The sequence below is a fragment of the Tursiops truncatus genome, chromosome 17 (genome assembly GCF_011762595.2).
Source record: "Tursiops truncatus isolate mTurTru1 chromosome 17, mTurTru1.mat.Y, whole genome shotgun sequence".
NCBI classification, from domain to species: Eukaryota; Metazoa; Chordata; class Mammalia; order Artiodactyla; family Delphinidae; genus Tursiops; species Tursiops truncatus.
Window position 1 is genome coordinate 74,669,214 of NC_047050.1, and position 143,306 is coordinate 74,812,519.

Below are 143,306 nucleotides of genomic sequence, written 5' to 3' on the forward strand. Positions count from 1 at the left end.
ACTGTCCATAATGGAGGAATCAATGGAGACAAAGTGGGCTAATGGCTGTCTCGGGCTGATGGAAGTGACTCCTTTTAGGGGTGATGGAAACATTCTAAAATTAGATTGCGGTGATTTTGTTTTTTGACAACTTATAAAAATACCCCCCCAAATTGAATTTTACACTTAAAGCTGAATTTTATGTGGTGCATATTATATCTCAATATGGCTATTTTAAAAAGTCAACTCGTATTTTAAGAGTTCAAGCACACAGAACTGAACATAAATCTTTGGCAAATAAGCTTAATATTTTTAGCTCAGTGAAAACAGAGCTGTATCTTCTCTGATTTGTCAGTGTTAAATCTCCTCTCATCTGTCAGTGTTAAGTATAATACAAGCATATGTTTTTATTCTACTTGGAGATGTTCTTCCTAAACGGATTCAGCTTTACTGATCAAAGGAGCTAACGCTACTCCTACATGTTTAATATTATGAAAAATGTAAGTTTGCATCTACCTGAATGAATTTATTCTTGTGACGAACTTGTATGTCAACACTGCTTTGTAATTTGTCAGCTTGGAGATAATTTCCAAGATCTTTAGATAACTTAAAACCTTGGACTAATGTTAAATTGAGTTCATTAGTGATACCCACTGGATGCCTGGATAAATTTTAAGTGAAATAGAATTGTGAAGCCCGGATCACAAAACATGACTTTAAGGTTATGTGATTTCGCTTCTTATTTTTATACACTACAGAGAGGCTATATCTTTGGGTCTGTTAAGAACAGTTTCATTTTGCCACTGAGAATTTGTGCAAGGAACACGTGTGGCTGTAGAGAGCTGTGTTGTGTGTTTCCATGAGCTCTGATAGATCATATGCTGGTGTGTGACACACGGTTCTCAATTACCCCCTAGTTTTCTCTGTAAAATATTACTAACTACTTTGTTTTTAAATAACTAATATAGTTAATATACTAATTATTATAAGTGATTGAGACTAGGGAGCAGTGGTTTCAGAGAAATATAACGACGCACGTGCTTCTGTTTCACAAGGAAGAGTGGTTTTGTCCTAAAGCAGCAGTGTTGAGGGTATTTTTGTTATCCAAACCCCTTTTGCATTCTTCAAAGTTCTTCTGGACTCCTTAGCTAAAAATCCAATCTGAGATTCCTTATGAAAACTTCTAGCAAAGCAAGCTTAGGGCCTTTATGGTAAACTAACACCCTTGGTGTACCTATGTACATAATCAGGGCCAAACTAATGAGAACAGCCTTACTCTGTGGTCAAGAATAATTTTTTTTAACTTTGAGTAAAAGTGGGGATACAGGGGAAAAAAATATATGCTTCAGTGGAAAATGATGGTGTTTCTATAGCACTCCCTCCCATGTGTGATTCTGAGTTTATAGAAGCTATTTGACACCTCTGGAAGTTGTAGATAACTGATAGCAATGCAAAATCATTCTTGTCGTGAAATGCAAATGAACCCTCCGCTGCCCCCAACCCACCAGAAAAATCCGTTTCAGCTCCATTGGCACATCCCTATCGATATTTCTGATCTATAAATATGTGTTCTTCGGATTCTCCTTTGAACTGGTTGTACCATCTCACCAGTTTTCTCATTATTTAGTTAAACAAAATATTTAATGTTTTATCTTTATACCTGTATGAGAATCATGATCTTACCTTTCTTTGGAAAATTCTGATCTACTGACTTGCGTACCTTGGAGAGCTCACTCTACGATAAAGGCTGCATTTCAATTCAGTGAGAAAATAACTGTCTAGTTTGTAAATGTTGCTGGAATAATTGGCTCTCCATTTGGCACAGAGCAAAGCCAGACCCCCAAGTCACACCGTATACAAAAATGAGCACCAGGTAGATTAAAAATTGAAGTGTCCATATGTGAAAAATAAATGTAAAAATGTAAAGATTTAAGTAATAACAAACGTGCATAATAAAACTCCTAAAAGAACATTTAGGACAAAATGTAATAAGCTTGGTGTGCTGGAGGCCTTCCTGAGCAGGACAGAAAAGTGTGCTGCTTGAATATTACAAATGCTAATTTTTATCTTTCATATGGGTTACATCAGACTCCTACCTATTAAACTGGTGTTATAAGGATATACATTTCCTCAGGCTCTTATGTCTTTTGACTGTATAGTGCTTATTTTTATTCAAAATTTTAATCTTCTTAGTCCAATTTCTCTTGCTGTCCAGCTTCTGGGTTTCTTGTCTTGCTTTTGGAAAGTTGTTTTTATATTACTATTTTATATTATTATTTTTATGAAGTTTTATATTATTGTTATACCAAAGTTATTTTCCTATCCATATGTAGAGAGAGTTCTCCATAGATTTTTTTTTAACATCTTTATTGGAGTATAATTGCTTTACAATGGTGTGTTAGTTTCTGCTGTATAACAAAGTGAATCAGCTATACGTATACATACATCCTCATATCCCCTCCCTCTTGCGTCTCCCTCATACCCTCCTTATCGCACCACTCTAGGTGGTCATAAAGCACCGAGCTGATCTCCCTGTGCTATGCGGCTGCTTCCCACTAGCTATCTGTTTTACGTTTGGTAGTGTATATATGTCCATGCCACTCTCTCACTTCATCCCAGCTTACCCTTCCCCCTCCCCGTGTCCTCAAATCCATTCTCTATGTCTGTGTCTTTATTCCTATCCTGCCCCTAGGTTCTTCAGAACCTTTTTTTTTTTTTTTTTTTAGATTCCATATATACGTGTTAGCATACGGTATTTGTTTTTCTCTTTCTGACTTCACTCTGTATGACAGTCTCTAGGTCCATCCACCCCACTACAAATAGCTCCATTTCGTTTCTTTTTATGGCTGAGTAATATTCCATTGCATATATGTGCCACATCTTCTTTATCCATTCCTCTGTCGATGGACGCTTAGGTGGCTTCCATGTCCCGGCCATTGTAAACAGAGCTGCAGTGAACATTGTGGTGCACATCTCCATAGATTTTTGAATAGAAAACGCATCTGGACATTTAGAAACCAAAGCATGCATGGTGACTTTTTTGTGGGGTAGGATTATGGATAATTTTATTCTCTTGGTTTCTGTTTGCTTATACTCATTAAACAAGCAATACATATTCACTGTAAAAAAAAAAAAAAGCAGCTTAATTTTCTAAGAAAACTTAAGTGCCTTATCTCTAGAAGGATGTTTTAAAAAAACCCAAAACTGTCTACATTGGCTGTCTGTGTGGCTGGGGACTAGGTAGATGGGGGACAGGAGTGGGAGAGAAACTTTCACTGAGTCCTCTTTTGTACCTTTTGAATTCTGAACCATGTGAATAAATAGTCTATTCAAAAAATTAAAACTGTGATTCCTCCAGCGCGAAGGGAAACACCGTAGCCCACGCACTGTCTCAGGCACCGAGTTGCCCGTGATCATATCCTCCCAGCAGCAGCATCTTCCCACCAGATCGTAAGCACAGCCCACCCTGTAGCTTTGCAGCCAGGTCTGGGCATCAAAGGCCTGGACTTTGGAGTCAAACCAACCGCAGTTTGAATCCATGCCCCAGGCCCTTAGGGACAGGACACCAGGGGGAATTTGCTTTTCCCTCTCTGGTCGTTTCCTCATCTCCAGAGTGAAGGTATTAACCGCAACAAGGCTCTGGGTCTGGAGTTGAGATACTGAACGTAACGTGCCTCGTTTTAGTAGATACTCGATAAATGGAGGCTAGGGATTGATTTCTGATCAGATATCTTCTAGAGCAGAGTTTCAGAGCAGGCGTTATTGATGTTTCAGATAAGGTAGTTCTTTTTGGGGGGGTGGGGTAGGGGCTCTGCCCTGCACATTATAGGACGCTTAGCAGCATACCCGGCCTCCGCTCACTAGATGCCAGTGGCACCCACACCCCCATCATCCAGGAGCTGTGGCAACCAACACTGTCTCCAGACTTGACCAAATATCCCTTGCAGGCTAATCAGCCCCAAATGAGAACCACTGATCTAGACGGTCCAGAAAAGTCCTCAATTAAGCGGGCAGGTACCAAGTGTTCATACACAGGCTGGTCCCTTCTCAGCTTCGGGCAGCCCAGCCTTGCATTCCGGGGTGGGTGGGGAGGTGGTGAACAAATGTCTCCATCTAGAGACAAGGATGACTGTTCCCATGGGCCAGGCTGGGCCCTCCTCTACACCTGCCTCATAAGGTGGTTGTGAGAGTATTTCTCCCGTTTTGCTGTGACTGGGCCGGGCCGGGCCCCAGAACCAGGATGAGGGTCCTGCACTCTCATGCTGCCTGATCGCCTCTGCTTTCCAGGGCTTCTGGGGGCATATGGAGAGAAAGAGCAAAGTAATAAAAGTCAAGGCTCCCGCTGCTTCTCTGCTTACATTGAGAGCTTAAAATAATAATAATAATATTGATGATAATAATAATCCTGTGCTTTCACCCTCGCCAACGAGTGGCCACACAGCGTCCAGGATTACACACACCCTGACTTCCTTGGGGAACTGAGGAATGAGTGAACGTCCCTGGACACATGGGGAGGCCGCCTGACCTTCTCGCGGGTCACAGGGGCTTCCCATGCCCACTGGCTTCCTCTGCCATTTTCACCATCCTCAGGTCTGAGGAACAGCTGGGCATCCAGGAATTGGGGCTGCGGTTTGCCTACAAGATCAGGAGGCCTTCCTGAAAACTGCAAAGGGCCAGTGAGGTGATCTGAGAGGCAAGAAACTCCAAGAAAATCTCTTCCTGGCTGGTCTTTCCAGGGCCTCCGTGAAAGCTGTCTTGAATGTGGGTGTTGGTCAGCCTGAGGGGAAAGGCTCGCACTGTGAGGTAGGATCATCTGACGAGCAGGAACTAACCCCCTTGCTCTCAATGAAAGGTCCTTCAGCCTTCGTACAGGGCTGTCCCAGTCCTGAAAATGGGAACGTGCAGGGCTTTGGAGAGTCTTGCCCTCGCCCTCAGCTGGGCAACCAGGGAAGAGAGGATTGTGAGGCTAGCTCCTGTTGCCTCCTGTCTCCTCCGTCCCCACGAGACAGGGAGATGTAGCCCGAGCTCTCCCTTCAAGAAAGAACTTGCCATTCAGCTGTCAGTAATGCTGTTCCCTGGCAGCTTCCAGCTCTTCGTGTTTTTAGAGTCCATCTCAGCTTTTGATCTGTGTCTACACTCTTCCCAGGCAGCCACTGGGACTGAACAACACGGGGGGTGTGAGGGGGCGGGTCCCAGGGCCTGGCTATTTCTGTCCAACACAGTTTCCTCTAAGGAGCCATGTTTGCTCTGGAGCTCGTGGTCGAGCTGACCGAGACTTTGTAAGATCTACTCATGATCCGATGGCTTCCTCTACCCAGGGCTGCTTCCTCGCTGCTTTATGTCGCACACATCATCCCCCATAACCTCTTGCAATCCTCTCTTTGTCTTGTGGTCAGCTTCCGGAAGTCTCCATCCACACAGCCCCTTAGCCAGTGCTGTCTCGGGTGTGTCTGAGGAAGAGGCTGCCCCCTGCAGGCCTCCATCTCCCCGTGTGGAAGTGAAGGCGTTGGCCTTGCAGAGCTCCGGGTCTCTTAGCTTGGCCATCACTGAACTTAGCCTCATTAGGAGGCCGTATTTAGAAAGCTTTGCTCATCGTGTGCTGACATCATATCATTGGCTTTAGCACTCCAGGACGACTTCAGCCCTCAGGCACAAACCGTTCCTGCTGTTTTCTCTTTTGGACACACTTTTAAAGCCCCTCGGTTGACCCTTCTCTTCCTCCACAAGCCTCCATGGTCTTGGTTCCCATCCAGGGGGCAAAACCTATATCACCATGGATTTGTGAGAAACGCACAGAGTTCCCCAGAGTTAATCTCTTCATCTGGACAAAGAGAGACAAGTCACACAGCTGGCTGCGGTCGGATATGGGCAAGAGAAGTGTCTCCTGAGGCTCTTGTACCTGAAACATTGTCTGTCCTAAAGAGGACACACTGTGCAAACATACCTGATTTCATTCTCTCTAAATCTCCACTAAAACCGCAGAAAAGGGAATTTTTTTTTTTTTTTTTTTTGGATTCTGTACTTCAACAGCAAGACCTTTTTTTTTCCTACATCTTTATTGGAGTATAACTGCTTTACAATGGTGTGTTAGTTTCTGCTTTATAACAAAGTGAATCAGTTATACATATACATATGTTCCCATATCTCTTCCCTCTTGCGTCTCCCTCCCTCCCACCCTCCCTATACCCCCCCCCCCCAGGTGGTCACAGAGCACTGAGCTGATCTCCCTGTGCTATGCGGCTGCTTCCCACTAGCTATCTATTTTACGTTTGGTAGTGTATATATGTCCATGCCACTCTCTCGCTTTGTCACAGCTTACCCTTCCCCCTCCCCATATCCTCAAGTTCATTCTCTAGTAGGTCTGTGTCTTTATTCCTGTCTTACCCCTAGGTTCTTCATGACATTTTTTTCCCCTTAAATTCCATATATATATGTGTTAGCATACGGTATTTGTCTTTCTCTTTCTGACTTACCTCACTCTGTATGGCAGACTCTAGGTCCATCCACCATCATTACAAATAGCTCCATTTCGTTTCTTTTTATGGCTGAGTAATATTCCATTGTATATATGTGCCACATCTTCTTTATCCATTCATCCGATGATGGACACTTAGGTTGCTTCCATCTCCTGGCTATTGTAAATAGAGCTGCAGTGAACATTTTGGTACATGACTCTTTTTGAATTATGGTTTTCTCAGGGTATATGCCCAGTAGTGGGATTGCTGGGTCATATGGTAGTTCTATTTGTAGTTTTTTAAGGAGCCTCCATACTGTTCTCCATAGTGGCTGTACCAGTTAGAAAAGGGAATTTTTAATCTCATATCCAGAAGAACAGGAAGAAAAGAGAAGTACACAGCAACAAATTTCAGTAACAGGAAAGCAGACAGGATAGTTGTACTTATTATCTCAGCCTCTCTGAGAAATTCAAGTACTAATCAGGCCGTGGGGAAAGCCAAGAGCCAACTGGATGTACAGAGTCCTCAGAAGGCTCAGGAATTGATGGTACCAGGTACTTGCAGAGGTGGAGGGTGAAACAGGAGGCTAAAATAAGGAGCATTCAATGATAGCAATTTAGAAGCAGCCTTAGAAACCCCTCTCACCCCACCCCGCTTCAGGGTTTCCCCTGGCTTTAAAGACTAAAAGGGATCACCAAGTTCCCTGCGTATCAGTCCTTACACATCATCATGAAATTAAAGAACAACAGAGATGAAGAAGATTGTATACTTTACTTCCAGGAAAAACAAACTGGCATCAAAGGACCAGATATTAGAATGTCTTTAGACTTTCCAACGTCAACACTAGGAGCCAGAATTCTAACGCAATACCTTTAAGAATCTGAAGGAAAATCATTTCCAAACCAAAATTCTATTCCTTTTCAAACTATTAATCAAATATAATGGTAAAATAAAGACAGGTTTTTACAGAAAAGTTCTTCCAAGAATTTACCCCCCAAGCAAACTTTTTGCAGAAAGCTCCTGGAAGATATGCTCCAACAAAACGATGGAGTACATGGGGAAGTGGGATAGAGGAAGCAAGAGATGAAAAACATAAAATGATGAAAGATCCAGGATGACTGCTGTGTACCAAGCAGTTAGTCTGGACTGGAAAAGAGTAAATCAGGGACAAAGTTTTGATAACTGCCATTACCAAGAGACCTACTGCCAACATTAGTAAGATCCAGGACACACTTTGTCTGAGTTTTTATACTATATCATCACATATGATAGTTTTGCTTGGTATAGAATTCTGAGATGTAGTCATTTTCCTTCAGGACTTTATGATGACATATACAGAGCAAGTGTAGCTTAAATTTAAATGTTATAGACACTACTGTGCAAATACTTGCCGAATCTTTTCTTTCTTTCCAAGCAAAAGCTGATGGCTGGCTAACCCAGTGCTTTGTGTTCTCAAAACACTTGTGCAATCAGCTTCATTATAAAAGTTATTTTTAGAAGGTATTCTCACTAACCAATACGTGAATTTTGTGGTCTACGGCTTTAACCAAATTTTAAGATAAAATCAAAGAAACTTGGGGCTTATGATGATACATTTCTACCAAAAGCAAGCACATGAGATTTGCAATCCAACAATTGCCCCCCAAAAAAAGATTCATGTCTAAGAAGACACCTGAACTCCTAAAGCAGTCAGATACCCAAAAAAAGTTTGGATTTTTGACTGTCTACAGACAAGAAGAGCCTACCCCTTCTCTCCATTTTTATGATCACTGAATTGAAAACCTAAAGAAATTACAGTCTTATCCCACCGGGATTATCTCTGCAGCCTCCTTAGCTGCTTAAGATTATTTAAGCTTTCTGTGCCCCAGTTTCCTCCTACGTCAATTGTGGATAATAATAGTATCCACCTCATAGAGTGGTGACCATTAAATGAGATGACGTATGTAAGGCACTTAGAAGAGTGCTTGGCACGCAGTAAGTGCTATAGAAGTGTTTGCTCTGCAAGAGGTTCTGGAGTGGATGAAGCAAGAGAGGAAAACCCACTTTCTGTAGAGGATGATTCCCCAAATGTCTACATTTCTTTTCCAAGAGGAAGTAGTACTTTATTCATTTAAATCAGCAAACACTTATTGAGAGCCTGCTGTGTGATAGGTACCCTGATGCTGGGCCCTGAGGACACAGCAATGACAATGTTGTAGATTCTGCTCTCAGAGCTGGGGGAGGCATATTTAGTTGTCCAATTATTCGGTTACTGTCTTCTTGCAACTTTTCACAAGTGCTATGAAAGGAAAGTCCAGGGCATTATGAGAGTACAAGAGGAACCTGAAGTCTATGTTGAGGGGGCAGAGGAGGTATGGCCAAGGAAGCCATCTCTGAGGCCTGAAGGATGAGTAGGAATTGACCAAGCCCCAGGAGGGGGGCCTTCCATGCAGACCAAAGAGTGAGGCCCAGGCCCTGAGTCAGGAGAACACAAGGTGCCCTGAGCATGCCAGGAGAAGGCGACTGTAACTGGAGGGCAGAGGGCAGGGAGCAGGGAGAAGGCTGGGCAGGACTTTCGGGGTCTTGTAGTCCAGGGCAAATAAGTCAGACAACGGCCTTCCTCTGCCCAGAACCTATTCATGGCTTCTCATTGGCTTAGGACAACAGTAGCCTACTGGTGGGGCGTTGTCATCAACTAGGGAAGGTGGACACGAGTGTTGAGAGGCTCCGAATTGATTCAGAACAGACGGTGATCAGTGGCTCCCTTCTGAGATTTGACACATCCATGATGGGTGGGATCAGAGTTTGACAAATGCCTCAAAGTCACCCCCAGGCCTCAGGGCCTGGACCTCCGAAGAGGGGTGTCTCCACGTGACACTGTTCTAATTGCTCTGGTCCAGCTGGAGACAATGGGAGGGTGACAGGCACAGGGCAAGCCCTGGAACGACTGCTCTGCTCCCTGGTCTGGTTCAGTGCTGTCTGCTCGGCTCCTAAGGAGGCCCGGCAAGGAGGAAGCACTCTATGGGTTGTTTGCTGAGCCAGGGAGGGTGGGCACCAGGCTTATCAGCGAGGGGAGGGATGCCCAGGCAGAGGGAACAACATGTGTAAACGAAGGTGATGCAGCCCCGTCCCCTGCCTGTCATCACTGATCCAGCACAAACTTCCCATCCTTCCCTGTCCGGACTTTAAGAGGCGGTGGCTTGGAAGTTGACATTGTCATTACAGCAATTAAGCGCCTGGGGGAATATAGACCCCACAGTGAGAGGTACAGAGGAGAAGCTTATCCCATTGTCTTTTAATTATTATTAAATACTCAGTAATTGTGCTGGACCCTGGGGTTCCGGCTGCCAAGCAGTTAGACCCAGCCAGGCCTCCAGGAGAACCGCTGAAGGAAGTGACACTTCCAGGCTGCGAGCGCCCCGGTGAGGCAGGATGGACGGAGGGCCTGCCGAGCTGCCCCTTTCCCTCTGTGCCTCGGTCTCCGCACGTTGAGCTGCTCTCACCTCCTCCGTGGAGCCCAGACTAGGGTTCCTGGGGATGAGTCTGGGCATCTCCCTGAATGGTGATGCCAGTGAGAGTCGTGCAAGGCAAAAGAGGGGTAACTTCACTCTGGGGTGACCACCGGTCCCCATACGCCTGGGACTGGGGGTGTCCGAGAAGGAGGGGACGTTTAACGTTAAGCCAGGAATGTCCCCGGCAAATCAGAATGACTTTGGCACCCTGCTTCTCCCTCACACATCCAGGGGGCCAGACTCAGCTGATCAAAGGCTCCTAAAGCATGTTGTCCTTTTGCAGAGGTTGGAGTGGCCCTGCCCTCCCCCTGCCTCAATTCCTGCAGACACCTTCCATCACCCAAGGTGGGCTGCCAGCTAGCAGTTCCCAGATCTATCGGTTTGTCGGGGCTCCAGCAGGAGACAGATGGGGTGCCCAGAGGTTTCCTTGGACGGAGTGTAATGAAGGGACCATCGGTAAAGACGAGGGCAGGGTCAGGGGAACCAGGAAGGGATGGTGAGGCCCCAGCGGTCTGAGAGCTATGGGAAACCTTTGCCACTCTGCGGCCTGGAAGGGTCTGGGAAAAAGGAGGTGGGTGTGTTGCCAGGTGCAGAGAGAGATGGGCCACTGCTGGTGCCGTGGCAAGGCAGGGAGGAGTCAAGGTCAGTGTATATCCTAATCTCTCTCTTCCCACCCTCCCATCTCCTACCAGTGTCTCCCATTGACCAAGTCCAGCGAGAAGCCAGAGGGATCCTGGATGATGCAGTTCACGGGGTCAGCCTCCCAGGGCACAGAGCAGGGAAGGGGTGGGCAGAGAATAGGTCTGGAGAATGTCCAGCACATCATCTGTAAGGAGGTTATCCCCGATCCGAGGCTTGAAGCTTGAGTTCAGGAGCCCCGGGGCCAAACCAGACACTTCTTCCAACAATGCCAAGTATCCAAGAGGCATAGCCTCGGAGTCACACAGACCTCAGTTCAGCTCCTCACCTTACCTACGGCCTCTGCGTCTTCAATGACCGCACAAGGGTAATAATGTCACTCTACGGGGAGGCACCAAGGGCTAGGGGAGAAGACAGGTAAAGCATGCGGTGGGGGCTGCCGCCTGTTTGAAGGAGGCGAGAATGAGTGAACGCAGAGTATTTCTTCGCTCTTATCAGATCACAGCACTCTCCTATGTGAAGCGTCAGCATAGCACCTGACTTAAAATACGCCTTTCTTTGGCTTCTGGATCCTACAGACCTTAGACTCGGGTTAAGGAACCTCTCTGGTCCATGAGGATCAGAAGGGCACCTGCCAGATATGCTCATTGAGAGGATTAACTAGGTACTTAGGATATGCCTGGCACACGGTGAGATTCCGGCTGGCTACAGTTACGTTTTTGTCATTATCGCTAGTATTAGGCTTAAATAAGATAAGCACTTATAAATCACGTAGTAAGTTCCCCCAAAGGCCCACTGGCCCCACTTTAGAGAGGAGCCACTTGTCACGGTCTTCTTGTGTGTCCAACGGTCCCCAGTTTCTCAGCCAAACATTAATCTAGGTGCTGCGGGGAAGGTATTTTTGTCGATGTGAATAAGGCCGTGATTGGTTGACTTCAAGCAAGAAAGGTCACCCTAGATCATCCGGGTGGGCCTCGTTTGGTCCGCTGAAAGGCCTTTAAAGCAGAGCTGAGGCCTCCCTGGTAAAGAAGAAAATCCCACCTGCAGAGGGCAGCTCCCGCCGGTGCTGGAGAAGTCCAGCCTGCCCTTCCTGGTGGCCTGCCCTTCCTGGTGGCCTGCCCTGTGGGCTCCAGACTTCCTGAGCCGGACCCCGCAATCACGTAGACCAGCTCCTCGCAGTAACATCTCCTGGTTCCGCTTCTCTGGGTCATCCCTGCCCGACTGCAGCACTGAGCCTTTGAGAGCTTAAGGGACTTGCCTGGGGCTTGCTCAGCACGAAGTGGAGACCCAGGCTGAGGACCCAGGCCCCTCTGACCCCAAGCTCTATGCTTTGCCTTTAACTGTGGAAGGCCATGTGGCCCAGGGTGGGCTCTGGCCTCCAGGACTCAGGGACGAGTGGGTCTTGGTTATACCCCCATCAGTCCCTGTGCCTCATACCTCACTCCGCCTCGTGCCCAGCATTGCCACCAGCACGCCATGCGAGCAGCTGACGTTTGTCTCAAAAATGAAAGGAAGAGCTGCTTGCTGGCAGGACAGGGTGGAAGTGGGCAGCCCTGAACTGGGGGGGCAGCCAAGGCCCCTGCACCCACTCAAAGAAGTCCCTCCCCCTCAACTGCTCATACTTCTTTCAAGATGCCACCCACCCACCCCACCCCCTTTAAAAAACCATCTATTCCTGGTGCTGCACTGGGGCATTGCCATGGCAACAGGGCAACTCGGGAGGCTCAGTAAGCCGGCTTGCTTCTCTGATGGTTCTGTGGGGACCTCACGGTTCGCAGAGCAGCTGCACAAGCCAGCACCATCTGCTTTGAGCGGTGAATACACACCCTCCCTTCCTACGCCCCTTCAGTGAGCTTGCCTCACATCGAGCCCAGGGGCCAAGGACCCTGGCAGAGGGGCCATAGAAGGGTTGGCTGAGAAATGCAGAAACCCAGGGTCCTGTTCTGGTGCTGAAGCTAGGAGCGGGGCAGGCTGTCTGGGCCGAGAGCACGGGAGTGTGTTCCTCCAGGTAAAAATCAACCCTGTTACCCCGTGAAGGAGAACACTGGGTGGGCGGTGCTCCCTAGGAGAGCAGTAGAGGAAAGATCCCACGTAAGCGGTGTCCTGTCCCTTTAGTCCAGAGCTGGGTTGGAGCTGGCCATCCTGAACCCTGGGAAGTTAGAGGGCAGCTGGACCACTGGGGGTAGAAGTAAGGCTGGGGCTCACCAGGTTGTGCTTCTGTGTCCAAGCAAAGGAAGGAGAGATTTTGTCTTCCATGTCTTCCTGTGCCCACTGCACCTCAGTTTAACAGACATGTCACATGGGCTGGGGAAGCATTATTCCCATCTTGCAGGAAACCCCTGGTCCTCTCTACAGTCCTCCCCCACCCCCTCCCCCATCCATTCCCCCACTGCCTATCTCAGCCTGTTCACCTTTCTCTTAGCAGATGATAGGTTCTGGTTCTGAAGGAGACACGGCCACATGATCCTGGACAGATGATCGGTCACAATCCTCATGTCCTCATTGCTCATATACTAAGCAGTTGCTTTCCTTTCCTGGACAACAGAAGTTAACTTCCCCAAGATCTTTGCCTGGGCAGAGATGTGCACCCAGCTCTCAGGATGAGATGATCCCCATGGTGATGTTCTGTCCACTTAGGCTGAGTCGTCTGGGTGTAGCAATCAGGTAGTGTATGCAGCTGGCGGAGTCTGCCGGACTACAAGATAGATAGCATACTCACATTGGGTGATTTGAGAAGAGTTTAATGAAGGGACCATTTGCAAAAACTTAGAGTATAAAGAAACCGTAAAGGGTAGTGCAGTACAAGAAGCTAATAATGTCAGGGCACCATCACCCCTTGTGCCAGGGTAAGAGGGGCAGTTCCGAGCCTGGAAGCAGAGGCTGTGCAGAGAAGGCTACCAGGGAGAGGCTGGGACCCTTGCTTAGGAAACACCCAGACCCCAGGGTCTCCACGACTCAAACGGAGGGAAGAAATGCTCCCCCTCCCTTTCCTCAAACCTCCTGACTTTGTGCCAGAGCTCCCCATTGGCCAAATCTAAGTGGAAGCCACACAGGTTTGTTTCCATGGACACAAAGCAGAGTGGATAAAGGTGGAGAGAGATTTGGAGGGGAAAATAGAAGATTCCCAGCACAGCATTTGTCTTGGGACACTAGAGTCAAATCCAAGCTCTCACTGGCTCACTGAAAGTGATTAGCTTGTACCATCAGCCAGTAGAAAGGGCAAGGGTAGATCTGGTCTCAAGTATAACTTGATTCAAGACTTAAGTGCTCTTAGGCTCTGTGAGATGTGTCAGCCCACCTGCTTCAAGAGGCCACAGACACAGCTCTTCCCTACCAAGTCCTGCTGGGGAAAAAAAGGGAGGGCTCCCACTGGCTGATTTGGGTCACGTGGTCATCCCTGGAGCAATCACCGTGGTGGCCCAAGGGACATGGTGCTGTAATTAGCCCAGCCTAGATGACAGACCACACCTGTGGCTGAGAGCAAGGTCTGTTACCAGCACAGGGACCCTGCCATTGCTGAGTGTGACTGCCCAATGATGCAGCCCAGAACTTGAAACAACGAACACAGGATGACTTGGGGGACCCACTGTGAGACAGACTTGATCTCATTGATCACCTGACCTATATAGGCTCCTACTCTGACGGGGCCACCACGGTGACGTTTTGGGTATCCTGGAATTAGTGTCAGCTCAGAGCCAGCGTCCAGGTATCCCCCCAAAAGTCTGATTATTTCCCTTTCCCTGCGGCACGGTCACCCTGGTAAACAGCCATGGGTCCTTTCAGAGAAGGCTGGGAGAAAGATTAATAATACACACTTTTGGCGATGTGCCCAGGTCCATCCTCAAGGGCACCTGACCTCCCCTTCATTCAAAGGGTTCTGAGTCAGTAATCTGGCTCAAGTCTGGACAATTACCAGAAGAAGGAGCAAAAGGGGGCAGGCACCAGACGCATAGATACACTGGAAGCCCCTTTTCGTAGTAGACACACAGCCCACGGTAGACAAATAGTCAAAGGGAATGTGTGTGGAATGCATACAGCGGAACCAAAAACAATAACCACGAAATCAGGGTCTCGGAACAGTGCTGGCACACAGCTAGCTTTTATTATGAGCATTGAATATATTATCTCAGTAGGTACCTTGACTCGGGGGGTGATGTTAATAATCATAATTCCTCAAAAGAGCCCTGTTTTACACACAGGAAACCTGTGGTATAGTAAGCTACCTAAGCATTGCTACCTAAGGCTGTGGGTGCTGAGCTGGGAGGCTGACCCCAGAGCTCCCACCCTCCCTGCCACTGTGCCCAGCCCTGCAGGTGGGCCAGGTGAGAGAGCCCTGCATCCTCAGCTGTTTGGGTTTTGGTTTTCAATGCAATTCTTGGTCTGCCTGAGGCTGAGTTGATCGGAGCTGCTAAGACAGTTGGACGTGACAGCTGGACATGACAAAGATTCTTTTGAAGTCTCAAAAATGGGACTGGGATTGGAGGGGCTTACGCTTAACTCAGATAAGTAAGACCCTGACGTGGAATTGATTTCAGTGCATGCAGCTGTCTCCAGGAAGATGCTGTGGGCTGATCGTTAACTCATAGATATTCTTGACTGCTACCGAGCCAAACTTGGGTCCACTTGCCTGCAGGCAGTATAGTCAATCTACTGACACTGGGTTGTGGTGAAGGAAGTTGCAGCATTTATTGCAGGGTGCCAAGCAAGGAGAAGGCACAGCTCGTGCTCAACTCCCTGATGGCTTTCAGGGAAGGGGGTTTTTAAGGCAATGTGAGGGAGGGGCTGCAGAGTTCATGATCAGCTCATGCACAATTCTCAGGTTGGCTGGCATCAAGGTGAAGTTCCAAGTATCGTCAGATCTCTGGTTTCAATGGTCTGGGGTCTATGTGCTTGTGGTCAGCAGTTGTCATCTGGTGGGGGTCTGGTTCCTATAAAAAACAACTTAGGAATGTGTGTCAGGCCTTTATCTATATCTTTCAGAGAACTGGGAGTTTGGCCACTCTGCTGCGTGACGTATTTATAGTCTAAATTGTTACCAGTTTCCCGGCCCAACAGCTATTCTTGGTTTCTACATCTTCACATTTCTAATCATTAACTCTTGAGCCAGCCTTTGAGACTCAGGGGAGCCTGAGAGACTAAAGCAAAAGTCTTTTACGTCCCAGGACAGGGACATGGCAGATTGTATACGGTTTCAACGGTTAACCATAAACTCGGCAGAGGAACTTGATTTTGGGGGACTTGGTTTCGTTATGAACCAAACATGTGCCGGGCACCACAGGCCTGAGAAACCAGTGTCCCAAGGGGTGCGGCTCCGTCCGGATATAGGCTGTGGATAGACCGAACCCCAGCATCTTAGCGGTTTAAAGGTATTTTTCCCCCTCACTTTCTGTGTCCGCTGTGGGCCAGCTGGGGACTCTATGCTCCACCTCTTCACTTCAGGACCTGGACTCAGCAGCCTCTATCTTGAAACCTGACTGTCAGCATGATGTTCTGGAGGGTCTCACGTCGACAACTGATGCTCTATCCAAGAAGGGACCAATGTCACTTCACTCAGGATTCATTGGCCAGAACTAGTCTCATGATTCCACCCACCCAGGGGACCAGGAGCATGGGAAGCGGGAAGAACAGGTGCACCAGTGCATGTGGGGTGGGGTTCTGACTGCTGTAAACAGGTGCGCTGGGGAGCGAGGACCCCTTTACCCATCATGCTCGGGCATCGCTGGGCCATCAGAGCTCTGGGTTTCTTCATATAGCAAAGGCTATGAGGCGCTGCGGTGTGGGGGCTTGTCAGTCTCCAGGATGGGGACACGGGATACGGCAACGCACATAACCTGTGTTGGCGGGTGGGGCTGGGGACAAACATTCCATGGAATGTGTTTTGGGAGAAGCTGTGCGTTATTACGTGAGAAGGACTCAGCAGATGACTAGGCAGAGCACAGAGGATTTTTTAGGGCAGTGAAACTGCTCTGTATGACACTCTAATGGTGGACACATGTCATTACACGTTTGCCAGAACCCACAGAATGTGCAACACCAACAGTGAACCCTACTGTAAACTATGGGCTCCGTTACTGTATCACGTGGTTAGATTTTCACCAAGTTTGTTGGGTATGTCTGTGAAGGCCTGGCACTGAACACAGGTATACACAACATTCACTTTGGGGGGTCCGTGAAGAGGACCCCAGGGGGAAGTGCAGATATACTCCAGTGCAGCTGAAACCAAAGTGACAAAGAGGCCTGTGACTCCTGATTGAGGGCGACAGGCCACAGCATGAAGAGCACGCTGGGCAGTGGTGCCCAGGCACAGCCAGGAGGCCAGCAGGGCTGCAAGGGGGTCAGGGGAGCAGCTCTGGGAGGGCCTTGTCAGCTGGGGTGGATGGGAACAGGGAGGGTGGAGCAGGGAAAGTGACCTGACCTTATTTACACTCTAGAAGGATTGTTTTAAGTCACTGTGTTGTCAGGATTCAGAGATCCTACAGCCAGAAAGGGTGACTTGTTTTGTATGTGAGTTATGCCTCACTAACCCTGAGTTTAAAATGCAAGAGCATGCATTGGCTTCTGTATTGAAAGCAGATGGGAGGAAAGGGGGAGGGGAGGTGGGGGGCGGTGGAGGGCTGACGCAGTAATGCAGGCGAGACCTGGTACTGTGGACCCAGGGCGGGTTGGTGGAGGTGAAAAGGAGTCAGATTCCGGATAAATATTGAAGGTAGAACCAACGGGACTTTCTGAGGGCTCGGATTTGGGGTGGAAAAGAGACGTCAGGGATAATTCCAGAGTTCTTTGGCCTGACCAGCTAGAAGGACGGCACTGACTTACTGAGATGAGAAGCCCTTCAAGAGAAGCAGGGGTCTGGGGAGGTGGGGGGAGGGGGGTGATCAGGAGTTCACGTTGGACCCGCGAAGTTGGAGATGCCCGTTGGAAACCCAAGTGAACACGTGTCACAGGCAGGTGGATGTACAGACCGGAGATTTTTAATGAATGGTTGCTGGATGGAAGGGCGGGAGGTGGGGAAGAAAGGGAGGAAGGGGAGAGGGGGCGGGAAGAGGGAGAGAGGGAAGGAGAGAAGGAGGGAGGGGGGAGAGCAGGAAGAATCCACACCCGACTGTTGTCCCGTCCGAGACCTCCCGTGCTCTCAGCAGCCCGGCCGGCTGACACTAGATGGAGGTCTGTCGCCGCACACTGAGACTCATGGATCAGAGCGAGACCTTCGTCTCTGAAATGTCAACACAGATTGTAAATCCTCTTCCAGATGCTGCCTGTGATCTTCTTGGGAACCTCCCAGAGGCAGGACGAGGAGACCCAGCCTAAAGAGGCTCTCTGTGGGGCGACAGTGCCAGGGACAATGGCCTGGGCTCCCTGACCTCACCTGGGGGCGGGGCGGGATGCTGCATCTGGCCCTTAACCGTACGTGCTGGGTTCCAGCAGTGTCTTCGCTGATGCGTGATGTTCAGGTGGGGCTGGGGTGGTACGGAGCGAGGAGGGGAACCACCGTCAGGGGCGGCTGGCCTGTGCTGGCCGGGCTGATGATCTCTCTGAACCCTCCCAAAGGTGGACGTCCACGAAGGATGGACAAAATAAAGCCCCCTCGGACCCGTGAGCTGAGTTTTAGCCCTTGCTGCTATTGTGAGAAACCCCGGCTCAGATGAGAACACTGAGTGATGAAAACGGTACCAAGCTCGGAGGTCGTGGGAAGATGAAACGAGTCCGTATCTGGAGAAGAGCTTAGGACAGGGGTCTGCAAACTGCGGCGTCCAGGCCACACCCGGCCCCCGGTCTCTGCGTGGCCCACCAGCTAAGAATGAGTTTTACATTATTAAATGGTGCAGGGGGTGGATACCAAAGACGAAGGATATTTTGTGACCCACGAAATGGCTGTGAAATTCAAATTTCAGTCTCCATAAATACAGGTGTATTGGACACAGCTGCGCCCGTTCATTTCCGTATTATCTCTGGCTGCTTTCCTGCTACAGCAGCAGAGTTGGGGTATGGCATTAAGTCTAAAATAGGTACCGTCTGGCTCTTCATTGTCAAAGTTGTCTAACCCCTGGCTTAGAGGACCCGACTCCTGAAACAAGGTGTCCTATCGAGGAACAGACTGTGGTGATGTGATGTTGATCATTGAGAGTCAAGGTTCTTCCCAGGGTCAGGCCTCTTCCCCGTATGAGCCTCTGTTCTGGGGGAGCAGAGCAGAGCAGGCAGCAGGTACCCCATGAATGAGCGCACTTACGACAGGACCAGTAGAGAGGAGCCTGGCTTCCGTGGGGCTCCACCTGTGGCCATGATGCGCTTTGGTCCAGAATCTCCCCTTAACCTCAGAGTTGGGACAGCACAGAGAAGACCACGGTCCTCAAGGTGTGGTCCCAACCCCAGCAGCATCAGGACCCCTGAGGCCTTGTTAGAAACGCACAGTTGTGGCCCCGCCCTGGACCCACAGTGAGGATGGGCCTGGCAATCTGTGTTTTCAGGAGCCTTCTAGATGCGGGCAAAATTGGAGAATACCACCCCTTCAGGAAGCTCTGACACTGGCACCCCCAGAGTTCCGTGATGCCCAGGCCTCTGGAACATGAGTGAAGTCAGAAGCCCCTAACCTTTCAGCAGCTACTGTGGGTTGCCGGAAGCAGAGTTTACGTTTGACGCAGAGATGACAGAGCATCTTTTATCTGCCTGTTTCTGCTTTTTTCCACACACACGCAGAGACAGGTAGAAAAGGGCAAAAGGGGTTGTCTCATGTTTTGCACTCAAATTCCTCAGACAGAAAAACAAAAATTGGCCAATCGGGGGGTCTCGGTGGATTTGAAGTCCTTGCTGAGGTTTTTAGGGGCAAGGCTTCTTAGCGGGCCTGCCTGCAGTGAGGAAGACCAACGACAATTCTGACTCTGTCCACCTTGCTTGAGAAAGTTTTCCGAATGTGGCTTAAGGCGGGAGAGCCTGGACAAAAACACCTCTTAGTTTCCCTTTTTCTTAGTGAAGGAAGACCAAAACACATTTGCAAACGTGCCATAGAGATTTTAATGAAAAAATTAGAAAAGTGCATTATTTTACAACACTACAGTAAATGATTTTCTTTTTTCTGTAAAGACATTGTAAAATATATACAGGGTTGCTTAGTGCATTCGTTACAAAAGAAAGATGCAATCCCTTGCATAAATTACATATTTTACATGGGCTGGATGTCTACTTGGACTTGTAAACATTGGTGATACAGTTTTGTTTTGTTTTTGTTTTTCATTTTTCAGATAAGCTGCGATAGTAAATACCTCTGATATTCATTTGATGGTTGTCTCATTCTGTTAAACTTCAGAACGGCATTCTAAGGCCATTTGTGAAGGCGCCCTCTCCACGGGTGGAGAAGGCCAGAGAAGATAAACAAAAGGAAAACGAACAGGAACAGTAGGCTTCTTTGAAACTGGTTCACTGTGGTCCAGTTGGGATCACTGGTGCGGCTTCCCACCCAAGGTCTGATGCCTTGACCACAGTTGGGCCTGCCATCCGATCCCAAACGCCCACCAACGTGGGAAGGGAGAGCCCTGCTAGGGGTTCGGGACAAACCGTTCCATCCTCCTGGCCTGTGGCCAGGCTGACCCAGCTTCTGCTAGAAACTTCCTGATCTCCATCACTCCTCGGGAATGTTCTGGAGGCCTTCCAGCAGCAGCATCGCCATCAGAACAAACCCAGGTCCTTTTAGCATGCAGTCATGAAAGTGTCCAGCAATGCCAAGAAGAAAGAAAAAACTCCAGAGACCCAAAGATACCCGGTCAGTGCATACACGCGCGCGCCCCAGATGAATAAGTGAGTATCACACCTTTGTGCCCCCAACTCCCAGAATGAACTCCCTGTGCATATAGGCCAATCATTTTAACGGGTGTGAGTTTGAACCTAATTCAAGCTTAACTTCTTCTATGCCTAGGGTCACAAATGACACTTTTTAAATGTTTAATGTTTGAGGTACAAGGATACACAGTTGGCTAAGTTAAAAAGTGTACATGGTAGAGGGAGTATCAGCAATTTCTTGGCCTGCTGGGAATAGACTAGAAATTCTTCCTTCTTGTTAAGCGGTTCAGTGACTTAAAATCTCATCCTCTTTGACATCTTTCCTGTGTCTCCTCTGTTTGTTTAATTACAAGCCTTCTGATCAACATTATGGACAAGCGAGAGAGCCTCAGACCTTCCAGGTGGGGTTAGTCTGTTTTCCTATTTAAATTTCACTCAGTAAGGCCAACAGCATCACCTAATCCAATGCATTTTCTGTTCCGTGGAGATTTCTGATAAAGCACAGGGTGGACTGAGGTGGCCTCTGGAGGTCGCTTCCAGCCCCAGACGGCTGTCAAAATGCTATTTGTGGGCTGAATAAACAAATATGTAATTAGCCTTTTTCAGGACCATGTTCTTCTCTGAGGAGCCATCAAATTATAGAGAAATCTGGTTAATTGTGGGTTCTGCTTCATTGGATTCCCACTAATCGTGTTTTGCCTTTCATTCGATTTTTATTTTTCTACCCAACTTCTAAAATTCAGCTCAAGAAAGTGCAGCAATAGCTGAGCCAGGTTCTGATTCCAAGAAGTGCTCATCTGACTCTGTTTCTAGAACTTGTGCCTCTTGGGAGCATGTGATCCAGTGGAATTCTAGCCTTATGAGGCCACAGAACTTGACCGTCCAGTTCACCACAATGGCCTCTCACTGAGGTTGACGGCAGATGCCCAAAAGCTCTACAAATAATGGCTGGATAAGTGAATCAATCTGCAGGGAGTACTGCTCAGAGGGGGCCCTGCAGAGCCACTGTTGCAGCTCACATCAGTAGCTGCTTTGATCTCTCAGGTTAAGGAAAGGTAGGACTTCCCCAAGGTTTGTCAGGCAAAGGGGGGACTTTGGTTCACTGGGCAATGCCCGCCCCACCCCCCATCGCCAAGCATTTGGTCCACGTGGGACTGAGCAGGGCCACAAAGGAGAACCCGTCAACAGAAGGGTCAGAGGAGCTGGGTAAAGACATGATTCTTTGGTGCGAGGAGGGTTATAGAACAACTCTACCTGGAAAATGTGACGTTCCCCAGGGGGAAGGAGCTGGCCCCGCTCAGGAACCCTATGCTTGGGAGGACTTGGCCATCCCGCCTCCAAAGCCCCCCCCCCCCAAGGAAATGTCAACCAAGAGCATGGAACATAATGACACTGACCTCCTGTCATCTTCACCAGCATCTGCCTCTCCCCTGGCCATTCCATCCTTTGTCGGAGAGGAAGTGACTTGCCCAAGGCCACTTGGCCTGATTACAAAGAGGAAGGAAAGAAAGCTGTTGCCCAGGTGGGTGCTTACAAAGGCCCTGAGGCCTCCACCCCACAATGCTCAGGAGCTGGAAGGGGCAAAGCTGAGGTTTTGTGTTTGTAGTGGTCAAGGCTTATAGCTAAACTTCACAAGACCTCCCTCTTCAAGATCAAGAGCTGCTCTCTGGATGGTAGGGGTCCCCAGGCAACTCGACTGGAGCCTCCAAGAGGCTGAAGTTAGGATCCAAGAGTGATGGGATGATGTGGAGAATAAAAACTCTCCAAGTAAAAAGTTACCTTGCCCTCAAGTGCGTCCTCTTCTCCTCTCTCCATCCCTGATTCCTGGTCACAGGCAGTCACAAAATCTGTTGCTCCCAGAGTCTCAGGAAACAGCGAATTCTTCACGCCAAGGAAGCCCAAGAATTATACATTTTCCTTTTAGTGGTTTCATGCTAATCTTTGCTCAAGCTGTTGGAGGTCTGCACCAGAACAAGCCCCCAGGATGCTTAAATGAAAGACCAAGTAGATCTTATCCAGAAATATTCCCATATGCAAATTAGACCTAACGTCCAGAAGAAGGAAGAAAACCTCCACCTGAAGAATAGGACGCCACGGGATTCAAATTGGATGAGACTCCAGGATCTAGTTTCAGACTTTTGTAATCAGAGGAGAACCCAGTAGGGATATCAGGATGGGTTGCTCCTCCATCAGAGCCCAAGGCTCAGGCTCTGGGTGTTAGAGCGAAGGACCTTGAAATAAAATGTGTGGGCACTGGGGAGCCATGGAAGGTTCTTGAGCAGGAGAGTAGCCTGGATGACTTAAGGTGTGACCAGCTTGTGAAGGGCCTTGACAGCTCACTGACTCATCTTTCAGGTGTGGCTCTGTGTTAGGGAAGCCACGGAGCACTGGGTGAAATCGCTGCTCCCTGCCCCTTCCCACGCCTGGGCCTCTGCCCATGCAACAGTGCCCACTTGCTCCTTCAAGCCTCTCCTCAAAGATTACCAAAAGCCAATTCCTCCCTGAAGCCCTGCCTGCGTTCCTCCACCAGACTGATCACCTCTTTCCATAGCTGGACTTAGTCAAGTGCCCGGGAGTAAGCTTGCAGGAGCCTTGGACCGGCCTTTAGGAGAAATGCAAGCGGTGTTAAGAACTCTAGCTCGGCACTCTGCTCAGAACAGGCGCCCGATGTTGCCACATGCTGTTCTTGTAGGCACCCTGTGCAGTGGGGTTGATCTGAAATCTCCAACTTTAAAGGCTGGAACACGGAGGCTCAGAGAGGCAAATCCACCACCTGCCTGTGAACGGCAGAAGCCGGTCCCAGGTGTGCATGCAGCTTTATTCCCTCACGCTGCTCTGCAGAGAAAGAAGAGCCTGCCCTGTCCTGTCTCAGGGCCCCAGAGCGAGCGCTGGGCAGGTGCAGAGCCGAGGCCGGGGATCCTGTCCCTCGCCGTGTGTGCCCCACCCCACTCAGCCTCTACCGGAAGTACTCCCCTGAGAAAACGGTGCCGCCCTGGTTCCTGTTGACACTCGCATCAAGGGCTCACTCACTCCAGGGCAAAATGTCACAAGCGTGCCGCTGGCATCTGAAGATGTACCGATCTCCTGCTCTATGGGAAATGCCCAGCTGTGGACAGCTTGTGGCCCTATTGCATGTGGCCCACCCGACTCTGCCAGGCAACTGCCTCTGCATCGCCAACGGTGGGGTGATGGTTTTCATCCCGTGGATGTGCATCGGTTTCCAGGGATGGAACAAAGTCTGGCAGTGACGTTAAGATGTGCCTTGATGACAGTGACGAGTGGCCATCTAGGCAAGATGCTGGAAGTCTGATTGTCTTTATGCCCTGCTGTGGGCGCTGCCCGGAACGTATAGCTCCTATGGCCGGGTCACTGGAGGTTTGCTTCCCAGTGTATTTGTCCATGATAGAAAGAAGGACTGGGGACCCCAGAGGAGGACATCATTGAGTCCCTCATGGAACAAATAGTCAGAAGGAGCTTTTAAAGTATGCTCCCATCTCCACCTCCGTGCTGGAGAGCAGCAGGGATACCTTCCAGGTAGCGGGAACAGAATGGGCAAAGGCTCAGAGGCGGGAATCTGTATGGACATATTTTCTTGATCAAAATTAAAGGGACCGTGCCTCAGCCAGTGGGTTGCTCTGTGTTACCAGAACTGAGAAGGCCATGCTATAGAACTTGCCAGTGCAAACACACATCTCAAACAGAGATGAGAAGCAACTGGGTGCCGAGTACCCCACTGGCCTATGGGCATCCTTCCAGCTACTCTACTGGGCTACACTTGCTACCCTTCACAACCCATGAAAGAATGTCTTGGTGCTTTATGTCTATTTACAGCTGCGTCATCCCCACAGGTGTTTAGGGGAAAGATTGCTGACTCTCAGCAGAGAAGAGAGATCCATGTGAGAAGTTAGAAACAGCAGAGCCTTGCTCGGCTTTGGTGACGAGACCCAGCATCCAGGGGCTCCTGGACGCCTTTCCTACAGCTTCAGTTCGTGTCTCCAGCAAAGGAGAACAGCACTTAATATGCCTTATTTATCTAGGACGAAAGAGGTTCTCACAGAGGTCTCCAGAGAGTCAGATTTCTCAAACGCATTAATCGTAACAACATCACCTTTAATTCCTTAACCTGAGGAAACAGAGGCAGGTCGTGGGCCCGCCCACAACAGAACCGGCTCAGACAACAAAGTGGCAACGTCAGGACAAACAAAAACGGAGAAAACATCCTAGACTGGGGGAGTCTGGGGTGAGCAGACAAGCAAGGTGGGATGCAATCTTGGGTTGTCTCTCAGATTCACAAAAAGGCCCTGGAGGACATTTTTGGGACGTGAGGAATGTGAATATGGGTGGCGTCTCAGACAATATCATTGTATGACTGCTAAACTTAAGGGTGATAACAGCATTGTTACCAAAGAGAAGGCTTTTGTTCCTGGGAGAGAAACAATTTTTCCCTTTGGCCAAACCACCTAAAAGTTGCAGACGTCACTTCATTCTCCAAATGCCCCTGGGTATGAATGTGGGGGGGGGGGGGATGGTTTAAGCAAATGTGGCAAAGTTCTGAAGGCTGGTGAGTCTGGGTGAAAGGGATATGGAAGTTTTCTGTAAATCTGGAATTTTCACAACAGAAAGTTGGGGCGATAGGGAGGAATCATGGCAATAGGTTTCCCTCCCCGCTCCCCGCAAAACAGCAACCTCTACTAAGGTGTGCTCAAGAAATAACCACATAAAATGGATGTATGCCCAGGGCCTTGGGGAACCCAGCACGCACGGGGCCTTGGTTTGCACGATGACCACCCTTCTTGACGCCTCTGCCTACTCACTCGCCATCTTCCCAGCTCCCAGGATGCTGCCAAGCGAAATGATTTTGGGTTTTCAATGTTGCGGCTCAACCCTCAAGTGTGCCCAGTGGCCAGAACATCAGGCCAGATGTCTCCATCGGTCAAGTTGACTTTGCGCTACATGCTCACAAATTCAGCCCACATTGGCCCATTGTGTGGATGAGGAAGCTACAGGGGAGCCCAGTGAAGCTGGAGGTGAGAACCGGGTCCCCGTCCTGCCAAACTTTCCTTGCCGGGATCCTTCCGGGCTCCCACACAAACCATGACTCTGTAAGAAACACACGTCAGCCACTCCCAGGCAGCAGGCCTGCATGTGACAGACCCCACATCCCACCCCTTTCAGGGTGAAGATACAATTCATCGGAGTGTTGGACAGATGACACCGCCCGTCCCACCAAGAGAACGGACATAGTCCGGCACAGGCCTCAGACCCCACGCCTCTGTGGATGCCCTTAACGGGTACCCTAATTAGGGCCTATTATTTAAGAAGAAGTTTACCTAAAGAAATAGGGCCGAAAACCTCAGCGATGGGTGGTTTTCCTTCTTTAATCATTTTTACCTCTCTCGCCTTCCCCTCCAAACTCAGTGTGCACAACGAATGCCTCCAAACCATTCTTCCCTCCAGCTTCAAACCGCTAGTGACCAGGAATCACTAGGAATCAAGGCTTTCAGATCTGGAGGCAAAGAAAAATGACCTGCCTGGGCTTATCTGCAGGTTTCCAAGTCACCATCCAGATATTCTCCCAGCCGAGGCCCCGTGTGCAGAGACCAAACGACGGTGCACCGAGATTAACCAGTCAACTCACCCTTTCCTACAGATGGGTTTTGACGAGCACCTGCACAGCCAGGCCTCCTGGGTGGCGGTCTGCGTCCATCTGCTTCCTCTGCTGGAAGGATGAGGGACCCAGTGGGGATTCCTGGGCTGCAAGTGATCTGCTGTGATCATTCCAAAGTGCAGGTACCCTCCTCCCAATTGGTGATGCACAGTGGAGCACAACAGATGCTTCAGAGAGAGTATTTAAATTTACAGCACCAGGCAGCCTGCTGTGTTTAAGAGGCTGCTGCCCGAGTTTCAGGACAGAGTGGTGTGGATGGAAAGAAGTGCTCCGATCCCAGCTCTGGGGCTAACTGGGTATCTCAAAAGCCAAACAGGTTGGTTCACTCCTATGTAAAGAATCTAGTAGACCAATGGCATGACAGCACCTTCCACCCAGGATGGATGTCATAAAGATCAAACTGGGATGGTCTCTAGAAAGCATGGCACTCAGAGCTGCTGGACTAACCGGTACCACTGCCTACCTTCCTTTTGTCTTTGATGGAGGGGATGGGTTGAGATCTCCTAGTTGGAAAGCATTCAAGTGAGAGTCCAAAATCCCTTTGAGTATCTATGTGGCATGTTGATTTCTAGACCCCCACCAGGGACCACGTGGCAGGCCAACCTCCTGTGATGCTGGTGGAACGTGGCTCTTCTTCAGCTCATTCTAACGTAAGTTGGGGCCCAAATTCAAACAACCTGGTGAGATTTCTTCCCCCTCCCTGAGTGGGTATGGTCAACTGGAAGAAAGGTGTGGGAAACCTGGGCTGAAAGAAAGAAATCATCAGCTGTGAAGGGGGAAGAGAGACCTGGGTCCGAGATGCTGAGAAGTCCAGCAACGAGGACTGTTTGGAGGGTGTGACAGCAGTGACGAAGCAGCAGGATAAACAAGTGGGAAGACCTAAGTTCTGGCTGTGGGGCCTCAGAGTCATGTCCAGCCTTTCTGGACCTCGATTTCCTTTCCTGAAGATGAGGGACCTCAGCAAGGTGACTCAGACTAAGCTTCCCCCTGGCTTTTGAGGATTCCAATGCTGATGGGGTGGGCCAAGCTCTAGCTGGAGATGCCCCAGGCCTGCTTTATCAAGAGACGAGAACCCTGGAGAACTCCTGGCTCAGTGCCCCCATCAGAGCACCTCACTGGAGGCACCTAGAGGACTCCTTGGCCAGACAGCATGGTAGGGAAGAGCTCGAGCATCTGAGAAAAAGAAGGACATCACAAGGGGAGCAAACCGAGGTTCCCCTCCACCCCCGAACGCTCTGAGCATAAACAAGGATGTTTACCTTTGGAACAGAAGACTCGGTACGTGTCCTTCAGGGGCTGAGCTGGTAGCAAAGGGCAGGGGGTTGGGGGGGGGGGGCTAGGATATGGAACCAAGAGAAATTCCAAGTTGCTTCAGACACTTAAGTTGGTGGTCATCCTGCAAACAGGAAAGACTTCATCTTACCATCCTTAATCCTACAAAGAAGAGTCAGCTCTGTGGGAAGAGAGATTATGGGATGTTTTCTAAACTTCCCTGCGAAGGGAAGAGCTCCCTGTCACTGGAAGCATTCAAGCAGAAGTAGGTCACTTTATGACCACTGTACATGGTGAGGGGAACAGTTCTGAGTGAAGGGTTGAACCCGTGTACCTCTAACTGACTCTAAAAGCCTGGTACACTTAGCTGTGGAGAAAGATGCAGGTTCCCTCATCTGAGGGCTGAATGAGGGTGCCATAGTGTGGTGGGGTCACAGCTCCTTGGACCCTTTTGGGGTCCGGACCGAGACTAATGTCTCAGTTCTAGCAAAGACCAGCTCTCTGACGTTGAGCAAATCACTCACCCTCTCAGTGCCTCTCTCTCTTTTATAGATCAAAGATTATCCGCGCCTGGGCAGCCCAGCCAAAGCCCATTGCTGTCCAAGAGCTGGAAGAATTTGAAAAAGGGAAGTGAGGATGGCTGATTTTTAGAAATGGCCGAGACAGTGATGAGGGAAATGAAGGTCCCCCCGTGAATCTGCAGGTGAGACTTTGCTTTATTCCTGTCTTGGAAAGGGCCTCCAATGTGCTATGTTCTATAGCCCCGCCCCCCAAGGATGTTAGCAGGCCTTCCCTTTGGGGTCATCCCCTATTGAGAGTGGGGAGGAATTTCTCCATTATTCAGAAAAAAAATCACCCCGAGACTGACAAGTTCCCAGCAGGCCAAGACGCAGCTCCTTGCCTCCAAACTCTTCCTGAGACCAACATCAACATTCCCTTATTTACAAATCAAATGCAGTTAGAGACAATCTTTCTTAAAATACATTATATATATTCTTTAAAATGAGGAATGCCCTGTCGTTTTTCATTAGGAAAAGAAACCACGTCCACTTACCAATACCCATTCTCACCCAAGCATCCCGAACTGTAGTTCTTACTCACGTAGGTAGATGCTACACAAGTCATCATCATCACACAAATAAGAGAGAATAAGATACTCTGTGGTTGCAACAGTTTTCCAGTTTCCCCAACACGTCCAGTTACACGGAAAATCGTTGGAACTAGAGGTGGTGAAATTAAAAATGTCTCTGATAAATTAATATTATTGGCTTTTGATTATTCCATTGCTAGTTTTGTTTTCTTGTGTTGATAACGCATACCAGTTTAACAAAGTGCATGCTTGTTTAAAAAATTTTTGAACTGGCAAGCTAAAATGATCCGTGTCGGCTTGCCCACCCACCCCCTAAAAAGAAGTTAATATAATTTAGAATCTAGCGTTTTTAAAAATGTGGTCATGACGTATCTGGGATAAAGATTGCTTGTGGAACATGCATGATTTGGCAAGATGATAAATCAGAAACCTCGTGGGTTTTGTTTGTTTTCCCGTTTTGTTTGGAAGCGGCCGAAAGCAGGCTATTAACAAAATTGTGTGACGGAGAAGAAGGATGAATACCTGATACTTTCCATTCTGTCACATCAGAAGCACACTGGTGTGTGCACTCATTCACACACACTCAGACCACACACATTCGGCCACCCACTGCTTGGGGAGGAAAAGAGAAAGGAGTTGGGTCAGAGACACCACTGTGGGTGGGCACTCGAGGCTCTCAGCCGCGTGTGCAACTTTGGGTCAGGTATCCTCTGGGCTCTGTCTCCTTGTCTGGGTCTCACACCTGTCCTGGGAAAGCCACCCCAGAGGTGGGGCGGGCTGGGGAGAAAATGTAAGGCATACTTTGCTGGGAAGAAGGAAGAAATCCATGCTTCATGCTCAGATGCGAGTTTCACAGGAAGACGGGCCTTTCCTTTTTTCCCTTTGGCCTGCTCTGTCTCGCTGGGAAGGTGGGGAAGAAATGAAACCAAGAAAGAGGGAAGGAGAGAAAGAAAAAATGATGACAATAATCATAACAATAAAGGATATAACCATAATCAATAAATAAGACAAGGTGGGCCAATGAGACTTAACGTCAGCTATGACAAATGACTTGTTTGTGTTTCCCTCCCCAGACCCTAGATGGACTTCCGCCGTCTCATCAGCCTGTGGTTGTCGGTAAAGCTGTGTAACCCGGGAGAAACGGAGCTAATAGGGGACGGGAAGAGGCTGTTTTTTAATGTGCTTGGTGAGATCTCCTCGATCTTGTAAGAGATGGGGTGGAAGTACTGGGGGGCGAGCTTGGTGCTGAAGGAGTTCTGCTGCGCCGCCGAGCGGCCACCGTATTCCTGCGGGCGGTAGCAGGTGCAGGAGCACACGGACTGTAGGTCCGCCGCGTCCGCCTTGTACCGGGGCCGGCCCTGCCGCGCCTCCTCGGGGATGTGGATGGCCATGCTGTTGCGGTTGCCGGCGAGGGACGCCCGCTCCTCGGCGTCCCGCCGCTCGTCCTCGCTGTTCATGGTCAGGAACCTGAGGACCACCAGGTTGAGGAAGGCCCCTATGACCGTCAGCCCCACCAGGATATACATAAAGCTAAAGGCCACGTACAGCGGCTTCCTCTGCAGGGCGCCCTTGGTCTGCAGGGCCACGTAGTCCCCAAAGCCAATGGTAGTCAACGTGATGAAGCAGTAGTAGTAGGCGTGGAAGAAGCTCCACTCCTCGCACTGGGAGAAGGCGGCCGCCCCGATGCACAGCGTCCCCATGCAGGAGAAGAAGCCCACGGTCACCATGTTCTCCATGGACACCTCCGTGTTGCGCATGCCACAGCACCTCTTGATGCGCTTCAGCAGGTAGCGCACGAACGTGTTCATCCGCTCGCCCAGGCTCTGGAACATGACCAGCGTCAGCGGGATGCCCAGCACCGCGTAGAACATGCAGAAGGCCTTGCCCGCGTCCGTGCCCGGGGCAGCGTGCCCGTAACCTGCGGGAGGAGGTGAGAGGACAGGGAGACGGAGTCAGCTGGGGTCTCCTGCGGTTCGGGGTGGGTGTGGATGTGGGCGCGGCCGTGGGGATGGAGCTGGGGGCGGGGCCAGCGCCTGAGGGGTGGGGCGAAGAACAGGGAAGAATCAGTGAAGAAATAGCCTTTGAAGTTTGTTGTGGGGGGGAGGTCTGGGGCATTTGGTCACAAGAGGAGCTTGGGGGGTCATTGCACTGTTCTTCCAGTAACACAGTTTTCTCAAAGAAAAGCAGCATATTCACTCATAACATTTTGCAGAAAACTCCAAAAGTAGCCAGCCCAGGGGAGAAAATTCAATATCCCAACATGGGGCAACATTAAGAGTGAAGAGTCAGAGAATGCTAACTGGGTTTTTTAGTGGTGGTTCTTGTTTTTGACCGCCATGATTCTATTCTTAGATACATGTGCGGTCCAGGGCCAGGTAGAGCAGACAGGCGGGCGGACAGCCAAGGAGGTGTGGATCCTGGCACCTCCCCCGCTGGGAGCTGTGGGGCTGCCCCGGGAGGTGGGGACACCACGGAAGGTAAGAGGGGTGCACAGGGGGGAGGGGATGATGGATTCCCTAGAGTCCTTTCTGTGTGCGCTGGGGAAGGGGAGAAAGAACCCCGGTTTCCACGTTCTCAACGGTGGTGCCAGGAAGCTCGGCATGGAGCAAATCAACTTGCCTTCTGCCCCAGGCTCCCCGTGTCCCCAGCTCAGGCATCGGGGACCCACCAGCCCACGGCCAGTCCGTGTGGACTCCTTGTCATACATCACCTCCTTCTACCCTCGTGACGACCCTATAAAACAGGCGTGATGCATCTGACACCACTGGCAAGGAAACCGAGTCAGTTACTTAAGAGCAGGGGAGCTTGGTTTCTTCAGAGTTGGTGGATGAAAACTCTGGGTTCCAATCCCCAAAATGAGACTTTTTTTAAAAGCAGACGTCTTGAATTGAGAGAGGTCATTGCAGGGTGGAGCATAAACACCACGAGGGCAAAGAAAGATTTTTACCTGTTTTGTCCCCTGCTGTATCCTCACACCTAGAGAAACACCGAGCACATAAAATACCGCTTTAACAAAGGACAGAATAAATTTATGCCACTGTGTGAATGTGGCCTTGTCAGAATCGACGGAACGAATAATCCTTAGCGACCTCGTGTGTGTAAGCGCTTTTGAAACTCTTCACGCAGCCGCACAGACCATCACTTCGTTGATCCCCTGCATCAACTATGCAAGACCGAGCCTGTATTTCCTCACATTCAAATGAGGACAGTGGTGCTGGAAAGGTGAGTTACCTGCCGGTGTCACCTGGCTGGTCAGTGATCGTGTCAGAGCCAGGACAGGGTCTGCACAACATGGCAGAAGAAACCTAAGACTAGTTCAAGTTCCGGGACTAATGCTGCCCAGAAAAATACCAGGATCATGGGCGGTATTTGGACTGAGCACTTGGAGGAGGCGCGTGGCCTTCCAACGTCTCAAATCCTGCCCCGTCACAAAAGGCTTCCCTGGTGCTCCCCGAGCCACAGGCTCATGGTCATTTAACCAGCTGCGCCACCTTAGGCCCCAGACAACCTCTCCCAGTCTGTTACGTGGGAGGATGATAATTTTGAGGTGGGGATGTTGTGCAGGTCCGCTGAGGTCAGAGAGCAGCTAGCCCAGGGCCTAGGACTCAGGAGAGACCTGCACCCCGCCCACTGTGTCCCCCAGGGAGACAACTGACTGCCCTAGCCCGGGCCTCTCTCCCAGAGAGAGACTCATCACTGCCGTTCAGCCTGTCCGCCTTTCCCCTGGCATGAACTGGTGCCACGTCCTGCCTGCCCCAGGGGCCACACTTTCACAGCAGAGATGACATCACACGTTTGTATCCTCTCTGGCCCTCAGTCCCACTGAGCCAGTGCAGAGCTCTGACCCCTCAGCAACCCCACAGTCCTTACGAAAGAGAAGAAATGGCAGGTCAACGTTGGAGTTGGGCCAGAAAGGACAGAACAGTGAAACAGCAAGAAGGAGAGAACAACAGGCATATCAATGGAAATGATCCAACCTGAAGAGACGAATAAAGATCAGAAATTAATAAATTTTAAAAGCCTCAGAGACACGTAGGACAGTGTCACCAGGTGTCCTAGAAGAAAGAGAATGAGACAAAAAAATTGAAGAAATAATAACCAAAATTTGGTGGAAGACAAATTTACAGATTCAAGAAACTCGGTAAGCCTCAAGCAAGATAAATACAACAAAAACCACACGTCGGAATCAAGCTGCTGAACACCAGAGAGGGAAGATCTTGAAAGCACCAGAGAGAAACCGTGTATCACATACAGGAAAACAACTATTTGAACAGCACTTACTTCTGATCGTAAACAACAGGGGCCAGGAAACAGTGGATAACATCTTTAAAGAGCTTTTTAAAAAGACCGTAACCCAGAACTGTCTATCCAGGGAAAGTATTCTTTAAGAATGAAGGCAAAAATCAAAACTACAATGAGATATCATCTCACACCAGCCAGAATGGCCATCATCAAGAAATCTAGAAACAATAAATGCTGGAGTGGGTGTGGGGAAAAGGGAACCCTCTGGCACTGCTGGTGAGAATGTGAATTGGTACAGCCACTATGGAGAACAGTATGGAGGTTCCTTAAAAAACTACAAATAGGAGACTTCCGGGAAGATGGCGGAAGAGTAAGATGCGGAGATCACCTTCCTCCCCACAGATACACCAGAAATACATCTACACGTGGAACAACTCCTACAGAACACCTACTGAACGCTGGCAGAAGACCTCAGACCTCCCAAAAGGCAAGAAACTCCCCAGGTACCTGCATAAGGCAAAAGAAAAAAGAATAAACAGAGACAAAAGGATAGGGACGGGACCTGCACCAGTGGGAGGGAGCCGTGAAGGAGGAAAGGTTTCCACACACTAGGAAGCCTCCTCGCGGACGGAGACTACGAGTGGTGGAGGGGGGAGCTTTGGGGCCGCAGAGGAGAGCACAGCCACAGGGTGCGGAGGGCAAAGCGGGGAGACTCCTGCACAGAGGATCAGTGCCGACCGGCACTCACCAGCCCGAGAGGCTTGTCTGCTCCCCCGCCGGGGCGGGCGGGGCTGGGAGCTGAGGATCGGGCTTCAGTCGGAGCGCAGGGAGAGGACTGGGGTTGGCGGCGTGAACACAGCCTGCAGGGGGTTAGTGTGCCACGGTTAGCCAGGAGGGAGTCCGGGGAAAAGTCTGGAGCTGCCGAAGAGGCCCTCGAGACTTTTTCTTTCCTCTCTGTTTCCTGGTGCGCGAGGAGAGGGGATTACGAGCACTGCTTAAAGGAGCTCCAGAGACAAGCGCGAGCCGCGGCTAACAGCGCGGACCCCAGAGACGCTAAGGCTGCTGCTGCCGCCACCAGAAGCCTGTGTGTCACCACAGGTCACTATCCACACCCCCCTTCCAGAAGCCTGTGCAGCCCGCCACTGCCAGGGTCCCGGGATCCAGGGACAACTTCCCCGGGAGAACGCACGGCGCACCGCACACTGGTGCAATGTCATGCCGGCCTCTGCCGCCACAGGCTCACCCCGCACTCCGTGCCCCTCCCTCTCCCCAGCCTGAGTGCGCCAGAGCCCCCGAATCAGCGGCTCCTTTAAGCCCCTCCTCTCTGAGTGAAGAACAGACGCCCTCCGGCAACCTACACACAGAGGCGGGGCCAAATCCAAAGCTGAGCCCCTGGGAGCTGTGAGAACAAAGAAGACAAAGGGAAAATCTCTCCCAGCCGCCTCAGAAGCAGCGGATTAAATCTCCACAATCAACTTGATGTACCTGCATCTGTGGAATACCTGAATAGACAACGAATCATCCCAAATTAAGGAGGTGGACTTTGAGACCGTGTGGATGAAAGGCTCTTGGTGCTGCAGCCAGGAGTCAGTGCTGTGCCTCTGAGGTGGGAGAGCCAACTTCAGGACACTGGTCAACAAGAGACCTCCCAGCTCCACATAATATCAAACGGCGAAAATCTCCCAGAGATCTCCATCTCAACACCAGCACCCAGCTTCACTCAACGGCCAGCAAGCTACAGTGCTGGACACCCTATGCCAAACAACTAGCAAGGCAGGAACACAACCCCACCCATCAGCAGAGAGGCTGCCTAAAATCATAATAAGTCCACAGACACCCCAAAACACACCACCAGACGTGGACCTGCCCACCAGAAAGACAAGATCCAGCCTCATCCACCACAACACAGGCACCAGTTCCCTCCACCAGGAAGCCTACACAACCCACTGAACCAACCTTACCCACTGGGGGCAGACACCAAAAACAGCGGGAACTACGAACCTGCAGCCTGCGAAAAGGAGACCCCAAACACAGTAAGATAAGCAAAATGAGAAGACAGAAAAACACACAGCAGATGAAGGAGCAAGATAAAAACCCACCAGACCTAACAAATGAAGAGGAAATAGGCAGTCTACCTGAAAAAGAATTCAGAATAATGATAGGAAAGATGATCCAAAATCTTGGAAATAGAATAGACAAAATGCAAGAAACATTTAACAAGGACCTAGAAGAACTAAAGATGAAACAAGCAACGATGAACAACACAATAAATGAAATTAAAAATACTCTAGAAGGGATCAATAGCAGAATAACTGAGGCAGAAGAACGGATAAGTGACCTGGAAGATAAAAGAGTGGAAATAACTACTACAAAGCAGAATAAAGAATGAAAAGAACTGAGGACAGGCTCAGAGACCTCTGGGCCAACATTAAACACACCAACATTCGAATTATAGGGGTTCCAGAAGAAGACAAAAAGAAAGGGACTGAGAAAATATTGGAAGAGATTATGGTTGAAAACTTCCCTAATATGGGAAAGGAAATAATCAAGTCCAAGAAGCACAAAGAGTCCCATACAGGATAAATCCAAGGAGAAATACGCCAAGACACATATTAATCAAACTGTCAAAAATTAAATACAAAGAAAACATATTAAAAGCAGCAAGGGAAAAACAACAACTAACAAACACACAAGGGAATCCCCATAAGGTTAACAGCTGATCTTTCAGCAGAAACTCTGAAAGCCAGAAGGGACTTAAAGTGATGAAGGAGAAAAACCTGCAACCAAGATTACTCTACCCAGCAAGGATCTCATTCAGATTTGATGGAGAAATTAAAACCTTTACAGACAAGCAAAAGCTGAGAGAGTTCACCACCAAACCACCTTTACAACAACTACTAAACGAACTTCTCTAGGCAAGAAACACAAGAGAAGGAAAAGACCTACAATAACAAACCCAAAACAATTAAGAAAATGGGAATAGGAACATACGTATTGCTAATTACCTTAAATGTAAATGGACTAAATGCTCCCACCAAAAGACACAGATTGGCTGAATGGATACAAAAACAAGACGCATATATTTGCTGTCTACAAGAGACCCACTTCAGACCTAGAGACACATACAGACTGAAAGTGAGGGGATGGAAAAAGATACTTCATGCAAATGGAAACCAAAAGAAAGCTGGAGTAGGAATTCTCATATCAGACAAAATAGACTTTAAAATAAAGACTATTAAAAGAGACAAAGAAGGACACTACATAATGATCAAGGGATCGATCCAAGAAGAAGACATAACAATTGTAAATATTTATGCACCCAACATAGGAGCACCTCAATACATAAGGCAAATACTAGCAGCCATAAAAGGGGAAATCAACAGTAACACATTCATAGTAGGGGACTTTAACACCCCACTTTCACCAATGGACAGGTCATCCAAAATAAAAATAAATAAGGAGACACAAGCTTTAAATGATACATTAAACAAGATGGACTTAATTGATATTTATAGGACATTCCATCCAAAAACAACAGAATACACATTTTTCTCTAGTGCTCATGGAGCATTCTCCAGGATAGATCATATCTTGGGTCACAAATCAAGCCTTGGTAAACTTAAGAAAATTGAAATGGTATCAAGTATCTTTTCCGACCACAACGCTGAGACTAGATATCAATTACAGGAAAAGATCTGTAAAAAATACAAACACATGGAGGCTAAACAATACACTACTAAATAACAAAGTGATCACTGAAGAAATCAAAGAGAAAATAAAAAATACCTAGAAACAAATGACAATGGAGACACAATAACCCAAAATCTATGGGATGCAGCAAAAGCAGTTCTAAGAGGGAAGTTTATGGCAATACAATCCTACCTTAAGAAACAGGAAACATCTCGAATAAACAACCTAACCTTGCACCTAAAGCAATTAGAGAAAGAAGGACAAAACAACCCCAAAGTTAGCTGAAGGAAAGAAATCATAAAAATCAGATCAGAAATAAATGAAAAAGAAATGAAGGAAACGATAGCAAAGATCAATAAAACTAAAAGCTGGTTCTTTGAGAAGATAAACAAAATTGATAAATCATTAGCCAGACTCATCAAGAAAAAAAGGGAGAAGACTCAAATCAATAGAATTAGAAATGAAAAAGGAGAAGTAACAACTGACACTGCAGAAATACAAAAGATCATGAGAGATTACTACAAGCAACTCTATGCCAATAAAATGGACAACCTGGAAGAAATGGACAAATTCTTAGAAATGCATAACCTGCCAAGACTGAATCAGGAAGAAATAGAAAATATGAACAGACCAATCACAAGCACTGAAATTGAAACTGTGATTAAAAATCTTCCAACAAACAAAAGCCCAGGACCAGAAGCCTTCACAGGCGAATTCTATCAAACATTTAGAGAAGAGCTAACACCTATCCTTCTCAAACTCTTCCAAAATATAGCAGAGGGAGGAACACTCCCAAACTCATTCTATGAGGCCACCATCACCCTGATACCAAAACTAGACAAGGATGTCACGAAGAAAGAAAACTACAGGCCAATATCACTGATGAACATAGATGCAAAAATCCTCAACAAAATAGTAGCAAACAGAATCCAACAGCACATTAAACGGATCATACACCATGATCAAGTAGGGTTTATTCCAGGAATGCAAGGATTCTTCAATATACGCAAATCAATCAACGTGATACACAATATTAACAAATTGAAGGAGAAAAACCATATGATCATCTCAACTTTCGACAAAATTCAACACCCATTTATGATAAAAACCCTGCAGAAAGTAGGCATAGAGGGAACTTTCCTCAACATAATAAAGGCCGTATATGACAAACCCACAGCCAACATTGTCTTCAATGGTGAAAAACTGAAAGCATTTCCACTAAGATCAGGAACAAGACAAGGTTGCCCACTCTCGCCACTCTTATTCAACATGGTTTTGGAAGTTTTAGCCACAGCAATCAGAGAACAAAAGGAAATAAAAGGAATCCAAATCGGAAGAGAAGAAGTAAAGCTGTCACTGTTTGCAGATGACATGATCCTATACATAGAGAATCCTAAAGATGCTACCAGAAAACTACTAGAGCTAATGAATGAATTTGGTAAAGTAGCAGGATACAAAATTAATGCACAGAAATCTCTGGCATTCCTACACACTAATGATGAAAAATCTGAAAGTGAAATCAAGAAAACACTCCCATTTACCATTGCAACAAAAAAGAATAAAATATCTAGGAATAAACCTACCTAAGGAGACAAAAGACTTGTACGCAGAAAATTATAAGACACTGATGAAAGAAATTAAAGATGATACAAATAGATGGAGAGATATACCATGTTCTTGGATCGGAAGAATCAACATTGTGAAAATGACTCTACTACCCAAAGCAATCTACAGATTCAATGCAATCCCTATCAAACTACCACTGGCATTTTTCACAGAACTAAAACAAAAAATTTCACAATTTGTATGGAAACACAAAAGACCGCGAATAGCCAAAGCAATCTTGAGAACGAAAAACAGAGCTGCAGGAATCAGGCTCCCTGACTTCAGACTATACTACAAAGCCAGAGTAATCAAGACAGTATGGTACTGGCACAAAAACAAAGATAGATCAACGGAACAGGATAGAAAGCCCAGAGATAAACCCACGCACATATGGTCACCTTGTCTTTGACAAAGGAGGCAGGAATGTACAGTGGAGAAAGGACAGCCTCTTCAATAAGTGGTGCTGGGAAAACTGGACAGCTACATGTAAAAGTATGAGATTAGATCACTCCCTAACACCATACACAAAAATAAGCTCAAAATGGATTAAAGACCTAAATGTAAGGCCAGAAACTATCAAACTCTTAGAGGAAAACATAGGCAGAACACTCTATGATGTAAATCACAGCAAGATCCTTTTTGACCCACCTCCTAGAGAAATGGAAATAAAAACAAACAAATGGGACCTAATGAAACTTCAAAGCTTTTGCACAGCAAAGGAAACCATATACAAAACGAAAAGACAACCCTCAGAATGGGAGAAAATATTTGCAAATGAAGCAACTGACAAAGGATTAATCTCCAAAATTTATAAGCAGCTCATGCAGCTTAATAACAAAAAAACAACCCAATCCAAAAATGGGCAGAAGACCTAAATAGACATTTCTCCAAAGAAGATATACAGACTGTCAACAAACACATGAAAGAATGCTCAACGTCACTAATCATTAGAGAAATGCAAATCAAAACTACAATGAGATATCGTCTCACACCAGTCAGAATGGCCATCATCAAAAAATCTAGAAACAATAAATGCTGGAGAGGGTGTGGAGAAAAGGGAACCCTCTTGCACTGTTGGTGGGAAGGTAAATTGATACAGCCACTGTGGAGAACAGTATGGAGGTTCCTTAAAAAACTACAAATAGAACTACCATATGACCCAGCAATCCCACTACTGGGCATATACCCTGAGAAAACCATAATTCAAAAAGAGTCATGTACCACAATGCTCATTGCAGCCCTATTTACAATAGCCCGGAGATGGAAACAACCTCAGTGTCCATCATCAGATGAATGGATAAAGAAGATGTGGCACATATATACAATGGAATATTACTCAGCCATAAAAAGAAACAAAATTGAGCTATTTGTAATGAGGTGGATGGACCTAGAGTCTGTCATACAGAGTGAAGTAAGTCAGAAAGAGAAAGACAAATACCGTATGCTAACACATATATATGGAATTTAAGGAAAAACAAATGTCATGAAGAACCTAGGGGTAAGACAGGAATAAAGACGCAGACCTCCTAGAGAATGAACTTGAGGATATGGGGAGGGGGAAGGGTAAGCTGGGACGAAGTGAGAGAGTGGCATGGACATATATACACTACCAAACGTAAAATGGATAGCTAGTGGGAAGCAGCCACATAGCACAGGGAGATCAGCTCGGTGCTCTGTGACCACCTAGAGGGGTGGGATAGGGAGGGTGGGAGGGAGGGAGACGCAAGAGTGAAGAGATATGGGAACATATGTATATGTATAACTGATTCACTTTGTTATAAAGCAGAAACTAACACACCATTGTAAAGCAATTATACTCCAATAAAGATGTGAAAAAAAAAAAAGAATGAAGGCAAAATCCACTTTCAGACTAAAACCTTGTTTCCTGCTGCTCTGCATAGCATGATTACTAAGGAAGTTCTTCTGCCTGGAGGGAAATGGCACCAGATGGAGACTTAGGTCTTCAGGAAAGAATGAAGTGCATCTTGGTAAACAAGTGGGTTTATATTTATACAAAGTGCAGGGGTGGGAATCCCGCGACATCGCCGTATAGCTCACCTGTGTGGCTGATATAAAACCCAGATGGATGCTGGAAGACAGTCGATTGCTGGCAACTTAATAAGGCGGTAAATTAGCTAACGGTTCCGGATGGGATATATTTACTGGAGGAAACCAGCACAGCATTTGCTGGCTCAAATCCAGGTGCTCAGGCCCCCCCCCCCCGTAAAGTAAAAATGATCAGAAGTGGTGTCCCTTCACAGGGCCTGGATGGCAGGATGCCCGTGTATCCTGTCCCGGGGTTGTGTCAGTTCTCCCGCGGCCCATCATACTACAGAAAGAACTCCATCATTTTGACATCCCACAGTATATCCCACTGATCTGCTACAGCAATGACATCCCTTAGCAAGACGCGTGCACAAGAGAGTGTGGGCCGGTAACACCCCCAAAGTTCAGGACCTTCCAAAGTTCAGCTCCTAGAATAAATCTCCTAGGGCTCCAGTGATCCAGGGCACAGGACCATTACCACTGCAGCGAGAAAGAAGCTTCCCAACTTGCAGAGCCTTTCAGGAAGACGGAGGCCTGACCGGGTATCTTCAGTTTCCCCATCTAGATGCACCCATCTCCACCCTGCTCTCCACTGGGGAGGCTAAGTCTGCATAAGCCACCTCGAGGGGTTCTTGGCCCTCTGGTGTCCAGCTGAGTTCATCCAAGGCACAGTCCCAGCAGGAGGTCAGAGGAACGGAGGAAGAGGAGGACCTTGGTAATGAGCTACATCTGCCAGCAGGTTCACGCCACGGAGCAACTCTACAAGTGCTAGCAGCTACATCCCAGGCATGTTGACCGACAGCTCTCCACAGTTGCTCATCCCGGGCTACCACACCTTCCCTCGTTGCTTTCCCTCCAACCTACCCACCCTCCCACACTAGAAACAGCCATTAATTAACTGTTCAAGTTGAGAGTACCACCTCCTGCCAAGACCCTGGCTGATACACCACGTGTATTCTCCACTGCATCTGCTTCCCAGGTCTCCTTATGATGCAACGCGGTGGGCACTGCGTGCAAACGGGCCAACACATATCAGGTCTATGTACAGAATATTCATAAAGTATCAATGGAACACACAGACATAGCATGGATGCTTTATACAGATACACATGGTCTATATACGCTTGGAACTTGGTGAAAGATGGATGTGTTGGGTAGAGGAACTGCACGTGGATGTGAAACGTGGGCAAAAGCCACATACCCTATATGTATTAGACCAACACACAAAGCATCTACGGTCTACCCACCGCACACCCAGAGTCACACACTTTGTGCAGGATGTGCACGTGCACGGAAAGTGCACTCAAGACACAGGATGTGTGCACCACATGTGTGCACGGGCTGCAGGGATTGTACGTACCCATATCTCAGTAGCATCCATGATATCTCCAGATAACAGATATACGCAGTGGAGAACATACAAAATACACATATGCCAGACACACGAGAGAAGACAGCTTCTCCTTCCCAAGAGGAGAATGGAATTAATATACAGAAATCTGTAACAACAAAAGATCAGAAAGAGAAATTAAGGAAACAGCCCCATGGACCAGCACATCAAAGAGAATAAAATACCTAGGGATAAACCTACCTAAGGAGGCAAAAGACCTACTACACTCTGAAAACTATAAGATGCTGGTGAAAGAAACTGAAGACGACACAAACAGATGGAAAGATATACCATGTTCTTAGAATGGAAGAATCAATATTGTTAAAATGACTATACTACCCAAGGCAATCTACAGATTCAGTGCAATCTCTGTTAAATTACCAATGGTATGTTTTAGGGAACTAGCACACAAAAAAATTTTAATTTGTATACAAACACAAAAGACCCCGAGTAGCCAAAGCAATACTGAAGAAAAATGGAGCTGGAGGAATCAGGCTTCCTGACTTCAGACTATACTACAAAGCTACAGTAATCAAAACAGTATGGTACTGACACAAAAACAGAAATATAGATCAATGGAACAGCATAGCGAGCCTGTTATAAAGAGGAGAACAAGCTACAAATCTTCAATGCTCTCAGAGAACCTGTGTGACAACTCAGATCCTAGAAGACTGTGGGTGGTTTTTTTTTTTTTAATCTGTGAGTGAATGAAGGCAGCCTGGCCTTCCTGGGCTGGGAGCCGGATTTATGTATCTGCTCATATGTTATCCACTGAGACTCATCCAGAGCCTTGACTATGCACCATGACCTGTTTCTGGCACAGGGGATCCACGGGGGCTTTTCATCTTCCCCCGAGATCTCCAGAGGGGCACCAGCCAGCCAGTGCTCAGAGCCCCACCCAGTGCCTGGACAAGGGGACCTTAGGTGGAGGGCATGGGTGTCGCAATGCCACTGAGGACTCCCAGGCTGGTGCCTGTTCTCCTGGGTTGCCTCCCACCCCACCTGTGAGGGCCAGTCCCTTGAGCTCAGAGCCACATCCCTGTCCAGGTTTTTCCCTTTAAGATCCTGGGCTCCCCCTACCCCCCATCTTCCCAGGCACTGGGAGCCAGTTTCTCCTCCACCGACAAAACCTCAGGAATCCCACCTAGGACCATACCGCTCATCCTTCCATCATCATAAACAATTCATCCTTTTGGCAAAGACGCATCTAAAATTGATTTATACAGGGCTCAGGAGGTGTGCTTGGGGGTGCAGAAGATATGCTGAAACCTCTGGGCTGCTGCTCTGTGACCTCAGCAGAGTTATTCAGTTCCCTGGACAGATGTGAGAAATGAGGCTGGAAAGGGGAGATCAGACCAGCTCACGGCCACTCTGCAAGAGACAGGGTCATCCTTCCCCAGCCCCACAGGAGCCCAGCAGTGACCAACATGACCATCACCCAGACCTCCAAACTGGGGAACATGAAGGCCACCAGCCACCAGATGCGAAGCTCCCCACACACAGGGGACACAGTGACTCACACTGTCCCTCTGCACCCAGCCCTGCCGCCCCCTTTCTGCTGACTTTTCCACGTGTGCAGAGCCAGAGACTCAGACTTGCTCGTGGCCCCGATGGGCTGCTCAGGTGCCCACAAGGGGCCAGGCCCCTGGGCGCGAGGCCAGCCATGGGGACCACTGACATGGATGGCGGCTGCGGTGACAGCCTGAAGAGCCACCCCCAGTGTGCACAAGCGGCAGCTGCGTCTCCAACACTGTGCCCCCTGGGCCAGGGTTCCCTTTGTCAGCAGGCGGCAGGGCCCAGGACCAGGCTAAGGGCAGAGGCAGGGGGACACATGGGCTTCTGCTTAGCGCCTGAGCCCAGGACCCTGGCTTCCCCACCAGAAGCGCTAAGGCCAGGGCTCCCTTTGTCAGCAGGCGGCAGGGCCCAGGACCAGGCTAAGGGCAGAGGCAGGGGGACACATGGGCTTCTGCTTAGCGCCTGAGCCCAGGACCCTGGCTTCCCCACCAGAAGCGCTAAGGGCAGGGCAGGGGGACACATGCAGTGAAGGAGTTTGGCAGAACAGAAAGGAAGACCGCAAGCCCAGCCCCACATCCCAGCCCGTGCACGTGCACCCACGCGCTAAGCCCAGGGGTAGGGATGGAGCATTCTGAGAGCGGCAAGGCTGTTTGTTAAGAGGAATGCACAAAGTCAGCCTTGCAAAGGACCTCCACTTCGCCCGGCCAACCTCCCCACCCAGAAGGGGCTGCAGAGCCCAGCTCCACACCACAGGCCAGCGTGGCCTTCCTAACCTACAAATCCCAAAAGGGGGTAGAACTGTTCAAGTAACAAGCCCCACCTTGAAAAGCTGATCTGGACTCCTGAGCACCCTAGAAAGACACCTCGGTTTCCTCATCTGTGAAATGGGGCCAAGGACAGGGAGCATAAACAGAGATGCAATGGGAACTGACCTCAGGTCACCAAGTCCCTGCTATGGACTAAATGTTTGTCCCCCACAAATTCATACGTTGAAGCCCTACCCCCCCAGTGAGATGACATTTGGAGGTCATCCCTCCCTCCTTCCCTCCCTTCCACTGCCTTCTTGCCAGACTCTGAGCTCCCAGGAGGGCAGAGCCCACCCCTGGCTCACCCCTGTGGACCCCAGAGCCCAGCCCGGAACAGGCACTCAGAATTCAGAGGGCAGCCTCACCATGCATACGACCTCCGTCTTCCAGGCCTGCCTTGAAGTCCTAGCCCATCCCCAAGCCCAGCACGGCTGAGGGCAGCTTTGCCCAACACACTGCATCATCTAGCCCGATTTTCATGGCCCCTTTAATTATACTTAGTGGGTCTCTTTGATCTGTCTTGGGAGAGGCTTTGCAGAAGAGAGGCCTGCATCTCTGGACTGCAGCTGGCTAACAAATAAAACAAATGAATAGGCTCTGTCTTCCCGGAGGGGAATGAGGCAGGGAAGGAGGGTAATAAAACTCATCATTTCTATTGGGTTGGGGGCTCCCCAAAGAGCCAGCTGCAGCTACAAGGCAGCGCTCCCTTGCAAGACACCCTGTGCTCCCCCGGCTCCTACTAGATTTCCCAGAAGCTGACAACCGCCAGGTCCGAGAAGTTCCCAGGCCCAGCTCCTGCCCTGGGCAGCATTTCATTAAGATGTCATGGGTGTCCAGCAGGCTGTCCTCACTGTGAGAAGTAAATCAGGCAACTGGGTAGTGTGGGTCGTAGACCAGCCTCACTCCTGACACTCTGGGACTGTCCATGGCTCCTTCCTTTTCCCTGGGAATCTAGGCCTATGAATAGTTGGCCGTAAAAGCCCTTTCCAGACTCTCACAGCACTTCACAGTTTGCAAAGCTTCTCCCACTGTGGAGTGCCCCTCCCTGAAGCCTGCCCTGATCCCTGTGCCAGAAACAACGAATCCAGCTTTGAATTCCCCTCCAGGGCACTTCAGCGGGCGGGACAAGGTTGGCCCCCGGCATCAGGACAACCTGGGTTGGAGCCCTGACTCCGCCCCTTAGGGACCATGGGTGCCCAGGCCTCCTCACTCTCTTCAGTCAAGTTCACAGTGGTCCCAGCCTCCCAGGGATACTCTGCTGCTCACTGCGCAGAAGCAGCTATCAAGGCCAGGTGCCAGTGGTCATGGGCATCTCGTCCAGCCCAGAGGCCGCCCGGCCCAGGCAAGGAGATGGCCACCCAGGCATTTGGGCATCAGGAATTTGCTGCCGGACGACAATGAAATATTTATAAAGGACACGCAAGGATTTTGTGCCTGTAGGAATTAAAATAGGCACAAATTCCATTAAAGAATGACTCAAGGTGGCTTTGTGGAGAGAGGTGCCGGAGAAGGGGGCTGCCCTCAGCCCCCCGTGCTTTCTGGCTGGCTCCCCACTTCAGCCTGCAACAAGCATCCCACTCATCCGTCCTCCAACCGTGCTGGCCCGGCTCCGACCCCCGCATGGGCTCCGCATGACTATTAAGACCCAGGTGTCTGCAGACACCAAAAGGGAAAATGATTCATGGGCCCCGTGGGGCATGGGGAGTGGGGGTGAGGGTGGGCAGGAAGGGTCCTCCAGCGGTTCCTGGATGGAAATCAGTAAGTCCCAAGGACTACATCTGGCTCCATCTCCTACTCTACCAACCATGACCTTGGGAAAGCCACCTAGACTCTAAGCCTTTACTCTCTTCTGTAGAGGGGAGTGAGGAACGAGGGAGTCCCTTCCAGTTAGTTCCACAGCACTCTACAGTCTGCAAAGCTTTTCTGCATTCATTCTTTCATCTGAAAGGGCCACCCCTTGTGGCAGCCCCAGGTCAAGCCACCCTTCTCACATTATAACCGAACCTGAATTTCTCCCGGGTCCCACCACGGGGGCTTGGGCTAATGTGCAGGACTGCCGTTCAGCCCCCAAGAGGGGATGATGCTTCCTGTGGGCTCCGATTGGGTCTCCAGCCAAGCCCTGAACCAATGAGCCTTTTGTTCTTTCCTGCCAGACTTGAAGGGGCCAGGGTGTGATGTCCGGAGCCTCTGAAGTCATTTCACCACCATGAGGATGAGCCCAACCATGCAGGAGACTATCCTGAGAAACGGGGGCTATTGTTCCACCCCCAGGTCCGAGCCCAGTCTCCAGTCAGCCCTTCTCAGGCACTCGCATCTGTGTCCCAGTAATCTGGCTTCAGCCAGTGCTCTGATTGCAGTGGCTTAACACGCAACACGTCCTACACCTCAGCACGGCTACAAATAATGAAGAGCAGTTTGGGAAGGATAACAAAGCCCTTTGCGATTCACACACCCTGCACCTCACACGGTTTCTCTTACGGCCACTAGGTCTGTCTGAGGGGAAGTGGGCAGGTGAGGCCAACCAGGCCTGCGGGCAGCCGGCGGCCAACTGGAGACCCACGTCCCCGAAAGAGCAGCTGCTCCTCGAGCCCAGCGACCGGGGCTGCAGGCCAGGGTGACCCAATGTCCTGCTTTTTAAAGAGAAGCTGGAAACACTGGATATTGAAAGTGTGGGATCTGGCTGGGATCTAATGAAACATTTTATACGTGGCACAGGCCAAACACAGTAAGAGAAAACTGACCATCTGTTTGTCCAACGGAGAAGTCACGATGCTCAAGGACTGGAGGGGAGGGAGGAGAGGACAGAAGGGACTTGAGGAGACAGAGGGCGGGGGCAGCAGAGGGGGCAGTGAGAGGGCAGCCAGGCCCGTGGCTCCCCACCCCCGAGCCCCATCTCACCCCCCCCACTCACCTTCCCCCATCACAGTGAGGTCCCTGCTGCAAGTCATCTGTTCGTTCCATTTCACAGATGCACAAATAAAGGCCATGGACGCGCCTGCCCCGCTCAGAGCACCAAGCAGAGCCACGGCCAGGTGAGCGTGACCATCTTGGGCACCATCCCCAAGGGGACTCAGCCCACAGGACCATGACCCCATCTCACAGATGAGAACCCTGAGGCTTTCTGTCCAGGGCCGGGGCTTCTAAGGCCTGAGCCCTGGCCCCTCTCAGAGGCGCCTGGAGGCCTGGTGAGTTGCTCAGTCACCAGTTTGGCACTGTGATCCCTGGAAGAAAACCTGGCAGATTTGGTGTTTTATTTAGTGACAGAGCAATTCCCTCATTAATTTCCCGAAACGTTCCCTCGTGGTTTCGCTTCATTGTTTCAATATGTCTTAAGAGGGAAAGAAGACCTAAAAATACATTTTTAAAAATATGCAAGCTCACAAGGCGCAGATTTCTAACAACAGCTCCTGACAGGTCTTTCTCTTCTGTCTGGAGGGAGGCCTCCTGTGAGGACGCCCTGGGGAGAGCCCGGTGAGCGCCTTCCTGGGAGGGCTGGGAAGGCCGGGGTGCGGGGTGTCGGGTGAGGCCAGAGCCTGCTCGGCCTCAGGACCTTCCCACTCGTATCAACCTGGCGCCACTCCCCCCGCTTGTGCTAAAGGGACACGGCATCTCTCGCCTGGTCTGTGCTATCACTCAGGAGCACCTGGCAGACGAGATGGCGGGGGCTCCTAGAAACCCTGGTCCAGACTCCAGGTGGGCCTCTTCCCAGCTCTGGGCTGCACCTCCCTGGGTCCTGATTCCTTTGTGCTATGAGGATCCAGTCACAGGTCATTATCCCTATCTTAACGGAGGAGGAAACTGAGCCTGGGCAGCCCCGTGTGCTTCTCCTTTGGTCCCACAAAGACCTCGGGAGGCTGGCATCAGGAGACCCCTCCGATGGGGGCAGAGCTGCATCCCAGGGGTCCCTGAGGGTGCTGAGAATGACGCCCACAGCAGATGGTGGTGACCACCCAGAAGTCAGCGGGTAAGTAAAAGGCAAGACTTTACAGTTTGCTCAAGAATGTTCTCTACTCTTAGCGCTGACCAAAGCAACAAAACATACTTCCTTTAAAAACTCTTTTTAGCAACTCTACTCCTAGTTATATAGCCGAAAGAATTTTAAATAGGTATTCAAATACTCGTACACGCATGTTCATAGCAGCACTATTCACAACAGCCAAAAGGTGGAGACGGCCCAAATGTCCATCAGTGGATGAATGGATTAGCAAAATGTGGTGTGGGACCTAATTAAACTCTAAAGCTTTTGCACAGCAAAGGAAAATATAAGCAAAATGAAAAGACAACCTACGGAATGGGAGAAACGATTTGCAGATTATTCAACCAACAAGGGATTAATTTCCAAAATACACAAACAGCTCATACGGCTCAATATCAAAAAAAAAGAACCCAATCAAAACATGGGCAGAAGATCTACATAGACGTGTCTCCAAAGAAGACATACAGATGGCCAACAGGCACATGAAAAGATGCTCAACGTCGCTAATTATCAGAGAAATGCAAATCAAAATTACAATGAAGTATCACCTCACGCTGGTCAAAATGGCCATCATCAAAAAGTCTACAAATTATAAATTCTGGAGAGGGTGTGGAGAAAAGGCAGCCCTCTTGCACTGTTGGTGGGAATGTAAATTGGTGCAACCACTATGGAAAACAGTATGGAGGTTCCTTAGAAAACTAAAAATAGAACTACCATACGACCCAGCAATCCCACTCCTGGGGGAAACTGTAATTCAAAAAGACACATGCACCCTTACGTTCATTGCAGCACTATTTACAATAGCCAAGACATGGAAGCAACCTAAATGTCCATTGACAGAGGAATGGATAAAGAAGATGTGGTATATTGATGCAATGGAATATTACTCAGCCATAAAAAGAATGAAATAATACCATTTGCAGCAACACTGATGGACCTAAAGGTGATCATACTAAGTGAAGTAATTTAGACAAAGACAAATATCATGATATCACTTATACACAGAATCTAAAACAATGATACAAATGAACCTGTTTACAAAACAGAAATAGACTCACAGACACCGAAAACGAATTTATGGTTACCAAAGGGGGAAGGGGTGTCAGGGGAGGGATAAATTAAGAATTTGGGATTAAAATATACACACTACTATATATAAAATAGATTACCAACAAGGACCTACTGTATAGCGCAGGGAACTATATTCAGTATCTTGTAATAACCTATAATGGGAAAGAATCTAAAAAAGAATATATATATGCATATATATACCTCTATATAAAATCTGAATCACTTTGCTGTACACCCGAAACTAACACAACATTGTAAATCAACTATACTTCAATAAAAATTAAAAAAACATAACATAAATGAACGAACCAAATGAAAACAAGCACACACATACTGAGAACCAGGGTAGTGGTTACCAGGGTGATGGAGGTCAGGGGAGGGCGAAATGGGTAAAGGGGGTCCACAGTGTGGGGACAGATGGAAACTAAACTTTCAGGGGTGAGCGTGCTGTGCTGTGTCCAGAAGTAGAACTATAACACTGTACACATGAAACATATAATGCTATCAACCAATTAAAAACAACTACATAATTTAAAAAAAAAGAAAAGCCGGTGCATGTATACAATGGAAGGTTACTCCCATAAAAGAGAAGGAAACCTTGCCATTTGTGACAACATAAATAGACATCACGCTAAGTAAAATGAGTCTGAGAAAGACAAATACTGTATTATCTCATTTATATATAGAATCATAAAAAAAAATCAAGCTCCTAGAGAAAAGATTGACAGCTGCTGGAGGCGGGACTCGGGGACGGTGGGCAAAACGGGTGCAGGGGGTCAAAGGAGCAAACTTCCAGGTGTAAAATAAATAAGTCCTGGGGACATGATGTACAGCACAGCGACGGTAGTTCATAACACGCTATTGCATACTTGAAAGTTGCTAAGAGAACAGATCTTAAAAGTTCTCACCACAAGAAAAAAAACTGTAACTGTGTGTGGTAATGGATGTTAACCAGATGTACTGTGGTGATCATTTCACAATACAAACAAAAATAAAATCGTTATGTCATACATCTGAAACTACTATGTTTTAGTTCAATTAAATCTCAATAATTTTTTTTTTTTTTTTTTTTTTTTTTTTTTTTGCGGTACGCGGGCCTCTCACCGTTGTGGCCTCTCCCGTTGCGGAGCACAGGCTCCGGACGCGCAGGCTCAGCGGCCATGGCTCACGGGGCCCAGCCGCTCCGCGGCACGTGGGATCTTCCCGGACCGGGGCACGAACCCGTGTCCCCCGCATTGGCAGGCAGACTCTCAACCACTGCGCCACCAGGGAAGCCCAAAAAATGCTTTTAAAAGGAAGGAATCTCTGACACATATTACGATGTGGCTGAGCCTCGAAAACATTATTCAAAGAGAAAGAAACCAGACACAACAGGTAACACTGTATGATTCCATTTGTATGAAATATACAGAATGGGCACGTCTACAGAAACAGAAAGCAGGTTAGGGCTTCCCGGGGCTGGGCGAGGGGATGACACGGCAACTGCTCGATGAGTCGGGGGTTTCCTTTTGGGGTGATGGAAATGTCCTGGAACTAGACTGAAGTGGTGGTTTGCAAACATTATTGATGCACTAAATACCACTGAACTGTACACTTGAAAATGGCTAAGTTTACATTATGCCTATTGTACCTCAAGAAGTGGGGGGAAAAACATTATTTTTAAAGCCAAACGCTTCCCATTTTCCAGGGGTCCCGGCTCTGACCCGAACAGGAGAGACATCAGGAACAGGACTGGGACAAGGCATACCCAGACCCCAGACCCTCAAATATCTCAAGCTTGGACCCTCAGAGGCATGGAGCCTCACTGCTGGAAGAGGTTAGAGGCCCTCCATCCGCCAAGTAAGTTTGCTCTTGAAGAGGGTCATATAAAATGTGGCCAGTAAGGAGTTTAAGGGGCTGAGATGATGGTTAAAGCCTACAGCTCTCAGTATTTTCAGGCCCACTTGCTAAAGAGCCTCGGACCGCCAGTCAGTGACCAAAATGCAAGGGCGCCCTCTGGCGGGCACACGGACAACTGCAGAGCCGGAACTCGGCCGCATGGGCCACCAGCCCTGGGTTCCCCTGGGATAGCATTCAAAACCAGGGAGTCAGGGAAAAGCCATTCATCTTTTTTTTTTTTTTTTACAGAGGACGTGTGTCGTGTGGTGAACTTCTTCTCATAAGTTACCACCAACCAATGGCATCACTGACGAAACATAATAATAGATGATGGTGGTCACAACCACCGTCTACAGAGGGCATGCACTGCGCCAGGGACCGAGCTAGCATGTTTCACGTTCCTCAACTCATTCGCTCTGCAGGGAGAGGGACCGCCCTTTGCGTAGTGAGTGGTGTTCTCTCGGGGGGCACGGATGAGAAGCCCCAGAGTCAGACGGAGCTGGTGCCCATCCTAACTCCCTGCTCTCAGCCAGCCACATACTGAAGAAGAGGTGTTTTCCTTCTGTCTCCTCCAGCCCTTTGCAAGAAAATCCTCCTCTCTCTCCCATTCTACTCTCCTTCCCTCTCTGCACAGTCCATAACGCCCCCCTTCCCAAAACAAAAACTGCAAGGAAATCTGGGGAAACAAACTTAAAAATTAAGTTCATAAGAAAAATTATATAAAATCGGGCTGACTTCTGAAAAGTCTAGAGTGGAATAAGACAATTTTAAGACAGGCTTAATACCCAAGAATACCCACTCATTCGGTAATCATTGATACTTGTATTTTTAAAGAAGTAAAACCAAGTCACAACTATTTAAACTGCTGCTTTGTTTCTGTTTGAGGTGGAGACGGTCCTTCAGGGCCTGGAGGGCAGGAGACGGAGGGAGCAGGTGAATTCATGGAGGAAAGATCCGTGGGGGCCGAACAGAGAGAGCCCTGGATGCCAAGGTACTCAGCCTCTGAGTGCCAGCTCCCCAAAGCCCCCAGCCCCCCAGGTGCGGCCTGCCCTTCCCTCCCGGAAGCTTCTGCCCCCTCTCAGGGCCCGGCTCAAAGGCCACCTCCTCCAGGGAGGCCCTCTTCTCCTCACCCCCAAATCCCAAAGGCGTTCTGGGCACACAGGGACCTAAGAGACACGGCGTTAGGTGGCCTGTCTTCAAGCCTGGCTCCCCTCTCACTGAAAGGAGCATGACTCACGCCGCTGAGGGCAAAGACACGCTGCTTTCACGGCTGAAAATGCTAAAATGTGCACGCCTCTGCCTCTGGGACACACGATGAGCTGCAGTGAAGGTAAAAGGTAGACAGCTCGGCTTCCCAAACCACCCGTGTGCTCACGGGGATTGGCCGCCCCGGGGTCTTGTTCCAGGGCAGGGGGCCCGGGCCTGGGACTCTGCATTTCTCTCCGGCTCCCTGGATCCTCCCACTACTAGGGAGGGACCTGAAGGGAAGCAGGGGCCTGTCGCAGCTGAGGGGGTCAGCGCCCGGCCTCAGGGGATGTCACCGGCCTGGTCCCAAGTGCACGGTGATGGTTAGAACTGAGCTCGCGTCGCGCACACGACCCGGCACCCACCGGGGGTCTGACGGCAGCAGACTTGCTCCACGTGGTGAGAGAGGCTCATTTGCTCAGGCAGCGGCAAAAGCAGGGGGGCTCTAGCCGAGAGCGCTGGTGCCCACCCAGATGTGGGCCCTCTCCTGCTCTGCACACGGCGGGCCACACGGCTCTCGGGCCTCCTGCAGGGCTCCAGGCCTGGCCCGTAAACCCGGCCTCGGGACTCCCGTTCTCTCTCCTCCTTCCTCTTCCCCGCTCTGCCTGAACAGGGAGCCGACCTGGGACCTCGGGGAGGATGGAACCTTCCGCTGTTCGGAGCCCGGGTTCCTGAATGACCGTGCACGACAGAGGCCCTGCTGATCCCCGGTGACTGTGACACGAGGGGTAAAGGAGCTGGGGTCGCACGAAGCCGGGGATGAGGGGAGGTGCTTGCTGCGCCCCCCCCCCACCCCCACTCACAACAAGCACGTGTAGAGATCAGGGTTTACCAGCACAGGGGCCACACTCAAGGGGCAGGTACGTACAGGCCGTCATCACCGACCCTGCTGTCCAACAGGATCCCCCAGACTCGGGTGCAGACACGGATGACCCCTTCTGTACCTGTTTCCACATCTGCCAGGGGCAGGGGCGGCCGTGTCCATTTCACAGGTGAGAAAACTTGGTCTCCGGGACATGATTAGCTGTGTGACCTTAGGGTCATCCCATATGTAGTGGGGCGAGGCGTGGGACATGGCCGTGACTACACAGCACAGCCTGCTGTACGATGCTGACAGCCCCCGTGCATGTGTATGCAAATACAAACACACGCATGCACACAAGACATACAGATACTTATGCCCACACACACGCACACAGAGATACACACACGCAGACACCACATACACACATGCACACACATGTATGTGTGCACGAACAGGTGTACACAGATACCTATGCACACACACATGCACACAGAGATACACACACATGCAGACACCACATGCACACGTATGTGTGCGTGCACCGGCATACAGATACATAGGTACACAGAGATGCACATGTAGACACACACCACATGCACACACACGTGTGCACACACAGATACACACACATGCACACACACAGAGACGTACACACATATGCCACAAATGCACACGCACACATGCACCTCTGCGGCCCAAGACACTCTGGAGAACAAGAGAAAAGAAGCAAGATAAAGCTGAGGAACACAACAAGCCCCTCACTCCTTCTCCAGTTATTAACAGTGAACGTGCGTTACACCGAGCCTTACAAAAACCGAAGCGCAATGCTCGGCGCACAGCCTCTGTCCTCGGTCCTTGTTGGAAAATGGAGTCATAACAGCTCCAGCCTCGTGGAGGGGGGAGGATTCAAGGATTCCAGCCAAGTCACTTGCCCAAGGACACACAGCTAATATGCGGGCCACCGCGGCCGCCATACAACCACCCGGTGTTCACCTCCTTTACAAAAGGCTGCAGCCAGCACCTGCGGGAAGATGCGCACGCGCGGCCCGGACCACAGCTCTCCCAGACCCTCGCTCGCACAACGGCAGCCCGAGGTGTCTGCAGGTCGAGTGGAAACAGCCCGGTGCGAGCCACACCAGCTCGGCCTGCTTGCTCGTCTGTGGGACTCTGGGAACGTGCTCCAGCACCTGGCGCCCAGGTCTGTCCTGGAGGCGATATAAACCCGCGCCTCCCCCTTGAATGCTGCGAGCATTCAAGAAGGTGACAGACACAAAACACCGGCACTGGCCTCCCTAAGGGCAGGGGCCTCTCCCTGGACCCTTCTGGCCTGTGATTTTTGCCTTTTGGTTTCCAAGACACCCTGCAAACGTTGTAAATGAGCTTGTCCCAGGTGCACATGAGTCTCCTTTCTTCTACTTTATGCCCAGGGACTTTGCACGTGCTGTGCTGCCAGCCATGGATGCCGGCACCCTCCTCAGCCCCACCTTGCCTACAGGTTCACCCCTGGGCCCTCAGCCTCAGGCTGGGATGGCTCAGCGGAGGGACCCAGTGCAGAGCCAAGGTGCCCCTGCCTCGTGGCTCCCTTAGGCTGGTGGCCTCAAGGGACCGGGTAAGTGCCAGTCCCGAGGGAGCAGGACTTGTCCCAGAGGTCAATGGGAGGAGACCTGAGGAAGGGGAGAGCACGTGGGCAGCCCCAGCCAGTTACTGTTCTGCAGGGTCACAGCCCAGGGGGCCTGACCTCCTTCGCAGAAAGGGAGGCGTCCAGATGCACGGACCGAACGTTTGCAAAGCCCTGCCTCATAGATGTCTTCCTACCCTCTTGGCAAGGAGGCGCTGGTGTCTGGGTGCCCGGGGTCTGCCAGGTGCCCTCCCTGGAGCCCTCACTCCCCTCGGCCCGAGGGTTGCAGGGGAGGCACGTCCACCGTCACTAGCCCTGCAGGACGGCACCATCTCTCCGGTATCTCGAGGTTTCCCACTCCCTCCCACCCCCTGGAGGGGCTGGCTCACCCGTGCTGGACCATCTGTCCTCCCCACAGCAGCAGGAACACCTCAAGGGCAGCCTCTGACTTTTTTTCTGAAGCCCCAGGACCAAGCCTGGCATGACGAACGGCCAGACAAGGGAGGTCTCCTCTGGTGTGTCTCTTTCAGGTATGATTCCACTCGGGACCTACACTGGGTGTCAGTGGCATCCTTGGGTGAAGGCAGATGATACAGACATAAATTGGCCGAGGCATGCCTCTCGTGGTGTTCACGGGAATCGCGTTTTACCGAGGACCTTGTAGGAGGGGCGCTGCCTGGGGCACAGGGCTGGTCGGTGGATGAACAGGAATCACCTGTAATGCTGGCCGGGGAGGCAGGGGCAGCCTCGCTCTGCTCCCTGACTCAGGTCACCATCCGATCATTCCCCTGCGGCAGACAGAGCCCTGGAAGAGGGGGCTGGGCGGCCAGGCTGTGGGCAGAGCTGGGGGCAGGCAGTGTCCCTCACACAGCTCTCTAAAGCCCATCTTATTCACGGCCATAAGTATCCCCAGTGTCTGGTACACAGGACCTCAATAAAACATTTGTGAAACGAATGAATAAGTGAACAAATACAAACCGTCGAGTATATAACATGTCAGCCACGTGCCGGCCACTGTTCTGAACACCCACAGGAGGTACGGTTACTACACCCATACTTTAAACAAGCAAACTGAGGCTCGGGGCCGGGAACTAGCACAGGGTCACCCAGCTGACAACATGGCAAAGGGGGAATTCAAACCCAGAACCCCGCTCCCTCAAACCTGTCCCCGAGGCCACCTTGCTGCCAGGGTGGGGTCAGATCGTCCACATACGACAAAGCAGCGCCCCCTGTCCCATGGGGAGGTACAGGGCAGGGCCTTGGGAAGGAGGCCAGGGCAGGAGGAGGGAAGGCCGCCAAGAGGCAGGTGGGGAGTGGCGACGTGGACGAGAGCAAGGTTGAGGGCTCTGACATCAGGGCCAAATGGCTCGGAAGTCTCCAAGGGTGACACCTGCCTTTATGTGAACAGACTGCCGCAGTGCAGGGTGGGAGCATCTCCTTCCTTCCTGCCACAGCGGGTGAAATGCCTGTGTCTTTCATCTCTGCACTCCCAGTGCCTGGGACATATAGGCACTTATTTCATCCCTTCATTCATCCAGCAGGTAACTACTGAGCACCCCCCATGTGCTGGGCACCGGGAAGGCCAAGAGAGTGATGACAGCAATGATGGGGATGATGACGGGAAGGAAGAGGAGGAGGGTGGTGACGAGGCTGAGGAGGAGGATGACGACAGCAGTGATATGATGACAAGGATGACAAGGACGACAAGGATGACGGTGACAACGGGGCTGCTCTGTGTCGGGCACTGTTCCAAAGGCTGTAAGTCGGTGGCATCACAGAAGGCACAGCAGCCACTAGGGTGTTGTGAAGGATGTGAGACAGAAGGGCTCTCGGATAAGCCTACTGTAGCCTCAGTTCACGCTGTCACTTCCCCAGGACCTCACATGCCAAGCCCCCCACCCGGCCCCTGGCTGTCAATGAGGAAGCCAGCCCTGGGCTCAGCATGTGAGAAGGGCAGGGTACCCGCCTACCCACCCACCCACGCATCCCCACGGAGAAGAGCCTGCCCAGAACCTCCAGCCCTGCTGCAGGAAGCGTTTACAAACAGAAGCTGGCCTCAATTCATCTCTCCAGAGCCACGGAGCCCTTTTAATTAGAGAGCCTGCCCAGCTGTCTGTGGATGAGGGATGGCCCTTGGACCGTGAGAGCGGCCCCGTATCAGTCTTGTTAGTGGCTTGGTGTCCTGGAGCTGCTTGTGCAGGCCTGGAGACCCAGCCTCAGCCAGGGAGCCAGGCCGGAGAGGACCGCCCCATCCTCCTGCCTACACGGCCGTGCGGTCCTGCCAGGATGGGCTCCACCCCGCTCAGCCCCCAGGGAAAATGAGGACGGGCTCCGCTTCCGGGGCTGCCCTGGGTGAGGTCCCCTTCTGACTGCACCGCACCCCTCTGGAGATCCCCAGATGCTGGCCACAGGGAGAGGTGGCCTTCGAGGGACAGGCCTGGGAAGAGCAGTGGGTACAGGTTACAGGAAGAGTGCTGGCCTCTCTGGGACCCAGTTTCCCCTCTGCCACATGGAACGAGGTTGGTCCTGCTGCCTGGGGTGTCTGCGAGGGCTCCGTGGGGTAACCTGAACTCTGATCAGACAGGGCCAGGTATATAGAAATTGGGGCATTACCACTAAAAACAAGGCAACGTCGCCATCTGTTACTGACCTTCCTGAGGACACCGCAGTTGGCGTGACATGACATTGCAGACACACAGTAGGCCCTCAACAAATGTTAGTGGAAACCCAACCCCCTTCCCATCCCCACCGTTCCCCCAATCAAAACCTGTCCCCAGCACACTATTCCTCCAGGACAGTCTGCTCAAGAGCCAGGTGGGTATTGCAGCAGGAAAGCTGTCCAACCTTTTGCCTATAGGATGGAGGCGACATTCGGGGAGCCCTGCACTGGCTGCTCTAAAGTTGGACTTGCAGTGCTCACGCGGGTCATGTGACTGATCAAGTCACTTAGCCTCTCTGAGCCTCCATTTCCTCATCTGTCAAAGGGAAAGGAACCCCCCAAATGGGGGGTGGACATGGTGCGTGATTCCTGCCCAGGGCCAGGTACACACAAGTCCCAACGGTGGGTCATCTTCTCCCCCAGCCAGCCCTGGGCCACCCCGACGTGTCTTTCTGCAAAATCCCACATCCCGTCCTCTTGAGGCACCAACCATTCAGGTACTCCCCAGCCCAGTGTTCTGCAAAGCATGGCCACAGACCATTCATGGGACTCCCTAGTGCAATGGTCAAAATGCAGATTCTGGGCCCTGACCCATGGAATCAGGACCCTGGGAGCAGGCCCTGGAATCTACCTTACAGAACTACCCAAACCGGGTTCTGAGAGCCCCAGCCCTAACCTGAGCCGGGCGCTGGGTTTGGTGCCCATTTCTGAGCCTGGCGTGAAGGGGAAAGTTGGATGGATCTCCAAGGGTTTGGATGGATGCTCGCAGGGCCCCCAAAGGCAGTTACCCACTGTTTTAGGCTTCTCTGTACCAGTCCCACAGGGAGAAAATCCTGCCCACCCAGAGCACTGCCCTTAATACCCTTCCCGAAAAAGCCAAGGGTGACAGTCACTGGGGTGGACTCTCTCCTGAATCTGTCACCATCAATTCCCATCACCATCTGATGCTGGAGCATCAGACACCACCAGCAAGGGGAGCAGGCTGGCATCTGAGTGGGACTGCACTGCATTCGTAATCACTCTGTCGTGACTATGAGAGAAGACCCGGGTCCCGGCGCCACCTCCTCCGTGTCTCAGCCACGTGACCTTGGGCAAGTCACCTAACCTTGCAGAGGTCAAACACTGAGATGCAAAACAAGAGATGGAAAAATCCCCACCGACCTAATCCTCCTTAATTTATCTCCTGGACTTCCAGCCACTTCTGTTTTCTACTTTTGAGATCTTTCCATTTTGTAAATTGCTAATTGTCGGAATAATACTTGCTTACCGAAGAGCATTGCAAAGTTAAAAAAATAAAAGTCTACAGAAGCAGGAAAGAATTACCCACAATCCCACCACTCAAGAGGCAGCCCTGTGAACATTTTGTTATATTTCCTCCAGCCTTTTCCTAAATACGGTTTCCATGGCTGAGAGCAAACTGTGTATAAGCGATGATGTAGCTTTCTTTCTTCCACTTATAAGAAAATGCTTATGCCACTATATTGCCAATAAAAATTTTCATAAACATTGTTTTTAATTCTTCATAAATTTCAAGTAGACGTGCCACAATTTCTTCCCCTAAATACAGAATCCACTGATCTCCAGTTTGTCTCTGTTGCTAATAACCATTTGTGTTTTAGCCAAAAACACACAGTTTCCGGCCCTTGGAATTTTACTCACACATTAAAAAGACCAGAAACCAAAGAAATGCCTGAACCTGGGCTGAGCACGGCAAGAGATTCAAAGCTGAAAAGGATCCCTCACTGTCCCCTTTCCTGAGGGCAGCGTCTAATGAGAACCTTCTTCCCACGGCATGCCCATCTTCTAGGAACAATCACCCCCATTTTCCTGGATGAAGACACATGCTTAGAGAGGTCAAGTGATCTGCCCCAGGTCATACAGCTAGTATGACCCAAAGTTCCAGCTATTCTCGTGCTGATGGTCACAGCCAGGGCTGGAGACATCCAGGCTGGGATGAACAGGGCCGGCCCTGTGCCCCAAGGTAGGGCCAATTCCTGAGCCTCTCACCCGGCCAGATCTAGAGTCTCCCTTTTCCCCTCACTGCGGCCCTTTCCTTTCAGCAGAGGTGGATCCCACCTACTGCTGATGAACCCAAACCGTAATGTGCTTTCTGAGGTCACAGAACTTCACTGCTGGACAGCCAGCTTCCAGAATGGCAGAGTAAGGACCTCCAAAAATCTGCTCCACCAGAAAAACAATGAGAGCCCTGGGAAAAGAGTCAAAATCAACTTTTTCAAATTCTGGAAATTAACAAAAGGCTTTCAATAATCCAAGATGTTTATTCAAGAAAAGTGACTAAATTGCAGTAAGAAAGGAAAGCTTTATGGTATTTTAACTTTTCCTAGTCCCATCTCCCTGTCCCCAGCTCCGTGGTAGCCTTGAAAACCAATAGCCCAGCAATCGTGACAGCTGTGAAAACAGCATCCCAGCAGCCATGGGAGGGGGCAGAGGAGGGTTGGAGCTCCCAAAAAAACCTATACCCAGAGAACTGCCACTATTTGACCTGTCTGGCAGCTTCCTGAAAAGTTCCATTCCCATGGCTAGTCTTTATTTGACCTGACTCAGAGCCTGCTCCGTGAGAAACCATATACCCAGGGCATTTGCTGAAAACAGTCAGGGGCAAATTCTTTAACAGTGCAGCTGCCTGAAGTGGAGATACCAGTTGGGGCTAACAAGAGGCTGACCAAAAAGTTAAAAAACTGGGGAATGGAAGACTTTGAAAAGCTCTGACATGTTCCTGGGAATCTAGAAGGTACACATTACCAGGGAACACTTTAGATGGCCCTAATCCCCCACTTCTGGATGACCATGAGACTCTACCCAAGCAGGAAGTGAAGGCTAAGATGAAGCGGGAAACTGCCTGCCAGAGCACTGTGTACCCCAACCCACACGTAGATTCCCTCGGCAAAGACGGGGAGACTTATCTGCTCAAGGCATCTAAGGAAATCTCCATCCAACAATTAGATGACCACTAAGCTAACCAGGCAGAGACTTCATGGCCGCATGTGACAAAGGATATAGACTTTACAGAATTCATCCAGGAAAGTTGCTAAGCCAGCAAACAGCAGCATCAAAACAACAACAAAAAATAACAACATTAAATCCTGGAGGTTAAGGAGCAATTTGATTTCCAGAGTTTCCACATTATATCATTGTAAACATCTAGTTTTCAACAGAAAATTCCAAGACACACAAAGACACAGGACAGTATGGCCCATACACAGGGAAAAAAAAGGGGGGAGCAGTCAGTAGACACTGTCTCTGAGGAAGCCAGAGATTAGTAGTGATGCTAAATCGGGTTTTATAAATATGTTCAAAGATTAAAAGAAACCATGTCTAAAGAAATAAAGGAAAGCATGAGAATGATGTCTCACTAAATAGTAAAGAGATAGAAATTATTCTTTAATAAAAATTCTGGGATTGAAAAGTACAGTAAGTGAAATGAAAAGTCCTCCAGAGGGTCCAACATCAAATATGAACTGACAGAAGAAAAAAACAGTGAACCTGAAGACAGATTAATTGAGATTACCAAGTCTGAGGAACAGAAACAAAAATGGAGAAAAGATAAACAGAGCCCTCAGAGACCCATGAGACTGTAATAAAAGATCTACCATTTATTTCATTATGGTCCTGGAAGGAAAAGAGAAAAAAGGGCAGAAAGAATATACAAAGAAATAATGACCCAAATCTACCAAAATTTGATGAAAACATGAATCTGCACATCAAAGAAGACTAACACATTCCAAATAGGACAAACTCAAAGAGATCCACACCTAGACACATAATAGTTAAGCTATTGAGTCATAAACAAGGATAGCCTCTTGAAAGAAGCAAGAGAAGAATAACCCAAAATGTACAGGGAATCTTCAATAAGATCACAACTGACTTCTCTTCTGACACCACGGAGGCCAGAAGGCTCTGGTGACATGTTCAAGTGTTGAAAGACAAAGACTGTTAAGCAAAAATTATATACCCAGCAAAACTACCCTTCAAAAACAAAGGAGAAATTTAGACATTCCCAGATAAACAAAAACTCAAAGAAGTCATTGCTAGCAGACCTACCCTACAAGAAATATTAAAAGAAGTCCTTCAGGATTAAATGAAAGGACATTTGACAGTAACTCAAATCCACAGAAAGAAATAAAGAATGACAGTAAAGTTAACAACTTTATATAGGTAAATATATGAGTACGTATGTGTTTTATTTGTAACCCTTTTCTTCTCCTATCTGAGTTAAGACCATTGAATAAAGCAATAATAATAAAACAGTGTCGAAAGACTTATAATGTGTAAAGATGTAATTTTTTTTTTTTTTTTGGCCAGGCCTCACAGCTTGCGGGATCTTAGTTCCTCGACCAGAGATTGAACCCAAGCCCTTGGCGGCGAAAGCGCTAAGTCCTAACCACTGGACCTCCAGGAAATTCCCGAAGATGTAATTTTTTTTTACAATAATAGTGCAAAGGAAGAGAGAGGGAATGGAGCTATAGTGAAGCAGTTTTTATATACCATTGAAATTAAGTGAGTATCCATCAAAACTAGACTTTTTAACGTTAAGATGTTAATTATAATCCCCAGGGAAATTTAAGAAAATAATTCAAAAAATATATATAGTAAAAGAAACAACAAAAAAATCAAAATTATATACTAGAAGATATCTATTTAAACACAGTAATGGAGGAATCAAGGCACAAAAAAGCATACATACAGAAGTAGCAAAATGATAGACTTAAACCCTACGTTATCAATAACTACATTAAATGTAAATTGACTACGCACTACAATTAACAGGCAGAAATTGGCAGAATGGACAAAAAACAAAAACACGATCCAACTATAGGCTGTCTATGAAAGACACACTTTAGATTCAAGGACACAAACAGGTTTAAAGCAAAAGGATGGAAAATATCGATCATGCAAACTTGCCGAAAGAGCTGGAGTGTGGCTATACCATCAGACCAAATAAACTTGAAGACAGAAATTGTTAACAGAGACAAAGAAGGACATTTTAGAAGCATAAAAGGTTCAATCTATCAGGAAGGCATCATAATTATAAACGTATATTTACCTAATAACAGAGGCCCAAAATGCAGGAAACAGAACTTCACTGATGTAAGGACGGGTTCGATTTTTTTCCCGGTCCACTGCCGTCAACCACACCCTGTCCCATCAACCCTTCAGGATACCTGGGGAAGATTCCAAAACTGTCCAGTCCCTTTCAGTTATTCGAATCTCAAGAAAGTCTACAGTGCCATCTCAAACTCAATTTAAATCTTGCCTCCTCCTCTACCTCCAGTGCAGAATGGAGCTGGGATCCAGACTGGGAACAGGGAGAAATGGAAGGGGACCCACAGCCTGGCAAAGACACCTGCTCCCATCCCCTCGTAGACTCAGTCTTGTGTGAGTGGCAGAGCAGGGGGAGGGGAGTCAGCTCCCTCCCGTGGCCTCAGCTGTCTCGCTCCCATGCTAACTGCACCCAAATATCAAAGCCCAGTATTCACGTGGAGCTCTACGATTGATAGACGCATACCATATGTGCTGCTAATTAACATAAGTGAGAGGGGCACGGAGAGGATGAAACCTGAGCTTTGAAGCCTAGTAGCCAGCTGTGCCACCTTGGGCACATTACTTCATCTTTCCGAGCTCCACTTCTCTCATAAAATATTAGCTGCTAATATGCACTGAACACTTTTTCCATGCCAAGTGATGCTAAATGGATAAGCCCACTAATTCTCATCACGGTCCCCTAGCAGGTCCTAGTGTTACCCCCATTCTGTAGAAGCAGAAATGGAGGCACAGGGAAGGTGGAGGACCTTACCAGAGGCCAGGCCACCAGCAAGTAGCAACACTGGGGTGTGACCCCAGGCGGCGTGACGACACACGTTTGTTCATTTTGCAGGTGTGTCTGGCACCATGCCTGGCATATAGTAGTTGACCAATAAATGCTAGCTACTCTCCCTTCTCTGTCCGAAAGTGCCAACGAACCCCAAGGCCACGGGGTGAATAAACGCCCTGTGCCAAGCAACTGGGAAGGATGAGAACCCAGTTACAGAGCGGTTTGCCCTGTGTTGGCCTGTGGCTCCACCCCCACAGTTCTGAGTATGTGGAACCTGGGCCTGGCCACGTGGCTCATTTTAGCCAAAGGGACAGTAGAAAATGCGATGCAAGGAAGGCTAGGAGGGCTTCCCTGGTGGCGCAGCGGTTGAGAGTCCGCCTGCCGATGCAGGGCACACGGGTTCGTGCCCCGGTCCGGGAAGATCCCACGTGTCGTGGAGCGGCTGGGCCCGTGAGCCATGGCTGCTGAGCCTGCGCGTCCGGAGCCTGTGCTCCGCAACGGGAGAGGCCACAACAGTGAGAGGCCCGCGTACCGCAAAAAAAAAAAAAAAAAAAAAGCTAGGAAAGTGCTTCTGCTTCAGGGCTGGCCTCTCTGACTGCTTTTGAAGCCCAGCCTCCGTGTGTGTGACAAGACCCCAGCTTCCCTACGGGAGTGAGACCACATGGAACAGCCAGCCCAGCTGAGTCCCCCAAACCAACCAGCCCCCGGCTCGCCGGCACCGCACCAGCAAGCAGTGGCCAGACCGCAGGGCTGCCCAGCTGGGCCTCAGACATAACCTCTCTGAGGTCAGCGTCCACATCTGCAAGAAGAGGTAAGGAGCCAGCTCTGCCCCATCCATCCCAGAGATGGCATCAGGGGACAGCTTGCCTGTGCCAGGCCTGAGTGGCGGCCTCATGCCTCACCTGCTCCCTGCATGAGCCCCCAGCGGGTCACGAAGCCTCTGAGCCCGCTAACCGCACCTCCATCCATCCCGAGCCCAGCGTCTTCCTGCTCCTCTGGGCAAGGCGCAGATGGTGGGGCCTCCTGTGCTCGGCACGCCCCCCAGCCCCAGAAGAGCGGTCAAACCAGCCGAGCTCGGCGAACGCTGAGGAGTGGGCCCCAGGCACTGTGCTCAGCTCCACACGGCACAGAGAGGCTGTGTGCAGCTTAAATGAAATAACGCCCATGGCCTTTGCATCTGCAAAGCATCCCTGTCTGAGCACGTCAGCAATCGAGCTGGTGACTTGAACCCTAGTCCGTCACCTAACCCACCTCCTTGAATGTCTTTCTCCTTTGCTCTACCCCAGAGTACCTGCCAAGCTCCTGCTCTGCTGTGCACTTCCCACTCCCAGAACAAGTCAGGTTGTTGACAGCCACTGGGATGATGGACGGGCTAGTACCCCAGCCTGTGACACCTCACACCTCTTTGTCCAAGACGGCAGTCAGGGCTCATCTGTGGGGCCCTAATAAACTGGTCTGGGGTCCTTCCCGTGCTCCTACAGTCCCGTGCTGGCCACGGTCAGAACCCTCAGTCAGAGGATGTATTTCTTCAATGCCATTCATCCTGGCCACAGACCTGCACCCAGAGCCACTCGGGGCTCACCAGGGCCTCCTCGAACCATGAGCCCATCTGCCCTCGGGGCTGCCGAGGACAGCCTTGGACAGGGACCCTGAACCTTGCGGGGCTGGGTCTGTGGATAGAATTCAGGGGTGTCCAAAACTTGGATGTGGAAAAATACACCATCTTCAATTTCACCACCCTCTGGCTGAAATTTAGCAATTCCTTCTATGACACTCACGAACAACAAACAAAAGAGGGGTCAGTAGTGGCTATTGCTGTGACATCAACAGAAATGAGACGTGATCCCCTCCCATGTGTGCAGTTGGGGACGTTTTGAGACATCACAGACATGCATCATCGCTGGGGGCCCATGGTAGTCGGCTGGACCCACCATGGTCCCCGTTACTGAACGCGTCGGTCAGAAAGCACACTTATCAGTGGGTCACCCACTTTAAAAAATTAGTTTCATGCCTGTGTTTCAGTTTTACTGGTTTCTAGAGAGGATGAAGGGAGATGACTAGGGAACCGCCCTGCCCAGGGCCTGACACCAGGTAGGGGCTCTGTCTCTCCTGGTGGTTTGGGGCACCCTGTGACCTGTACTTTTGGGGGTGGCGGTGGATGCCTGGACCACCCTGCAGGTAGAGTTCACCCACTCCCTGAAGCTGCACCCCAGCCCCACCCCAGGGTGCCCTCGGGGCACAGGACACTCAGGGCACTTCCCTCTCCATCTTCTGTCTCCTATAACTACCCAGCTTTCCCCAGCCTGTGGCAGAAAGGCCACCCATCAGCAGGCCGAGCTCGGCACGGACCACACAGCCTGCTGCAGATTACCCGAGGGACACTGGGCCCTGGCATCCTCAGACCGCCTCAGCCTCCAGGAAATGGGCATCGTGACCTTTCTTCTCCTGGAGGTGGAGTGGCACGTGAGGGTCACCCCAAATAACGGTGTCCTCACCCACTCTGACCCACACCTACCTCTCCAGCCTGCCCCCGGCTGCACACCCAATTCTAATACACCATGTTACCCCTTCGTCCGTGAGCAGGCGGAAGCCCTCCTCACCAGCAGCCTTACCCCTGCCATGCCCTCTGTCTGGTCTGACCCCCTATCATAGGATGAGCTGACCTCGGCCGCCCATCCATCGCAACTTTCCTGATGCCGCTTCTGCCCAGTGCCCAACCTCTGTGCCCGGTCAGGGCCATGATACCCTGGTGATATGCTTCTCTCCCCTCCTCGCCCATCCCCCCAGCCAGCCCACACCTGACCAGGAGCTCCCTGAGTGCAAGGCCTGTGCTGCAGGAGATGAGAGATGAGAACTCTGGAGGGGCCCACTGGAGGAGCTGTCCCGCTGGCAGGGCTCACCCTGTGCAATGAACAGGTCTCCTCCTAGACTCTGCCAGACAGATGTCCACTTCCGCTCTGCAGCAGGGACCAGCCATAGCCCGGTGAGGTAGTGAGGTGCTCGTGGCGGAGAGTATGAAGCCAGGGCTGGACCACCACGCACCCAAGGTGGCTCAGAATGGACCCCTGCATCAGCGAAGGAATGCTGAGGTGTCCTTACTCCAGCCCAGGTGCTCCTATAACCCCAAGTGACATCCATGGCTCGGGGACAGCCCTTTCCCCACCTAAAATTGAAATCAACTAAATCCCATCCCCCACCAAGAGCAGGTTTTAGTGCAAATTTAGCGGCTCCTTCAGAGACAGCCGCCCAGACTCAGGAGATGTTAAGTATGTGGCTGGAACCAGAGGTCCTTGAACAAAGGCGATTCAAGCCCTGCTGAAAAAATTGGGAACAGCACCAAAACAATTAAATTGATTGAAAAAGAAGAGCTCGAATTCACTCGTTTGCTGTAATCAAAACCAATAAACAATTTTAGTGAGCTTAAAAGCATGTTTTTTTAAAAGTCTGAGTTTGGTTTCTTTCTGTTTTTTTTTTTTAAGTGAGGCTCTTATAGAATGCCATGGGTGTGAACTAGCCCCCAGCCTTGTGAAGTGACAAGTGACTTTGCAAGTCAACGTGCCCTCCCTGGGCTCCACTGGGATCTCTCCCCACCTGGCTTAGCCTGGTGGCCAAAAGGCCCGGAGCACAGACAATTCTCGACAGGTCGCCCCCCAGAAGGGACCCTGGGAGAAGCTCCTTTCTCTGGGTAGAACCCACCCCCTCACAAGGCTTTGAGGAGCGAGGGTGAGGTCGGCAGCCCCAAGCTGGATCCCACACCTGAGGGACACAGGACGGGGGGCTGGGGGTGAGAGCAGAGAACATTCCAGAACCCAGACCCCAGAGGCCAAGGGGTGGTTTCTGAATCTGTTGTGTGATGGTGATGCCAACCCCCCCGAGCTCCAACTGCTCCCCCCACTGTGAGATCACCAAGTAGGACGCCTCCTCCAGCCTCCTTCCTTGCCGTACCCACTCCCCAAAGAGAAAAGCTAAGCCCCTGGAGTGGCACCCCCACGTGGGCAGAGGGCGCCGGCCAGCTGGCTCCGGGCCCTGGGTGAGTATGTAATCCAGCCGGGACACCAGGATCCTCTCTGCCCGGTAGGAGAGCAGGTTTGGGGGTCGATGGCTGATGAGAGTGAGCTGTGTACTGTGGTCAGAAAAGGGACAACTACCATCCCCCCGCCCTGCCCAAATACCCCTGGGGACGCCCCAGACACTCCAACCAAGCCCAGAGCCCTAGTAGTCGAGACCTCTCCCAACCCGCCCCAAACTCGTCTAGGCCTCCAAGAGCCCCCCTACGCCCTCGGCCTCATCCCTCTACCTCTCATCCTTGCAGCAGGCGAGCCGGCTTGCCAAGGTCACAGGTGTTCTCGTCTGGCAAGTGGAGATTCTAACGCCCCCTCATCCCACCCTGTCACTGTCCCGCAAAGCAGGGACTTGCTGCCGGCACCGTGGTCAGCAAACAGTTCAGAATCCACGGAACCAGCCACGCTGGATCCCCTCCACCTCTGTGTCTCCAAGCTGCTCCCGTTCCACAAAGCGCCCCCTTACAGGAAGTCCTCCTGATATTCCAAGAGGAAGCACTCTGGAGAAGGTGGGGGAGAAGCATCCCTTCCCTCACTCATTCATCTCACAGCTGAACACCCACCCTGTGCGGGTTTCATGGGAGCCCAGAGAGCTTGTGGTGGACAAGTCGGGCTGATCAGGGAGGAGCCAGGGCCCCCCACTCCGGAAGCCAGGTTCAAGGTCCACCCTGGTCAGTCCCTGGGCTGTGGGAGGAGATGAGGAGACCCTGGGAGCCGGCAGGAGGTGTCCCTCACCCGGACCAGGGTCCAGAGAGGCCCCCTGGAGGAGACGACTTCAAACCTGTCCCCCTGCAGGACTCAGCTGCAGCTGGACAAAACCCTGTACATGGAGGGGCGGAAAAGAGTGGGGAACTGGGTCCCGGACAGAAGGACTGCCTGAGCCAAAACCTGGGTGAGACCAAGCGGGTGCTTCTAAGAAAGGCCCTAGAGAGCCGGGTCAGGGAGCGGGGGCCAGGGGCCACACCCTGTGCCCCCTGAGCCGGGAGCCTAGGGAGGGAGATGCCTGGAGGAGAGGGCTCGCGTGGGGAGCCGGGGCTCCAGGGGCTGAGAGGGCCTAGCAGGGAGGAGGGACACAGGGGCCCTGAGAATTCTGACAACACCTCCACCTGGCACCGCGCATCGTGCAGCAGGCAGAAAGGTGAGCCTGGCCTCCAGCTCTCCGGGCCTGGGGTGTTCTCGGCATCAACACGGGCCCCAGCCGGGTGGTGGCTGTGGTCCCCACCCTCCCATGGCATCTTCGCTCGCGAGCTAGTAGCTGCTGCTGAAGTAACAGTAATCCCAGCTTTAACACTCTTGCCATTAGGAAGGGCCAGGGCCATGCAAAGCATTCTGCAAGTAAAGGGATTTGGGGGGACTGTGGGGTGTGGGTACTATCATTACCCTTATTATCCTGTCTGACCGACGAGGGACAGAGTGGGGGGAGCGAACCGGCATCTCCTGCTTGCAGGTAGCAGGGCCAACAGACCCAGCCAGGCTGAAACCCATGTGGCCAGAAATGTATTTAACGCAGTGTGGCAGCAGCCAGCGTGTGGAGCTGGGTCTCAGAGCAGGCTCTCCTGACAGCGCGGCTCCCTCTCTCTATCCTACTGTTTGATTCCCTTCTATTCTAGTCTGTGTTTTAATATGCTGGCTGTGACCCACTAACTTGATTTCATGACCCATTAATGGATCACAGCCCACGGTTCAGACGATATTCCTGGGCAGGGTTTTGCAGCCTGAGGCGGGCGGGGTGGGCTTGGGAGCGAGCGGCTGACACTCAGGTGGGTCCAGACGCTCAGACTCCCATTCGTCCGTGGGCATCACTGCCCCTGATTCGGAGCTGAGGCCACAGGCTCGGGAGGCCTGCTCCGCGGCCCCAGGGGGCACAGGGTGCCTACCTGGGCCCATACCAGGCGGGAGGAGGCTGCAGAAACAGAAGGCTGGCACCAGACTGAAACACGAGGCTGCTTCCCTCCCCACACCGTGGGCCGTTTTGTCATCTCAGAATTAAGAACGTGGAGTGGGAACCATGGGCCGTGGCTCCCCAAGCAGGGGCCCCCCCCTGAAGGCTCCAGAGGGTCCCAGGAAAGCATTCCACAGGTGCCCATGGGCCCTGAGCATCAAGGTTGAGCGGAAGATTGATGCTGTGTGACGTTAGGTGGCTCACTCACCCTCTCTGGGCTCTTGTGGAACCACCTACCTGAAGAGGTCAGGATTCTTTCACCTTCCAAAGGCTGGGGCTGCCCCGTAAGCCCAAGGCCCGTCCCACTCAAGGATTTGGCTGCAGAGGGCAGAAGCCCCTGCCCCTCCCCACCCAGGCCCACCTGCCCTCAGCACTGGAAAGGGCAGAGGTCATCAGAGTCCAGCCTGGGCGGTCAGGAGGTTGGCAAAGCCAGGCAGTGGAAGAGCTGGGAGCCTTCCCAGCTCTGGGCTTCCCTGTCTGTAAATCAAGGCCTGAACTGCCCCCCGCACAGGGTGTGTTAAACGTTACAAGAGAAGGTATCTCAGAAAACACTGAACTCGTGTGATGCCCAGAGCAGGTGCTCCGGGGAAGCCAGTCCTCTGCCCTCCTGCCCATCCCCCAGCCTCCTGGCACCTGGGACCCGCCACCGCCAGCCTGGTCCACGTTTGTCTCGGGGACAGCTTCAGCCAGACACTCTCTCACATCACCTGGAGCCAATTAGGCATCCATTCTGAGCACCTGCTTTTGAAGCCCCGAGGGGTATATGGGGGAATTTGTTACCACTGCCTGGGGCCTCCCACCCCTCCACCCACTCCACCCACTCCCCAGCCTCCCCCAGCGACAGCAAGCAGGGCCTTCTGAGCCTCAGACCAGATGCTGCCCTACCCCTGCAGGAGACCCCAAAGACTCCCCCAACACTGCTTAGCCCCCCACTGCCTTAGCCTGGCGCCCCAAATGCTCACAGCTCTTACCCACCTGCCCCTCCTGGCACGCTCAGAGCTCCCGGGAAAAACCTGCCGCTTCCCCACTGCCCCCCTGACACCTCCACCCCGTGGCCCTGCTGCTCACCACAGCATCCCTCCCGCCCCCTTCTCAGGTTGGAACCGGACCCAGTGCTCAAGGCCCAGGTGGATGTCACCTCCCCTGGGAAGCCCTGCCTGGGCCCAGCAAGCAGGAGGACCCCCGGGGCCAGCACCTATCGGGAAAGGCTGTGAGCATGGCACGTCGGCAGCCCCGCTGAGATGCAGCCCTAGGGTACACACGCCTCGTGGCCTCTCCCCTGCCGGCCCTGTGCGGGCTCCTGCAGATGTACAGTGCTGGTTCGATTTGCAAAGACCAAGACCAATAACAAGAGACGTTTCGCCAAATTCATCAGTTTCTGAATCTCTTCCAGTAACCTGTGGAGAAGACGGGTGACCATGTGCAGATGAGGGCGCAGTGGCATCTGAACTTCTGTTACTAATAGCACAACAGGGATTCTAGTGACCAGGTCAACATGGAAGGAGGTCTCTAGTGGCTGGCCACAGGGCTCTATCTCGGACTTGACCTGAGCAATATTTTTCATTAATGACTCAGATAATGACCCAGAAGAAGCCCCCCACACAGAGCAATGAGGGACGGCCCACTGTAAATGGATGGGTGTCCTCAAGGACGGTACCATGTCTTCATGCCAAGCGGTGTCTGAGACATGGGAATAATAGGTATTCCAGGGATATTTGCTAACTGACTGCGTGAATGGATGGTATTTTGGATGGTAGTTCTGGCCGTCTTTCCAGCATTTTAAAATCTTGACCCTAACAAGATAAAATAAATCGTGATAAACAAGAATTCCCAGAAATGGGCTCTAAGTTTATGGCGCAAACATAGACTTGACATTAACGGGTAACTCTTAGTTGAATACAGTAAACTGACGTGACCACCCCAAAAGAGATCTCTGACATCTCTAACAGGGGGACCCTGGCTCACTGCCCTGAAACTGGTCACCAGCCCTACCACATCCACATAGCAGGTGTGCTATGCATGTAAAGGAGAATCGGTTCCTCTGCGCACTGGGCACACAGGCCCCTAACCAAGCATCCCCTCCCACCCTCTGTTGGCAGTAGGATTCTCTGCAAGTCTGAGGTTCAAAGGCACGAGAAGGGGTGCTAGGGCTGTGCCCCGGTGAGCGTGCGTTTTCGAGGGGGCACTAACACAGTGGGATGGGCCCAGGGACAGAAGTCTGAAGGGGGGGTCCCGGTCTCCCCAAACCCACAGCCCCGAGAAGCTGGCGGGAGGTCTAAGGAAAAAGCTCATCTGTGTAATCACCTTCATTCATTCACTCAGGAAATATTTACTGAGCGCTTAACCGGTAGGCACAGCTGTAGACATTTGGATTCTTTTGTGGGGAGAGGAAGAAGGGAGACAGACAATGATTACCGAACACAATAAATAAGTAAATGATACAACAGGAGAGAGGGTGGTAAGGGCACATGTCACTGTCTTCTGCAGCAACCCCCATGGCTATGGGACAGCCGTGCAAAGGCCCCGAGACACGGGCATGCCGGCCACTGGAGGACAGCAGAGGGGCCAGGGTGGCTGGGGAGGGGGAGGAGGGAATGACAGGGGCGGTCGCAGGGACCCGTCGGGCAGGGCTGTGGACCATTTTAAGGGCTTTGGTTTTTCCTCCAAGAGACACAGGAAGGTCTAGAAGGTTCTGAACCCACAGTGTTCTGCCCTGGCTTCCACTCTAAAAGGTAGGTCTCCAAGTCCTACCTTTGCCCCCTCTCCAGAGGCTACCGCAGAATATAAAATGGGGCGGCCATGTACAAATAGTTTGGTGGTTCCTTAAACCTAGAATGACCACGTGAGCCAGCAACTGCCCTCCTAAGTGTGTATGCCAAAGAACTGCCCACAGAACTCAGACAAACACATGTTCATAAGCAATGCTATTCACAACAGCCAAAAGGTGGAGACAACCCAAGTGTCCATCACACGAGTGTGTATGTCCTCAGGATGGCACATTGCTCAGCCGTGGACACACGCTACAGAGAATGAAGGTCTGACACAGGCTGCAACGTGGATGAACCTCGAAGACATTCTGCTGAGGGAAAGGAGACAGACACAAAAGACTTCGCACTAGATGATTCCACAAACTTCCAGAATAGGCAAAGCCATAGGAACAGAAAGCAGGTGACAGGCACACCTCAGAGGGACTGTGGGTTGGGTTCCAAACCATTGTAACAGAGCAAATATGGCAATAAAGCCAGTCACAGGAACTTTCTGGTTTCCCAGTGCATGTAAAAGTTATGTTTATATTATACTGTCGTCTATTAAATGTGCAATCGCATTATATCTAACAAAATGGACGTACCTTAATTTTAAAATACTTTGTTGGACTTCCCTGATGGTGCAGTGGTTAAGAATCCACCTGCCAATGCAGGGGACACAGGTTCGAGCCCTGGTCTGGGAAGATCCCACATGCCGCAGAGCAACTAAGCCTGTGCGCCACAACTACTGAGCCTGCGCTCTAGAGCCTGCGCGCCACAACTGCTGAGCCCACATGCCACAACTACTGAAGCCTGCGCACCTAGAGCCTGTGCACCACAACGAAGAGTAGCCCCCGCTCGCTACAACAAGAGAAAGCCTGCGTGCAGCAGCGAAGACCCAATTCAGCCAAAAAATAAATTAATTTAATTAAATTACTAAAAAAAAAATCCAAAGGTATTTAATAAAAATAAAATACTTTGTTGCAAAAAACAAATGGTCAGTTATCATAGAAACGCCAAAGATCGCGGATCACAGATCACCGTAACAAATATAACAATGAAAACGACTGAAATATTACGAGAATTACCGAAACGTGACACAGAGACACGAAGTGAGCCAATGCTGTTGGAAAAAATAGCAGCAACAGACTTGCTTGAAGCAGGGCTGTCACAAACCTTCAACATGCAACAACCAGTATCTGCAAAGCACAGTAAAACAAGTTATGCCCGTCTGATGGTTTCGACAGCTGGGAGGAGTGGGGATGGAGTTAGTGTTTAATGGGTACGGGGTGTCCTTCTGGGAGGATGAAAATGTTTTGGAACCAGACAGAGGTGACGGTTACATGACACAACACCGAATGTACCAAGTGCCACTGAATTGTACACTTTACAGTTACTGATTTTATGGGATGTATTTTACCTTAATTGGAGATGGGGGCCACACAAGCCCGACTCAAGATGGCAGCGGCTGCAGTGTCGGCCCCCACTTGGGGCTCCTGCCTCCTATACCCTCCCCCCACAAGGGGGAGGCCACTAGCTCAGCACACAACTTCAAGAACTCGCTGTCACCAGCCAGTGACCATAAACACCCGCTGGCATCAGCCCATCCAGAGCAGCCGTGTTTCAACCCAGAGCCTGGTGCAAACGGGGTTAACCAGTGAAAAGCACATGCTGGCCTGCAGGTAGGTAAGGACAGGGCACCTGCCCCCAGGGAGCCACCCCCGGGCTATGCGTGGATGGGAGAGACAGACGCCCCACGGGCTGCCCCACTGGCCGGAGCTCTGTCCTGGGGACTGGGCTGGGGTTGGCTGCTGCCCCGCCCAACTCTCCCAGTTTCAATCTCCACCTCACGTCTCCCCTGTGGCAGGAAGTCATCTGCCTATAAGAGGGAAGGAGCCTCCCGAAGCCTCAGGACTTCTTTCCGTGGGTTTTCATAATTCACTTCTGTGAAATGCACCCCCCGCCCCCCCCCAAAATAATCAAAGACGACTGAGCTGCTCTTTGCCCTCCAAGAAGTGCTCTCTTCCCTTCCACACCCCACATTTCAGGTCCTTCAACTGCAGATGGGGTCCAATTGCTCACTTGCACTGAAGATGGATGTGCTCCGGTTAAATTCTCCTTTTTCACTGTAACTCAGCTGGTAGAAAATGACAGGATTTTCAAGTAGACACGATCTGGAAAATTGGCCGGAGTGGCGTGTCAGAAGCGTGTGTTTAATTATGCAAACGCTGGCGCTGGGGGCGCAGGAGGCCTGTGATGAGCTCGCTGTTGGATTTGGGGGTTGGCAGCAAGTGGACATCGTGGGTGTAGAAAGAGGGTGGGCTCAGCCAAAAGAGAGTCACAGGTAAGCCAAATCCACTCCCCACCACGTCCCACGCACAGGCCACGCTCCCTGGGTTCCGGCCGTGGACTCTGCATCCCACCCTGGTCTAACTCCCACTCCCATCCTCCTCCTGCACTGTGCCCACGGGGGCACCCCCTGCTCAAATACCTTTGATGGCTCCCCAGCACCTGCAAGGCAACCAGGGTCTGGTTCCAGGGCTGCGCTGCCTGGCTTCCAATCCCAGCCCTTCCACTTCTCAGCTGTGTGACCCTGGACAAATTACTTAACCACTCTGCCCCGGTCACTCATTAAGAGAAAATTCACTGAGCATCTAGCATGTTCTAAGATCTGGGGATACAGCAGAGAACAAAGCAGCGCTGACAGTAAAATAAAGTCTCCCCACCAGCACGGAGGATCCGAGGAAGCTGAGTGGAAACTCTCCGTTCACTGGGGGAAGAGGTAGAGTGGGGAGGGCCCCTCTATTTCATCTTAGTGAGAGAGCAAGCCAGACAGATACCTGAGGGGGGGAGAGAACGGCACGTACAAAGGCCCTGGGGCAGAAGCAGCCAACCCAGGCAAATTAAGGTCCCGAGGCCATGGGAGGAGCTTGACTCAAAACTCCATAGTAAGGTAGATAGCTAGTGGGAAGCACCCGCATAGCACAGGGAGATCAGCTCGGTGCTTTGTGACCGCCTGGAGGGGTGGGATAGGGAGGGTGGGAGGGAGGGAGACGCAAGAGGGAAGAGATATGGAAACATATGTATATGTATAACTGATTCACTTTGTTATAAAGCAGAAACTAACACACCATTGTAAAGCAATTATACTCCAATAAAGATGTAAAAAAAAAACAAACTCCCCACGGCTTCTCATTTCACCCAGAATAAGCCCCAGAGTCCTGAATCTGAGTTCACTCTTCAGTGGATCATTCTGGCGACTGTGTGAAGCGTAGACTGTCGAGGGCAAAGGTGGGGCACCTTTGGTTAATCATGTCTCCCCCATGGCAGCTCTATGACTACCAGTAACTCCCCCCACCCTGCCAGCCCAGCCTCAAGTCTCACCGTGAGCCCTGAAGCAGCCCGGCGCACACACCGCTGGTTAATTCAGCACTTATTACGATTGTTAACAGGGCACGGAAGAGCCCGAGGGTAGGCGGCGGAGGCAGACGCTGCCTTAGGACAGGGGAGGGGGCTGAGCCGAGGTGGCCCTGTGCCCACCCTGGTGCTTGTGGCTGCTCTGCCCGCCCCCCCGTCCTCCCCACTGAGAGGCGACCCCCAGGAGGGAGGGGAAGGAGGGTGAACAGAGGATCCACGTCCCCTCCCCACCTCAGGTCCTTGCCATCTGACCATAGCAGGAAGGGACTGGCTTTGGACTGGATACAGACTGAAAGTTTGCAACTGGCCCAGAGTGAATTTCAACAACCAGAAGTCCCTGGGAAAGGCAACACTCTGCCCAAGATGTGGGTGAGGGGTGGCCTGCACCCAGTGAGGGGTGCAGCCCGGCCATAGCTGGTGCTGTCGCAGGGGAGGAACGAAGCGGCCTCCCATCAGCCCTCAACGGGCTGGGCCCAGAGACCCACCGAGACTCCCCCAGCCCCTCGTCCCCTCGCAAGTGATGCTGGGTGGGGGCCTTTGGAGCCCCAGCCAACCGCAAGAACACCTGCTCCTACTAATATCGAGAGTTCCAGAATCTCTGGGTGAACGCAAAAACAAGAACGTTAGGCTGCGGGTCAAGAGAACGCGTTTTAAATTCCATTCCACTTCTTCCTGGCTGCAAGGCCAAGGCTGGATGACCCCTGAGCCGTTCACCAAACGTTCGAGGAGGGGCTGGAGCCAGAGGGAGGCCTGGAGGGGGTGTGAATGCGGGATAATCTGCTATCGCAACTCAGCCTCTATCAACAGGTACCAATGACCACACAGTCAGAGACACAGGCATCTGGTCCACCTCCCGGATCAACACCACACCATACACCCCACACACCCAGTCTGGGGTCCTGGGGCAGGGGGACTTCCAATCACAGCCCCATCCCACCCTCCGCCCGAGTCTTTCCCTGGAGTTGCATATAAGGGTGCTGTCTCTGCTCCGGCTAATGCTGCGGTTTGAGCCCCACTCATCCTCTGCGTCCTCCCCCTTCAGTGAGAAACACCTGGGCTCCTCTCTTAGCTCTGACAGCATCACCTGAGCCCTCAGATCCCCAACCAACGCACCTAAAATCCGTTCTATGCCTGAACTTCCCCATCTTGTGAACCCCCCATGTCACCAGTTTGAGTCTCAAATGTCCTTACTCTCAAACCCCCGTGACCTGGGTAACAGGATCCCAGCTTTCTGCAAAATTAAATGAAATGGTAGGACAGGCGGACACAGGCTAGCGGCCAGCAGATGAAACACACCCACAGCAGAGGTTCCACACGGCGCCGAGCCCTCCCAGTAGACCAGCGACAAAACCACCCAGGATCAGACACACAGGATGTTTCAGACCTGATTCAAAGGCACCACCACGCTGGAGTCATCCACAGCTCGCCTGGCTTCAAGCCCGACACGCACTTCTCAGCCCACGACGGCTCCAGGGCTCTGCGTCCTCGTTTGTGAGAAAATGGGTGCTTCTCCTCTTAAATGCATTTAAGGACCGACACCTGAGCAACCTGGGCGTGGCGAGCTGACCACTTGCAGGTGGGGCGGCCGATTTGGGAGAACCGCCCTCCCTACCTGGTCCCTCGGCTGTCTCAGGGGCTCAGGGTTCAAGCCCCTGTCCTGCCACTGGCCTGCTGCCTGCATCAGCACCCCTCCCTGTAAAAAGCTGTGGGGAGGCGTCCTCTGATAGGCAGCAGGTGAGGGGCGGGAAGAGGTGGAGGCTGCCGGCCCTGGAGTCCTCCAAAGGCACGATTCTCGTGCCGGGAGCTGGGGGTTAATTAAATGGTTATTTGTTCTGCCTTCCTAATGGGGGAAATACGCACCCTAAAGAGCTTTCAGGAGAAAAAGTGCTGCGTGATGATTATTTAATATTTTATGGGTCCATAAATACACCAAGCGCTGTCAGCCGCTGGCTGCCGGGAGCACCCGTCAGCAGGTGGCATGCTCTGGGTGCCCCTGACACCCGGCTCCCGGTTGGCAGCAGCCCAGGGTCCCTCTGAGTTCAAAGCCACCGAGACCAGGCAGGGGCTCCCAACCCCGGATGCATCCTCACCCTCCCTCCTGGAGTCGGAACTTGGCATCCTGGGGGCTAGGGATGGCACCATGTGTGCCGCGGTAGCAGTTTGCTGCTGCTCCCTGGGGGCTACGCAGGGGCCCTCCTTCCACATGGGGAAGACGGGTGTGCAGAAGCGCTGGCCTGCCTGTGCCCTGCCGCCCAGTGTTCGCCGCAGGAAGCCATGGAGAACCATCACACGAGCCACCAGCCCTGTCGGCCTCTGATCCCAGACCCGTTTCCAAGCAGCTGAGACCACTCTTCTAAAAAGTATTTTGTGATAAGAGATCACAAGTACCCGGCCAGGAATAAGAAATGTTTGGACATGCTTTACACAGCGGCTTTACCTTAACATAATAAAAAAGAGCACCTGCAATGTCTGCCACATCTGCTTTGAATCAAATTGAGGTCTCCCACCCCGAGACCCTGCCTGATCTAGTCCCCCTGCCCCTCCCCCCGCAGATGACCCTCATTCCAGTCCCAGGGTCCACGGTTCTGGTGGTCTCCACTCAGAAGCCCCCACCAGAGACCTACTCTTCCTTCTGCTCTCTCCAGAGATTTCTGGGGTGGGGCTGCGGCCCCCGTGGGAATGTGAGCCCCTGGGGGCAGAGCCATCCCACTGCCTCTCGGACCCCGCAGGGCCCGGCTTCCCCTTGTCCACTATATGCAAACACTTGTTCGGCAGACACTCAAAACTCAACTCAGAGGACACAAGGGAAAGTGCTTTTAAAATCCATAGATTGCTCTACAAACACAAGGCGGTATTATCGGCTCAGAAAGAATCCGCCTTCCACGCTGTCCAGAGGCCCACAAGCTCACTCCTCCCCACGCCAGCCCGGCTCAGCTCTCGGCAGCACCCTCCCGAGAACGTCTGCTCCGTGCTGCCCAAGGCCTCACGGCCCCCAAGTCCCCCAACCCCAGAGCCTCAGAGCAGAAGTGGCAGGCTCTGATCCCCACGTTCCTTTCAGCCAGGAGGAAGTGGAGGCTCAGAGTGGGCAAGTGGGTGCTCGAAGGTCACACAGCAAGTCAGTGCCCACGCCAGGACGCTGGGCCCCACGCCCAAGGCCTTGTCCACTCAATTTCTTCAGGAACAGAGCTTTCCAGGTTAACACACCTGATGAGAAAAAGGAAGATGCTTTCACTTAAGAAAAAGAAAACTCCAAGTCCAAGCATAACCTAGGAATCGCTGAGGTTTATCTGAATTTTCAGCTTGTGCAGCCAGGGAAAGCTCGGGGAGGGCTTTTAACACTTACTTGTAAAACATAAAGTACCAAATCGCTTGGGTGCCCCAGTGCCAGCTGCCCCCGCCCCCTTCATCTGGGGACAGCTCTGTCTGATCAAAGAAGACAGTTTCTGAATAGGAAGCTGGCCTCGGAGCACGTGCCCATGTGTCCAGGCCCGTCCAGGTGTGCCATGGACTATATCAGATGGCCAGACAGACAGACACTCTCCAGCCCTCAGGGCCCCTCCCCCTCTCCCTCGCTGAGCTGCAGACCCTCTGGCTCCCTGACAACAAGCCCCTCCCACCTCGGGGCCTCGCTGGCTCCTCACTCAGCTGAGTGTGCTGGGCAGAGACACCTGGACTCTGCCTGGGTGGAAGCTGGGGCACCATCCCTCCAGAAGCCTTTCATTTTGGCCCCCAGTGGTTTCCTCACACAGTACCTGGTTCAAATCTTCCAGACCCCTCGGGATACTGTAAGGTCCAAAAATATAAACACTAAATGCCAGGTTAGTTGTTTAATCATGGCCTCTAGTGGGGAAGGCGGGCGGCAATAGTGTGTCCTGTTTACCATTCTATCCTGGAGCCTCGTACAAGACAAAGCACAGATATGGAGCACCTGTGGTATCTGCTGAAAAAGGATGGATGGGTGGGTGGATGGGTGGGTGGATGGATGGATGGATGGATAGATGGGTGGGTGATTGGACAGGTGAATGGATGGATGGATGGATAGATGGATGGATAGATGGGTCAGTGATTGGATACATGGATGGATGGATGGATGGATGGATGGATGAATGGATGGATAGATAGGTGGGTGATTGGATAGGTGAGTGATTGGATAGATGGATGGATGGATGGATGGATGGATAACTGTTTCAATGAAGAGATGGTTCATATGGACAAATGGGTGGATGGGTGGGTGCATGGTTGGGGGATGAATGGGGTGGTAGATAAACGGGTGGATAGGTGAATGCGTAAGAGGATGGTTCGTTGCAAATGGCCAGGTCAGTGGGTGGATGGGTGGACGCACGAGCAGATGGCACAGCTGGAAATAAAACTCTGGTGTGGCAGGATCTGAGTCCCCTGCTTTTTCAACCCTCCCCTCCTCCACTCCTTTTCTCTCAGACACTGCTCGGGGACAAGATGACAGTGACAAGTGATGGGGGCGAGGCTGCAGACCCATGTGGCCTCCAGTTGTCAGGAAGTCTGACAGCCCATCTCGCTGAGAGCCAGGCCCTCCTTCCCTTCCCCATCCCTCGCTCAGCCCTCACTTGGTGTCCAGGGGAGGAGAGGCAGAACTCTGCCACCTCTTGTAATCACAAGGAGCAAACAAAACAAAACACTCCTTCCCCGCTCGTTCCCAAAATAGCCGCTCTCGCCACCCAGACACGCTGGCTGGCTGGCTCTCCCTCATTCAAACCTGACTAGGCAGATTTTCTAGAGCCCTGAGCTGGGGATGGGGGAGGGAAGGGGCAGGAGAGGCTGGACTCCCACCAGGTCTAGAAGGGAAGCAGGAAGCTGACTGGTGTCAAGCCCTGTGCTGTGGTGTCACGACATGGAGAATCCCCAGTCCACCCTGCCAGGAAGGCACTGTGACCCCCATTTCTCATACAAGTAAACTGAGGCCCAGAGAAGGGAAGTAACTGCTCAAACTCGCATAAGCAGGTGTGGCTAACTCCACCAGCCTGCTTCCCCCACACCCTGAGCCTCCTCATCCAGGGGCTCTGCCCAAGAGTTGGAGGGGAGAAAGCAGATGTGGCAGGCCAACGCAGGGTAATCAGGGAGGGCTTCCTGGAGGAGAAGGCAGGATTCAGAAGAGGATTTCAACCTACAGCAAATGAAAGGCAGAGCAACACTGGGGGGACCTTGGGAAAGTTCCTGGAGCCCTGTTAGCCTCAGCTTCCTCATCTGTGTAATGGGAACAAGAACCCTTGTTCTTGTTCCCATTACACAGATGAGGGAGGTGGAGTGAGGTTCAAATCAGCTAAAGAGTTAGGGCCGCCCTCTGATGGGCACTGAGCCACATGGCTCGGTGGACATTCAGGTGACTCAGGGCCCCTCTGCTCCACTCTTCTCACAGGCACAGCGAGGGAGGTTCGGAGGGGCCAAGGTCAGGGGCCGCTGATGCCCCCAGGTGCAGGTGAATGAACCCCACTGGGGCTCTGACCTGAGCCGAGAGGCAGTTGTCAGCTCTCCCGGCCGCCAGCCTGGCCCTCAAGAGCGCAGGAAGCAAAGTGGGAGCAGCCTGAGAGGGGAGCTGGAAGTGGCTCGGCCCCAGGCCCTGACCTTCCAGCCTCCCCCAGTGCACACCTCCCTGCCACGCCTGCTGTCCAGAGGCAACAAGCACGTTCTCACCTCTGGGCCTCCGCCCACGCTGTTCCTCCTGGCCAAAGCGCCCTTCCCCGTTCTCCTTGGTATGCTCCCCCCACACCGACATCTCAGGTGGGACCACACTGACTTCTCCCTCACCATCTCAGGCCGGTTCTCCCCAAGGGGCTCCCAGCCCCGAGGAGCACACAGACAAGCAAACGGCCGGGTGCACGGAGCCTTGTCAGACGGCCTCTCCTCCAGGAAGCCTCCACCCTCCTTGCCCTCACCTTCCCGGAAACAGCTGATCACTTCCTCCTTTAAGCCAAACTTTGGCGGGGCTCAAACTCACACAATGTTCCATCTACTGCCGCAGAGACTTCCTGAATAATCATGATCCTTTCCCAGACCCGTCACTTCTCTTGGGCTCCACGCACTGGCCAGGTGCAGGCCACCGTCATCTCTCACCTGGACACAGGCCACAACCTCCTCACGGCCTCCCCATCCCTGGCACAAGGGACGGAACATCCAGCGGCCAGAGCGGTCCTCTCCAACACAAATCGGATCATGCCCTAGCCCTGCTCGGCCCCCCCAGTGCCAGGGCTCTACCCCACCCCGACCCACCCCTGCACAGTCTGTGCTTCCCCCTTCCAGCCCCATCTTCCTGCAGCCTTCCTGGCCTCAGGATCCATTCTAAACCCACCACTTTGCCCCTCCACACCACTGCAGGTGCTGTGTGCTCCAAGGAACAGCCGTCTCCATCCTGCTAGGTCCTCCCGACTAAGTCCTGCTGCTCCCCAGGGCTCAGCTCCAACGTCACCACCTCCAGGAAGCCTGCCCTTGTGTTCCCAGGGAAGCCAGGCTGCACTGAGCAGCAGAAAGGCAGGCACTGGTTTGAGCTAGGACTGAACTCAGGCATCCTGGTGCGCCTAACCTGCTGTGCGACCTCAGGCAGGTCGCTGAGCCTCTCTGAGTGTAATCCTCTTAGGAGTCTAACCAGGAAACGAGGACCCACTTGAAAAATGTAGAACAGAGGGAATTCCACCCGGTCATGGGGGTGACAAGAAAACTGAAGCAGCCCAGAGTGGGGACCAGAAGCTGCCACCAGGCTTGGGCTGTGAGAGCAGGCAGGCCAGCGTCAGGTCATTGGCCAGAGCAGGGGCCATGGCACTGTCCTCCAGTGGAGCCGCTGCCAGGGATGCGGGGGAAGGGAGGGTGCAGTGTGCACCCGCTCATCACCCTGCCGTTTGAACTTCTGCCGCCGCCTGCCCTGGGCTACAGTCCCCCAGACCAGAGCACAAGGGAGCCTGGGAATGAGCTCCCTGCCGTCCGCCACAGGAGGAGGGGGCAAGTGGGTCTGCGAGCACAGCCCTTCTCCCACCTGCCAAGCAGAGCTGACGGCATGGTCACGGCTAGCAAGGCCAAGGCCGTGTTCCAGGAGCTCTGCGTGACTTAGCTTCCGTCTCCCCACAGAGTCCCAGGCTCGTCAGGGCCCTGGACCAGCCCTCTAGGTTCCCGCTGACTCGGGCGCTGTCCGAGGTGCTGAGACCCCCAAGTTCAGAGGGTAACACAGCGTGGAGAGAACTAATGTTTTCTGGGGGGCTGTGGAGGGGGAGGTCCTGGAAAGCTCTCCGAGGGGACAAGATCAGAAGTGATTTGAAAGTAAAAATTAAAATACTGAGGCAGGGCAAGTTACCGAGGGAGGCATTCCCGGGGCGAGGAACAGCACGTGAAAAGACACTGGGGGCCCCGTGGGTACGAAATGAGTTCATAGGCCAGAAAGTGCTTGTGCCCCATGTGGATGGGGGCCCTGACTGTCATGGGGGACTGGCCCAAGGTCCCCCACCTCCTGGGGACACAGCTGCAGGCTAGGTTTTCCTTACTGGTCCCAGGGGTCCCCCTTCAAATTTCTGAAGCAAAGCTCATGCCTAGGATTGAGGGCACAGGCTGCGTTTCTCTCCTCTTTGCCCTCTGCCTCAGGCACATTGATTAAAAATGGAGAATGCTGCCCTGTCCTACCCTCTGGCACTGGGCCCCAAGCCCCTGGAAGCTCAGACCTGACCCCGGTGCCAGGTTCGAGGTACCCGCCTGCTGCCTATCCAACAGCAGTGGCTAAGTGATCAGCAAGGGGAGAGGGTGGGCTCCTTCCTTGGGGGCCTGGTTCTCAAAGGTTCCCCCTCCTCTTTTTATTATTATTCCCCTATTTCTTCTCAAGTTCTGGAGAGCTGGAATTTGAACCTGGGGGTGGGGTTCAAAACTGAGAGCCTGGGCAAATGACACAAACAGACAATTTCCTGAGGAAAGAAAACCCACAAATAACCACTCAACATAGGAAAAGATACTCAACCTCACGCTCAAGCTACACCAAGCTACCGTTTCCCACTAATAGGTTGCTCGTGGGCAGGCACAATAGTACAACCCCACGGAGGGGAATTTCTACCTCTACCAAGTTTACAAATGCATTTGCAATTCCACTTCTGCACATTTATCCTAAGGTACACCTGCATACGTATGCAATGATGTTGGTAAAAAGTTATTCATTCACGAGTTGTTTCCAGTCCTTTTCTATCAGGAATAGAACATCAATTAGTAGAGGCCTCACTGAATTCTGGTACATTCGCAAAATGGAATAGTATGCCTATGTCAAAAAAAAAAGAAAGAAAGAGGAAGTTATGTACTGGTGTGCAAAGATCTCTGGGATTTATTATTACGAAAAAGCAAGAGACAGAACAGTGATCGAGATGCTGCCTTTTGTGTAAGAAAGGGGGGATAATAATAGATATTTGTGTCTCCATCAGAAACACAAGATATTAATAAAAGTGATTCCTACTTTATTAGTAAGAACATGGAAAAACAGATGCAGATGGGATGAAAAGAACAGGATGGGAGTGAGTTACTTCGATGAACACCTTCGTACCGTGGCTTAATATCTGAACGATGGAAATGTATCAATGTTACCTGCTGGATCAAATAGCTGGTCAGAGTGGTTTTATTTATTTTTATGTGGCCCTGGGCGAGTAACACATTTCTGAAGGTGCTAGTGTTAGCAATAAAACTGAGCCTTAGCCTCTCTGTAATATTATTGTATGGATGAAACGTGAGAATCTCTAAAAGCACTTAGACCACCAAATCGCAGGTAGCAATCACTTGGTGATAACAACTGACAAGGAAGAATGGGGCTATTATGACCCAACTCCTCCATATAAAGCACAAGAATGACCGGGTAAAACCTACCTATTGGATGTATTTTTCATCCAGTTAACAGACGCTTATTGATTATCAATGATACACGCCGCTTGCCATTAAGGGGCTTAGCACGCGAGACAGTCGCTCACACCCAGGCTGTTCTGAGACTTTCTGTGTCTATGACCATCCCCATATTCCAGATGGAAAAACTAAGGCTTAGAGAGGTCAATCCACCTGCCTAAGGAGGTCTCAGAGCCAGTCAGTAAAAGGAGCCCAGTTCCCTCAGCTTCAAAACCCCCATTGCTGCCCCACTGCCGGGGGGGGGGGCATCCTCAGCCCCCAGCTCCCAACAAGCACCAGAACCTTCCATGCATCTTTGGTAGAAACGCAACGAAAATGCTCAGCTCCAAATAACTTTCCTGGGGCCCCAGTTAGAACGTGGCAGAGCCGGGGCTGAGGGCGGTGGATGACAGAGCCCCAACCATGCCCGGGCCTCCAGCCACACAGCAGGGACCACTCATGCCACAAACATGCCCTGAGCTCCTACTATGTGCCAGCCCTGTTCTAGCCACTGTGGACAGTGAGTTGGGGACAGCCTCTCTCCCACTGGAATGTGAGCTCCCTGAGGAGGGGAGGTGACCATTTAGTTTGTGAGACAGAGTGAGGCAGGGCCAGGGCACCGGTGATAACACAGGAGGGGTGTCAGGGCTAGGAGAGAGCGGGGCCAGGCAGCCAGGTGGGCTTTGAGCAGATCTCGGAGGACGGAGAGGTGTCCACGGGGGCAACCTCTCTGCTGGAGGAAGATGAAGTCCCAGGGAGCAGGGTGACCGAATTCCTGCTCTCCTCCTGCTTCCTGCAGGGAGTACAAGGCGGGGCAGGGGACCTAAGGCCTTGTGGTCCACTGTGAGGACTTGACTCAAACCTTCCAGAAGTTTCCATCTCCTTCCAAATGGAAGCTGGAACCATGCAATCAGACCCCGTCTTTAGCGGATCTCCCTCAGTCTAGCTGTGGTGTGGGGAATGGAAGGGCCAGCAGGGCAGCTGCAGGGTGAGGGGAGGCCAGGCTAGCATCAGTGGCCTGTCCAGGGTGTGGCCAAGGTGACAGGAGGAGGGCTGGATGCTGGGTCGCTTCTGCAGGTGGGCCACAAGCCTGGGTGTTGGGTTGAACGGAGCCGAGTTTTCTAGCCTGAACGACTGGAAGGAGGGAGGACCCAACACCCGGGCAAGGAGGGAGCTGCTGGAGGCACTGGGTGGGGCAATTATGAGGATGACTGCTAACAGCACTCCCATTTTGCAGATAAGGAAACCGAGGCACACAGAGGTTAGACTTGCCCTTTGCAGAACCAGGGCTCAGCAGCAGTCCCCCCACCAGGCTGCTGCCTCAGCACGCAGGCCTGGCGGGCGCCCCCAGACGTAGGCACAGCCGCTTTCCTTCATGGGGAAACTGAGGCTCAGAGTGGTGATAGGCCAGCTCCCCAGGTCTTCCTTGGGACTGAGGCCTGGGCCCCACCGCCCAGGCAGGCTGAGCCCACAGACTCCAGACCTCTGGGAGCCCCCCACCACCACCCTGCTTCCCCGTTGCCATGACAATCACCTTATAATTCCTCACTGCCCAAGTGGCAGGGTGGACACAGCGTCTGGAGTATCCCAGCTGAGGCTACCAGGGCCTCAGCTGGGATACTTCGCCAGTATCCTTTGCCCTCCTCCAGCGCCGGCCCAGGGCCTGCCGTGCTCTGAGCCCCCTCTCTCCCCACTGCTGGGGCTCTGGACCACGGAGCTGTCCCACTCCCTGTGGGCCTGTCTGGTGTCCTCCTTTCTTCGGGCCGGCCCGGGGCCTCCCCCAGTCCCTTGGCTCCTGAGTTCCCACTGCGGGCAGGAAGGGGTGAGTGGGGAGGCTGGTGGTCCCCCCTCCCAGCCCAGGGCTCAGCAAGTGAAGCCAGGAGGAGGACTCGGAGGGGACAGAGGCACAGGTGTGGCCGAGTGACACAGGCACGCGGTCAGGGATGGCCTTACCCTGAGTCTCCAACCAAGGCAGGCCCAGGGGGCTGTGTGCACACGTCTGGCCTAGGGCCTCGGCCAGTGCCCCCCACCCACCCCAAGCCCTGCTCACCCGGCTGCTCCTGGCCTTGAGGAAGGGTCAAGCTCGGGTGGCCGTAACTGGGCACCATCGTTCCAGTGACTCAATATCTCACGAGGGCCTGCGCTGAGCCGGACACGGTGGGCACGGACTCGCTGGCGCAGTGGGAGGAGAGGGGGCCAGGGGACCAACCGCAGGCCGGGACTGGACCGCAGGGACGGGGCGCCATGGCAATAGGCTGGGAGCCAGCATGGGTGGGGTGACCCCTCGGTGTGAGGAGTTGAAAAGGAAGCTCCCCTGCCCCCAGCTTCTCACCAGGCTGGCCCCGCCTCCCCACGCCCAGGGGTCTTCGGCAGTTCTACCTGAGGGGTTTGGAGGATGTCTCCTTCCCAAAACAAGGATGGGCAGACCCCAGTACCAGCACAGTTCTACACAAAGTACTCAGGCGGACGCAAACTATTATATAGAGAATAGATGAACAACAAGGTCCTACTGTATAGCGCAGGGAACTATAGTCAATATCCCGGGATAAACCATAACGGAAAAGAATATGAAAAAGAATATATATATGTATAACTGAATCACTTTGCTGAACAGCAGGAATTAACACAACACTGGAAGTCAACTACACGTCAATAAAATTTAAAAAACAACAACAACCAAGTAATCAGGATGACGTCTGCTCTGTGTATCGGCTTCTTACGGCGGCTGTAACGATTGCCACAAACGTGGTGGCTTAAAACAGCACAAATGTACTTGTTTGCAGTTTGCGAGGTCAGATGCTGAACAGCGTCTCGTTAGACTAAAGCCAAGGCGCCAGCAGGACTGCACTCCTTCTGGAGGCTGTCGGAGGCCACGGCCGCTTCCTCCACTTTCCAAGCCTCTTCCCACCTCTCCCTCTCTCACCTCTGCTCGCATCACGACGTGCCGTCTGTGACTCTGGGCCTCTGTCTCGCTCTTTCAAGGACCCTGTGATTCCACCGGGCCCTGGACAATCAGGACACTCTCCCATCTCAGGGTCAGCTGGCTAGCAACCTCGGCCCCACCTGCTGCCTTAATTCTCCCTGCCGTGCGAGGGAACATATTCACAGGTGTGTGGACGTTTCTGGGAGAGGGGCACATTCTGCAACTGCCAGGTGCCCACCCCGCCTGGAACAGTTCACAGGAGGTCCCCCGGAGCTTGGATCCTTCCCCCCACCCCTCCCCTAACAACCTGCCCTTTTGTGACATGGGACGAGGAGGTGCAAAGGGGGGCGAGGGGCACTACCCCAAGATGGACTGCAGAACAACCGAGGCAGGAGGACCCCCAGCCCACCATCCAGACCAGGCTTCTCGAACCTGAACGTGCACAGTCCCCTGGCGGGGAGGGGGATGGGGGTCTCATCAGAAGGCAGCCTTGGATGCCGAAGGTCTGGTTGAGACTCCCCTGTCCGCCCAGCTGCCAGTGAGACCAGCGCTGCCGGCCCCAGACGACACCGAGCGCGGCCAAGTGGGAGGATTTCGGCTCTACCCCACGTCATCGGAGCTGGGCTCGTCAGTGCCCACGTTCTACTCCATCACCACCACACCTGGGACGCACTAAGCGGTCGTAACCCGAAGCTGAATCTTGCAAGGGAAGAACCGGGGACCCACCTGGGATCTGATCCCAGCTACCTGGCTACCAGCCGTGCACCGTGTGGCAGTTAGGCCTCCCTAGTCTAGAGCAGAGAAAACTGGGGGCCGATACAGTAACTAATAGGAACAGAGGTGCAAATCCTGCTTTTACCAAGTACTGCCTGCGGGACCCGAGGCAAGGTCCTAATAACCCTGAGCCTTGGTTTCCCTACGTGTAAAATGGGAATAAACCCTGCTGTGCAGGGTGGTTAAAACAATATGCAATGGTACCTTAAGCCCTGCTGCCTGCCCTTTCTATGAAGTGCAAAATAAACACATACACGTGAGCACCTACCTCTTGGGTGTGAGCAGGTTTGAACGGGTCAGCTCCTCGCTGGCAACCGCTACAAGCTGGATCGTCCCATTTTACAGATGAGGAAACTGATGCAAGGGAGGCCCCATTCACCAGCCAGCTCTGGAGGCCGACGCGCGGCACAGCCGGCCCTTGAACCCGGCAGCCGGCCCGAGTCTGTGCTCTGAGCCACAGCAGCACTGCATACAGCAGGTGCTCACAAGGCTCCACAGAAAAGCCCAGATGCCCATCAGACTGTATCTGATGACTGAAAGCCCACCACCTCTTCACCAACATGCAGCGTGGTTTTTATTTCTTCCCACTTAGGTCTCCTCCACCTGTTTTTCGACCTTCAGCCACGTGCCTCCTTGGGCATTGACGCCCGTGGCCTTGCCCTGGCCTGGAGGGCTGGGTCTCGCCCTTGAGCAAAGCCCCCCCGCCCACCTCCATCCACGGCAGCATCACTGTGGCTGCATCTGAGGCTGGCGCAACCCCCCCCCCCGCCCCAGCCCAGCACCCGACGGCTCGATGGTCGAGGGCCCAGTGGGGACGCGTGGCCTGGCTCAGGCCAAGGCCGCACAGCCGCAGAGGCGCCTGAGTGAGATGGGAGTCAGGCCCCAGGCCTACGTTGCACAAGCAGCCCTGCGACGTGAGAGAGAACACAGCACACACCCGGCACGCATGGTTCCCGCACTGCTGATGCGGAGACCGAGGACTTTCAGACACGATGAATCTACAGCAGAGGGGGAAGCACCCACCGACGGAACACCCACCTCCAAACCTTAAAACACCTCTAGGCAGCCTGTCCACACCAGTTAAAACACCTCTAGGCAGCCTGTCCACACCAGCAACACGCCACAGCTCCTGAAAGGTCTCCAACGGGTCAGGCGAGAGGCGAGGAGACACGGCTGGGGTCCAGCTGTGCAGCCTCTCACTAGGACTCGGCTCTCCGTCCTACACGGGGTGAGTCAGAGGCCAGAGGTGGGGGAGGAGCCCAGCCAAGGGCGATGGAAGCTCCCAGAACGAGGGCCACACTGTACCCCATGTGGGACATGTGTTCTCTCTCTGAATTCTGGCCAGGACCCCAGAGGCCGGGGCCCCCGTACACACCCCACGACTGGGAAAAGCCGAGGCCTCCGAGGCCAAGGGCTCGTCCAAGGTTCTGTGCTAAGCGTTCAGGGCAGCCTGACTCCAAAGCCAAGCCCAGGACCTTGGAGAGAGCTGCTCCCTTCGGACGCCGCCCCTGAAGAGTGTCCACTGACTTAAAAAAATAAACGAATAAAGGTTCCATCTTTAGGATGTCTTCCCAGTTCGGCTGGGGTCTCCGTGGGCATCTGGAAGGGGAGAGGGGCCGGGCGGGGAGAGGCCCGGCTCAGCAGAGCCTGTACCAGAGACCCACAGACAATGGCGGCGGATGGAGAACCCATTTCGCGGTTGCGACCCTCATCTTTTCCTGATCATGGAAAAGAAATGAAGAGAGAGAAGAGATGAGAGGGGCAGGGAGAGGAGGGCGGAGACGAGGAGGGAAGGAAGAGAGAAACAGGTCCAGGGGCGCCCAGCGCGGCTTGGGTGGCACCATCCTCCTTGCTTCACGGAACTGTCAGTTTTCCAGGAGAGAGGGGGGCGGGCGGACAGGTGCTGGGGCACGGGGTAAAACGTGTCCCTCACCCCTCTCAGCCTGCTGTCTCGCGAGCCACCGGCTGCCCGTCCATTCCCTGCAGGCAACACCGAGGACACACAGAGGGTCCTGCCCACAAGGCCCCCGGCCAGGGGTGGCCGAGACCAGCCAGCACTCAGACCCTGGCTCTCCCCACGCCGGCCCGGACCTGCGGATAAATCAAAGAGGCCCGGGCTTCCCTGGCGGCGCAGTGGTTGAGAGTCCGCCTGCCGATGCAGGGGACGCGGGTTCGTGCCCCGGTCCGGGAAGATCCCACATGCCGCGGAGCGGCTGGGCCCGTGAGCCATGGCCACTGAGCCTGCGCGTCCGGAGCCTGTGCTCCGCAACGGGAAAGGCCACGACAGTGAGAGGCCCGCGTACCGCAAAAAAATAAAAACAAAGAGGCCCCGCGGGGCCGGCAGCCCTCCTGCCCATCACGTCCCCCCACCCATGCCTGCGCCAGGCTGATGGACGACACACACCCGCTGGACAATGCGCCAGCCGAGGCGGTCCCATTGCCAACCCGCGGCAGCCGCCTGGGCCACCAGGTTCCTCCTCAGGAGCCTGGGCTGGGGTCGGGGGCGTGGGGACAGCGCCACCTCTGGATCACGCGGGGCGGCAGGTGGCGCCGGGCGGGAGTCGATGGCCATGGGGCCCTGAGCACGATCCTAACGTAACCTCTCCGGCTCCACAGCCCCGAAGGGAGCCAGGAGGCCCAGAGAGCTCTGGAGGTGTCGCCCAGGGAGACAACGCGACCACATTCAGCCTGCGCCCCGCCTGCGTGGATCCCGAGACACTGGCTCCGCTCCGGAACCTCCATTAAAAGGATTTTCCACCAAGGCCCAGGCGACCTGTGAGCAGCTGTTCAGGGAAACCACTCCCTTGGGGACGCTTCACGGCCCTCCCCGCTCATCCCCCTGCCCGGAGCCAACGCAAGCGCCTCCTCCATCGCCCTCAACGTCCCTCTGCATCTCTGCCTGCAGCCCTCCTGGTGGCCTCCCTGGCGCCGTAACCTGAGCGGGACAAGAATTCAGCCCAGGTCCCAGGAGCGGCAGCACGTGGACCGACCGAGGCAGGCGACGCGGGCCCGGGTCCCTGGCCTCCGCCCAGCATCACCCCGAAGCTGCCTACACCCCTTCCCCAAGGCAGGGCTGCGACTGGCATCAACTGAAAACAGTTCTGGCCCCCAAAATCACAGCTGAACTGCCTTCTCAGGCACAAGAACGTCCACTGGTGCCCAGAGCCCCCTTCCTGGGTTCTGGGCAAGGTAGGACCCAAAGACAGGCTCACAGGGGGGCAGGATCACGTGAAGGGCCGCCAGCCACCGGCTGGGGAGGCCGAGGGAGCGTGGGAGCCACGAAGCCCTGCCGCCTGCAAGGCACATCCCACCTGCCTCGACGCCCTTCCCCTCTTCGGGAATCGCTAGGCTAACGGATGAAGCCTTTGTCAGGACAACCCCCAGCCCACTATTCCCACCCGAAGGGGGGCTGCTCAGAGACCCCAGACACACCACATCCCTCAGTCTGACACCTCTGACCCACCATGCCGGAACTTTTTTTTAGCAATTACGCCAATCACTCACCTGGACCCCATTTCCTCTCCTCCCTAAACGACCTGCAGGAGACTCAAGGGGCCCTGAAAGTGGCAAAGGAGGGCACTGGCTCCCCCGCCCCGTTCATGCCCACCCGCACTCTGTCATCCGTACAAAACCCTGTCCCTTTGTAAAATCAGTCCCCAAAACCACGGGCCCCAGAGAGTGAAGTGATTCACTCCCAGGTAGGTCCTGCTGACGTGTGCGGCTCCCCTGTGACCTCGCCCTGCCCAGGGATGGAGAGAATGAAGACCCAGATGCCACCCGGCCAGAGGCACCATCCACGCATTTCCTTAGAAAGGCCAGCGCCCGACACCACGAGGGACCCGGTACCATGAGATTTCACCTAAAGGAAGATCCAGAGAGGTGAACTGCGTTATCCCCGTTGCAAAGATGAGAAGCCCGAGGCTCTCGGTCACGTGCATAATTGCCGTGTAAGCAAGGAGGGCTTAGCAACTCTGGGGGAGGGGGAGGGGTGTCCCGCACAGTGCAGAGCCCCATATGTCAGCCGCCGTCCACGCCCTCCAGCAAGGACCCCCCCAGCACGGGCTCCACCTTCACAACCCAGGCAGCTCTTGTGAGGATGGAGCAGAGTGGGTTGTAGATGACGACACTGCAATTGTCCTGACAGGACTGCATCCTAAGGGGACAACTGGACAAGTGTACAAAGGACTGTGAACAAGACAGTCAACACAGCGTTCCTTATAACAGCAAAACTTGATCTGAATCTCCAACACCGGAGAGCAGTTCATTATGACTTATTACGATTCCACCGCACAGATGGACCATGAAAGCAGGGCTAGAGATGTCCACGATTATACTTATGTCCATGAGAGTAGGTTCTGGATATACTAAATGGCAAACACCAAAGGTCCAGGAAAGTCAGTGTAGTACAATCCTGTTTCTTGCAAAATAAATAAGAATAAGAATAAGAACGGGAACAGATGCTGGCTGCATACATATTTGAAAAGTGTGGACCAATACACTAGAAACCGTAGATTCAGCAGGTGGGAAATCAGACCTTTTTCCTCACCTGTACTTTCTAACGTTGCTTTACAATGACCATGTATTGCTGACCTGATTATAATGTTTTGCTTTTTAAAGTTAGAAACACCCGCAACAGGACACGTTTGGGCGGCCTGACCTCCCACTGAGAATCTCCCCAGCTCCAGGATTGGATGATGGCCCCGGGGACGTCCCCATCACCGAGCAGGGGCTCTGTGGCCGCATCATCTTGAGCCCGGCCCCCGCCCAGCCACGTGGAGCCGGCGTGCGAGCATCCCCTGCTCATCCCGTGGGCTTCCTTCCTGGACCCACGTTTGCTTTCATCACAACATCACTAAGAGATCTGATAAGAGCAGCAGCTGGCCCGCACGCGTGCAGGCAGGTCACCTGCCAGGCCCCTCCTGGGACCAGAGGCAGCAAAGAGAGCCCACGTGCAGAGGATGTCTGGGATCCAGGTGGCCTGACCCCAAAGACAGGCTGTCCACGGTCAGCACGTCCCTCCCTCCCCTTCCTGGCTCATCCCTCCTAGGGGTCACCCTCCCGGACCCCCTCTGGCCGACGTCCTCAGGTCTTTGCTCTGTAGCCCCAGCGGCAGGACCCCGAAGCCGGCCCAGGGGAGGTGACAGGCCGCCAGAAGCTCCTGCAGGCAAGAGGCCTGGCCAGCATGGAGCCCCTTCCTGAGGCCTCTCGCTTCATCCATTCTCTTATTCACAAGTATTTATTCACGGTTCCCTTGTGCTAGGCACACCGCGGGGATGGCGGGAGGGGCACAGCCCCCGGCTTTCCCCTTGGGGCCCGCAGCCCAGCAGGAGAGGCAGACGTTGAGTGAATACACTCTCCGCTCACAGTTCAAGCTCTGATGCATGATGAATGCCATGCAGGGGAGGCCGGGGGCCCCGGGAGCCAACAGTGGGCGAGACCCCGCATCAGGCCAGGCCGCAGCTGACGCTTCTGCCCTCCTCCCAGCCGCTCATCACAGTACCGGCCACAGCCAGTCCCTCACCCCCAGCCGGGCTCCCATCGAATTCCCAGAGCCCGGGGATGACTCCCTCCTGGGTTCCTCATCTGTCCCACACGGCACGGGCCCCGCCCACTGATGCCCCGGCTGGCCAGAGGCTGGGGGAGGGACGCCACGTCGCGTCCTCTGAAGGGGGTCCTCGCAAGGCCCCTGCCCCACTGTTACTAATTGCTCAGACCGTGCTCTGGGCAATGCCACAGCCAGAAACAAACCCGGCCCAACCTACTGGCCAGTCAAAACCCGCTCACTTGGGAAAAACATAGAAAAACCAACAGCCAACACCAGGCGGTAATAAAAATCATGCTACAAAATGGTCTCAAAATAGATCCCAATACACAATTCCCATGGCAACTGCCCCACGCCTGAGGGCTGCCTCCGGAGGAGTATGGACATGGGGCAGGTGGGCTCAGGCGCTCCGGGACACGGCACACCTCGGGGGCCGAGGGCCCGGCCCCCTTTCCAGTCCTGTGTCTTCTCCAGTGACAGGGTGAGTTAGGAGCTTGGGGCTCCAGCAACAGCCTAGAACGTGTGGACTGGGACGGGCCACAGGAGAAGCTGCCCAAGCCTGCAGGACCTTCACAGCTCCTCCCTGAGCCCAGGTCCCCAGCACCACCTCCCACGAGGCAAGGTGCCAGGCCCCACAGGGTGGGAGAGGTGGGCAGCGGCCAGTCCAGCCGGGCGACACGACAGGAGGGAGAAATGAACAAACAGGCATGGGTCCAGCCACAGAGTCCCCGCCTCAGCCCCTGCAGAATGGAGTGTGGGCCCAGAGAGTGACAGCGAGGAAGCCCTGGGTCCTCGGCTTCAGGACCTAAACCCCCTGAACGGCCAAACCAACACCCAGGAGACACGAGCCCAAAGCCTTGCCTGAAAGAGGCAGCAAGGCGATCAGCGGTTGCTTCGAGCTGGTGGAAGGGGGACGGGGTGATGGTTAAAGGGCACAGGGTTTCTTTTTGAGGCGATGAATGGCTCTAAAAGTGACCGTGAACAGTTGCACAATCTGTAAATATGCTGAAAACCATGGAGTTGTACACCTTGAATGAGGAAATTGTACCGTCTATGAACTGTATATCTCAATAAAGCTGCTACAAAGAAGAAAGGAAACCCCGCCAGACCTGTGCCAGCATCAGGAGGGGCACCTTAGCAGGACCTGGCCGATGCCAGGGAGCAGCGGGGACACCAAACATTCCACCGATCACCTCGACAGTCAATGTCTCACTTGACAGCCCTGATAATCTGACCTGCTAAACGCCAGTAGCCCACTTTTCAGGTGGGGACAGTGGGGTTACGAGAGGTTCCGGAGCTCACCAGGGCCGCAGAGCTGGCAAACACAGGCTGGAGAGAGAACTCGTGGAGACGAGCGAAAAGACAGCCGTCCATGTTTGAGACAGTGGGCTAAACACCTCTGCAGGTTGTGAAGATACCACCCAGGAGGCGGCCCAGCCTCCCATTTCCTTCTGTGGTGGTGGGACCTCAGGGTCCCACAGAGAGAAGAGAACCCATTCCAGCATGACACTGAGTGCACAGCCCACCCAGTGCTCCAGCTTCCTCCAAGGCTGGATTTGGGGCGCCCTCCTCCCAAAGCTGGGCCCCACTGCTCCAGCCCAAGGCAGCTCTGCCCTCCCTGCCGCCTCAGCCGTCTGGGCTGTCTTTGGATCCTTCCAGCTCTAGACCACTGTGCCCACCAGGGAGACAAAACCCCAAGCTTGTTTCCCACAGCCCGTTTGGGGTGTGTTATGTGCTGAATGTTTGTGTCTCCCCAATGTCCATATGTTGAAACCCTAGCACCCAAAGCAATGGTATTTGGAGGTGGGGCCTTTGGGAGGTAACTGATTATAGATGGGGTCATGGGGGTGGAGCCCCATGATGGGATTCACGTCCTTATAGGAAGAGGAAGGGACCAGAGCTCTCTCTCCAACACAGAAGGATACAGCGGGGAGGCGGCCATCTGCAAAGCAGGAAGGAGGCCCTCACCCAACCAGGCTGGCACCTTGATCTGACTTCCCAGCCTCCAGAGCTGTGAGAAATAAATTTCTGTTGTTTAAGCCACCCAGCTTGAGGCATTTTGTCATGGTCACTGAGCTGACCAAGACAGGCTGCCAGGGCCAGGTGGACAGACAGCAGTGCCCCCAGTTCTATGTCTGTGAGGCAAGGGACACGGCGCTCCCATTTCCCGGATGAGAAGGCTGATGTTTTTTCTCATACAAAGCACACAGCTGTGGAGCAGGGAGCCAGGACTCGAACCCAGGACCTCATGCCCCAGCGCCCAGCTCTGCCCAGAAACCTGTGCCACCCCCCCCCACCCGGCCAGACGGCCTCCCTCCCCCACTTCTGCTCTGCTTGAGGCCCTCCTCCTTCGCCGACATGTTTATGGGAATAACGACACTGTGACGGGACGCGTGCGGTCAGGGTCACAAGAGCTCAGACACCCGGTGGCCCTGAGGCCAAGCAGCAGATGGGGATTCAGCACAGGGCGGGGCCTTCAGAGGCCCCTGTGCACGGAACGCGCTTCCCTGAAAGCCACACCAAGGGCCATGTCCCCTGGCATGTCAACCCAGAGACGCGCTCTTCCTCCCTCCAGAGGCTTCCCCACGCTGGGTGCTCGTGTGCACTCCTGGCCCGGTGACACAGATGCCGTGTGGAGCACCAGAAATGGCACTGGCCACGGAGTCAGACACACTGGGATTCAAATCCTGGCTCCACGCTATTTGTCTGAGTGAGCTATAGGAAAATTACTTCATCTCCCGGAGCCCTGGGTGTCCACCAGCCCCAAAGGGAGCAGAGGTGGAAGGACTGAATGAGGTAATAATGTTCACGGCGGGGCCTGCTCGGGGCACGGGCACTGCCTCAACTGGAAACGAACACCAAAACCCTCAGGGACTGGGGGATGAGGGGAGACATCCCATGATCCCGTGCACGCCTTTCCACGCACCCCATCCCCTGGGCTTCCTGTCTCCCCCAAATGTGCTGGTCTCTCTCAGCCCTCACCCAAGCTGCCCCCCTGCCTGGAGGGCCTGTCTCCCCTCCCTACTCCCAGGCATCTTCCACGGCCCGGGCCAGCCTCAGCTTCTCCCGGAAGCCTCTTGGGACAGACCCGCTGGGGCTCGCCAAAGCTGGCAAACCTCACACACTTCCTCCCGCACACAGCTGGACTACATCTCCCAGACTTCTTTGCAGCTAGGCAGGATCACATGACTGTGTGCTGGCCAGTGGGATGTGGGCAGGCATGAAACACACCAATTCCAGCCCTGTCTCTGCACACACCTCCAAGCTCTCTTTCCCCACTGGCTAGTTGAACGGAGAGCACTCCAAGGACCTAGAAGAAGGCACAGCCACAAGATGGAAGAAGCCTGGGGCCCTGAGTGACCTGGTGGAGCAGAGTCTCTAACCTGCATTAACTTGAGCAAAAGAAACTTGTACTGTGCTAAGTCACTGGGACCTGGGGGTGTCTGTTACAGCAGTCAGCCTATGCTGACGAATACACAGCCCCAACTCCTCTCCAACAACAAACATGTCCAGTCGTGGCTCCCTCCTCAAGCCCCCTCCTGGCCCTCGGTCCTCTGCACCACCACTAGCCAGGCTCTTGTCTGTCTCCCACGCTGGTCTATGACCAAGGTACAACCTGTCACTTCCTCATTTCCATTTCCCTAGCTGGGGCTGGTGCAGAGTGGGCAATCATAACTTTTGCCTGATGAAGACACCAGAATTCCTCAGAATAGGACCACCTGGAAAATAAGAAGTTTGTTCCCAGAGGGCCTTCCAGCTTAGCCTGTGCCTGATTCTCCAAGTGTGAGCAATGACTGTGGATCAGCCTCGTGTAGGCACCGTCCTAAGCTCTTCCCAAGTACATGCTCACTTTACCCTTCCCAAAACCGAGGTAAGTCACTTGTCCACGGCCCATGGCAGGCAGGTTGCAAGAACTGGATAAAAGCCAGGCCGTGGGGCCCCGGAATGTACATGCTTCCCCCAGACGCAGGCCAGCATTGTGTTTGTCCCCCCTCCGGCCCCACCTCCTGCTGAGGACACAGATCCAGGCCATGACAGTCTGGCCTGAGGGTCAATCGTCCCCAGGGCCGCCCTCGTGAGCTGCTCACGCTCAGATCAGCTGAGTGCAAATTCCAGGCACTCAGGGCAAAGGAGTCAAGAGGGACAGACACTGTCCCCCAGCTGAGCGGAAGTGAGGCATCAGAGAGGGACAGTGGCCCGCGAGAGTGGGCCTCCCTGCCCAGGAGCCTACTTGGGCTTGAGAAAGAGGAACCTATCCCAGGGGCCCGGAGACCAAAGGGAACCAGAAGGGACACTGCACTCCACACATGAGGTGCCTCACAGACACCACCATCCCTTGCGAGGTGGGCACACATGTCACTAGCACTTCTCACCAACACAGGGAGGCCACGTTGCTGAAACACCGCCATTCTCCCCACCAGCTGGGACACAGCCACTCCCTGACTTGCCATCCTGTACTCCACTGCCCCATCCCTCACATCTACCAGCTGAAGGCTGATGCTGGGCAGCGGGCCCTGCAGCAGCTGTGCCGGGTGTCAGATGCTTTCCCTGTCGCCTCTGGGTGTGCGAACCCCATGTGGCAGATGGGGAGACCGAGGCCGAGACACTGAGTCACGCCGGGGAGGAGGGACAGCGCTGGGCTCACGAGCAGGCCTGCCTAACCCCAGGGCCTGTGGCTCTGTGCACAGCACTTGTCCTGCAGGCTACTCTGACCCCGAATGCCAAGAAGTGTTCGTCACCCAGCCCGCCTGGCCTGCTGGTTTGTTCAAACCCCAAGAGACAGCTCGGGGTCAAGAGAGAACATAATTCCTCTGAACACTGAGCACTCAGCAAAGGGGGAAACGTGGGTCGCAACCACTGACAAGAAGAGAAACAAGCGGGATGCTCCGAAGTCCAGCGCATTACCTGGCGCCCCAGCCCGAAGGCCCAGCGCCCTGGCCAGCCCAGGGCCGCCCAGCTGCCCCCCTGCTTGGCCTGGAGCCTCCTGGACTCGAGCGCCCAACCTTCCTCCCCAGGCTCTGCAGGGCTGCAACAACTCCTGGGAAGTTCTGGAAGCGGGATTCCGCCCAAATGTGGGCCCCCCTCTTTCAGGTGGAAGGATTTCACAGGGTCGCGGAGAGGCCTCTCCTGGCAGGTATGCCTCTCGGGCCTCCCCTCTTGGATTCAGAATTTGAACCCACCTCCCCTCTGTGGGCTGAGAGCGCCGAGGTCTCTGTCCCTCTGGAACCACCGCCCCGTGTTCACCCGGGCTCTCCGGACACCCCCTCCACGTCACTTCAAAGTGCGTCTGGATCTTAGTCTGCAGCCAGCTTGGCCCTTCCACAGGGGCCTCCAGCTCTGCTGGGATGAGGCTCCGGGGAGCAGGGTCCTCACATACCTGGGACGTCCTCTGGTGTCCACAAGGGCGTCCGAGCCCGCTGTTGGGAAGGTCACTGGTTCAGCTGCACGGCCACTTCCAACGCCACACAGACACTATTCCCTTTGGGAGTCTGGGGCCTGCTGGCTTGGGGGCTTCGTGGCCAGGCTGAGGGCCATCACTGGGCCTTTAGGGACATATGGGCTCCCGTTCGGGACCCAGGGCCTTGCTCTAAGATGCAGCAATGAACAGCCTCTCCCCAGGCATTAAGTGGGCAAGAAAGCTGAACCCTCCCTCACGGGGCATGGCCACACCCCGCGTTACATTCACACAGAGGCAGAGACGCGGCAGCTACTGCAGAGGCCCGGGTCCACACTGACCTGAACGACTACCCCTGACGCATTTGCAAGTTTCTTCTTTTTAAGCCCATTTCAGAGTAGTAAGCGTTCAATTTGCACGTGGGTTGGCCACTCCATACCGTACCCCCTTTCTCCTCATTGAGAGAACCCCAGTTTTACTTGGAACAGCCATGGGTCCAGCTAGAAACACCAGGGGTGGGCACGGGCCCCTGATCTGCCCAGTGACAGCGGAAGCGCCTGCCGACAGGGCTCTGGGGGAGCCCGTGTCCCCGATACACAAGGGCAGCCCCAACAGACATCCGCTTTCACTCCTCCCCTTACTCCTACCAAGGAGGCAGGATAAAAGCTGCTCGCTAAGATGGGGGGCACAGGGGGCCAGAGGGCCTGGGTCGTGATGACTTCCCCAAGGAGCTAGTCTGTTGACACCCAAACTTCCTGTTCTAGGGAAAATCCCAAACTGGTTAAGCTGCTGTGGTCAGATTTTTTTTTTTTTTTTTTTTGCGGTACGCGGGCCTCTCACTGCTGTGGCCTCTCCCGTTGCGGAGCACAGGCTCCGGACGCACAGGCTCAGCAGCCATGGCTCACGGGCCCAGCCGCTCCGCGGCATGTGGGATCTTCCCGGACCGGGGCACGAACCCGCGGACTCTCAACCACTGCGCCACCAGGGAAGCCCTGTGGTCAGATTTTTACAAGAAGTCAACCCATTCCTCACTGACACAGGTAGCAATCATTCAACCCAGGATCTCTGGGTACACACATGCCTGGATAAGACTGAGGGACTGTCAGCAGGAACCAGCCAAAGTCACCAAGAGCTCACCACGCACCAGCCTTTTCTCCATTAGTCCTCACACTGGCGGTCCCATTTTACAGATGCGAAAACTGCTCAGAGAGGTCACTGAACTCGCCCAAGGTCACACAGCCTGTGAGGGTACAGGTCAGGATCTGAACCCAGGTCTTTTCCGAGACGCCCAGTTTCCTCCTTCACAGAAGGGGAGGTTGAAGCCAGAGCCGGGAAGGAGCTCCACACCTGGGGGCAGAGCAGGACTCTGGGCGGACTCACTCGTTAACAAGCAAGCACTGAGTTAGGATATGGGGACAAGGATGAAACAAGGACAGAGGCCGCAGCCCCACCACCTTCCCACCTCCGCTCTGGCCCTGGAACCCACACTTCGCCCGCAGCCGGAGGCTCAGCCTCGCTTTGAGCCATGTCACAGCTGTTATTATTCACCAAGTGATGCACTGATCCCCGTGGGGTGAGCCTGGGGCACATGGCCTGGGGGCCCGCAGCTCCTGGGTCCTGTCCTCCGAGCACCTGGGCCCACCCATGCCTGCGGGGACTTGGGGAGTCATGCCCGAGGCCAGCAGGAGCTGGCAGAGACTCTTCCGGCTGGCACAGCCTCTGCCCAGGGCCAGTCAAGTGCAGGCTCCTGACCTGGCCTGGGCCAGCAGCGGCAGAGGTGGAGGGACCGGAAGTTCCAGTGCCCAATCCTGCAGGGGTGTCACAGGGGGCAGGGCAGGTCCCAGCTTCAGGAAGGAGCCTTCCCCTTCAGCTGCCCACCCTGACCTCCTGCTTCACTGGCCTCAGGAATCAGCAAGGGCCTCGTCCAGGGCCTGCAATGGCAGCTCCTGAGGCCAGCTGGGCCCTGCATACCTCCAAGGGGCTAGAGTTGGACAGCACTGAGGGCCACCTCGGGGACAGTCCTCGGGCTGGGGGAGGGGCAGAAGGGAGGGATCCTCCCCATGGAGGAAGCTGCCCTCCTGCCACTTCAGCATCTCAGGTCTGCCTCCCCCTTCCCTGAGGCCACCACCCTACCCAGAGCCTCCCTCTGCACCCAGAAGGCATGAAGGCTGCAGCCCACCGCTCCCCCCCTCCCCTCCACACCCTGCAGCCCACCCTTCCCCTGCAGCCAGAGGTCCTTCTCAAGTGCACCTTGCAACCCCTTGCACTCAAGTGCATGCAGTGGTTTATTTAGCCGAGGTAGTGTCTGGAAGTTAGTTAGGTGATCTCTCACTGTGTGCCGGGCTTGGCACTTGTACTGTCTCTCTGAATCTACACACAGCCCTTTGAGGTTGACACTCACGACCCCTACTCTGGAGTTGAGAAAACGAGGGCACAGAGAGGTTAAGTAACGTGGGCAAGAAAGCCACACACTAGCAAATGGCTAGGCCAGGATTTGAGCCCCACTGGCCCAATTCTCCAATTCCAGAGCTCTGCCACCTCCCTCAACTCTCCCAGGTCTCACGCATCCAGCCCAGGGCACTCGCTCTGGCCTCATCCCCAGCCTTCTTTCAGTCCCTCTCCTGCCACAGGGCCTTTGCACATGCCACGCGGGTCCCTTGTCCTGGGCAAGTAACTTCTCCCTACGTCAAGTCTCAGTTTAAATGGCACTACCGGGGGACGCTGTCCCTGACCCCCTAATCGGAGTTTAGTCGCCAGCATTCACTCTCATAGCGCCCACTTCTTGCCCTTCACAGCACATCCCACGACTTGGAGCTTCAGATTTGTGTCTTCCTTGTTTAACAACTATCTCCCGGAGCAGACATGTGGCTTTCGTGTCTGTTTCATTCGCCTCTGAGCCAACCGCATCAGGCAGAGTCCAGCACATCAACATCATCATCACAGCGTCCACTGTCCATCCATTACGGACCACATTCCAGGTACCAGGCCAAGCACTTTACCCGCTTTATCTCACTTAATTCTCAGAAAACCTCTCAGAAGCAGACACCTGTCTACCCATTTTACACATGAAAACACTGAGCTGCTCAAGAGAAAGGCCAGGACAAGCACTGGCAAAGCCTGAGTCCACAGTGGTTCTAACCAGGGAGCAGAGCTCCTCTCACCAGCAAGCTGCTTCACGCATGCGCATTGGATGAAGAGACAGCAGGGCAGCCTGGAAGGATGTGGGCCAGAGGGACCAGCCTGAGCCAAGGTGGGAAGCAGGAGGCACAGACCACAGTGTGAAGGAGAGAGGATGCTGGCAGAGATGGGTAGAGTCGTGGGGTGAGGTCCACACATCTCCGAGGTTTGGACTTGACCCTGCAGACTTCCCAGAGCCCCTGAGGGTTTGGGGGCGGGACAAGGGCCACAGGCTTTAGGAAGCTCACCCCACACCACAGGGGACAGCAGGCTGACTGCTCCCTTTGCTGGAAGGTACTAGAGTCCCAGAGGCTTCCGTGGTGAGGCCAGTGGTGGGTTGATCCTATGTCAGGGGGTGGGGCACTGGCCACCTGCAGTGGACGCCTGGACCCAGCACCCTACTTAGAGAGGTCTGCACGTGGACCAGTGCACAGAGTGACGCTGTGGAGAAATTTAACTGACTGGCAGCTTGCCTGGCCCGTGGTCAGAGCCGCACTCAGGGCTCAAGCCACCTGGAAAAGTGGCCCAGCCTCAGGTGGATGAGGGAAGGCCCCCTTCCTTCCCATGGCCTGCTCATCCAAAAGCTCCCAGCAACCCCAAGGGAACCAGACCAGGCCCTGCAGGTACCCTGGGATTTGGAGGAAAAGCTGCGAAATCAGCAGGCTCCTGAGTGAGCCAGGAGGGTGAGGGGTGCAGGGAGAACCCCACTCCCACGGAAAGCGGGGCTGCCCTCCCAACCGGACTGCCCACCACTTCGTGCAAACACCTGCCATTCAGATTCGTGGGCTGTGGTTTTTCCAGGATTTGCTTTTCTGAAAGACTTGGAGAATATTCTAGAACAATTAAATATGGCTCCTGTGGAAGCTGTTCCATTTCCATGCCTATATTCATTCAACAAACATTCTCCGAAGGCTTGCTCAGTGCCAGACACTGGCAGACACATGCCTCAGTCCCTGCTGGGGAGGCAGGGGGCAGGGGAGGAGTCAGACTTGGGAGGAGCTGGGCATGACACGGGGTGACAGGGGCTGAGATGGCGGGGGCCCCGGAGCTACAGGGACAACAGGAGGGACACCTAACCAGCCAGAGAGGAGCGGTCTTTAGTGGTTAGGGACTCCATCTACATGGCATAGGGTGCGGTGCTGAATGGGGCTGAGTGGTAGGCAACAGCTCAGACTGCAAGGGCCGTGGCGGGCAATGCCTGTGCGCTGCAGGCAGCTGGGAGCCATCGACAGCTTTGGAGCAGGGGAGTGACTCGATCTGATTTGATGGCCTGTGGCCAGCTCGGTGCATATCAGCACAGGCCTTGAGCCATCGCAGAAATGCATGCATTGGGACAAGGCCGAGTGGGTAATGTGGTCTCAGTGCAGTGTTGCATAATGCCCCGTGGCCCCCCGCCAGCCCCTTAAAAACAAATGCTTAGGTCATCCCCAGAGCAAGCCAAAAATCAGAGAGGGCTCCTCTGTGTGCCCAGAAAAGACTGAGGCTGAGCTGGAAAACAAAACCCAAAGGAAAAAACCCAGAACATTTCCGATGGCCGGGTCTCCTGGGTCTGGTGGGAGGCACGACTTCAGCCAGGGGCATCAGGGGCTGGGCGAGGGGACAGTAACAGGACAAGGTCCTGGCTGATGGCCAACGCCCCCTGGGTAGGAAGAAGCGAGTACAAGGTACCAACAGCACTTAACACCCCACCTTGTAAAGGTCACTGATGGGCCCTGCAAGATGTAAGACGAGGGCACCGGCCTGCCAGCATCTCCCCTGCCAGAGGGGTGGAGAGCAGGGGTCTGGACACCAGGCGTGAGCAGAAGGTAGCCAGGGAAAGCATCACCACCCGGGCCGCAGCTTCCTCTGCTCGCCTCTCCCACACGAGGTGATGCCCTGCCGCCAGCATTCCCCACCTCAGCTCCATCTTCTCTTCGGATGCCTTTGCCATGGGACTCTCGGGACACCCTGAGAAGCAAACAAAGCAGCCAGTGGCCTGTGTCGTCAGCAGCAGGTCCAAGGGTTTCCATCGCCAGCCGCCGGAGACCTCAGAGCCAACCTCGTCCGCGGACTCACTTCCCACTCAGGAGTTAAAGCCCAGACAGGGAAGGGAAACCTGCCCGAGGGGTCGGAGCTGACCACGCGGCTCCAGATCACATACCAGGACGTGTGGTAGCTGACCATGGCCGAGGGCTCAGAGAGCTGTCCCTGTTACAAGGGGTGGACAGGCGGAATCTGCAAGGCCTCTGAGCAGGCTGCCAGGAGGTCCCTTCTACCCCAGAAGTCTGGGCTTCATGTTCCCTAGGCCTTCAGGCACATGTGAAGTCGGGCACACAGCCACACCCCCTTCTCCATCATCTTCCAATGACTGGTCTAAGTGTGGCCACAGGATCCACCCCTGGCCAATGAGGGAGAAGCAAAAGTTGCTGGGTGGGGCTTCCAGGAAAGTTCGTTCAAAGGGCAATCTCAGCTGGCATACCCCTTCTGACCTTTAGCCCACCCTTCTTCTTCCTGCCTGGAACATAGATATGATCAACATGGGTATAGATGACAACACGTAAAGAAGACCAAGCAGGAAAATCAAAGGAACTGGGAGCCCAGATGGCCCTGGACAGAGCACCGCAGAGACTAGCACGGTCACTCCCTGATGTTCCACCCAGACATCCCCTGGGAACTCCACGTCCTCCGGTTGTCTCCAGGTCAGCCACATCTCAACACAGCCCACATCGATGCTCGTGACACCAACACATTACTCAGCGAGCCCTTCTTGTGCAATTTAGCGCCAAACACTACAACAGGAGTTATAACATTTGACATGTTTTCTTTTTGTCCTTTATCCTAGGAAACTCCATGTAAATTTGAACTTCTATCGTGGCCATCATGAGAGTTAATACACATGAAACACACGCACACAGCCCAGATTCCTGGACCTTTGTACCTTATTTTTACGCATTTTGTTATAAGCAATATCAAAATCTTCCTAGAAGAGAGACGGTAAAAATAAGCTCAACACATGTGTGTATACATATATATATATATACACAGACACACATACACACACACACACACATATATAACAAATGCTAATAAAAGAAAGCAGGCACAGAAATAATATCAAGAAAAAAAGAACCCAAAAGGCAAAAAATATCAAACACAATAAAAAAAACCATGTTTTATAAAGGCAAGCTTATCTCCACACCAAGAAGGAATGAGAAACACGAACCTTTATGCATCTAACCAGATAGCTTCAAAATACATAAAACTAAAATTGACAGAAATACAAGGAGAAAGTGACAAACCACAGTGATGAAGGACTGAAAGAGACACTAACAATCTCTTTCAAAAATAAAGTAGACCTAATAATAATGACAATCAGATGATGATAAGGCAAGGGTACAAGCAGAGATGTCTACAGAGCTACAGGCAGCTGAAGGAAATGAGTGAGGTGACCTGATGTGATGGTGGGGACTGTGGCAAACCGGACAGAGCACGTGCTCCATTAAAGGCATGAGAATTAACAAAATAATGATCATTTAAAACAGTATAGAAGCACAGGTGTGCAGGCTGATTTAGCCAATAATCACTAGTTTCAACCCTTGAAAGGCTGTGAACAACATAATAAACAAGTTTGACTTAGATTTATACAGAACTTCATGCACAACAAAGAGATAAGTTCTTTTCAAATATACATGGAACGCTACAAAAAGTAATCACTGAGCTACAAAGAAAAATTACAGTAAATCTTAGAATATAGAAATTATGCTTTAGAAATGTGCCTACAGACAGTGAACACTCAATAAACATTAGCTCTCTCAAACTTTCGGAATGCAATAGCTAACAATTTTCTCAACAACTTGAGGGCGATTATTATTATTATCTATCATTCCTATTATTCCTATCATTATCCTCAATTTTATAGATGGGAAAAGCCCAAGGTCACAGTTAGCAAATGTCCAAGAAAGAATAATACCCAGGCAGTCTGGCTCCAAAGCTTATAACCAACTATGCTAACTTTATGTGTGTGTCTGTGTATGTGCATAATTTTAAAACACATACACACACTTCAAATAATTCTTGGATTAAAGAAAATACTAATTTTCAAGTTATTTACAAATAAGTGATAATGAGAGACCTGTGGGATATAGCCAAAGTGGCATGCAGAGGAACATGTATAGCCTTTGATACATTTATTTAAGAAACACAAACTGTCAGTGTGTGAAGGGCGGAAAAGAAAAATAAAACTAAAGAATGTAAAGTAAGTATTTAATAAATACAAAAGCAAAAATCAGTAAGATAGATAACCTTACTATACTATAATAAAACCAAGAGCTGGTTCTTTTGAAAGATCAATATATGTTGGCAGCTAATTCAAAATATTTTCAAGCAATGTAACGGCCAAAGGGAACTTGTGAGCAGGCCAGAGCCTGCACAGGAGCCAATTTATCCTCTTCTACACAGCAACCTGCTGGCAGCTGTTACCTGGAAGTGGGGCTAAGGGGCTAGACTGTGACGAGAGACTTCCACTTTTACTTTATGTTTTGTTCAAATATATACTAAGGTAGAGATTAGAAGTATAATAAACCCCCAAACCCAAATAATCAAACTTCAGTAATTAACAACCTATGGCCAATCTCATTTCATCTGAACCTCCACCCACTTCCCCTGCAATTCAGATAATTTTGAAGCAAATCCCAGACATATCATCTCATCTCTAAACCTTTCAGTATATATCTCTAAAAGATAAGGACTCATTTATTATATATAACCATAATTAAAATAATCACACCAAACACTTAACATTAGTATGTATGTGTTTCATTACAGAAGTACTACATGCTACCTGTTAGAAAATTCAATTAAGAAGTTTAAAAGAAGCACAGTAGACCTCATATACCCCAAAACATGCTGAAGGATCACCCGGAGTGTACAAATGGGGACACTGAGGCTGAGACCAGTGAAGGGGTTTGCCCACCGTCTCCCAGCCAGTAAGAGCTGGAGCAGGGAGTTGAGCCCGGGCCTCTTGATGACACATCCCAGGCTGGGTCCGCTCTACCGTGGCAGCCTTTTGACCCAACATATAACCAGATTTTGAAAATAATGATAGGATAATTAATACATCGGGGCAACAGCAGCTCCTTGGCCGTAAGGATATATGCTCACACTCTTACATGTGATAGGGCAGAGACCAACGTTTACGGAGGGAATTCTGCACGACAGGCCTGGATAGGTACTTTCATTTCCATTGTTCTGCTCTTAGCAGTCCTAGGAAGATACTATGGGCTGAATTGTGTCCCCCAAATTCATATGTTGAAGTCCCAACCCCCCACTCAGAATGGGACCAAATTTGGAGATGGGGGTATTTAAAGTGGTGATTAAGTTAACATGAGGTTGGTAGGGTGGCCCTAATCCAGTGTGACTGATGTCCTTATAAGAAGAGATTAGGGGCTTCCCTGGTGGCACAGTGGTTGAGAGTCCGCCTGCCGATGCAGGGGACATGGGTTCGTGCCCCGGTCCGGGACGATCCCACATGCCGCGGAGCGGCTGGGCCCGTGAGCCATGGCCGCTGAGCCTGCGCATCCGGAGCCTGTGCTCCGCAACGGGAGGGGCCACAACAGTGAGAGGCCCGCGTACCGCAAAAAAAAAAAAAAAAAAAAAAGAAGAGATTAGGACACAGACGCCCATAGAGGGACAACCACGTGAAGACACAGAGGAAGCAAACCTGCCAACACCTTGATCTCAGACTACTGGTCTCCAGAATTGCAAGAATATAAAGTTCTGCTGTTTAAGCTACCCAGTCCATGGTGCTTTGTTATGGCAGCCTGAGCTCGATACAGAGGTAGATGGTACACTGTCTATTTCACAGATAAGAGAACGGCACATCTTAGAGCTATGAAATGGGCAGCATTTGAACCCGGATGCGAGTCCAGAGCTATGCTCTCTCCACGGCGCCAGGCAGCTAAGCACGGAGAGCAGGAAAGGCTCAGCAGGGGGTGCGGACAAACTGCTGGTCAGCCAAGAGGACGAGCAGACTGCACCTGCCTTGGCCTCATCGTGGGCAGGTGTATCTCCTGCCCTTACGCTCTGGACTTTGTCGTGTGACTTGCCTCAGACAACGGTTACGTGGAAGAAATGACAGCACGGTAGCAGGGTCATGGCATAAGACACCTCACTTGCTTTCACTGCCCTCTTGCACCTCTGCCATCACCAAGAGGAAAACACACAGTGGCTTGGAACAGAGCTGCCCCGTCAGCTTCAGACCAGCAATGAGAAAAAAGCTGCCCAGCTGAGTGCTCTGGAGCGGTCAAGCCCATCTGAGCCACAGTCTGTGAACAATAATAAATGGTCATCGTTTGAAGCCTCTATATTTGTGGGTGATTTGTTACACGCCACTAGCTAACTGATACAGAAGGTCAAAAGAAGCAGTATATAATGAAGCAGTAACAAGCACAGGCTCTGAAGTCAGACTGCCTGGGTGTAACTCCTGACTCTGACATTATTTTGCTGTGTAACCTTGGGGAAATTGCTTGACCTCTCTGATCTTCCATAGCCACATCTGTAAAATGGGAATACATGAAAATATCTACCTGATAGGGTTGTTGAGAGGATGCAGTTAATTGAGATGGTTATCTGTAGAAAAACAAAACCCCATGAGTGATAGCTCTATTGTTGTGACAGGGACTAGAGATTAAGCTTGTCCTGGGGTGCTCTGGTCAGCCTGACCAAGATGACAGACCTTTCGTCTTCTTTTGTTTTAACATCAGTCCCACATCTGCCTTTCCCTACTAATTTAGTGAGGCAGTGAGCTCCCTGTCACTGGAGCGCCAAGCAACGATGCCATCCTGAAAGGGTAGAACCAGATGACCTTTGAATCCTGTCAGACAATAATCACCGAGGCAGGTCTTCTGCCCTGTATCCAACCCATGATCCCAGGAAGGTGAACAGTGGAATAAAGAATAGAAAGTTGGGCTTGAGGGCAGAAGACCTGGGTTCAAGTCCCAAACGCCACTGTGTGACCTTGGGGAGCCACTGGACGTGTCTGGCCTCGCTGGCATAACAGAGTTAATCCTAACCATGCCTATTTCACAGGGTTGTTATGTGGATGAGACATGGTAGTGGATGGGACCCTGCTTTGTGAACTAGATAACAGCAGGGACAAACGATCCGTATCCATAGAGTCCTCTATAGAGATGTCACTCCAGGCATATTGAGGGAAAAGCCCTCCACCTCTGAAGTCACATCTTTCGCTAGCTTGGGGTGGGCAGGTACATGGCAGGGATACTGCCATTGCCCATTCTATACCCATGGCACACATGACTAATCGATCACAGCACTCCTCCCCACTGGAGCTGCTTCTCAGCTCAGAGTCCCAGTGACGAAGCCAACTGGCTGGACCAGAACTGATGAGGCGAAACCTCCGGTCCTGGGAGCCAGACCAAGGCCCACTGGCTCCCCTGCCTCCACCTGGTTCCGGGGTCTCCAGGAGATTGTGGGTTCCAGGTGTCAACTGCCCCCACAAGACTCCCTTGGACTAGCTGAGTCTGGGATGAGGATGGGTTTTCACAGCTGTGGACGCCATCCCTCTGACCCCACCTGACCTGGTCCAGGCCACATAAACATTGCTAAGAGGATGTTCTAAAATAGTAAGAACATCCAAAAAATGTCTTCAACACCGCTGAGGGCTGCTGAAACTGCAGTGAGACTAGAAGCCCTGCACCATATGCTGTTGTTTACAAGACAACACACAACACTGCCAGGTGCTCGTGCCCTCTGACCTGGGAATCCCACCACCACAGCAAACCCTTAAGTAATAACCCAGCAGAATCTACACACACACACACACACACACACACACATTCAATAAAGCACTACCTATAATTGGCAAAAAAAAAAAAAAAAAACGAAAGACACATTAAAACACTATAAATAGAGAAGTGGTTAAATAGATGATCATACATTCATTTAGTGGATATGGAGCTGTGAAAATATATTTCCCTTAAGGCTGCGGAAACACAAGGTAATGTTTGGTATAAACTTTAAGAGAAAAAGACTCTGAGATGCCTAGACACCATGGGGGCCTACCAATACCTATCTCTACTCCTTCCCCACCTTCAGAACCCATTTGGCTTGAAAAGCAACATGCTACATTTTCCCAGACTGCCTTGCAGATAGAGTTGGCCATAAGACAAAGTCCTGGCCGATGACGTGTAAGTAGATGTCCTTAGGTGGACCATACAGGCAAGCTGTTTAGAAAGGAGCAGGCTCAGCTGATACATGCCTTTGTCTTTTGTTCTTTTTTCCTGCCAGGAAAGGATGCCGGAGGTGATGCTGGAGTTAGGGTAGCCATCTTGGAACCATGAGGCACCAGCCTGAGAACTAAAGCCAAGCTAAGACGGCTGAGCAGAAAGATAGAAGGAGCCTGAGTCTCTAAAGGCATCGTGGAGCCACCTGTCAGCCCATCTACCTGCCCCAGACTCCTTCATTGCTGTTTGGTCATTGTTACCTGGGTTCTCTGCTACTGGCAGCTGAACCAAGTCCCTTACAGATTCATCCTGATGAAAGGATAAAAACAGTGAGCACAGTTGGGCGACGAGGAGAGTGGGAACATGAAAAGCTAAAGCCATTCCTGCATGTGACCACGAGCCCACAGGGGAGTGGTGGGGACTGTTCTCCCCTCTTTATAAAACGACCTCTGCCACGGCTCACTTCTTCCCCTCTTCTGTGATGCAGGAGCTACTCTGCGGACCAACACACACTGGGCATCCACTGCGTCGGCGAACACTTGTCCCAAATGGATGCTAGACCAACTGTGCTAACTGCCAGGGCTCCTCAGCACTGGGGGCGCAAAGAGGTCTTTATCTCCCCGGAAATGGCGCTCACACTGGGAAACCCTTCATTACGACCAGACTCAAAGGGAACATTCCCCCGCAGCCTGCAGCAGCCCTGGGCGAGGCCCATTCCTGGGGCGCAGACGAGACGCGTGGTTAGAGCCCAGCCAGGCCAGCCCTGCATCATGAGCAGTCATCTCCCACCAGAGTCCAAGAGAGAAAAGGTCCCGACACTGCAGGTGCAGCCCGTGGGACACCGAGCTGCCTCCAGACGTACCTGGGGCCTCGCCGCTGGGCTGGAGCAGGAACCACACCCTCCGTGCTCCCTGACACACAACAACGCTGCCTAGAGCTTCTGCGTGAGGTGGGGAAGCCAAGCGCCCTCCTACGGTTCCCCCCAACACCTCCAAGCTCACCCCACCTGCCCAGAGTGAGCGAGCCCGCCTCAGCCCCACCTGGGCTCCCACCCCCCATCCACATGGGACTGTGCCTGAAAGCTCAATGCCAGAGTCACCTCCCTCCCGACGTGTGGCTGTGAGGCCTCCTCTGGGCAGGAGGAGGGGGCAGGGAGAGGAAGGGATCCACCTCCCAGGCACTGACTGCGCACACGCACACGCCACACCGCTCGGCCCCCTCTGGCCATGATTCGGAAGGTGGCTTTTTCTCCCAGTCTGCAGAAGAGGCTCCGGGAAGGGAAGTCACCAGGCCAGGGGACATTCTGCACTTCGGGGAATATCTGGCAACGTCTAGAGACATTTTTATTTGTCACTACTGGGTGGGGGAGGGGGTTGCCACTGGCAACCAGAGGATGGAGACCAGGGAGGCTGCTCCGTGTCCTGCGATGCACAGGACAGTCCCCACTGCAAAGAGGTATCCAGCCCCTAATATCAGTGGTGCACGGGGAGAACCCTGCCCCAGCCCGAGGTCACCCGGTGACCAGAGCCAGGGCCCTGCGTACAGCCCGCGGTCTCTGCAGCCCTCACGCCAGGATCCTCACTGCGGGCCATGAGCAATCACGGTCTCCTGCCCGCAGAAGTGGGGACACTGCCAGTGGGCACCACGGAAGTACCTAATGGAATCCCCAAGAGTCAGCAGGTAGGTCCTCACCAAGCTCCCCTGTGCACAAAGGTGTGGGAGAGAGACAGCAAGGGGGGCCGGCGTGCACACGGGGCAGGTCCAGGGAGCAGCTGTGCCCAGCCTGGACACCTCAGGGCCGCAGCTCCCAAAGTGGCTGCCGGCGCCCGGCTCTGCCCCTCACTCCCAGCAGGCCTCACCCGCCCCTGAAACCCACAGCACCCCAGATGTGTGCCAACCTGCACGCCTCCAACAAATGGCCAACAGGGACCAAAGACACCACTGCCGCGTGCTTCACGTTTACTGACATTTTTGTCCCTGAGTATAACATCTTGTTCCTGACGGGCCATCGTGGGGTCAATCATCAAACACCTTCTGGGGCCCGGTATGTGCCAGGCGCTCGGGACACTGGGATAAAAGGCCTGACCCCAGCCCTCAAGCGCCTTTCATGTGAGCAGACCTAGCACAGTGCAGGCCCCTGCTGTCACCTACTGACCAGCGTCCAGAGGACAGACACGAGCAGTCTCAGCATCTTGTGAGTGCAGGGGGCCAGGCTGGGTGGAGGGGACAGCACGGGCAAGGTCCCAGGTGGGAACTGCCCGGCAGTGGTGTCCCAGGGGGCGTGGGGAGAGGTGGAGGGAGGTCTGGGGGCCCACAGGGCGGGAGGGGTGGGCAGGGCGCAACAGGGCGGAGGGCTGGGTGCTGTGACAACACACTGAGCGCCTCAGCCCCGGGCAAACGCCTGGTGATGCTGCCCGCTGGGAGCCTCTCGCCTTGGTCTAGCAGGGCTGGTGACAGCCCAAGGCTGTTTCACGGGTGGGCGTCTCTTCCCGCCAGGTGCCGGACAGACTCGCACGAGCCCGTCACTAGCGATGGCCTTGGGGACCGAGATCACACATCTAAGGCGTGGGAGTGAGAAGCTGCCCATTTGGCGAGACGGTCCCTAACCTGCTGTCCTCCCTGAAAACCAACAGCTGAAGTTCAAAAGGCCAGGCCTCTGCCTGCACCTGCCCAGTGGCCCCAAACCACTCAGCTCAACGTCCCCCCAGCTCTCAGGGCCGAGTGCGTACCCTGGCCGCCGGCAGGTGCCCTGAGTGGCCCTGGGGACTCAGTTGCCCCCTGTGGAGGCTGTGGAACAAACACATGCCCGGGGCACCCTGCAGGAGGCGTGGTGGGCCTGGCTCTGACCCGAGAAGTTGGGGGTGCAGGGGTGTCGGTGGCAGAGGAAGATGGTGGCATGGGCTTCAGAAAGGTCACCGTGGCTGCAGGGTGGAAGGTGGCCTCCCGGAAAGCCGTATTTTCTCAACAGGGCTGGGTTGAGAAAACCTACTGCCCAGGGTTGGACCCCACGGCTCCAGAGGCCCCCAGCCTGGCATCCCACCACGGGAGCCTCCTTCCGCTGGATGTCAGAAGCTTTTCCATCTCCGGGGTTGCTCTCTGAGTACAGAGTGGGCATGGGGCAGCCCCCCAACGAGGGTCAGGGCCACGGCACCCAGCAGGGGCGGGGGCTGGAGACAGGCAAGGGATGGGATGTCCCCCGGGGGGGAGGGCGGGAGAGCAGGGCTGGGAAGCTGCAAATGACGACTCTCCAATTTGCCAAGAGCCCCGGAGTGCAAGGAGGTGCGAGGCACCTGGCAGCCACCGTCAGCACAGCAGAGCCCCGGGGCTGTGGCAGGAGGCCTTCCACGGTCGTTCTGGCACGTTCTCTGATGCTCGAGAGCCACCAAGCTCTACGTCCCCATTTCACAGATGAGAAAAAAGCCCCAGGCTAAAGGGACGTGCCTAGGATCAGGCCTCCAGGACAGGCAGACGTGAGCAGTCCTGCCCACGGCTACGGGACCGCCGGTGATCTGCCTGCCGCCCGCGGCCCCGAGTCCCTTGGACTCAGGCTCTGGAGGCAAGCGGCACCATGACCCGCTCCTGCGGATACAAGACCAAGGCCAGAGGTAGGGCCTGGCCCCAGCCCCCTCCGCTCTCCATGCGCCCAGCCCAGCACGCCCCTTGCCACCCAAGGGCACCTGCACCCTCACGCCAGCCACAGCTCATCCACAGCGCCATCCTTCACCTCATTGCCACCCAGTGCTCTTCCCAGGGCTGGGGACACGACGAGGGTGAGGGCAGTTCAGGGCAAGCCCACCGCACGGGGCAGCCCTGCCTTTGGGCAGCTGTTTCCCGGCCAGGCCTGTCATCGCTCAGGACCCCAGGAAGGAGCACGGTGGCGGAGGTGGCTGAGGGCTACAGCCGGTCATCAGCTGGGGACCCCCTGCTTCTCCCGGGCCCAGGGACAGACATCTCACAGCATCCTGGCAAGCCGGGCCAATGCATTCACAGACGCTCCTAAATTTTCTCATCTTCCCCTGCTGCAAATTTTTCCATCAACCATCCCTTCTTCTCTGGGTCCACAGCACAGAGCTGTTTTGCGCTCCGAGATCAACGTCAGGGCCTGGATTCACCCCAGGCCAAGACAGAGAATAAGAGAAGTTCACATGAGCCAGAGGCTCGAAACGTGTCAATGCAGGGAGGGGGCCGCCCAGAAATGCTGGGGTACTGACTGGGAGCGTGAACAAAAGTACAGTGCAGACCAGCGGAGGTGAGAAAATTCTCTGCTCTCCCTGCGTGATCAGACCCGACTGGGAGAGCACACTGAGTGCACCAGAGCTGCTCAGAGGAGAGCGGCCAGCTTACAAGGTGTTATCAACAGAAATGCAGGGGCCCTGGGGCCATCTCCAAATCCCCAAGACTGTTACAGGACAGGAAGTGAACCACGCTCTGCTCAGCCCTTCTGCTGGAGAACTGTAAGCCACAGGGTGGGTGCCTGCAGCTTAGAAGGGAGAACCTTCTACAGACGGAGGTCCCAGAGTTGGGACAGGCAGAAGGGAAGTTTGAACAAAATCCCTTAAGGAAATGAACACCAGACCCCGCCCCCGCTCCCCGGCCATGGGTGGCCTGGAGGAGGATATCCGCGGGGTGGAGGGGAAGGATTCTCAACCAGACTCTCTCATCCCAGATTCCACTGCCCATGGACTCTTTTTTTTTGGCTGCATCGAGTCTATGTTGCTGCGCACGGGCTTTCTCTAGTTGCGGTGAGCAGGAGCTACTCTTCGTTGCAGTGTGTGGGCTTCTCATTGCGGTGGCTTCTCTTGTTGTGGAGCACGGGCTCTAGGCGCACGGGCTTCAGTAGTTGTGGCTCACAGGCTCAGTAGTTGTGACTCGTGGGCTCTAGAGCGCAGGCTCAGTAGTTGCGGCGCACGGGCTTAGTTGCTCCACAGCATATGGGATCTTCCCTGACGAGGCATCGAACCCGTGTCCCCTGCATTGGTAGGCGGATTCTTAACCACTGCGCCACCGGGGAATTCCAGGGTCCTTGCCTCCGAACTCCCTCCCAGAGCACTGCCAAGACCAGGCGTTACATTCATCTCCTCCGGCATTTTCCCTGGTCCTCTGGCGCGGCTGGTGTGAAGACAGTGCGGGGCTGCTCTGTGTTCTGACTCACAGAGGCAGGTGCCCGGGGCTGCCCACCTGTCCATCCTAGCTCCCCAAGCCCATCCCACCCTGGGCCACTCCAGACTCACCTGCACTCTATGTAATGAGTTCCCTCTCCTTTCCTGGGCCTGGGCCCCCGAGTTCCACTTTCTAAATGGAGACCTTCAGGCCGCTCCTCAGGTGACCACCATAGAGACTGGCCAGCCCTTTAAGAGAAGACCCCCCCCCCAAGTACACACACCCCCTTCCACATGGAAGCCCACAGGTCAGAACTTCACACAATAACCTCAACGTTCATCTAAGCACACACACTGCACCACATGTGAAGTGATGAGCTCCCTGTCACTAGAGGCGTTCAAGAAAAGGCTGGCTGATGAGGCAGGATCGTGGGTGCTGGTAATGTTCTGTTTCTTGATCTGAGTGCTGGTTGCATGGCAGGGTTCGTTTATCGGAATCACTGAGCAATACACTTGTGACACGTGCGCTTCTCCACACGAACATTCTACTTTCTGAAAAATTAGAAGTGACTGGGATCGGCTGACCATTTGGCAGGAAGGAGATGAGGCTGGAACAACGTGAAAATCGCCTGCCATCGAGGCGTTAACACTCACTGAGCCCTGCCAGGGGTGCCGTGCACCCACCCTAACCTGCCCATGGGAGGAACTGGGTAACATCCCACTGACGGAGGAAGGACGAACAATGCACGGAGCCAAGTGAGTGCTCCGAGCAACGAGGAGTGAGCGACTGAGCAAGTGGACGACAGCACAGAGGGAAGAACGGACGGATGCGGGGACGTGTGCAGCCTGACAGACACGCGCAGGGAGGGCTGGCTGAGCGGCAGTGTGGGGGATGGATGGGTGCAGGTGCGAACGCAGGTCCACAGGGGAAGACATGTACACGGAAGCCTGGCTCACCTCCCGCTCTGACCTCCCCGGACTCAGCAGATGAAAGTCCAGGCCATCCGGAGAGAGCAGGTGAAGGCAACAGATGTCTGCACACGGGGTCTCCTGTGATCCCCGCCGTCTCAGAGCCCTCAGCGGGGTGTCTCATACGCCTCGGGAGAGCCGTCTCTCTCAGGTCACCCCGAGTCAAGGAACCCACCCCTTTGCCTCCCCCAGGACATCTACAAATAGGCCGTGCTTGCTGGAGGGCCAGGGCCACGTCGAGCAAGGCCAGGTCCGGGCAGGCCTGGGAGGAGCTGAACACGGCACCTGTGCTCCTGCACCCGACCAGCTGCCATACTGAAAGTCACAAGGAGACCCCAGCCCTCCCGTCCAGCCCACGGTGTGCTGGGCGGCCGGGTCCTTCACCTGGGCCTGGCTGAGCAGCTTCCCTGAAGCGTGAAGGTAAAGGGAGAAGCAGAAAGACACAGATGGAACATTCCACAGGCCCATCCCTGGCTCCTGGGTGGAATCCATCTTTGGAGCCTGCGGTAAGGAGATCCGGACTGCAGAGTTCCAGGCCCTCGGCCTCAGTGGGCACTGCCTCCTCTGGGCCTCAGTTTCCCCATCTGTAAATTGGGGCAACACCTCCTCCCGCCTTGGGGGTGACGTGAGTGCGTGTGCGTAGAAGTGGTGCTTCCATCCTCGGTCCTTCTGGAGGTGACCACTCTGTGCGGGGCTCTGTGCGGGGCTCTGTGCGGGTCCCGCCGGTGCCGGGAGGAGACATGGTTCCTCCAGGGGCAGAATAAATGGCAGAAACAATGCTGGAGCTGGGGGAGGTGCGGAGGGCAGGGGGCACAGCTCGGGGGCAGTGAGGGGCAGAGGGTAAGCCGCGCCCGGCCCCTGGGCTGTCTGCCGGTGGCCCGGGAAGGGTTAACTGAGCTTAGCTGTCCCCACGCTTCACGCTGGACTGCACCCAACTGTTTGGGTTTCCAGCTCCCCTCCTGCCTCAAGGCCAGGCCTTATCTTGTCATCTAGACGGTCCCCAGAGCCCCAGAGGCAGCACAGGCCAGGGAGGGTCTGGCACGCAGCGAGAGTGTAAACCGTGGATCGAAACCTGCACCCCAGAGCGCGAGAGGAGGACATGGGAGACGCTTTCCACTTGGTGAGAAGTCTGTTCAAGGTCCTGCGGATGAGCGAGAAAAGGGGGCGCCCCACTGCCTTCTGGGGCGGGGGACCTTGAGCAGGGAGCCCGCAGGAGCGCAGACCTTCTGGGACTGTGCCCCACCCCGAGCCGGTGCCCTGGAGCAGCCACCCCGCCTTCAGCCGGCCCGAAGGGCCTGACGTCAGTCTGTTCCTCCTCCAAACAGCAGCAAAAACAAAACGCAGGGCCCTTCCTTCCCTCCTTCCCCTGTGAGGCCCAGGTTTTAAATCGGCCTCTTAGATCCTCCAAATGAGATCTGAATTCTAAGCACAGTTTCCTCTTTAATGATCCCGAAGGTGGTAACTACTTAGAACACAGATGTTAGAGTCGAAAGAGAAGTGTCTGGAGATTCCCGCTGTTGTCAGAAGTAGTCGCTGATGGCGGGACACAATTTTGGCCTCAAGCGCCTCCTGTAGGAAGAGCCCCCGTGTGCTGGGGGTTCCTTCCCGCCCAGGCCTTAGCCCTGAGCAGAGCAATTCGGAGCAGGCGCTCTACAGCCCCTGGCCGCGGGGACTCCTGACTGCCACCACTCCTACCAACAGCTCAGGAAGGCAGGTGGGAGGGTTTCCAACCCGCCTGCTAATCAGATGGGCACGGCAGGGGATGCAGAAGGAGTTTTCATCTTGAACACGATGGAGAGTTCCGAAGGCCTCGGGCTCGCCAAATTTAGAACGCAACAATACCATCTCCTGGGCAGCAGCTACAAGTGGCAAAGACATCAGAAGCAGAGAGCAGGGACGGACGGCACCCAGAACTGGAGCAGCGATGGCAGTGAATCTGCCTTCTTGGAGCCGGTGGGACCTGTGCTCGTCCCTCCTTAGGACAAAGATGCCTGTGCCTGGGCTCCCGGGAGAGCTGGCCAGCGGTCAGTGTGAGAGCCCGACAAAGGCTCTGACGAAAACGGCGGCCACAGGTCCAAGGCAGAGTGATAATTATACATGTTCTTAAAATCCCGTTCACGAGTGCGCTACTAACTGCATCCGGGAAGCAGCGTACATTAGCAGAGGGAGTGAGGGTGGTTCCCGCCCCACCTTGGAGACCCGAGCTCAGAGTTGAAGCATGCACACTCAAGAAACCGCTCAAGGTTAGATTAAAAAGAAGAGCGCCCCTGAAGACGCACCCGACTCATTACCATCATTGTCCGATAGGAGGCGCTTCCTTGGAGGGCCTGGCTTGGGGCTGGGTTTTGGTCTAGGCCTAGGAGCACCTTAATTTGCATTTATATTAAAATAGAAGAAAACAAACAGAATTAACTAGATAGGTGCTTGGTTTCCCGTAAATTCGAGCTCTTCAGAGCTAAACAGCTTCCTAGGGCAGAGTCAGGCTTAGCTGATGTCAAAATTCATGGATTCTCACCTACGAAGTGCACACAGCGCTGTACCAGGCGGCTGCAGGCACGAGGGATCCCACTGGCCCTTCAGAGTCGCCCTGGCGGAAGGTTACGGCGTCACGCCCCTTCTACAGGTGGGGAAACAGGCTGGGAGTCAGCACACCACCCTGCCCTTCATGGAACCCAGGTTCCAAGCCCGGTCAGCGGGCTCCAGGTTCAGCATCTTTCCACCACAGGGCGGCTGAGTTAGGACAGTCTTTTCTTCCTAGCCTTACACATATATTCCACCCTCTCTTTCCGGAAAATCTGTTGAAAACTCAACAAAAGAAGTGAGGAATAAGCCAGCACGGTCATCGGCTGCCCCTCCACACGCTCCACCTGGCCACCCTGCTTTGCCCCTCCCTCTTTGGAGCCCTAACCATTAGAGGCATATGCCCAGAACTGCCAATCAGAATCAATACACGCAATCGATAAGAACCTTATCAGGTAAGTGGAACATCTCTAGGTTTGATTTTAACTCCAACCGTCTCTTCAGTGTTGCAGTTCAACTCTTGGGACCGGCCAAAGGCTTCCTGTGCTCACTTCACTACTGGTGGCCAGCACGCTCGCAGCTTTCATCTGATTTGGGTCTACGTCACTCAAGGCACTTTAGGGAACGATGAGTGCTTCCCCTCCCCAGGGGTGGTCAGTTCTGGAGGCATATCCCCGGCTCTCTGGCTCTCCCGCAAGCAGGCCCCTGCCCCGCAGGATGGACGCCCTGTGCATGTGTGTCACGGCCACAGCTCACACTGGAAGTGTGAAGAACAGGAACGATGGTTATGACTGGCTGGCCCTTTCAGGAGCTGGAAGCACAGGGTGGGAAAGGAAGGACTCTACTGTGTTTTGGCCCCTGGGCCAAGGACATGTGGCAAGAGGAGCAAAGCTGGTTCCACAGACAACAGAAGGACAATTTCCTCCTGAAAACATAAAAACCTACACCAATGAATTAAACATTTCAAACAAGATGACTCTCTTAAAAACTCTTTTCAACCAAGAAGGAAAGACAAGCCGTCCTGTGCTGGTGCTTCCTGTTGCATATGGCACTGAGAAATCCTGTTTTTTCGGCACGCAGAGCTTTCCAGAGAGAGAAAAATATCAAGGGGAAAATCAGAGAAGGAGGTCCAGAGAAGTCAGGCAGGAGGGACGGAGAGAAGGATGGGGAAGACGAGGCCTCTTCTCAGGGCACAGGGGCACAGAGAACTGGAGGGGAGCAAACTAGAGGTGGCCCCGAGCCAATACAGTGGCCCTGACAGGTCCACGGAGGTGGCCATGAGAGGCCGGGTGCCGCGCTGGGACAAGGTGCACACCACAGAGACACCACCCTGCCTCCTGCGGTGTGGGGAGGGCAGCCCCAAATCCACTGGGATGAAGTGACCTGCTCTATTTCCCACAGGTCTCCAAGGGTGATGGACGCAAGTTGCCTGAACCCCTTGGCCTCAGTGGGGGTCCTGCCCTAGGTGCCCACCAGAGGCTGCTTCACGGGCAGCACCTTCGGGCTCAGACCCACAGGAATCCCCAGGGTGTACCAACTGGACTCTCTCCCTGGACCGGAGCTGAACTTCCCCGGCTTCTGGGCAATACGCACACGTGCCTTACCCACCGGCACAGCCTGGGGGTGGGCTGGTCCTGCCCCCCCACGGGCTCTCCACCGCGCTCCTAGAGCCTCTCACCAGGCCGCCACCGCCCCGCCCCCGCCCCCATCACCAAAGAGCAAACCCTCTCCTCCCAGGGGCCTGGCACGACCAGGTTCCAGCATGGAAGAAGAGGAGCCAGGAGTCAGGAGAACTGAAACCTGGGCTCGGAGGAGGCTGGAGGCTGGCGAGGGTCAGCGCCTGCCTCGCTCCGAGAGCCGTCCGCGGCCACCTGAGTCGGTCTCCGCGCCGCAGGTGCCAGGCCAGCCCTCTCCAACTCCCGGAGAGGTAGTAAGTGTAAGGCTTGGAGGCCCGCGCAGCCCAGCCCGCGCCGGGGCGGTGGGTGGGTGGGTGTCTGCTGTGGGATTATTCTTAGCGCTCCACTCTCTTTGCAAAAGTGGCGCCTCCGCCCTCCAGGCTCCGGCACGCTCGCTCCGGGCTCGCACGCCCGGCCCAGACACCGGCGCGGAGGAGGGCACCGGGTGGGGTCCGCGAGGGGTGAGACGGCGCGGAGGCGCAGGAGAGGCGGGGGCTCCCGGAGAGGAGGGGGCGCTGCGGGAGGGGCCCCGGCGACAGGCTGCGTTTAACCCTCGGCGCCCCGCACCCAGCCCTGCGCCGCGCGCTCAGCCGCCTCCCCGGACTCCTCCCGGGACGCGGGGAGCCGGGCGGCGGCGCGCCCAGCCCTTACCTATGGTGGTGATGACCGTGATGGCAAAGTAGAAGGAGCCGGCGAATTTCCACTGGACGCCAGCGCGGTGCGGCTCCGACTGCAGGATCACCAGCTCCAGCTGCCGGTAGTCCTCGCTGCTTATGTTGTACTTGCCCTTGATCCGGACCTCCTCCGCTTTGAGTTTTTCCTCCTCGCGCATCTCGTGGTCCGACTCGAGGGCGTCGAAGACGGCGGCGCCCACCAGCAGGTAGGTGAAGGTGCAGACGATGAGGGACAGAGTCCGCACGTTCTGCCTCTTCATGGCCGCCAGCAAGGAGCCGGCGCGGGGGGCATGTCCCGCAGGCTCGCAGCCGCGCGCGTCCCACTGCAGCGCCCGGCGGCCGCCGCCGCCTCCTCCGCCGCCGCCGCCGCCGCCTCCAAGTTGTAAGCGGCGGCGGCAGCAGCAGCAGCAGCAGCAGCAGCAGCAGCAGCGGGGAGGCGGGGGGCGGGGAGGCTGGGGGGGCCCCCCTCCGCCGGGGCCGCCACAGCCGCCGCCACCGCGAGGCGGCTGGCGGGGCAGGGGCGGCGCGGGCCCGGGCTCGGGCGAGAAGGCGGACAGGCACAGGAGGCTGCTCGAGCGCCGGGGCCAGGCGTCCGGGAGCCCCGACACCCTGCGCCAGACCCGGCCGAAACAGCCCGCCCCACTGCGCAGGGCCATGCACGGCGGCCCCGCCGGGCACCGCGCGGGCCTCGCTGCCCTCCGCACCCCGCCCCCAGCTCCCGCCGGAAAAGCAGGGGCGGGAGCGGGAGCCGGAGCGCGGCCGCCGGGGCCCGCGCCCCTCCGGGTCGGCTCCGGGGAGGCGGCACCCAGCTAGGAGACCACAGGTCCGCACGCGCCCCGCGGGACCTCCTGCCCCTTTTACCCCTCCGCGTTCCCCTTTGAGGGGGGTGAAAAAGTTTGCGAAGTGGCGGCGTCTCCGGAGTCCCCAGCGAGCGGGGAGGGGGCCGAGCAGGTGCAGCGGTTGGGGCGGCCGGGTGCCCGAAGGTCCGAGCGCGCTGCGTCCACCCGGGCGAGCCGGCACGCGGCGGGGTCCCAGCCAGGCGTCGGCCGGTCCACGAAGTTTGCTCGGCTCAGCCCCCGAGGCGCGGGAGCGGGGCGCGGCCCCCGGGTGGCAGGGCCCGCGGCGGAGCGGCCTCGGGGGCGGCCGGGAAACGGCGCGGCGGCGGTCGCCCAGCCCGCTCCTCCGGGGGCGGCGGGCGCGGCGGAGGCGGCGGCGGGAGGGGTCCCGCGGGCCTCGCGGAGATGCGGGGTGGGCGCGGGCGCATGAGCCGCGCGGGGGTCGGGGCCCTCCGGCGTCCGGGCGTCCGGGGAGGCGGCCGCAGCGCCGCTCTGCCTGGAGCGCTGCGTGCGTGCGCGCCGGAGGGAGCCCGAGTGTGTGTGCGTGTGTCTGTGCGTATGTGTGCCTGTGTGTATGTGTGCGTGTGTGTGTGTATGCGCGCGCGGGAGCGCGCGGGTGTGTGCGCGCGGGCGGGCGTGTGTGTGTGTGTGTGTGTGTGTGTGTGTGTGTGTGTGCGCGCGCGCGCGCGGCAGCCCCGCTCCAGCGGGAGGGCCACGGGGGGCGGGGGCCGGGCTAAGCCGAGGCCCGGCCTCCCTCCCTCCCTCCCTTCTTCCCTCCCTTCTTCCCTCCCTCCCGCAGCCTCCCGGGCGCGCCACCTCCCGCCTGGTCACCAGCCAGCTGGCGAGGCTGCCGCGGCGGCTCCCGCTGCAGACCGAGCGCGGCGCAGGGCGCACGCGAAGGGAGCTCGGGAGGGGCGGCCGGTGCAGCCGGGGAGGGGGCAGAGGCGGGCCGAGGACTGGGTGTCGCCCGAGAGGGGGTGGGGGGCGGAGCCACCAGCAGGTTTTGGCGGGGGATGGGAGGATAAATGAGGCTGCTTGGGCCGTTCTAGGCCAGCTCCCCGAGAGCACATGCAACCACGAGAGGCGGAGAGTTTGAGGGACCCGGGGTTAGGAGAAGAAACGGGATGCAGCCCAGCCGGAGAAGGCAGACAGGCAGCTTAAGGGAGAGGGGAAATCCGGCGGAGGGTGGGAGCACGAGGGGAGGGTCGGTGGGCTCCCGGGAGCGCGGCGGCGCACGCGGCTCCCCCAGGGTCAGCCACCTGGCCCGGGCGCGGGTGCATGTCACTGGCCTGGGGCGTCTCCTCGTCGCGTGCTGGGGTCCCAAGGGCCGCGTCAGACCCGGAGAGCATCGCCGGCCGGTTGGCCCAGCACCGGCCGACCTGGAAGGGCGCTGACGATGGCAGGAACCGCCACTCTTGGGATCGGGGCCGCTGGGGAGGGCGCCGCATTCCCCTTTCCCTGTCTGCTTCCTGTCGCTTTTCCGAGAAACACTCCTTGGTTCCCCGAGGTTGGGCGCGGGGTGCACCCAGAACTCAACCCTGACCCTCCCCCCTGCTCCCCGCACCGCGCGACGGCGCCTCTCGGGACCAGCCTGGGGAGGAAACCCGAGGCTCGGCCTGGCCGTAGCTATTCCCTGAGTCCAGACAGGGGTCCTCGCTCGGCTATACCCCCTTTCTATTTCAGCCTCCTTTGCCCTCTTCCCCCCATCTCCCTTCAGGTCGTCGAGGGGGTTTCCCTCAACCATCGGCCCCTTTAATTGCCTCTTGAGCAATGGAGCACAAAAGGGGCAAGCGCAAGTGGGGAGACCCCCGGGCTCCACTTCCCTGGGTCAGGCGATCTCCCTTGGACCCCAGCCAAGAAAGAGATGGGAGACTTGGGGAAAGGGGCGCCCTCCCCCGCTGGCGGCGGGCTGAAAAACGGGGCAGAGGCTAGCCATGGACTATGAGGCGGGTAGGCCAGGGAATTATACTCAACCCTCGCGCAGCTCGCTCCGGGAGCCCTGATCCCTCTGGGTCGCCCCCTCGGGCCGTGCTTGGGCTCCCCGCCCACAGGATTCTGTCTGGGTCGATCGAGTCTAGGGATCCACGGAGGCTCCCCGGCGGGGATGCTCTCCATCACATTTTGGGGACTCGCGGGTGCTTGCGCCCCGGGCGCACCAGGGAAGGGGGCCCCCGCTGTGGGCGACGTCTGGGCCGCCCGGTCTCCACTGGGTCTGAGCTCGCCCGCGGGGGCGGGGAGCCCCACCCCTAGCAGCCGCTCTCCCCAGAATTCATTTTGGAAACCGAGGCCCCCGCGCTCGGCGAATGAGCCTGGCCGCCCGGTGAGTCACCGCGAGCGGGCGACAAGGATTCCCAGCAGCTGGTAATTAATTGCGCCGTGGCTCGGCCCACGACGGAACCCCAGTCGGGCCTCCCGCCGCCCTGCAGCGGCGCCACCCCTGAGTCACAGCCGTCGGGCCTACGCCGTCCGGAAGCAGCCTGCCCGCCTGGACGCCACCAGGGGGCACTGGACTCCGACCCACAGGTCGCCCCGCTTTGAGTCAACGCCTCGTAGGAAGGTCCAGGCTGTCCCCGCCGGCAGGTGCGGGAGCGGGGCATGGGGTGCTCTCCACCCACAGATTCCAAGCGCTGTAGGGAGCCACTTTTATTCAGTTTACATACAACCTTTCAGGAAAGCGGAGCAGCTTTGCGGATTGGAAGGGACCTCAGAGATAAACCAGTCCAAACCGCTTGTTTTACAGATGGGAACACTTCCAACGGGAGAGGATCACGTGCCCAGGGACACAGGCAATTCGGATCCAGAACCAGCACTGAACCTCCTCCTGGCTTCTGTCCTGCGTTCCTTCAAGGACCCAGCTGCCTTCTGACCCCAAGTTCACAGTGCCACGAATAGCCACAGACCACTCCCAAACGCCGTTTCTTCCTTTACCTCCCCCCCGCCCCCCCCACATATGGCCTTTGGACTCAAGAGAAACAAGCCTGGGAGCCGGGCCTCTGGGGGGTTCTTGGTCGGGGAGGGGGGTAAAAGGAGGGTTTCCTGGTCTGTCCATCCAGCACCCACACTCCTCTCCTCACCCTACACTCTCCTTCCATGGTCTTGACCTGCAGGTGGAAGTGAACTCGTTGAAGCAGAGCCTGGGTCTTGACATCTTCCCTGTGTCCCCAGCACTCATCCCCAAGGCAGGTGCTCAGCTAGCACTGCGGGTTGCTGCCGCATGACAGTCCAGAAAGCGGTTAGGCTGGTGGCAGTGCGTCTGGGGAGACCACCTTCCCTCTCTGCCCCTGTGGTCTGGGAGCACCAACTCCAGCTCAGCCTAGAGGTGGATTCAGAGCTCAGGTGTGGCCAATCAGAGCCAGGTTTCCCCCAGCCACTGTGATTGGCTGGGCGTGGCTCACCTCTCAACCAATGAGAACCCTGGGAAAGAATTTCTTTGAGGAGTGGGAGGGAGGCAGGTACTGAGACGCAGGTTCTTTACACACAGTGGGCGTGTCCGTAGCCCCTGGGGCTAAGAATCACTACCCTGTGTTACCCAGAGAGGCCGACCAGCTTATTCGGGCCCCTCAGTGAGTCAGTGGATCTCACTCCCAGTCTAGTGCTGCTTCTACATCAGCGCTATGTGTCTGTGAAAGACTCAGCTGCGGGCGGGAAGCGGGGAGGTACCGTGCTCTAGGCCAGCCACCCAGTGCAGCACGTCACACCTCCGTGCCTTTGCTCACGCCGTTCCCTCTGCCTGTATACCTTTCCCTGTCCTCTTCAGGCTCCCGTCTCCTCATCTTTCAAGGTTCACCTCTGGCAGCATCTCCTCCAGAAGCTTCCCCTGTGCCCAGCCTGGATGAGGCGCCTGTGTCTCTGCACATACTTCTATCCTGTGACCCCTTTGGTGCCAGTCACACCTCCCCTGCCAGACTGTGAGCTCCTTGAGGGCAGGGGCCATGCCGGCCTCAACTTGGTCATGCAGGACCTTCCACACAGTAGGTGCACAATAAATGTTTGTTAAAAACTAAAGAGCGGAGTTGAGTTCACGTGCCAGTGCGTCTGAAGTCATCACCCCAAGTGAGATCTCTCAAAGGAAGGCAGGAAGAGGTAGATGTAGAAGAGTGAAAGAAAAAAAAAAATAGCTGTGCAGATGACAAAGGTGGTTGCCTGCCAGGACCCGGAGAGTCTCTGAGGTTTAGGCCTTGACTCTGATGTCCCTGGGGGTCGAGTGCAATGAAGAAGGAGGAGAAAGAACACGAAACGCAGAGGTGGAAGAGAGGGCAGAAAGCAACAAGAGCTCAGACAGTGGAAGGAGTGAGGAGTGAGCCTGGAGAGGGGAGTGGGTCCAAGGGTGAGCTCACCAATATTGGCACACAGGCTGCCTTCCCTTGGCCTGGGCCCACAGCAGACATTGCTAATCAATCCCAGCCCTGTCTTTGGTCGAGATCTGTTACAGCCTGAGAATCTTGAACACAGGGGTCCACACAGGGCTCATCCTGGGCTTAGTGCTCACCTGTTTCCTTTCAAGGCCATCACCAACCTGGCCCCAGCTGAGATGGCATTGTGAGAGGACGTAGGGAGCCACGAGCAAGTGGCACCGTGATGGTGGTGTATGGCGCCCTGGTGGGCTGGTCCTGAGTGAGCCTTTCTTGAGCACCTGCTGGGTGTTCAGCCTGAGCTGGGAATTGAGCATTCATGATGACTCTGTGAGGCCATCATCCCCTTGGCCGGTGATGAAGCCAAGGCTCTAAGCTTAGGACAGTGACCATGACTGCAGATCCTTTGTGGGGTGGGGTGGGAGCTGGGGGGCTGCGTCCTCCTCTCCAGGCACAGGCTGCCAGGCTGGACCAGTGTGATGGCGAAAAGGCTGCGAAGGAAGAGGGAGAGTCAGCCCAGTCCCTGGTACACAGGAGGTGCTAAAAGTTGTTTCATTGGCTCCATGATTAAATCCCAAATATGCTAAGGCTGGTCCCAGGGCTGATGTGGTGCGAGTCGGGGGAGGGGAGCAGGAAAATGGCCCAGGGCTCCCAAGACACGAGAGGCAGAGCCAACGCCAGAAAAGGGAAACTGAGGCTGGCTAGGCTCAGTCTGCCCAGAGGATTCCAGAATGTCATGTCAGGGGCAGGGGAAGTAGTTCATAGGGTGGACAGTCAGAGCCTGTGACCTGGGGCTGCTGGACCTGCACCTGCCCCAAAAGTCCATCATCAGGTGATGTGAGGACACAGAGCCCCAGATGGGTGGGCTCCTCCCTGAGAAGTGAAGCCCAAGGGGATCTTACTTGGAATTTCTGAGCCCCAGAGTTCTCCTTGTGCGGTGATGTCTCCAATTGTGACCACGTGGGCAAAGACGCCTGGGAGATTCACACTCTAAACTGTTGCAGGAACGATCGGTGTGCAGGTTCGAGGCTCAGGGAGGATCTGATCTGCCCCCGGAGTTAGAGGACTCTTAAGAGTAGGAAGTTCATCTAGCAGGGGAGGAGCCAGCCAGCCCTCTCTGGGACTCAGGGTGACATGTGAATGAGGGCAGAGGCAAGGCCAGGGGCCCCTCCTTCGAGCCAAGGGCGGCCCCCAACCCCACCCCCCCCAACACACACACAAGCCCTCGCTTTACTGCAGGAAATATGATCAGTGGATTTCAGGCTTCTTAACGCACAGCCTGAACCACTGCCCAGCTCCACACCTGCTCCATAAATAGCTCCATCGTGTTCCCCACGGAGCCCCAGTGCTGCCAGGATCAATCAGGCCATCGGCAGAGGCTTCACCAGCTGACAGCTCCTGAGGGGGGTTGCTGGAGGGGCACGAACCCTGTGCCCAGCAGGAGGGTCTCATTAACCGAGGCCAGAGCGTCAGGGCCAACCCCTGAGGGAGGCTGTTCGAAAACCAGGCCCAGGAGATGGGAGGGCAGCATGTCTACACCCACAGCGGGACTCCTGGGCAGTGGGGAGGGCATCCTGCCCCCAGCCTCCGCTTCTGGGTACGCGGGGCTTGGCAGAGCAGAGGCTCCTGGGCGTTTGCTGACTAGATTAATGAAATGGATTCAAGAACGACGTACCGGTGGCCAGGAAATGGCACTGGTGACCTTTCTCTCAGTCACCTCCTCACCACCCAGTGCGTAAAATAATTAGACACCCATAGAGAGGGGACATTTGTTGAACCCAGCTCTTCTCCTTCGTAATACTAATGCTGACGTAAATAAGAATAATTAAAAATAAAAAATCTTCCGCTCTTAAAAACAAACAATAGCTTACGGAGAACGCTCTAAATGTGAGACGTGGGGAAGCTTGCGCTCGGGTGTGAGACGGGATGCCCCGCGGTTGTTGATGTGGCTGTGGACAGGAACACCTGGAAGTTGTCCAGCACGGGCACGGGGCAGAGCCGGGGCGTGGAGGCTGCTCTGCGGACCCCCCCTCACCCCGGTCCGAAGCAGCGTGTCCCTAAAGCGCACACGGGGTGTGACCAGGCTCTCCATCACCATCAGATCAGTTCTCCCAGACGGACCCCGACTGGCATTCGGGCTGTGGGATAAGTACCAGCTTCTGAGTCAGGCGGCCGGGATCCAAATCCCAAGCTTGTCGTTTCCACCCGGCGTGACCGTGGGCGAGTGGGCGACCCGCTCCGTGCCTCTGCCCCCCACCCCACCGGTTGGTTGGCAAGGGCCGAAGAGGGCTCTCCATCCATCTGGATGAAGCGCGGGGAGGCGTGTGCGGCTCGCCGGCGGAGGCCTGGCCCGCAGGCGGGGCCACGCGGTGCGGGATCTCATCCCGCCCGCCCCGCGGAGGACACGCTGCCCTCCTCCCTCCATCTCCCTGGCCGGGGAGTCAGCTTCCTCCGGTGGGAGCTAACTTTAGTCCAGTCACATGGCGCCATCGTTGTCCCCGTGCCGAGAGTTTACAGATCCCCGCGGAAGGTGTTTAAATATTTTCCCTTTTCAGAAGCCTGGTTCTCGCCTCTGTCATGTTCACCTTTGTGCGGCAGAAGGTATTTCTGCAAATGCAGCCGCGGTGGCAGCGAGACAGGCATCCCTGTACACACTGCTGCTATTCTGGGGACTCGCAGGTGTATCGTTTGTATAATCACGGGCCTGTCACCTCCCGGCGGAGGGAAGAGAGGGTGGGGTGCTTCCAGAGGCTCCCGTTCCATGGGAGCCTTCCCCTGGAAACCCTTCTGGCCCAGGTGGGGTCTGGGCCTGGCCCACGTGCTCCGGTGCGAACAGCCCCTGTTCCGGTCCAGGCCTCGAGATTCCTAGGACAGGGCCTGTCCGACCTGTCTGTGTCCCCAGCACAGAGTAGGGATCAGGAAACATCCACTGAGCTGATGGGAGCTCTGCAAGGGTCTGGGGCTTCAGAGGGGCTTTCTCTGCCCCTGAAACATCACCTGCCAGGCTCGGGGCCGCCGTGCCAGGCAGGGGCTGGGAGTTTGTGACACAAGATAGATGGGAGATGGCCATGGCAGGTCTGGAGCTGGAGACCCGTGGGTCACAGGGGCTGCGGGAGCCCAGACCAGTGTAGACGGTGGGACCCCAAAGGGCTTCCTGGCCAGTCCCCAGGCCGTGGGATGGGCTGATCCCAGCTCTCTGGTTGCTATGGGCGTGGAGAAGGCACAGCCACACTCTGAGGATGCACACATTGTAGGGCCCCATCCGGGGTTTAAGTCTCTTCCCACAGGGCCGGAAGGTACACTGGCAGTTAGGTCTCCTTCCTCGTTCGATGAATAAGGAGACGGCAGCCCGGAGAAGTCCAGGGACTTATGGGAGGTCACAGAGTCATCATCGTCTGCAGAGCTGGGACACCATCCACCTCCCAGGCCCCCGAGCCCAGGTCCAGGGCCCCCCAGAGGGTCTCCAGGGAGTCCACATAGCTTGGCAATCCAGCCCTTGCCTCGAGGAGTATTGGGGGGCCAGCTGTCTCTGCTGTCACGGAGCAATCGTCCTGCTGGGAAAGTGAACAGTAAACCGGTTAACCATCAGGGAAAAGCCAGAGACAGGTGATTGCAGGAAGATGAGAAACACAGGACGGTGAAAAGTGTACTGGGCAGAGAGAGATCTGAGGTGCAGCGGTCAGGGATGGCCAGCCCGTGGAGATGACACTGGAGCTGAGACTTGAATGACACGTTTGGGCCCAGGAAAGGGTGTCTAAGCAGAGGAACAGCCTGTGCAAGGGCCCTGGGGTCAGGGGAGGGGTGCTGGCCTATTCAGGGAAGAGCCAGAAGGCAAATGTGGCTGGGATGCTGGCCCAGAGGAAGTTGGCACAAGATGAGGTCAGAGGTCAGGGCTCCGAGCCCCCCCAGGAGGACGGGAGGCAGGGCCAGATCACAGAGGTTCTCGCAGCCCACGGGAGGAAGATGGATTTCACTTGCGCATTCATGGAAGTCCACGCATGCATTGTGTGGGGAGGGAGAGAAGGCACATCCGCTTCATTGCACAGTGTGGGGCACCCACATCCTGTAGAATCAGCACCACAGGGCACCTGGGGAGCTCTCCAAGCTGGAAGAAGAAGGGTCCCCAAGAAATGGGTGGTCAATTAAAACAATGACGACTCCAACTCTGATGACTGTGAAGGGGCTGGGCCTGCAGTGCACACAGCCCATGGCCCCAGCCTCCCAGAGGCCACTGCTGAGCGTCTCTTGTCGGGGCCGGGGTCCACTCACAGGGGACCAGGCGCCCCGGGGGTGAGTTGGGTGAAATCACTGCAGCTTCCGATGCTGTCTGGTCTCCAACGACCTAGGACAGGCCTGGTGGACAAGGTGCGATTTCCGCAGCAACAGGAAGAGTCCCCAGTTCCCCAAATCCCCCACACACCTCCACTCAGATGCCTAAAATCTCTTTAATGGTGGCAGGTTGAATTACTGACTCTTTATAATCATTGTACCCTTTTAATTTATTTATTCTTGATCACAAACAATACTTTTTGCGTAAAATATAAAAAGTAGAGAGAAATATAAAGAAACAAAATCCTAAGGATTTTCCCCAGGGAAGTTAGCACCATTTCAGCAATGGGGCCGGCCCTGGGCAACACTGACTCTTACACCCTAAAGTCCACGGATGCTGATGTAAGACCTTCCTTAAGGGTCAAGTGCAAGGGAGCAGGTGAGAACGCAAAGGGGATGGATGTTCAAGAAGGTTCGAGGATACGGTTAGAGAGGAGGATGCCCAGGAGAGAAGGCTGAGCTGAGAAGGACCACATCACAGGTTGCACTCCTGTTTTTCTCACACTCCATTGCCGCTGTGCAGCTTGGATGAAGCCAGGCAGAGATTCCATCCCTTGAGTATGTGACAACCGTGCAGTCCTAACACAGCGCAAGTGAACAGCCCCGGATCAAGGCCGGCTGGAGCATGGGTGCATCAGGACCACGATGCTGGGGGTGGAGGAGGGCTGGAGGGGACACCTTGTGTGAGGAGGTGGCCCACAATGGTCAAGGACTCAGTCTGCGTGTGCACTAGGGCCGACCTGGCTCAGATCTGGGCACCGACTTCCTGGGTGAACCCCTGGACTTCAAGCCTCAGGCCCGTCCCTTGCAGAATGGGTGGAATGAGGGCTCCTGGCTGATTGGATGGTGGTAAGGGTGAAAAGCCAGGTACCACACTGGCACAGTCTCTGAGCTTGGGGTGGAGGTAGTGCAAACAGGTGGGCTTTGGAATCAGATGGTCCTGAGTTTGAATCCTGGCTCCACCATATACTGGCTGATTGACCTTGGGCCTGTCACTTCACCCAAGTCCCAATTTCCTCATCTGTGAAATGGGGATGCAGTGTGTTTTGTACTTAGCAGAGTGCCTGGCACAGGTAAGCACTGAAGGAAGGTGAGCTGGTTGTGTTTGTCTCTGTCCCTAGCTTTGAACCTCACTCTCTCATGAGCTCCTGTTGCTTCTCCAAATGCAGGGGCACCAGAGACTCCTGCACAACAGTCCTGAGATTTTGAACCCAGCAGAGCAGGGGCAGGAGCGGGAGAGTTGGAACATCGGAAAGAGGAAAGGAAAGTGGAGGACCAGAGAGAAGGATGGAGAGACTGGGGGATCAGAGAGAAGAAGGAGAGATGCAGGAACCAAAGAGGAGGGAGAATGTGGGGTGCAGACGAGGTAGAAGGGGGCAGCGATGACGGGTGGGGATGAGACGATCAGGGTAAGTTTCCCTGACTCTGGTGCTGGTGCACACCTCCTTGGTGCTCCCACCCAAAGTCTCTCTCTCCCAGACTATGTCTTAGAATCTGAGACCAGAGTAGAGATACAGGTCTTCATTCTTTCTTGAATGTCTGTTAAGCATGTACTCGGCCAGTTCCTGGTCCAGGCCCTGGAGGCTGCAAAGGTGAGGTCAGGATGCTTACACACCATAGACCGATGTACTGTGTACCTGTTGGCTCCCACGATCCTTCATCAGCATTACTGTCCGCAATTCAGTCCCCAATGCACCCCACACCCCTTTCTCTCCTGTGCAGCCCGTGCTTGGCCATACTGACCTGTGTTCTGGCCTGCACCTCAGCTACCATGGAAAGGAAGCGTCAGGCCAGACTCTGGGGCCAGGCCTCACTTCACCTCCTGTCTATTTGCCTTTTCTGAGCAGTAGCCTTTTGGCAGCTAAATTTAACTGAGTATTTGGTTTCCACCCTACCATCCTTCCTTCCCTCCCTCTTTCACTTGGGTCAGATCACGGTGTGATGGCTCTCCCAGCTCCCTCCCCGTTTCCTCTCTTAAGTGTCCTCCCTAGTAAATTTCTTGTGTGTTTAGTTGCATCTCAACATGTGCTTCTTGGAGGACCCAGATCAACACAGGGGCACTCAGCTATCAGATCTGAGCCTCCAAAGAGCTGACAAAGAAAAATCATGGCATCTAGGGGGGCCCAGAGCCAGACACGACGGGGAGAGTTGTACCTGGAGAGTGAGAGCACCCCGCATCCTATCGGTTTCTGAATCAGTCAGGATGGGATAGATTATACAGCATGTCATGGACTGAATGTCTGTGTCCCCCACGTTCATATGTTGAAACCCTCAGTGTGATGGCATTCGGTGGTGGGGCCTTCGGGGGGCGATCACGTTTAGATGAGGTCATGAGAGTGTGGCCCCGTAATGGGATTAGGGTTCTTATAGTAAGAGGAAGAGATCAGAGCCCTCTCTCTCTCACTATCTCTCGGCCACGTGAGGACACAGTGAGAAAGGGCATCTGCAAACCAGGAAGAGGGCTCTTGCCAGGAGCCGGATCTGCCAGCGCCCAGTCTTGGACACTCCAGCCTCCAGAACCATGAGAAATAAATGTCTGTTGTTGGTCACCCCCCATCCCCACCACTGTCTGCAGCATTTTGTCGCAGCAGCCTGTGCTGACTGAGACATAGCAGAACCAGAACATTGTTTAAATAAAAAACTCAGTGGCTCAAATTACAAAGGCTTATTTCCTGCCCATGTTGAGTTGATAGTAGCTCTGTTCACTGGCCCCCTGAGACCTAGGCTGACAGACGTTCCCTTTCCCTAGGCTTCCACCGTCCCACACGGGGAGATGGAACCTGACAGATTTCACCGTGGTCCCAAAAGCTTCTGCCCAGAAACATCCTCCATCACTTCTGAATGCACTGTGTTGGCCAAAGCAGGCCACATGGCCAAGCCTGGGGTCTTCTGTCCACCCTCATACCTGGCAAAGGCCTTCACCCAAGAATCCTGTCCCTAGGCAAGTTCCCACTCACCCGTCAAGGCAAAAGGAAGATTCTGAGAGTACACTTCCCAAATTCTCTTCTATCCCCTGCATCCTTCATTTGAAGAAAAGACTCAAGAGAAGACCCAAACCTGAAAATAAAGAAGACAGAACAGAGCCCATGAAATGAAGAACGATGAAAAGGGAAAGACGTAATGGTGAGCAGTGGAACTTGCTATGTGGTAAATTGAATAAAAATGAATAAGGATAGACCTGTCCCAGACTGTATCATCTAAGTGCTAAGTAAGGGTTCCTAAAATTGAAGGTCCGTACTGAAAGGAAAAATTGTAATGATAGTCTATTTATAAAAGTCATAGCTCAGCAACAGCTACAAGTTATGGCCAGGAAGGACAATTATAAACTTTGCAAGGATCTCATCTTGGAGGGGGAGGGGAAAGGAAGAAAATAAAAGATGTCTAGAAGTGTCATCTTATTGGACTGGGGAGGAATAATCAGGGGAAAAATAGAATATCTTATTGTGTGGAATAGGTGGTATCTTATTTTCAAAGTAGAGAGATCTGGGAAACAGGGAAGAGAGAATGGCTATCAGTGCAATGGAAGGGGTCTTAGGGTCTGTCTGCTTGGGCGATCATAACAAAATACCACAGTCTGGGGGGGCTTACACAACTCACATTTGTTTCTCACAGTTCTGGAGGCTGGAAGTCCAACACAACATTGTAAAGCAATTATACTCCAGTAAAGATGTTCAAAAAAAGACATTACAAATAATAATAAAATAAAATAAGTTGCTGGGAAAATAGCTACAAGGATAAAGCAAATGAAAATAAAGTAGGACGGGTAGATAGTAATCTCAAAAAGGTTTAAAATATTTATATGTGATAAATTGGAATGTTACACAGTGAAGTGCTATACAGACATAAGCCTGTATTTAAAAAGAAAAAAAGAGTTCAATATGTAAGCAAAGCCTATCAGGAAAGGGAAGAGAACCGGATAACAGTATAACTATAGTGAGAGACCATTGCACGATCTCCGTAAGAAATGGACAAGAGTATTAGAAATCAAGAAACTGTTAGAAGTTAAGAGGCAATCAAACTTATTGCATGGCCATTGATTGGATCCTAGTTTGAGCAAATCAGATTTTTAAAAGCTGTCTTAGGGACAATTAGGGAAATTTGAATATGGATGGAGTTTTAGAAGATTATAGAACCTCACTGTTATTTTCTCAGGTGCAGTAATGGTATCATGGTTAAGTAGGGAAGCATCCTTCTTTAGTAAAGAGAGAAACTGAAGTATCTAGGGGTGAAATGCCATGAAGCCTATAATTTAATTCTAAATACCTCAGTAAAAAACAAACATAGCAAAATGTACACAGCTACTGAATCTTGATGATGGCTGTATAGTATACGTTATCTCTCTGCTTCTATGTATATCTGAAATTCAAAAACAACAAAGTAATAACACCAGAACTGAATAATGCAACCAATAACTGTGAACATATATATAATATAGTTTTATATATATATATATTTTTTTAAAAAAAAAATAGTGAATCCCTTTTTATGTGCCCAAATGTCACCGAGGAAAATCAGTATATAATAGGCTGACAATAAAACATTACCAAATTCAAGAACCCAAGAATGAAGTTTTCACAGGCCTCATGCTCCAGCCATATTCAACACACGTAGTAATTAATAATAAAATGGGAGCCAAACACTTTACTTGCAAATTTAAAACATTCATGCATAACTCTCGGATCAAAGAGAAAAATCAAGGAAGAAGTTATATATCATCTGGAAAACAAAGAAAAAGAAAACGCTTCATGTTAAAACATATGCAGTAAAGATAACAGCTTAGAAACACACCGCCTAAATGCCTTCATTCGAAGGGGCAAAGGCTAAACATAACATCATTTTTAGTACTTGTCTCAAGCCATTAGGAAAAGAAACAACAAAAGGGGAATTCATAAAGAACTGAAACTGATGAAATAGAAAAAAACATTTAAACAGTGGGAAGAATATGTAAATGCAAAAGCTTATCCTTTGAAATGGCTAATAAAATAGAAAAAACCCTCGTGAGTCCAATTATGGAGAATGAAGAGAGACAGTAAAATTAGACAAGATTAGCAGTAAGAAGGCAGACATACCAACATAACTACAGATACAGGAGAGATAAAACTAATTATGAGAGAATATTACACGCAACTCTGTGATAACAAATTGAAAACCTCAGGGAAATGGATGATTTCCTAGTAAATTACCAAAATCAGTCCAAGAAAAAATGGAAAATTTTAATAGACCAATTACCATAGAAGAGATTAGAAGGTGACTGGAGATCTATCAGTGAAAAGACAGCAGAATCAGACAGGCTCACAGCTGAGTTTTATCTAATTTCTAAAGAATGAATCATTTTAATACTGTTTAAACTATTTGAGGCCATAGAAAAGGATAGGAGAGAAATGCCCTTATTCATTCTATGCATCTAGAATATCTTTAATACAAAATAAGGGGAACTATAGACTGATGGCACACGTATAGGTGAAAATTTCTAAATAAAATACTAGTAGATAGAATCTAGCGACTAATCAAGAGAACAATATATTACCCTTCAGGTTCAATGTGGGAAAGCAGTGTGTGGTTGAGGACCCTTAGCCTTAGAGACATTTTGTAGGCATATTTTCACCCCTCTTCTCTGAGCATCTCTTGGCATGACAAAAAGTAAGGACATATTAGGCAACGATCAGGGGCCTCTAATGAACCAGACTGGACAAAGCTAAGACATCGACATCTAAGGGAGCCTTAATATCTGTTAGCAATGCCAAGATTTTATACGGAAATTTTGTGGGGTTTATTTCCAGAACAGCCTCTAGTTGTTTCAGCATCTTTGAAATGTTCCAAAGAACCAATTTTTTTTTTCTATATGAAATCCACTGAGGGAGAGGGAATTTTCTAGGTTTTAAATGCACACCAGAGCACAAGATCTAATATTACTGAATTCTCGCAGCAACTCTGTGGGGAGTTGATATGACTGACACTGAGGCTTGGAGAGGTGAAGAGACTTCCGAGGGCACTCAGATGATGCAGGCAGAGTCAGATCTCAACCCTGCTGAGACTGACTGCGAAGCCCAAGGCTTCAATGGCATGTGTGAAAGCCACATGTGGAAGGCCCCTGGCGACTTCTTGGTTCAGGGAGGAGTTTCAGTCCATTTAGCCAAAGCCAGGAGCAATGGAATGAAGACTAGATTAGGTATCAGGAGATCTGGGTTCTGTTTCATCCTCTGCCTCCTGGGCCATGACTTTGAAGGCCTCTGCCCTTCTGCAACATTCTGAATCCCTACATAGCTGGTCTCAGAAGGGCCAGCCGTGGGTTGCTGTCCGTGGTGCTGAAGGTGCTCTTGTCCGAGGGCTCCCACTTCACCTATTTTCAGAGGAGCTGGTCTGGGCGGCTGCCAGGAACACACTGTGATTAATCAGCAGGTTTGAAATGGCAAAGTAAAGGTGGAAGGAAAGAATTTCTTTATTGGTTTGCTGAATCTGTGCCAAAGGAGCTTTTTCTTTTTCTTTTTTTTCTTTTTTTACCGAAAGCCATGTCTTTGACAATTCTCATCACCTGGGCCTGAACTGAACATCTCAATTTTTGGACAGAGGCATAGAACTAAGTTTTCACTGCCCAGGTGAATAAATGGGACATTACCTGATTCCCAGAGCCCCGTTTCCCCTCTCAGGTCCCATGAGAGTTCTGAGGGAATCCAGAGGGAATCTATGCTAAATTTTGTGTCAGTTACTCACTTGTTTGTCTCTATTGTCTTTTTTTTTTTTTTTTTTTTTGTAACAACTTGGTATGTATCCTTAACAAATACACTGATTTGCTTTTTGGACTTCAAGTAATTAGAATCATATTGCATGTGCTTTTCTGTTGCCTTTCTTCCATCAACGTTATGTTTTGGAAGTGGGTCCACATTGTTGCATATTCATCATTGTATACTATTCTGCTATATGAATATGCTGAAACGATCTGTACATTCCATTCTTACTATGGAATGTGAACTTATGTCCTTTTTTTCCCTGCAATGAACAATTCTGCTGTAAACATTCTGGCACACAGCTCATGTTACACAAGCTACTGTACATTCATCACGTTATGTACATGACAGTAGAATCGTTGGGTCTTCGGGTAGGACCAGTTCAACCTCACTAGGTGTGGTAGAAACTTCTGGTGCTCATTCTTCCCTCCTCCCTAAAAGAGACATGCCTCGTTTGCAGTCAGGCGAGGCCATTTCCAGGGTGAAGAATCTCATTACGGTGTAAGACCCTCTTCATATTTCTCCCAGTTTGTGACTTGTCTCTCCACTTTCTTTATGGCCTTTTGATGAATGGAAGTTCTTAGTTTTAATATAGTGAAATTGATCATTTTTATGGCTTGTGCTTTCTGTGTCTTATTTAGGATATCTATCCCTACCCCAAGATCGTAAGATATCTTTAATGTCTTCTGAATATTTTATACTTTGCCTTTCACGTTTAGGTCTTAACCTAGAATAATTTTTACATATGGTGTGTAGCAGGGCCCAGTATCTCTCTTTCCCTATGGCTACTCATTTACTTTCTGAGCACTATTTAAGGAAAAGTCCATCCCCTTCCCACTGGCATGTGAAAGCAATATTTCATACATCATATGTCCCTATATGCACAGGTCTGTTTCTGGGCTTTCCATTGACCCATTTTTCTATTCCACAGTGTGTACTTGTTTAGCTTTATAATACATTTTGGCTTATTCTTCAAGAGTATGTTGGCTATTATTGGGCCTTTGCATTTATATATGAATTTTAGAATCACCTTGCCAAGCTTCACCGCCCCACAAAAAAATTAAGATTTTTACTGGTGTTGCATTGAACCTATAGATCAATTTAGTGAGAAGTTACATCTTTATGAAAGAGAGTCTCCCAACCATTTACTTAGATCTCCTTTAATGTCTTCCAATAAATTTTTACAATTTCCTCCATAACGGTCTTACACATTAAAGATTTATTCCTGGATTCTGTGTTTGTTTCCTGTTTTTAAAATTTTATTTATTCATTTTTGGCTGCATTGGGTCTTCATTGCTGCACAAGGGCTTTTCTCTAGTTGCGGTGAGCAGGGACTACCCCTCGTTGCAGCGCGTGGGCTTCTCATTGCGGTGGCTTCTCTTGTTGCAGAGCACAGGCTCTAGGCACACGGGCTTCAGCAGCTGTGGCACACGGGCTCAGTAGTTGTGGCTCACGGGCTCTAGAGCGCAGGCTCAGCAGGTGTGGCTCACAGGCTTAGTTGCTCCGTGGCATGTGGGATCTTCCCCGGCCAGGGCTCGAACCCATATCCCCTGCATTGGCAGGCGGATTCTTAACCACTGTGCCACCAGGGAAGCCCCTGTTTCCTATTGTTTCTGTAACAAGTCACTACAAACTTGGTGGCTTAAACAACACAAGCTGATTATCTTACAGTTCTTGAAGTCAGAGTCCAAAGTGAGTCTTGCTGAGTAAAAGTCAAGATGTGGGCAGGGCTTTGTTCTTGCGCAGGCTCTGGGGGGAGAATCTGTTTCCTTGTCTTTCCAGCTCCTAGAGGTTGAGGCACCTCTTGACTCACGGCCCCTTCCTCCATCTTCAAAGCCAGCAACATCGGGCTAGATTCTTCTCATGCTGCCATCTCTCGGGTTCTCTTTTGTTTCTCTCTTTCCCTTTTAAGAAACCTTGTGAATACATTGGACCCACATGGCTAATCCAGGATAATCTCCCTATTTTAAAGTCAGGTGATTAGCAACTTCAATTTTATCTGTACCCATAATTACTCTTTGCCATGAACCCATCATTTTCACAAGTTCTGGGAATTAGGACGTGGACATCCTTGGAATGTCATTATTCTGCCTACCACAGATTCTTTATATTTTTCGTAGTTCTATAAATGGTAATGTTTATGATTGTATTTTCTAGCTGGTTTTTGTTGTGGTACCAAAATGCTGTGGATTTTCTATATTGATTTTGTATCCAACAACACTGCTTAAGCACTTACTAATTCTGATAAACCTGAAGATTCTTTAGGACTTTTTAGTGTAATTGATGATATAATGTGCAAATAATGACAGTTTTGTTTCTTCCTTTCCAGGCCTTGTGTGTTTTATTTGCTCTTGTATCTAAGTTTCTGTGCTGGCATGGACCAATTATACAATGTTGAATAAAAGTGGAGACAATGAGCATCCTTGTTTTATTCCTGATCTTAAAGAGAGTGCTTACATTTCAACATTCAGAATAATGTTTTCTGTACCACAATGTTCACTGCAGCTCTATTTACAATAGCCAGGACATGGAAGCAACCTAAGTGTCCATCAACAGATGAATGGATAAAGAAGATGTGGCACATATATACAATGGAATATTACTCAGCCACAGAAAGAAACGAAATTGAGTTATTTGTAGTGATGTGGATGGACCTAGAGTCTGTCATACAGAGTGAAGTAAGTCAGAAAGAGAAAAACAAATATTGTGTGCTAACACATATATATGGAATTTTAAAAAAAGGGTCATGAAGAACCTAGGGGCAAGATGGGAGTAAGATACAGATCTACTAGAGAATGGACTTGAGTACACGGGAGGGGGAAGGGTAAGCTGGGACAAAGTGAGAGAGTGGCATGGACATATATACACTACCAAATGTAAAATACATAGCTAGTGGGAAGCAGCTGCATAGCACAGGGAGATCAGCTCGGTGCTTTGTGACCACCTAGAGGGGTGGGATAGGAGGGTGGGAGGCAGGGAGATGCAAGAGGGAAGAGATACGGGAATATATGTATATTCCCATCAGTGTATAGCTGATTCACTTTGTTATAAAACAGAAACTAACACAGTGTAGTTAAACACTACACTAAATCAGTGTATAGCTGATTCACTTTGTTATAAAACAGAAACTAACACACCATTGTAAAGCAATTATACTCCAATAAAGATGTTAAAAAAAATAAAAAATAAAACAAGTACCCTAAAAAAAAGAATAATGTTTTCTGTATGTATACTTTTAATAGATATCCTTTTATTAGGTTAAAGAAACTCTTCCAGACCTAGATTACTAAGAGGTTTTTGTGGGGTTTTGGAGTTTTTTTGAAAGTCATAAGAGGATGTTGACTCTTATCAAAGACTTTTCCCACATCTGTAAGAATGATATGATTTTTCTTCTTTAATTTGTTAGAGGGGTGGATTCATTACTACCTTTTCCAATTTAAAACCAACCTTGTATTCTCTGAATAAATACAGCTTGATCATAGTATTCTTTTTTTTTTTTTTTGCTGTGAAAAATAATTTTTATTTTATTTTTTTTAACATCTTTATTGGAGTATAATTGCTTTACAATGTCATGTTAGTTTCTGCTGTATAACAAAATGAATCAGTTATATGTATACATATATCCCCGTATCCCCTCACTCTTGCGTCTCCCTCCCACCCTCCCTATCCCACAGCTGCTTCCCACTAGCTGTCTATTTTACATTTGGTAGTGTATATAGGTCGATGCTACTTTTACTTTGTCCCAGCTTCCCCTTAACCCTCCCCGCGTCCTCAAGTCCATTCTCTACGTCTGCGTCTTTATTCCTGTCCTGTCCCTAGTTTCAACACAACCATTTTTTTTTTAAGATCCCATTATATGTGTCAGCATACAGTATTTGTTTTTCTCTTTCTGACTTACTTCACTCTGTATGACAGACTCTAGGTCCATCCACCTCGCTACAAATAACTCAATTTCATTTCTTTTTATGGCTCCGTAATATTCCATTGTATATATGTGCCACATCTTCTTTATCCATTCATCTGTCAGTGGACACTTAGGTTGCTTCCATGTCCTGGCTATTGTAAATAGTGGTACGTTACATTTACATATTGTAAATTGTGGTACATGTCTCTTTTGGAATTATGGTTTTCTCAGGATATATGCCCAGTAGTGGGATTGCTGGGTCGTATGGTAGTTCTATTTTTAGTTTTTTAAGGAACCTCCATACTGTTCTCCATAGCGGCTGTACCAATTTACATTCCCACCAACAGGGCAAGAGGGTTCCCTTTTCACCACACCCTCTCCAGCATCTATTGTTTGTAGATTTTTTGATGATGGCCATTCTGACAGGTGTGATGTGATACCTTGTGGTTTTGGGGTTATTTTTTTTTGACATCTTTATGGGAGTATAATTGCTTTACAGTTTTGTGTTAGTTTCTGCTGTATAACAAAGTGAATTGGCTATATGCATACATATATCCCCATATCCCCTCTCTCTTGCGTCTCCCTCTCACCTTCCTTATCCCACCCCTCTAGGTGGTCGCAAAGCACCGAGCTGATCTCCCTGATGAATGGATAGAGAAGACGTGGCACATATATACAATGGAATATTACTCAGCCTCATTGTGGTTTTGATTTGCATTTTTCTCTAACGATTAGTGATGCTGATCATCCTTTCAAAATGAAGCAACTGACAAGGGATTAATCTCCAAAATATACGAGCAGCTCATGCCGCTCAACATCAAAAAAACAAACAACCCCATCCAAAAATGGGCAGAAGACCTAAACAGACACTTCTCCAAAGAAGACACACAGATTGCCAGCAAACACTTGATGATGGTATTCTTTTACACGTATCACTGAATCTGTTTGCTAACATTTAGATTCAAATTTTTTGCATCTACGTTGATGCAAAATTTTAGGATTTAGCCTAAAATTTTCTTTTCTTCTGCTGTGTTTGTTAGATTTTGATATCAAGGTTATACCAGCCTCATAAAATATACCTGAGTGTTTCACCTCTTTTCCCATGTTCAGAAATATTTTGTGTAGCATTAGAATTTTTTGTTCCTTGAATTAGAATTCACTGGTAAAAAACCATCTGGGCCTGGGGTTTTCTTTTTGAAAAGATTTTTAACTACAGATTTGATTGCTTTAATGGTTTTAGGATTATTCATCCTATTTATTACCAGAAATTTTAACTATTATATTTATTAGAAAATGTATATTTCATTTACATTTTCAAGTTTATTGTTATGAATTCCTTCATAATTTCCTCTTATAACAGTCTCCTATTATCGTCTGCAATATCCGACGTCCCCTCTTTACTTGTAGTGTGGCTATCTGTGCCTTTTCTTTTTTCTTTATTAATCTACTCAGAGGTTTCTCAATTTTATTAGCCTTTTCAAGAAACAACCTTTGGCTTTTTGTTACTGTGTGTCTCTTTTCTATTTTATTAATTTATAATCTTATCTTTATTATATTCTTCCATTTTCTTTGATTTCTTATGCCATCTTTTTTAGCTCCTGGAGATGGTGCTTTGTTCATTAACTTTCCCACTTTCTTCTTTTGAATATAAGCATTTAAGTTTATAAAACCTTCTTCTAAATACTGATTTATGTGCATCACACAAGTTCTGATATACTTTTATTAATTGTTCAATTTCAGTATTTCCTACTTTCCATGGTTACTTCCTCTCTCAACTCTGAGTTACCTATAAGTGTTTACTAGATTCCAAATACATGAAAATTTTATAATCATCTTTTTCTCATTTCTAAGTTAAGAATATTGGGTTCAGATAATGCATCTGTAGGATAACAGTCCTTCAACTACTTACTGGGCCATAAAGCGAATCTTTAACATATGCCCTTGATAAAAATGACTTTCTAAGCTGCTGAGTATTCTATATAAATCCATTAAATCAAATTTAATGACGGAATTTTACAAATCTTGTATGTCTTTAACAATTTTTGTCTTCTCAATCTTTTAGTTACTGTGAGAGGTTTATTTCTCCTTTTAGTTCTACCAAGTTCTTCTTTATGTATTGAAGGCAGTATTATTGGTTGCATACATATTTGGAGTTATTATAGGCTTCCTGATGTTATTACTTTTATCATGATGTTATTGTTTTTATTTCTTAATTTATTTTTTGCTTTAGACTTACTTTTAATTAGGATTTTTCTGGTACATTTTTTCCAACACTTCATTTCAACCTACTATATCCTTAGGTTGTAGTGTCTCTTGTAAATATCATAAACATGATTTTGTGGGTTTTCTCTAGTCTTCTATCTGGGATATTTAGCTTAATTTACTCTAAGTATGATATGCTTTATTTCTACAACTCATT

The 143,306-nt window shown here is 52.6% G+C and overlaps 1 protein-coding gene and 1 long non-coding RNA gene across 10 annotated transcripts in view; both read right to left on the reverse strand.

Annotated features, from left to right (window-relative positions):
• Window positions 1-19,561: 19,561 nt before the first annotated feature.
• On the reverse strand, window positions 19,562-121,521 carry KCNK9 (potassium two pore domain channel subfamily K member 9). Of its 3 annotated transcripts, none has more exons than XM_073794792.1 (4): window positions 120,719-121,521; window positions 25,974-30,283; window positions 21,733-25,841; window positions 19,562-20,907 (listed from the first exon to the last, which is right to left on the reverse strand). In XM_073794792.1, exons 1-2 carry the CDS (start codon window positions 121,395-121,397, stop codon window positions 29,442-29,444), a joined length of 1,521 nt encoding a protein of 506 aa, XP_073650893.1. In that variant the 5' UTR covers window positions 121,398-121,521; the 3' UTR covers window positions 19,562-20,907; window positions 21,733-25,841; window positions 25,974-29,441. The 3 variants fall into 3 exon arrangements, with proteins under 3 accessions (XP_073650893.1, XP_019787523.2, XP_073650892.1); XM_019931964.3 differs by having other exon boundaries at window positions 21,733-25,435; window positions 25,727-30,283; XM_073794791.1 differs by having other exon boundaries at window positions 21,733-30,283.
• A 3,419-nt stretch (window positions 121,522-124,940) lies between these two features.
• The window catches only part of LOC109549443 (uncharacterized), a 22,445-nt gene continuing 4,079 nt past the window's right edge, over window positions 124,941-143,306 (reverse strand). The window contains exons 1-4 of one of the 7 annotated variants that reach the window (XR_012327437.1): window positions 134,522-140,605; window positions 133,216-133,315; window positions 126,832-130,034; window positions 124,941-126,420 (exon numbers count right to left, since the gene is read on the reverse strand). This is a non-coding gene — a long non-coding RNA (uncharacterized lncRNA). Of the gene's footprint in view, window positions 126,421-126,831; window positions 140,609-143,306 lie in introns of those variants that run through there. The other 6 variants (XR_012327438.1, XR_012327435.1, XR_012327436.1 and 3 more) reach the window with 6 other exon arrangements.

What these genes read in the sequence shown, in the direction of transcription:
- KCNK9 (XM_073794792.1), bottom strand. Translation starts at nt 121,397, where the DNA reads ATGGCCCTGCGCAGTGGGGCGGGCTGTTTCGGCCGGGTCTGGCGCAGG. An exon ending in CACGGTCATCACCACCATAG is followed by an intron (nt 30,284 to 120,718) that starts GTAAGGGCTGGG and finishes CTCCTCCCGCAG; the next exon opens with GTTACGGGCACGCTGCCCCG.